The sequence below is a fragment of the Pristis pectinata genome, chromosome 9 (assembly GCF_009764475.1).
Source record: "Pristis pectinata isolate sPriPec2 chromosome 9, sPriPec2.1.pri, whole genome shotgun sequence".
In the NCBI taxonomy this organism is placed as follows: Eukaryota; Metazoa; Chordata; class Chondrichthyes; order Rhinopristiformes; family Pristidae; genus Pristis; species Pristis pectinata.
Window position 1 is genome coordinate 22577009 of NC_067413.1, and position 144179 is coordinate 22721187.

Genomic DNA, 144179 nt, shown 5'->3' on the forward strand with positions numbered 1-144179 from the left:
TAAGTGTAGGTTCAGCCTGTGAAGCCCACGTCCCTTGTATGAATTATAAAAACACTGAATGTTGGAGAGTGGAATTAGTATATACAGGTACGTTATGGTTGGCATGGACTTGATGGGCTGAAGGTCCTCTGTCGTGTTGTAGGACTCTATGATTCTAGGTGCAATATTGCTCAAGAAGGCAGGGAAATTGATCTGCATATTTTCATGAGGGGCTGCACCAAGAAATTGACAGCAATGGGCAGGGTCATGATAGCAGCACTGAGGCGAGCACTTTCCGTTTACCTACTACACCCAATTAGGAGAAAGCTGAGGGGCAAATTAACTGGTCTCTTTTCCCTCCAGAATAACAAGCTCCACTTCTGATTGAGGACAGTGAAGTGGGGGGAGGGGACAGCCGCCCAAGTTAAAGTGCAGAATGATTTGGAAGGTGCCTGTGAGGTTCAAAAGAAACACCACAAAGCCACTCAAAGGGGTGCTACAATAGATGAGATAATTAATACGTAAGCAATGATAAATGCTGTGAAGGCGAGTGAAGCAGACGCTATGGAGGCTGCTGCAGAACTTGAAGAACATAGAACAGTACAGCACAGAATAGGCCCTTTGGCCCACAATGTTGTGCCAACATAGCTATTCCTTCCTACCTACAGAATGTGCATATCCCTCCATTTTCCTCTCATCCATGTGCCCATCCAAGCCCCTCTTAAAAGCCCCCAATGAACTTGCCTCCACCACCCTATCAGGCAATACATTCCAGGCATCCACCACTCTCTCTGAGTAAAAAACTTACCCCTCACGTCTGTTCTGAACCTACCCCCTCTCACCTTAAATGCATGCCCTAAATGCATGTTGCGCTAAACACTGTACCAGTACCAGAAGAAACAGGTACCAGAGGTGGAGAATTGTAGAGTTTGAATGATGAGCTAATCAATCACAAAATGACGATGTCCAGAAGGATGACAGGAACAGATGGTCATAGTTTGTCAATCACTGGGAATCTGAATGAAGGCTCTTTCACACCAGTTTGAATTGACACCAACTTTCCACAATGTGATGTCACTTTTACAGAGAAATTTCCTGCAGATGCTAAAAAACTGAATTGAAAGTAGAAAGTACCAGAAATTCAGCGGGGAATGTGGCACCCCATGGAGGGAAAAAAATTAAGACCTTCCATTTTTAAAGATGGAAAATATTCACTTGCTCTCACATTATCGCTCATTGGTAACAAAGCAGGAAGTGTTAAAAAAGTGGCAAGGATAACAAAGGGTCATAGAGTTTGGCCCCAGCGTCCATGCTGACCATCATGCCTATCTATACCAATCCCACTTGGCTTTCTCATTCAAATACCTGTCCAGAAGCCTTGTAGCTGTTGACTCAAGGGACCACAGGTGCAAGATTCTGGAGCAACACACAAACTGCTGGAGGAACTCAGTGGGTCAGGCAGCATCTGTGGAAGGAAATGAAGCGTCTTGACCTGAAACGTTGACTGTCCATTTCCCTCCATAGATGCTGCCTGACCTGCTGACTTCCTCCAGCAGTTTGTGTGTTGCCTTGTAAATGTTGCTTTCCCTGCCTCCAGCACCACCTCTGGCAGCTCACTCCAGATATCAACTACTCTTTGTGTGAAAAGAATTACCCCTCAGGGTAATTTTTAAATTTCCTCCCTCTCACCCTAAATCTATGCCCCCTAGTTTTTGACACCCCTAACAAGCCTATCCATCCTAGGCCTCTCATAATTTTATATACCTCCATCATGTCACCTCTCAGCCTCCTTCACTCCTGGGAAAACAGACCCAGCCTCTCCATTCTCTCCTTAGAACTCAAGTACTCCAATCCAGGCAACATCTTTGTGAATCTTTTCTGCACCTTCTTTAACTTAATCATATCTTTCCTGTAGTGTGGTGACCAGAACTGCACACAGTATTCCAAGTTTTGTACCAATGTTCTGTACAACAGTAACATGATGTCCCAACTCCTATACTCATTGTCTCGGCTGGTGAAGGCAAGCGTGCCAAACACCTTCTTCACCAACCTGTTCACCTGTGTCGCCACTTTCAGGAAACTACTGTATGTACTTGTACCACAAGGTTTCTCTGTTCAACAGCACCTCCCAGTGCCCACCATTCACTCTATACAGGCGAACCCCATGTTATACCCATTCAAGTTATGGAAATTCTCCCTCACAGAATTCCCTCACAATTCCACTCCCTCACAAATCACTACCCAAAACTTTGAGATACAGAATAAAATCGCTCTTACGGAATTCATGTGAAAAAATATAAGTCAACTCACAATTTAATTTTTTTCAACTTGTGTTTCTTGACATGTGCACAGATGATGTGGTTTCACATTATAGGAAATCATGATATGGACCATTTTCTTGGAACGCAATCCCTTCCCCATAATTGGTATTGGTTTATTATTGTCACTTGTACCAAGGTGCAGTGAAAAACTTGTCTTGCATACCGTTCGTACAGATCAATTCATTACACAGTGCATGGAGGTAGTACAGGGTAATGCAGGGGTCGCCTGTATGTCCTACTCTGGTTCAACTTCCCAAAATGCATCACTTCACACCTGTCTGAGTTAAATTCCACCTGCCATTCTCTTGCCCACTGTTCCACTTGATCTAGATCCTGTTGTAACCTTTAGAGAACCTTCTTCACTGTCCACTATACCACCAACATGTATGAAAACTGTTAGCATTCTATGAAGGTATTGGAATAGTGATCAAATACTTAAACATCATTTTCTTTGTGGGTCACTTACCAACTTGGAGCTAGTCAAAATTGACATTCTAACCAGCATGTGGTGGTGGGAAGGGGAGGGGTGTGGAGAGGGAGCGGGGGGGAATGAGCAGGGCAAGGGATAGGTGGATGCAAGATGCTCTCAGCAGGACAAAGATGAGTTCTCTGGCACAGCGAAGAAAGCACCAGCTCTGGGCTGTGATCAGGATTGGAAATTGGGGTTGTATGAGGAAGACGCTGGCAACTGGCAGGAGCCGATGGAAGACATGCATCAGTAGAGCTGATGATTAAGAGGACAGGTTGACAATCAGATTTGGTTGGGCCTACTAATTGGGAGGATTGTAGGTGGTGTCGACCAGAAAGCCAGCAGGTAGGATTGGTGAGAGGGTTGCTCTTGATTCGGGTTGGATTGTGACAGGGCTGATAATCGAGAGATGGAAGGCTGGTGTTCAGGAGAGTTGGTGGGGGTTGATGGTTTGGGGGAGTAGGTGGGAAGGGGTGCGGTGGAGGTAAGGCGGATGGGGTGAATGGAGGGCTGGTGAAATGCACAGGTTGTGGATACGGATGGCAGATGACAAGTTGGTGTCAAATTGCTGACAGGGATAGGACTGGCAATCATGATAGTTGGTGGGGGAGGGCTAGGGATGCAATCAGAGAAAGAGTGGGTGGGATCAGTTGGTGATTGGTAGAGTTGGTGAGGGATGTTCAGGAGGACTGGAAGGGTGGTTGGGAGAGATGTGATGTAGTGAGTTAATGGGGGTTGTAGGGGAAACATTAGGGGAGAAAGTGCTGGTGACCTTGGGGAAAGATGAAGGAAAGCTCCAGTAGGGGTGGCTGTTAGAGAAATATCAGCAAGATGCAAGGGATGAAATGGGGAGAGGATGGAAGGCTGGTAATGGGTTGAAGTTTGCTGGCAAGTCGTAAGATTGGTGATGGGGAGATTTGGTTGGGAGAGGTCTGGCAATTGGGTGCAGGGAAAAGGATGGAAGGCTGATGATCAGCAGGGAATTGGTAGTTACGGGAAGTTGGATGGTGGGTTTGGGTCTGCTGATCCAGAAGTTGATAGGGAAGGGTAGATGAGGGCTGGCAATCAAGAGGGAACTGGCAGTCGGTAGGTTGACGGGTGCTGTTTGGAGACATTGGTGGGGAGAGGGCTAGTGGTTAGAGTAGTGGATAGGGTGTGGTGATTGGTGGTTACAGTGCAGTTGTTGCGGAAAGGGTTGGTGATTTGGTACATTCATTGGGAAGAATTGGTGAATAGTTGGGACATCTGAACATTTTATTAACCAACACCCGACTGCCTTGCTTTCCCTTTTTTTGCCACTTCCTGTTCCCCCATGTGACCCCTTGCATTGCCTACTGGGAACCGTAGTTCTTATTAAAAACTACACCCCCCCCCCCCCCCCACATCAGGCAGAAGATACAAAAGCCTGAAAGCACACACCACTAGGCTCAAGGGCTGCTTCTATTATAAGACTATTGAACAGTTCACTAGTACGATAAAATGGACTCTTCTCCTCAATCTACCTCGATATGATCTTTCACCTTATTGTCTACCTGCACTGCACTTTCTCTGTAGCTGGTACACTTTATTCTGCATTCTGTTGCTGTTTTACCTTGTACCACCTCCATGCACTGTATAATGAATTGATCTGTAGGAATGGTATGCAAGACATTTTCACTGTAGCTCGGTACCAGTGACAATAATAAACCAATTCCAATATTCCCCGATAGTTACCACTGTTGTAGCATAGAATTGCAATAATCTATCAAAATACCTTTTGCACCAAAATGATTATAAATACTCTCCAACCCCAGTGTCGTGTCTCTACTCTCAGAGCACACACCAATTCTGCAGCTCTGCGCATGCCTCCACAAGCCGACAGAGCGTTGGGAGGACCGACGGGCGCTGGGAGGACCAGCGCGCTTGGCCAGTCCGGCGTCACCTCTTGCAGCTTCCCGCCTTCCCCCAACCGTCAACCTCCTTGGTTCGCGTGGTGCACTCCGGGTAAGGGGAGCCGCCATATTACTTCCGCAGATTCGTCAGAAAGTGAAAAAATATTTTTAAAATTTTAATATAATGACACCTTCTCTGGTAACGTCTAAATATAATTAGAATTAAAATCAGACGTATTTATATCGAAACTCATGGATCACCGAACTCCAGGTGAGAATTGGCGACCGAGTCATTTTCTGTTTCTTCTCTCTTTTTTGAAAGGTAAAAGTAGCGCGAGCTCCCAGCCGATGGGAGTCCGAAGCAAAAAAATCCCCCGGAGCGCGGTTAAAAAGTTTTAATTAATTGTTTCTATTGACTGGCGATAAATTTTGAAAAGCGAGAGTTCAAACGAATATATTAAGAAAGAAAAGTCAACGGACGCCTGTCAGCCGTCGGCCGTAGTTTGATTGGCGGCCGATTCCGATCGCGGATTGGCCGAGACCACGACTGGACCCGCCCATGCCCTGTCAATCAAAGGGACAGGTCACTGTTGCAGCCTCTTGTGTTAGGTGCTCCTATCTGCAGGAGGGCTCCTGGACTGTAATGTCAGGAGTAATGATCAATAGACTATGTGTGAAATAAAAACAAGATGCTGGTGATAGTAGGTCGGTTAGCGTCTGTGGAGTGAGAAACAGTTAACAATTCAGGTTGATTGCCTTTGGTATCTTTCAAAGTTTCTAGCATATGCAGTTAATTGGTTTTTCAATTAAAGTTTGTGAAAAGTCTGGACAACAGTCATCCTTTAGATTAACATCTAAAAGTGAATCTTTTTTAGCACAGGAAAACACACCAGGAAAGGCATAACAAACACAAAATGCTGGAGGAACTCAGCAGGTTAGGCAGCATCTATGCAGCGAAATGAACAGTTGACATTTCAAGCCGAGAGCCTTCATCAGGACATCGAGACCCTTGATTAGGACATCGAGTCCAGATGAAGGGTCTCGGCCTGAAACGTTGACTGCTCATTTCCATCCGTAGATGTTGCCTGACCTGCTGAGTTCCTCCAGCTTTTTGTGTGTGTTGCTCCAAGTTTACAGCATCTGCAGTCTCTCTTGTGTCTCCAGAAAAGGCATAATCAAGTCAAAATTTGAGACTGAGCCATGTGTTAGGGGGATTTTCAGGCAGGTAACTAATAGCTTGATGGAAAAGAAGGCTTAAGGGAACAGAGTAAAGTGGAGGAGTTTAGAGAACTTGATAGCTAAAGGCACAATTGTTAATGGTTTGAAACTGGGGAAAGCAGCAGTAGTCACAGTTAAAGATATGTTGATGTCTTCGATAGAGGAGGGAGAGAATGGATGGAGGGATCAGCAAATAGGTGCAAAATTTTAAAAGTGAATCATAGCTAGATGAGGAGATAATGCAGATGAGCAAGCACAAGAGTGACAGTGAATAAAGCTTAGTAATCATTCACATACAAGCAGAGAAACTTTTGTTTCCTTCTCCACAATTGCTATATGACTTGTTGAGTGGTTCCAGTGTTCTGTTTTCATTTAAGATATTTAAGATTTCTAGCACCTGAACATTGTTTGCTTTTGTGTAAGTGGGTTGAAGTAGAGAAAGGAATGCATTTTGAATATGATACTGTGCGAAAAAAAAGGCCATTTTACCTTTTGTAATCGTATAGTCTCTCTGAATGAATTAATCAATTCCATTCCCCTGTTCTTTACACTTAGCCCAGATAATGTTTATTATTTTTTGTGGATATACCAGATTTCCATTAGCGTCTTCTACTATATCTACATCCACCACCTTTTTTAGGTGGGTCTTTCCTTACCATTACAACTTGGGAAGAAATTGCTTTTATGCACCATTTTGCCTCTCATTGAAATTCATATTTATCCACGTGCAACATTGAACACTGCCTTTCCCATTTGGAACAATGGTATATGTTGGGGAGTTTACTATTCCTAAGATAGCAACAACAACTTGTATTAATGTTGTTGAAAATATGCCAAGGCATTTCAAAAGGACAATTGGATACCAAGAGGTCTCTGTACCTTGAGAATCACATGTCGGATCTTCTCAGTGGGGGCATTTTCAGTTGTGGTAGCCAAATGTATAAGAATTGGGAGTGCTCCAAGAACTCCTGCCATTGTTCTGTTCATGGGTTTTCAATGGATGATTGCCACAATTTTTAGCCCTCCACAACAGACATTCTGCACTGGTGTTGAAAGTTATTAAAAGGGTCCTGACTCCATGTCTTATGTTGCTCCTTGTGTTTTCCCTCATGTTTGATCTAATCACCGTCCACCCTGGCACTATCTTTATCCAAAGGTTTAAAGCACCTCTATAAAATTTCCTCCTGGTCTTCTCTGCTCGGAAAAGAATAAATTTCCTTCCAGCTTCTCTGACATGTCCATGTAACTGTAATTGTGCGGCCCTGAATTACTTAAGTAAACTCTTTTGTACCCTCGCCCAAAATATTTGTGTAATTCTTAAATGAGTACACAATCCTCCAGGTTCAGGGTTTTGTATTCTCTGCTTCTGTTTATAATGTGTAGAATACTATTTGCATTATTAACAGCTTTGATTCCATCTTCCAAGAACGTGCACAAACACGCAGGGGGCATAATTTTAAGGTGATTGGAGGAAGGTATGGTGGGGGATGTCGGAGGTACGTTTTTTTTTACAGAGTCTGCCTCCACCACCTCTGCACTGCCGGCCGAAGTAGTGGAGGCAGATCCATTAGGGACATTTAAGAGACTCTTAGATAGGCACATGAATGACAGAAAAATGGAGGGCTATGTGGGAAGGAAGGGTTAGATAGATCTTGGAGCAGGATAAAATGTTGGCACAATATCGTGGGCCAAAGGGTCTGTACTGTGCTTTTTTTTTGTTTCTTGTTTCTTCTCTCTAAAATTCTTTCACTTTCATTGGTCTGTCTCTCTTTATGCTCCTTACCAACATCTTTACACAACATGAGCTCTTTAAAAGCAACAGTCTGCAGACAGGTGGGCTTCAACCATCCACCACTTGTTTTGCATCCAATATTAATATTGGTCCCAGTGTCTTCAGCAAATTAGAGAAAAGCTCACCCTACATTCCATAATTTTGGAATGCATTGCTACTTTGGCCCCATTATTAATGGATCCATGTGATGGTGCTCAGGGTCGGTGGTGGCAGGAAGGTGAAGGAGTTACGGGTGGGAAGCTTCAAGTTGATGTTGCCAGGCGGTCTTTTTAATTTTTTTTCCCTGCAAAGTTTATTGCTAGACTGCCAGACAACCTGTATCTTCAAATAACATGAAATTACTCTTTAACAAAGAAACTAGAATCAAATCTGAATATTCCTCTGATAGCTAACACATTTTTGCTTTTTCTTTTGTATCCACCTTCCCATACCGTTGCCCAGAGCTGGTTTCAATCTTCATGTGCAAACTATGCAATTTGTTTTCCCCGTGTCAAGATGAGCTATTAACTCATGTCTCTGAGAAGCATGCAGAAGAAGGCCATGCGCCAGATGATCTCATTGTCCCATTACGACCTCTTCTGCCATCTGAGAAGGCTGAGAGAACTGAAGAAGGTAGGATCCCAAAGTAATCGTGCCTTACTGTATTCACACAATGTATTTGCTCTCAAATAATTCTTTTCAGATCTTCAATTCTGTTCGATCAATTAACTTATTGAGTTTGGAGTCCCAACTCTGGATTAAAGAATGAATGGATTAAAAGTTAATGCAATTTTGTCAGCTACTGTGAAACCCTTTAAATCTTGACAGAATACATACCTATAAATTGATATTGTGTCAATATTAGTGGTACAAACTGTGGCCCTTGTAATGAACTGATCTGGACAAAACTAGATTGCTGTAGCATTATAGTAACCAGACAAGTTGCTCAGTTGTTCATGGGATGGAATTTTAGAGGCAATCTTTATTTCCAGGAAATTACACTGGATCGAAAGCCTGGAGAGTGCTTCATGGCAAACAGGGCATCTCACTGCAACAGAATTTCCTGAAACCATGAGTTTCCTGTGTCAAAGGAAATTGGTAATGATAAGGTTAGGATCCAGAATGTTAAGTAGTTAACTGCTTTATACAAAATTGCTTTGAATATCAAAATATCATAATTGCCAAGAAACCACAAGGGCGAGAAATTGATAGATTCCTTAATTGTGAAAGAAAAAGAGATTTGGATTTTTATAAAGTTTTTTGCATCCTTTTGATGACTTCTAAATGCACTTTATAAAATCATTTGTTTAAAGGAATGTTGATTGTGGGCTAAGTATAGTCCAGGGGATATCTCTTTCATTGCAATATTTGAAATCTTTTCCATACATCTGAGGGACTACATGGGTCTTCAGTTGAATATGCCATCATACATCTGAAGGTGCTACATTTTCTCAGTCCATATTGCAGTGTCAGCCTTTATGCTAAAATTTCTAAAGTACAACTCACCTCTAGGATGCTTGGAGGGCTGCAAACTGAGTAATTACTGATGTAATCGTGGAATGTTTATAATATTTTTATTCAACAAATTTAAAATGGTGGAGTCTATGTGGAGTAAGTTGTATGAAGAAGGGACTGGCTTTTTTTCATTCTTGACTTTTACTTGGTTTTAATGACTGTGATGAAGTTGTCATTAAAGTTGTAACCACAGAGCTAGAAATCCTGCAGCGAATAACTTGCCATCCTAACTCCCCAAAACCTAGCTACTATCTACAATGCTCAAGTCAGGAGTGTGATGGAGTACTCTTACATTTGCCTGGATAAATGCAGCTTCAACGACACTCCAGGAGCTTGACACCATAGTGACGTAGCAACTTGTCTGGAAGTTACCCCCCCACCAGGCCACACACTATCCTGACCTGGAAATGTATCACCATTCCTGCAAGAAGCTGGGTCAAACTCCTGGAACTCCCTCTCAAACAACATTGTGGTTATTGCCACATCTTACGGACTGTAGCAGTTCATGAAAGGCAGCTCACCACCACCTTCTAAAGGACAATTAGGTGTGGGAAATTATACACTGGCTCAGCCTGCAGAGCCTGCATGCCTCGAGTGAATTAAAAAAAAATAAATTTACCAGGCTAATTCCTGGGGTGAGAGGATTGTCCTGTCAAGAGAAGCTAGATGGTTTGGATCTGTATTCCTTGGAATCTAAAAGAATGAGGGGTGATCTTATTCAACCAAATCCTAAGGGGACTTGACAGGGTAGATTTTGGGACATTTTCACTTGTAGGAGAGTCATGAACAGGGAGGCATAACTACAAAATAAGGGGCTGGTCACTTAAAACTGAGGTGCATAGAAATTTCTTCTCTGAGTGCAATAAATATCTGTAAACCTCTTCCCCGAGGGAGGTGGAGGCCAGGTCATCATATTTTTAAGATGGACATAGATAAATATTTGAAAGATCAAGGAATTGAGGGTAATGGGGAACTAGCACAGAAGAGGAGAGGAGGTAGCATAGATCACCCATGATCATATTGAATGGCAGAGCAGGCCTGCAGGTGGCCTACTCCTGCTCCTATTTTCATTTGTTCTTGAGCCTGAATTTCCCCACTCTATCATTGCTATGGAAGCAATATTAGTTCAATGAGGACAGAAGAGTTTGCCAGAAGCAGTACCAGATGTATCCAAAAATGAAATGCCAACCTTCATTAGGCAAGCTAAAAATGACAGTCACACCCCGCAGTTAGAGCCAAGTGATCCCACAACCAACAGGAAAAATCTCACAGCCTGCTTGCTTTTCCAGTTGATGAATGGTACTTGGATATAAAAATTGATTCTGTGTCTCTCCCTACTGAGGTTGCTTGATTTCTTGGGTGTTTGCAGCACTTTCTTTGTTTGTATGAAAGTAGGGAAGTCTTGCTATAGCTGTACAGGTTGATGCTAAGACCACATAAGAAGTATGATGTACAGTTTTGATCTCTCTTTTTTTCAGGAAGGTAGTTCAAAAAGTTTTCACTGGGTTGTTCCTTGGGGTTAAGGAGTTGACTTAAAGGGAAAATGTAAGCAGCTTGTGCCTAACATCATGGAGTTTAGAATTCCAAAAGATCCTATGGAAGCATGTGAGATTCTGAGGGGGATTGACAAAGTCGTTACTGCAAGGATGTTTCTTCTTGTGGGAAAGCTAAAACCAGTGAGCATAATTTTAAAGGCTGGCTCACTTAAGACCAATGTGAGCGTTTTTTTTCTTGATGGCTGTGAATCTTTGGAATTCTCTTGCCCAAAGAACTGTGGAGACTGAATGATTGAATATATTCATGGCCATGGATAAATTTTTGCTCTGTAAAGGTGTTTAAAAGGTGGAGCTGAGGCCAAGATCAGATTTTATTTTCATATTGAAAGGTTTCATTTTCTGGCCTTCCATGATTACTGAGCGTGAATTTCATTTGAGGAAACAGAGTGACCACCATTTAAAAGCAGCTCTTGTGGCTTTCATTTAAACTAATTGCCAGCTTTTATATGTAGGACTGCATTGGAAAACTTTCACACCAAGACCAATTGCCACTGAAAACACCAATCTAACATTTACTTGACTGGCCAAGGAAATTCTAAGCTTTTTTTCATAAGTGTACCTTTTTATCATGAGGGAGAAAAAGTAAATGTAATTAGTAATATACTAATTGAAATTTCAAATTTCTGCAAATTGATATCAGTCAGGATTTTCTTGGTGAAGCAGTAAACCTGTGTGGTTGTCTGTTCTAATTCTGCTAATGTTTAACTTACCTTGATTAAATCAAAATTTCTCCACTTAGGGAGGCTCAGAAGGTACTTTGGTCATTGTACCTAATAAGGCAGCAGCCTTGCACTGATGTAACAATGAATGTCAAAAACTATACCATATCTGGGCTCAAAAACATGGTATGTAATTGAGTACAGCTGATGTCACAATGAGCAGCCAACTTGTAAGCTATATAAAGGTGCAATGTACCTTAAGACACACACTGTGAACCTCAAGCTTGAACATAGCGATGGGTTGCGGCAAGCGACGGCATAGGCCAAAGCGAGCCAAGGCTTGTGGGGGTCACTCACGTCGATCGCGCCGTCGTGGGGGTGTCAAAAGAAGATGTGGAAAACCAAGAGTTACCAAAAGAAGAGCGTGTGGCAGGCGATGAAAAGATGGTCTAATAGTAAAAGGCCCAGATCAAGAAATATAAACATGAAACAGAACTGACGGTTATTGTAAACAACTACTGGCCTAGAAGACAGCCCATCATCACTTTAACTGTACCACATCAATGTACAGAAAAATAAAATTCTCAAGTAGCTTGAGAGTTCAAAATGAAAATTAGTTTTGTGTGTTTCATGGTATGAAACAATTTAACTAATGATCTATGGTTAGCACACGGAAGATGTTTGTTGTAAAATCTGAGACTTTACTTTCACCAATACAAGTGTGCAGAATTGCTTTCCTTTACTCCTGAGATGCACCCAGGGCAGTGGCATAGATGACTAACTTGCTATTATCGGTGGTCCAATTAACTAAGGAGAAAATAGGGCCCCTTAAAGATCAATGTGGATGCCTATGTGTGGAGCCACAGGAGATAGACAAGGTTTTAAATGAATAGTTCTCGTCTCTACTTACCATGGAGAAGGCCATGGAAGTTAGGGAATTCAGGGAAGAGAATAGTGATGTCTTGAATTGTATCCACATAACAAAAGAGGAGGTGCTGGCAGTCTTAAAGTGCATAAAGATGAATAAAAAAAACCCAGGACCTGACCAAGTCTATCCTGGAAAATTGTGGGAAGCCAGGGAAGAAATTGCTGGGGCCCTAGCAGAGATATTTGTATCAGCATTAGCCATGGGTGAGGTATTGGAAGACTGGGAGGTGATTAATGTTGTGCCTTTTATTTAAGAAGGACTGCAAGGACAAGCCATGGAACTACAGGCCAGTGAGTCTAACATCAGTATTAGGAAAATTACTGGAGAGGATTCTGACAGGCAGGATCCACCTGCATTTGGAAAGGCCAGGACTGATAGGGATAGCATTGCTTTGAGTGTGGGAAATCGTATCTCATGAATTTGAGTTTCTTGAAGAGGTGACCAAGAGGATTGATTAGGGCAGGATGATAGACGTCTATGTGGACTTTAGCAAAGCCTTTGAGGTCCCGCATGGTCGGCTGGCTAGTCTGACCTGATCACATGGGATCCAGGCTGAGCTAGTCAATTAGATACAGATTAGGCTTGGTGGATGGAGTCAGAGGGTGGTAGTGAAGGGTTGTATTTCAAATTGGAGGCTTGTGACCAGGAGTGTGCTGCAGGAATCAGTGCTGGCTCAATTGTTGTTCATCATATATATTAACGCTTTGGATGAGAATATAGTTGGCATGGTTATTAAGTTTGCGAATGACAGCAAAATTGATGTTATAGTGACAGTGAAGATGGTTATTTTAAGATTCTAGCAGGATCTAGAAAAACTGGGAAAGTGGGCCAAGGAATGGCAGGTGGAATTTTAACTCTGACAAATACAAAGTGTTGCATTTTGGTAAAGTAAACCAGGGCAGGACTTGCACAGTAAATGGCAGGGCTCTGGAGAATGTTGTAGAACAGAGAGAACGAGGGGTATAAGTATATAGTTTCCTGAAAGTAGCAACAGTGGTAGACAGGGTGGTGAAGAAGGTGTTGGGCATGCTTTCCTTCATCACTCAGGGCATTGAGTACAACAATTGGGACGTCAGGTTACAACTGAACAGGACGTTGGTGAGGCCACACTTGGAGTATGGTGTGCTGTTCTGGTTGCCAAGCTATAGAAAGGATGTCATTAAACTGGAAAGCGTGCAGAAAAGATTTACAAGGATGTTATCGGGACCAGAGGGCTTGAGTTCTGAGGAGAGACTGGATAGGCTTGGGCTTTTTTTTACCTAGAGCATAGGAGGCTTAGGGGTGACCTTGTAGAGGTTTATAAAATCATGTGGGCCATTCAACTTATCTAAATTGAATGGTTTCAGTCTTTTTCTCAGGGTAGGGGAGTTTAAAACTAGAGGGAATAGGTTTGAGAGGGGGAAAGATTTAAAGGTGATGTGAGGGGCTTTTCATACAGAGGGTGGTGAGTATATTGAATGAGCTGTGAGAGGAAGAGAGAGAAGTGGGAACATTTGCAACAGTTAAAAGGAATTTAGACACGTACATGGATAGGAAAGGTTTAGAGAGTTATGGGCCAAACACGGGCAAATAGGACTAGCTTGGGTAGGCAATTTGGTTAGCATCGACGAGTTGGGCCAAAGGGCCTATTTCTGTGCTGTAAAAAAAAATGTAATCAACCATGCCCAATGTTGCTACTTCTGAAACTTTCTTATTTACAATATCCCTCCAAATTTGATGGTCTCAACGACCTCTTTCTAAGTTGTATCATTCTTTCAAGATTGCTTGGGGGATCAAGAACTAGAGGGCATAAGTTTAAGGTGAGAGGGGAGAGATTTAATAGGAACCTGAGGGGCAACTTTTTCATCCAGAGGGTGGTCAGTATATGGAATGAGCTGCCAGAGGAAGTGATTGAGGCAAGTACATTAACAACATTTAAAAGGTACTTGGACACATCCATGGATAGGAAAAGGGATCTGGGCCAAATGCAGGCAAATTGGACAAGCTTAGACAGGAATCTTGGTCGGCATGCACCAGTTGGGCTGAAGTGCCTGTTTCCATGCTGCATGACTATTACACCCACAGAACATGAGATTCAGTTGATAGGAATTATTGGGCATGAAGAAGTGTACTTGCACTCTGTAGACAGATAAGCCTGAAAGTTAAAATCCAAGGACCTGAACAGTTCCACACCCACATCATTTCCTGTACATCCAATTCTCACCCAGAGTTAAAATCATTAACACAGGCAACCCCATTGTTATAGACATTTGGGTTAAGGAAATTCGTCCTTGCAGAATTCACAAATCACTACCCAAAAATTTGAGATAAAGAATAAAATTTACTCTCACAAAATTTATGTGGGGAAAATAAGTAAATAAATCAGCACAAAATTTATTTTTTTTCAAATCTCGTTTCTTGGAGCACGTGCAGATGATGTGGCTTTGTGTTACGGGAACTTGTGATATAGCCCATTTTCTAACAACGCAACCCAACCACCCCCCATAACATAGGGATCACTGCTGTAATAATTTTTGGTAAATTGGAATATTATTGTCACATGTACCAAGGTACAGTGAACAAATTGTCTTGCATACTGTTCATACAGATCATTTCATTACATCAGTGCATTGAGGTAGTACAAGGTAAAACAATAACAGAATGCAGAATAAAGTGTTACCTTTGCAGAGAAAGTGCTGGTAGACAATAAGGAACAAGGCCTTAATGAGGTAGATTGTGAGATTGTCAAGAGGCCATCTTATCATACTAGGGGGCTGTTCAATAGTCTTTGAACTGCAGGATAGAAGCTGTCCTTGGGCCTGGTGGTACGTGCTTTCAGGATCTTGTCTTCTGCCCAATTGGAATTGGTTTATTATTGTCACCTATACTGAGGTACAATGAAAAACTTGTCTTGCATATTGTTCATACCGATCAATTTATTTTACAGTGCATTGAGGTAGTACAAAGTAAAACAATAACAGAATGCAGAAGAAAGTGTAACAGTTACAGAGAAAATGCAGTGCAGGTAGATAATAAGGTGCAAGATCATAATGAGATAGATATAGTAGCTTTCAACAATCTAAACGTCAGATTAATAAAATTCGTAAACCAGATGGTACCTACACGATAGATCAAGTTCAAATCAACAAATCCTTTCAAGAATTTTATTCTTCTTTATACCAATCAGAATCCCCTGAGGATCCTACATTAATACATGAATTTTTAAGAGATTTGAAGACTCCCCAATTATCTTTAAATGAACGTTCTACATTAGATGCTCCCATTTTCAGAGGAAGAAATAAAGAAAGTAATATTTTCAATGAATTCGGGTAAAGCACCCGGCCCTGACGGATATACAGCTGAATTTTTTAAATCCTTTTCTGATATTCTTGTTCCCTCATTAGCCAACATTTTTAAAGATGCCCTATCAGTGGGTAAACTACCACAATCTTTCTATGAAGCAATTATTTCTTTAATTCTTAAAAAGGATAAAGATCCCACTGATTGTGCATCTTATAGACCTATTTTTTTTATTATATATGTAGATTCCAAAATATTTTCCAAAATATTGGCCTTTAGATTGGAAAAGGTTCTTCCACAAATTATCTCTGAAGACCAGACAGGATTTATTCAGAATCGTTATCTACATTTTAATATTAGGAGATTAATGAATATTATATATACCCCTTCATCCCAAATTCCAGAATGTGTTGTTTCACTAGATGCTGAAAAGGCATTTGACAGAGTCGAATGGGAATATCTATTCAGTACACTTCAAAAATTTAATTTTAGCCCTAAATTTATATCTGTGATTAAAATGATTTATTATGCACCTATGGCTTCAATTCTTACTAATAATCAAAGATCTCCTTTGTTTAGGCTTTTTCGAGGTACTAGACAAGGCTGCCCGTTAAGCCCTTTATTATTTGATATTGCTTTAGAACCCTTGGCTATTGCACTTCGGGATTCTTCAAATATATGTGGCATTACTCGTGGACAGAAGATTCATAAGATATCTCTTTACGCAGATGGCCTGTTACTTTATATTTCTAATCCGGAGGAATCTATCCCCGCAGTACTATCACTATTAGATCAGTTTAGTGTTTTTTTTCTGGCTATAGATTAAATCTTAATAAGAGTAAACTTTTTCCATTAAATATGCAAACCCTAATTTATAGCCAATTACCTTTTAGATTGGTAACTGACCATTTTATGTATTTAGGTGTTAAAATTACCAAGAGACATAAGGACTTATTTAAAGCTAATCTACTACCTTTAATTTGCCAATTATTTACTAAATGGTCCCCACTGTCTTTATCATTGGTAGGCCGAATTAATGTGGTTAAGATGAATATTTTACCAAAATTTTTATATTTATTTCAAGCGATTCCAACTTTTGTTCCGAATTCTTTTTTTGACACTATTGATTCTAAAATTCTTTCATATATTTGGCAGAATAAAAACCCAAGGTTAAGTAAGAAATATTTACAAAAACTAAAAAAGGATGGTGGTATGGCCTTGTCTAAATTTAGATTATATTATTGGGCAATCAATATTAGATATTTAATTTTTTTGGATACAAGACTCAGATGTAATTCAATGCCCCAAATGGGTACACCTTGAGTCCCAATCAGTACTTGAATTTTTGTTAGTTTCTATTTTAGGAACTCCACTCCCTTTTGCACTTACCAAATTAAGTAAACATATGATTAACCCAATTGTTAAACATACAATACGAATATGGTTTCAATTCCATAAATTTTTTGGATTGAATAAATTTAATCTATCAAGTCCCATTCAATCTATTTTTTTCTTTCATCCATCCAGAGTTGACTCAGCTTTTTCCATTTGGAAAAGGAAGGGAATAGTATGTTTTCGTGATTTATTCATTGATAACTGTTTTTCATCCTTTGAACAATTGTCTAACAAATTCAATTTGCCTAGATCACACTTTTTCCAATATTTGCAGATTAGAAATTTTTTTAAAGCTACTATAGCCTCTTTTCCGACACCTTACAAAACTGAAATTATGGAAAAAATTTTCGGTTTTAATCCTTGTCAGAAGGGCTTGATAGCAATAATCTATGACCTAATTGTGAAAATTCATCCAGAACCACTGGACAAAATTAAAAATGAATGGGAAAGCGAACTCCAGACATCTATCCCTACAGAGACTTGGAAGAAAATTCTTCATTTAGTTAATACATCTTCAATGTGTGCCAGACATTCTTCGATACAGTTTAAGGTAGTTCACAGGACCCATATGTCAAAAGATAAGCTAGCTCGTTTTTATCAACATATAAATCCTACATGTGACAGATGTAAATCGAATGTGGCTTCTTTGACACATATGTTTTGGTCCTGTCCTCTTTTGGAAAAATATTGGGAAGATTTTTAACATTATTTCAAATGTCTTGAAGATTGATTTACAACCTCATCCTATCACTGCAATTTTTGGATCACCAAGGATAGAGTCTGGCCATCTATCTGCCTCTGCTAACCGTATGATTGCCTTTGTTACATTAATGGCCAAATGATCCATTTTGCTTAAATGGAAGGATCCAATACCCCCTACTACTTTTCAATGGTTCTCTCAAACTATATCATGTTTGAACTTGGAAAAAATTAGGAGTGGTACTGTTGATCCTTTGCTTAAATTTGAGGAAGTTTGGAGTCAATTTATTCAATATTTTCACATGATATAGATCCCCTTGTAATAACCTTTCAACTTAGAGGAACGGAGTTGACGACATAATATTGCTCTGTTTCTACTGAGAAATTTTAGTCTTTTTTTTCTCTTTTTTTTGTGAAATGTTTTTTGTTTAGCTTAGTTTGGTTTGATATATTGTTTATAATTTTTCTTATTGTTTTGGGGATTTTTTTTCTTTCTTTTATATTTATGTAATAAATCTTTTTCTTTCCTTTATATTCATTCACTAAGAGATCATTGGATCTACAGATTTTTTTATAATTTATTGTTCTTTATGATTATCCATTGCCATGATTGTTCTCCCAATCTCTTTGTATTACATGTACAAACATTGATGTTATATATTAATCTGTATTAATTTGAAAACTAATAAAAAGATTGAAAAAGAAAGAAAGAGAGAGATTGTGAGGTCAAGAGTCCATGTTAACTATATATTTTAACTGTATATCTTTCTTTGATGGAATCAAGTCATTTATACTGGTATGAGAACTTTTTCCAAAGTCTATGTAATCCTGGACAATTCTGACTATTCTGTCTCCTGTGTTTTAATTTAGTGACAGTAGCTGCAAAGAGAAAAAGGGGAAGACCCAAAGGTTCAAAGAAGAAATTCTATGCTGAAGCGGAGGAGTCAGGAGATGCCAGTAACTGCAGTCTGAGTACAGAGGGTAAACTTGACCAAGAGGAGGAAGACTTAGAAGAGTCCGACAGTTTGGATTGTAGAAAATGCAGTCGGAAATTCTCAAATAGGAGGCAGCTACGGAAGCACCGTTGCTTTGTTGTACTGAAGGATGACGGAGGGGAAGAAGAAGAAGTAGAAGATGGTAATACCCATTTATCACCAAATATCACACTGGTTTAATATTGTACTTTCACATTGTGGGATTTTTTTTCAACCACATATGGTTTGATTTTATTCATCATTTATGGGTGTGCAAGGCTGAACAGGAAACTCAACATTTTCACTGTGAGAAATAGTTGAGTAAGTCAACTATAACAACTTTAAAGCTCATTTGAAAATCTCCCCTGACATTCATTATACAGTGCCAGCCTAAAGTGAGTGCTAGAATCCCAGTTTCAGGACTCAACCTCTTGAGGCTTGAGGGCACTTGTAAATTGTCCATCCAAAATTAGGTCATGGTCTGAACCAAATATAGACTCCATTAAGTATAAAATTAGGGTTGTTCTGATTCCCTTCAATAAAATTTGATTGTAATAAGCAAGGCAGTCGTCACGAATTGTGATTATTCTTCTTCCTCGGACTTTCCTTTATACTGTCGCTGAGGCAAGTGACTTGCCTTTTGTGCTCCTTGAAACTGAGAGCTGCATTGGGAGATCACAAGACAAAGGAGCAGAAGTAGGCCATTTGGCCCATCGAGTCTGCTCCATGAGCTAAACTAATACTATTCCTAGCTAGCTCCAATTTCCGGCCTTATCCCCATATCCCTTGATACCTTGACTAATTAGATACCTATCAATCTCCTCCTTAAACACCCCCAATGATCGGGCCTCCACAGCTGTACGTGGCAAAGAATTCCATAATTTCACTGCCTCTGGCTAAAGAAATTTCTCCTCATTTTTGTTTTAAACTGGTACCCTCTAATTCTAAGACTGTGCCCTCTCATCCTGGACTCACCCACCAGGGGAGACACCTTAACCACATCTACTCTGTCCAGTCCTTTCAACATTCTAAATGTTTCTATAAGGTCCCCTCTCATGAGGCATGACAGACAGCTGCAGCCTGCACAAACAACCATTAACACTTGGTCTACAAAGTTCTTTTGACTGCAGAGGTAACATAATTTCCCCGATTTACTTCTGGCACCAGCACTCAACCAGAATCACCTGTAATCTCATAACGGTCAAGTACACAAAGTCTGGTTTTTTTTTATTCCTTTCTCTAAGGCATGGGTACTTGGGCTAATTGTAACATCTGTACTATCTTGCTTGGGATGTTCTTTCAATAAATGGCTGTTATGTTTCAATGCTAGAGTCCTTTGAGGTACCGTTTGACCTACTGCTCTCTATTCTGCTGCAGGTAGACTTAAATTTTAGTCTGGTTAAGCAAAGGTATAAAGCCTGGGACTGTACCCATTTTGAACAGCTCTATACCAAATTGGATGATTACATTTGGATGGGAACAGCTACACTACAATTAATTTGCCTTTGGACAGGCAAAATTCTAGTCCTATAGAAGTTCTCATATGTTCTGAAATTTCTTGTTTGTGGCTGGTTTATGAGGACTTGATCATGCTCGGTTGCAGCATTATTGAAGAAAAAATACCTTGGTTGTATAGAGGCAAGTAGTTGAGAGGATGATCAGTAGCTCAGAAGTGATCAGTGGTGAGCAAAAGAGAAAATAAAAGGAGAGGAGAGAAGTAAAATAGGTAATTGCTCCAAAATAGCTGGGAACATAAAGACAAACTCTGCTTGTGTGTTGTGGAGAACGGTGTGACAAAACATCTGATGATGTGGTCAGGATTGAATTCGATACATTAGTTTACTTTCTCTCTCCCTCTCTCTCTCTAGATAAAATGGACCCTGAAGTAGAGTTGGATGATGAAAGAGAGAGGGCAGTAAAGAGACCACGTTGGCAAAAAAATGAAAAGATGACATACAAGGATGTTGATCAAAATGCAGGAGGAAAGAAACCAATTATCAGCGTGGTTCTCACAGCACATGAAGCTATCCCAGGTGAGCAGCAATGATTAGGTACCGTGGCTCATATCTCAGCGTATTTGATTTTCATTGAATAATTTTAGAAAGCCACAGTTATAATGTAGCCCTTTAGGCTAATCCATGCAATGGCCAAAAAGGCAATGCTTTTTGCTAATGATAGATGCACAAATGTTCCAACTACAGTGAATGTGGAACAGCAAAAAAACAAAGAACATAACTGGAAAAACATGATTTGTACTTTTTGACTAGATTTATGTACGTTCCACATGGAACTTTAATATTATTTTTAAAAATAGAAAGAAGTGAGCCAATATGTTGGTGCTTGAATGTCTTGAATGACCGCAAAATATTTTGCAATATGAGTTCAGTACGTAGTGAGCTCTTTGTGTTTAATTGGTTTATTATTGTCACATGTGCTGAGGTACAGTGAAAAACTTGCCTTGCATACCGTTCATACAGATCAATTCATTACAACAGTGCATTGAGGTGGTACAAGGTGAAATAATAACAGAATGCAGAATAAAGTGTCACAGTTACAGAGAAAGTGCAGTGCAGGTAGACAAGGTGTAAGGCCATAACAAGGCAAATTGTGAAGTCAAAAGTCCATCATCGTACTAGGGAACCTTTCAATAGTCTTATAACAGCCGGGTAGAATCTGTCTTTGAGCCTGGTGGTATGTGCTTTCAGGCTTTTCTATCTTCTGCCCAATGAGAGGGGGCTAAGGGAGAATGTCCGAGGTGGGGTGGGGTCTTTGATTATGTTGGCTGCTTTACCGAGACAGCGAGAAGTGTAGACAGAGTCCATGGAGGGGAGGCTGGTTTATGTCATGTGCTGAGCTGTATCCACAACTCTCTGCAGTTTTTTGCAGTCACAACTCTCTGCAGTTTCTTGCACCCACGCCAAGCTGTGATGCATCCAAATAAGGTGCTTTCTATGGTGCATTGATAAAAATTGGTGAGGTTCAAAGGGAACATGCCAAAGTTCTTTAGCTTCCTGAGGAAGTAGAGGCACTGGTGAGCTTTCTTGGCCATGACATCTATGTGGTTGGACCAGGACAGGCAATTGGTGATGTTTACTCTTATGAACATGAAGCTCTCAACCCTCTCGACCTCTGCACCGTTGATGTAGACAGGAGCGTGTTCAATGCCCCTCTTCCTGAAGTCAATGACCAGCTCTTCTGCTTTGCTGACATTGAGGGAAAAGTTGTTGTCATGACACCATGTCACTAGGCTCCCTTTTTCCTTCCTGTACTCCGACGCATTGTTATTTGAGATATGGCCCACTATAGTGGTATCAGCTGCAAACTTGTAGATGGAATGAGAGCAGAATCCGACCACACAGTTGTGAGGGTATAGGGAGTAGAGTAGGGGGCTGAGGACACAGCCTTGTTTAAAGAATGGGAATGTCAATAAAACAGGGGTCTAAGCAAGAACTAAACGGGAGCAAAGACTACAAAGCCAGTATGATGAAGGCTATTCTCCTATGCAGCTCAGCCATCTGTAGAATCCTCTGACTGCTTCTTATGATTCCAGAACTTTTGTTTCTAAAATTTCAAATATGTGGGACTTCAGAGGTTGATCACTGTGTTAAAAGGAGTCCACCATGTTTTCTATTTAAATTAAAATCAGATTTGGGATGGTGACTTGCCAAGTTTAAAAGAAGCAGAGTAATAATAATGGGATAAAGGGAAATAGCTCCCTAGGATCAGATGGTTTACATTCCAATATGTTAAAGGAAACAGTTGAGAATTTGCAAATCCCTCATTATAACCTTCCAAGATTCTCAATTCGGCAAATGTTACTTAATTTGAAAAATTGCCCATATCCCTCGGCTATTTAAGAAAGTTGAGTGAGGGAAAACAGGGAATTATAGATCAATTAATCTAACATCTGTTGTTGAGAAATTGTTTTTATAATTAAGGATTGAATAACTGAATGTACTCTATATGTTCATATAATGGATTTTTACCTCAACATGGATTTTTAAAGTGTAGGTCATGAAAGTCAAACTTGATTTTTTTTTAAGTGCCTAAATTGATAAGGGACTGTCCATGGATGGTATTTATATGGACTTCTGAGGCATTAATTTATATTCTCTTAAGACAGTGTTAACTAAAGTGGAAGCTCATGGAACTGAAGACAGATTGCAGAAGTTGGATGATCAACCAGGAGTCAGTGTAGGTACAATAGGCAGATTATCTCATTAGCAGGTGAATGGTGGTATTCCACAAAGATTTTTGCTGTGGCTGTAACTATTCATCACTTCTATAAACAACTGAGATGATTTCCTTCTTAAAGATAGGCTACTGTTACAAGTAGTGGTGAGATATTATTAGATTAAATGAATGGTAAAGCAATAGAAATTAGTTTGCAATGTAAGCAAGTGTGAGTCATCCACTTTTGACCAGGATAGACCACAATACTGTTGGAATAGTAAAAAGTTAAAAACAGTGAATATCAAATGGTCTGTGTGTGTAGATAATTAAAAATGAATTATATAAAAAAATCGAATGAACTCGTGGTCGGGCCCATCCTAGGAGGCTAAAGAAATTTTGTTTGTCCCCTTTGACTCTCACCAACTTTTACCGATGCAGCATAGAAAGCATCCTATCAGGATGTATCACGGCTTGGTATGGCAACTGCTCTGCCCAGGACTGCAAGAACCTGCAGAGAGTTGTGGACACAGCCCAGCACATTACGGATACCAGTCTCCCCTCCTGGGACTCTGTCTTTACCTCTCATAAAGCAGCCAGTATAATCAAAGACCCCACCCACCCGGGACATTCTCTCTTCTCTCCTCTTCCATCGGGTAGAAGATACAGGAGCCTGAGGGCACGTACCACCAGACTTAAGGACAGCTTCTACCGCACAGTGATAAGACTATTGAACAGTTCCCTTATACAATGAGATGGACTATGACCTATGACCTCATACCTCACGATCTACCTTGTCGTTACCTTGCACCTTATTGCACTGCACTTTCTCTGTAGCTGTGACACTTTACTCTGTACTGTTATTGTTTTTTTTACCTGTACTACATCAATGCACTCTGTACTAACTTGATGTAACTGCACTGTGTAATGAATTGACCTGTAAGATCGGTTTGTAAGACAAGTTTCTCACTGTACCTTGGTACAAGTGACAATAATAAACCAATACCAATACCAAAAATGCTGGTCTTCTCGGGACTAGTTAGGAGCACACCGTGAGTGCTGCGAGTGGTTATGGGCATAACAGTGTAGAAGCAAACTACTTGGCAGGCACGTAGGTTTGATTTATCAGAATGATACCTGGACTGGAATGAAATTGAGAAGAAGTTATGATTTTCCTGTAACTTAGATGGTTAAGGGATGATTTGATAAAAGTTTTCAAGCTGTTAAAAGGAACTGGCAAGGAAGGTAGAGAAAAATTATTCTTCTAGCGGGGATAATTTTGTGATGTGAGCCAAAATTTTAAACCAGACTTTTCAGGAATGAAGCTATGAAATTTCAAAATTGGTGACTATCTGGAACACTCTTATTTGTTTGGCAACTGATTCTGTACTTTAAAGTTCAGAGTTGGTAGATTTTTGTTTGAAAGAACTAGAAGTGCTTTAGGATGTGGGTCCAAAGGCAAGTTAATGGCCACAGATCAACCACCACTTCAAGGCATTCTGCAGAACTGACTGGAGGGGATAAAAACTTATTGCTGTTCCTTTATCCCAAATAGCGTCAAGGACGATTCTTGTCTCACCTCGTAACTGCTACTCTGTGTGGCAACATGAAATATTGTTTTTGTGTATTCCAGGTGCCACTAAAATTATTCCTATCGAGGCCACTCCAGCTGAGAAAACTCCAGCAGCTGAGCCTGAAAGTATTGGCCAAGAATCAGCTCTGCGAAAGGGTTACCAGGAATATGCTATCCAACAGGCACCATTGGAGCTGGCCCAGAATTCTTTCAGGCAAGTGCAATTTGCAGAAAAAAATAGCTTCAAATGGCACATACTCATTTGCCTCATTTTTCATGAAATTAACCAAAAAAGAACACAGCCAAGTCAGTTGTGTGCCCTGTCTGTAATTAGTTTTCCTGACTCTATTATATATTGATGGGCATTTGGGTTTGGGAAGGATCAACGGGACTTTGCCGATGTTCTTGCTGTTGTCAGTTTAGCAACTCTCTGCTGAGAGGGAAATGTGATAGAATGGGGTTACTGATATCGAATCACAAGGGGAGTGGTGCAGACAGTTGGCATTTATTCATTCAAATCTTAAAATACAGTAAAGAACCTTTACATTTTGGAACATAATAATTTGAGGCATGATATCCAATATGTATCACATGTTTATGAAGAAAAGGTGATTGTGATCCTTGTTCCCAAACATCTTAACCACTGCAGTTTTCTTCATACCATATCCAAACTTGTTAAAGATTAATATGATGATTCACTAACCATTTCAATTTCAATCTCAATTTTTTTTTATCAGTCAGCTGTAAGGACAATAGAAGGCATCCAGTTTGTAGTTTCCTTAAAGGTTCATGAGTAATTTGATGAAGCATTATCTGAAGCACATATGATACTAGTGCAGTTTACAAAACAATTGGTCATGCTTCTGATAGAATTATGTGTTCAGATTTAGCTTCCTCTTCTGAAGAATAAAGCAGAGAATAGAAGGACCTAGGAGTACAGGTACATGCTTCCCTGAAAGTGGCGTCACAAGTAGACAGGGTAGTGAAGAAGGCTTTAGGTATATTGGCCTTCATCAGTCAGGACATTGAGTATAGAAGTTGGGATGTTAAGTTGCAGTTGTACAAGACGCTGGTGAGGCCGCATTTGGAATATTGTGTTCAGTTTTGGTCACTCTGCTAGAGGAAAGATGCCATTAAGCTGGAAAGAGTGCAGAGGAGATTTACGAGGATGTTGTCAGGACTTGGGGGACTGAGTTATGGAGAGAGGTTGAGCAGGTTGGGACTTTTTTCATTGGAGCATAGGAGAATGATGGGTGTTACTATAGAGTTGTATAAAATTATGAGGGGCATAGGGTGAATGCACACAGTCTTTTTCCCAGGATTGGGTAGTCAAGAACTAGAGGACATAGGTTTAAGGTGAGAGGAGGGAGATTTAATAGGAACCTGAGGGGCAACTTTTTCATTGAGAGTGTGGTCAATATATAGAATGAACCGCCAGAGGAAGTGGTTGAGGCAGGCACATTAACAACATTTAAAAGTTACTTGGACAGATAGTGGGTAGGAAAGGTTCAGAGGGATATGGGCCAAACGCAGGCAAATGATACTAGCTTAGATGGGAATCCTGATTGGCATGGACCAGTTGGGCCGAAGGGTCTGTTTCCGTGCTGTATGATTCTATGACTCCAATGATAACTTGAAAAAGGTACAGAGGAGGCCCATGATGTTAACTTTCAGTTTAAAGTTTGGTTACCCAAATAGTTTTGAAGGACATGACCTATGTACTTCAGAGGTGTAGACTTGGAGATGTTCAATCAAGGTTTATAAGATAATAAAAGAATTGGACTGCATATGTGAAAACAAATTGCTTGAAATGGGTGGATTATAAAAAATCACTTGAGTTGAAGGCAGATTAGGTTAGATGTTTTTGCAAATGGAAGATGATTCTATTTCTGATATGGAAGGATATCATCTTGTACAAGAGCTGTGTCTAAATGTTAATTCATGCTTGAGTGAGTCCTGGCCCAATTTTGATTGTTTTAGTTTCCTTCTATAAGCTTTGAGTTTCTGCAACTCTCCCAGGCACTTCAGGCTTTCCAGGTGGGTTAAGGACATTATTTGTTGTGATGCTAAAGGCAAAAGATTTACCAGCAGTTATCTTGCTAATTATCGTTATTTTAAAAAAAATGAAAAATGCTAAAAATTTTTGGAACTGTCTTCATTATAAGTGAAGAGGGTAAAATACTAGTATAAAAATAAATGCAGCAGAGGAAGTTGCAGGGTTTAGTATGAGAAAATTAGGTGTCATGGGAATTTAATACAAAAGGGCAGGAAGTGTGCAGAAACCTAGATATGGGAATTCTGCTCTTTTTAGGGAAAGTACAAGCAGCGCAGATAGTTAGAGCTGCTGCATCAGAGCTCCAGCGGCCCAAGTTCACTCCCGACTTCTAGTGCCAACTGTGTGGAGTTTGCATATGCTACCTATGACCACATAAGTTTCCCCTGGGTGCTCTGGCTTACTCCCACTTCCTAAAGATGTGTGGATTGGTAGATTAATTGGTCATTGTAAATTGCTTCTACTGTATAGGGGAAAGGTACAATCTGGAGGAGCTGACGGGAATGTGAGGAGAATAGGTTACAGGGAACATTAGTGGGGGAAATGGGATTGCTCTGTGAGCCTGCATTGACTTGATGGATCAAAAATGGTCACCTGTTATGTCATAAGGAAATATGAATATTAGAAATATCTTTTCATTAGATAACCAGGGAGATTGGAGTAAAAGTAAGAAATTACAGATCCTTTAGTTTTGAGGAATTTAGTAAACTCTATGAAGAGCAAAATGTATAGAGAAATGAGCTGATCATGGAGAGTCAGTGTGCGGTTATGAAAGATCAATCATTTTTGATGCATATAGTTAACTTTTTGAAGTTATAAACTCTTGATGTGTATTTATGCTGATACATGGATTTCCAGAAGACATGTGATTAGATTTTGTAGGGAATTGAAGGTCACCTTGCAACATTTCTGCAATTATTTGAAGGGTAGAAATGGGACTAAAAGGGAAAGGCCTCAAGCTGGTAAGGTTTGACAAGTAGCAATTCCCAAGGTCCTGCTTTGGGCTTCAGATTTTCATTGTGATTATTTATGTATGGAATGATCTTTCTTGATGGCACACAAACAAAAGCTTTTCACTGTATCTTGGTACATGTGACAGTAATAAACCAATACCAACACCAAATGGCCAAAATAAAGGAAAAGGGTTGTAGATCAAAGTTTTCGGGTGACACAGTAAGTCTGAAGATGGGAAGAAAATTACAAATAGCCATAGATTGAGGCTAAATTTAACCTAACTCACAAAATTTACAGAGACACGAGAGACTGCAGATGCTGGAATCTGGAGCAAGAGCAAGCTGCTAGAGGAACTCAACGTGTCAGGGAGCATCTGTGGAGGGAAAGAGATGGTCAGTTGGCAGTACAGTTCCACCAAAGTTGGCAATATAATGATACACAGTTAAGAGGGAGGGCCTTGAGAGTTTTTACCATAGGGCCTGGATCACTGGAAATCTCCTGTTGATTGCAATCTGTTATATTATGTTGATGAATCTATACTAATCCTCACTGAGCACCACTTGGAGGAATACACTGGAAATAGCAAAGGCACTTAATGTACTCTGGCTGAGGACTTTAATGTTTATCAACAAGAGGGGCTGAGTCGCACCACTAGTGACACAAGCAGGCTGAACTGTCAGATTGGGTTTATGGAAAAGGATGATTGAATCAACATGAGAAAAAAAATTGATTTTATACTCATCAGTATAGTTTTAGATGTAACCATTGAAGTCTGGTTTGATAGAAGTGACCACCGCACAGTCCATATGTGGAAATGCCCTGTTATGTCCTGTTTTCCCTTTTAAGGAATACACAATATCCCATTGTGTAATGCTAGCATTGTGCTCAGTAGAAGAGATTAAGAACAGTCGGGCAGCTCAGAACTGGGAATCCATTTAAATGCTATGGGCCATTCACGGTACCAAAATTGTGTTCCATCCCAATCTATAATCTCATAGCCCAATAATTAGCATCTCATTTAGTCTACCCTCAGTTGCAGATAATATGATGTAACATTTCGATTACAGTACTATCAAGGGCAGTTGCTTTTCAATAATCAGCTTGCTGACTCTGTTTATTTAAGCCAGGACCACTTGCCTCTAGATCTCCAAGTATAGTCCAAACATGAACAATTGAGTGAAACTCCTGGTGTGAAATAAGAATCACTCTCCCCAATATGATGGGAGCATTTGACCAAGAGTTGTGTCAAAGAGACGTAGAAAACTTGAACTCAAGGGGAAATTAGGGTGGGTGGGGCATTTACTTTTGGATGGAATTGCATCTAACAGATCACCAGGTGGTGTGTTTGTTGGTGATCAATCATCTCAGCCTCATGACATTGCTCAGAGCAATGACCCAAGCCCAAGCAATTTTAGCTGCTTTATCAGTGATCTTCCTTCCATCTGAAAATCAGAAGTGCAGTTTATTCAACAATGGATGCATTATGGCAACTTGCCAAGGCTTTTTCAACATCAAATGCTGAATCCAGAATATCTTCTGCCTAAAAGGACAATGTAAGCAGATGCATATGAACCACTACTAGCAAGTTCCCCTCCTAGTCCCATCCAACCCTGACTTGGACAGGTTGTCAATGATTATTACCATTGCTCCAAATCCTGGAGCACTCTATTTGACATCAGCTAGAAGTAGTTCAAGAGGGTGAGTCGTCACCAAGTTCTGAAGGGCTTTTATGGATGGGCAATGCAGTAACATCCACTGCTCAGAAATGAACCTGCAGTTGTCAACTGATGGGTTGGATTGTACTAAATTCAACCTGCTGCTTGAAGTTACTGCCCCTGAAGCCTGCCTGTCCATAATAGCCTGTTATGAATGTGGATGATCAGCCAAACTAAGCTGTTGTATTGGAAAGGCATCCCATGGGGTAGAGTGGGGTCTATACTATGAATAGGTTTCAGGCTTTTAAATATCACTGATACCTGGGGACATTTAAAGACTATTCAAATAGATATATGTAATCAAGATAAATGTTAGAATAAAGAAATTCAAAATTAAATGTAATTTGAAAACACCTTAACATGCTAGCAAATAATTAATAACACTAAGGTAAAGTAAAATAAGTAAACCTCTTACTTTCCTTCACATGATCACTGACCTATTCACTTGAACAGGGCTGTGATCCTTGCATGAGTGAACCATGTTGTAAATCTGAAGGCTGGACGCAAAGTATATCTGGTCGCTCTTCTCTGGGTGTCAGTGCTCCAGTGGTAGACTGGAGTTCAGATACACTTGCACTAGTATATGATCTCCTGTTCTTCTCGTGCTCCTGTATTTGGCATGTACAGAAGTCTGATATGTGCAGAGCAGCACACTGCAAATAGCTAGCAGTTCTCTATGCATTCACCTGATAAAAATAAACTCTTTCCACTCCAATGTTCTCTCTGCTGATATATGATGTGTAAATAATGTCAAATACTGATGACCTGGATTTTTTGATTGCAAAATCAAGAGTAATCTATTTATGATTTAAAGATCTTGTCTGCCTTTCATATAAACCTGTTGAGTAACTTAATGATTATAAATATTCTCCTACATAAAGTAGCTGTTAGTTTTAACTTGTCTGAGAAAATAGGTTACTAAGTATTTTTCAATTACCAGTAGATTTTCTCTAGATCTTGGCATTAACATATCTACACTGGGACAAAGGAGGGGGGGGAGGTAGTGGGAGTCTACGTAGGAGGAACAATGTAATACCCCTCCTTGAGCGATCAATAACCTGTTGTCATCCACAGACTGATGATAATCTGTTTGAACCCTGCAGATAATGGCCATTTAGAACATAGAACAGTATAGCACAGGAACAGGCCCTTCAGCCCACAATGTTGTGCCAAACCAATTACATTAGTAATAAAATGCCCAGTTAAACTAATACCTTCTGCCTACACAATGTCCATATCCTACCATTTCCCTCACATTCATGCACCTATCTAAGAGCTTCTTGAATGCCCCTATCGTATTTGTCTCCACCACCATCCCAGGCAGCTCATTCCAGGCACCCACCATTCTCTGTGTGTAAAAAAAACTTGCCCCGCACATCTCCTTTGAACTTACCCCCTGTCACCTTAAATGCATGCCCTCTGGTATTAGACATTTGAACCCTGGGGAAAAGATACTGGCTGTCTAGTCTATCTATGCCTCACATAATCTTATAAACCTCTATCAAATCTCCCCTCAGCCTCCGCCGCTCCAGAGAAAACAACCCAAGTTTGTCCAACCTCTCCTCATAGCACATGCCCTCCAATCCAGGCAGCATCCTGGTAAACTTCTTGTGCATCCTTGCTAAAGCCTTGACATCCTTCCTATAATAAAGAAAAACTAAAGAACATAAGATATAGAACCAAGAGTAATCCATGTGATCCCCTGTCTCGTCCTTCACTCAGTAAGATTGTGACTGATCCTCTGTCTCAAGCTCATTTTTGCCACCTGATCCTCATATCCTTTGAATTCATCCTTGCATATGCTGAATTACTGAGCATCCACAATTCTCTTGAGGAAAAGAATTTCAAAAACTTACAAACCATGAAAAAGTCTTGCCTTATCATGGTTCTAAGTGACCACACCATTTTCTGGAGAGTTTGCTCTCTGATTCTAGACTTGGTAGCTGAAAGAAACCACCTCTCAGTATCTATCCTGTAAACTTCTCTCAGAAACCTGTATGCCTCGGGTGTGAAAAATTCCCCCTTTAGGAATTGATTCTTAGTCTGAGCTGAAATAACAGATCACTATTGGGGCACCAGCAGCAGCTCTATTATTTGTACTTGGGTTAGAAAGGGGAAGAGGTAAGCCAGCATCTATATTTCCTGATCACTTAGAAATGAGTTTTACTGGAATGCTTAATGCCCTCTCTGTAATTGAGGACTGTGTGCCATTCACTCATTAGCTTTGTAAATGACTTGGGACAGGTACAAAGTGCCTGACATCTGTGGAATTGTAGTTCAAGATAAGATAAGATATCTTTATTAGTCACATGTACATCGAAACACACAGTGAAATGCATCTTTGCTTAGAGTGTTCTGGGGACAGCATGCAAGTGTTGCCACTCTTCCGGCGCCAACATAGCATGCCCACAATTTCCTAACCCGTCCGTCTTTGGAATGTGGGAGGAAATCGGGGTACCCGGAGGAAACCCAGGCGGTCATGGGGAGAACGTTCAAACTCCTTACAGACAGCGGCCAGAATTGAACCCAGGTAATAGCATTACGCTAACCGCTGTAGTTCAGAGGTGTCAATGGAAAGAAAAAAATATTCCCATTCTGTCCCAACTTTATATGACTTGAACACATTGCAACAGCAAAGACTTTAAAGGTACATTATTGTAATGTTCAAAATATGCTGGATAATTTGAAAATAACAAGATTCTTTGACTGCAGTGTAATAATAACCAGTTAATTTGTTTTTAGTAATGCTAATTGAGGACTAAAATTGGCTGGATTACTGAAGAGTACAAACTTTGAATAATGCAGTGGGTTCTAGTGCTCATTTTAAAATTTATACATCTCAAATATTTTGTGCTCAGCTTTCTGGAGTGGAACTTGAATCCACAGAATTCTGAACATGTGAGATTAAATTGATTCAAAGGGTGAATGATCAGTATTGTTTCTACGGTATTGTGCCACTGTAAGATTGTGTCCACACCGAAAACTCACAAGATATTTTTTCTGTCTTTCAGACAAGGGACAACCCAGCTGAAGATATTTACCTGTGAATACTGCAATAAAGTATTTAAATTTAAGCACTCACTTCAAGCTCACCTCAGAATTCATACCAATGAGAAGCCTTATAAATGTTTGCAGTGTGACTATGCAAGCACCATCAAGGCCAACCTTATAGTTCATATGCGCAAGCACACGGGGGAAAAGTTCAGCTGTGACTACTGTGCCTTTACTTGCCTCAGCAAAGGGCACCTGAAAGTGCATATTGAGCGGGTGCACAAAAAGATCAAGCAGCATTGCCGCTTTTGCAAAAAAAAGTACTCTGACATCAAGAACCTCCTCAAGCACATCCGGGAGAGCCATGACATGGATGAGGAGAAAGTCAAAGAGGTCTATGATGAGCTGCGCCTGTTGACCAGGGAGGGAAAGCGGCAGCTGCTCTATGACTGCCACGTGTGTGAGCGCAAGTTTAAAAATGAATCGGACCGTGACCGGCACATGCTGGTCCATGGTGATGACCGTCCATTCGCTTGTGAGCTCTGCGATCATGGAGCCACTAAGTACCATTCACTGGAAACTCATGTCCGCAAGCATAAATTTATCTACATTTGTTCTGTGTGCACAAAGAAATTTGTCAGCTCAGTCAAGTTAAAGTCTCATGTAAAAGAGGCTCACAGCGACTTGGGGGAGGACTCAGTATTTAATAACTCCATTAATCAAAGCTTCTATCTCCTGGAACCAGGAGGTGACATTCAACCAGAAGCCTTGGAGGACTCTGCTGGGGGTACAGACTTCAATGGCTCTGACCATGATCCACAAGGGCATCAGGTTCTTATAGAACTTGAAAATGAAGGAACTCACATTCCATTAGAGAGTCTTACTCAACATGAAGAAGTTCTAAATAACCCTTCATTTCATACTGGGACCATCCAGCATAATGCAGTTTCTTTGGATGAAGGAAATATACCTTTAACAAATGAGCAGAGGTCTTTGGACAGATGTGGAGAGGAAGTCTTACCAGCTTTGCCTGTTAGCAGTGATACTATGGTAGATCCTGAAAGCATAGAAACAAACCACATGTCTAATTCTGCGGACCAGGAGGATGTTGACTCCCTCAAAGTATGTCGATCTTGTGAGGTCCAGAATGAAGACCCATTTGAAATGGTTCACCTAGATGATGGTGTTAAAGAAATTCCATCATCAACAGAAGCTCAAAAAGATGATGTGGATCTTGGAGCTTTCCAACAAGTTCTTGACAGCTTACAGAAGAGACAACTGAATGTCAGCTTGTTTGAGAAGATCAGGAAAGTCTATGGAGATCTGGAATGTGGATACTGTGGTAAGAAGTAGTCCATCCTAACGTTAAATTTAATTATTGATTTTTTTTGTGTGAGAGGAAAGTGGAATCACCTTAGATATGCATTTTAGATGGGTGTATAATCGCAGAAAACAGTTCTGTTTTGGTATGCAATGAACCTTTCATACTGGAGTTTCTTGTACAACTTTGGATTGAACCGTTTGTTTCATTGAGTCTTGAAAATTTTAAACGTGTAACTAGGAAGCCAAAGGTCTAGGTGCTGTTTTGACTTTTAAGCGACTAACAGGAAGATTGTTCTGCTGTTCAAAGGCACCAGTCTCGCTAATATTAGCCAACAAATAGATTGCAGCCTATCAGTAGCAAGCTATTCCATTGCCAGATAATTCTCCAAATCAGATAAGAGTAATTTGGAGATTTTCTTGGTTTGATGATGAAACATAAGAAACCTGTGTAACCAGTCAGACTGATACACAATGCTGGCACTGTTGAGTGAGATACAAGAACTTGGACTTCATTTCCCTGAGATAGGCAGTTGCTTGGGAACAAAACTCATTAAAATCATCAAAAATGAGAATTGATCCCTGTTTTGAACCTTGCCCAATAATGTTATCAGGTTATGACCTATTAAGGTATCCCAAAAATTTTCAGTGCTAACAAAGTAAACATTGGCCCTTGAGTAATAATCCTGGCCTTTTCCAGACCCGTGATCCATTGTGAATAATGTAAGATCTAGCACCTCCATTAAAGTGAGGTGCTTGAGTGTAAGGTGTTTTGTTTTATTCTTTTGTGACCAGCATATTGACTGCTTGTGAATCAGATGCAACGTAGGTTTGGTGCAGCATCCTAATACCCATTGTTGAATAGCCTTTGAGTTTGCCAATAGTCTGGCTTTTATCCAAACTTCTTTTCCAGGGTAATCATTAATTGAAATCAAACAGTAGTGCCTTGCAGAACAAATGCTGTAAAGATGCACTATATTTGCATGAGATTTAAGTTATTTACAACATTCAAGAATGGGAGGAAAACAGTCAAGGCACTTCATAATCCACAAGCCACAAAATTTAGAAACTTAGTCTGATTAATACTTAAACAGGATCCACTCAATCTTCCTCGGTCTTGACAAACCATACATACTTACCATAATTGGAATGCTTCTTCTTGAATTATCTTATCAGCCTTGGTGTCAAACTGTGCCTTGAGGCTTGGGCCTTCACTTATTTTTCTAATATATAAATATCCAGCTTTGCCTTGAAAATCATAGCTGGGGATAATCATAGTTTATAATATTTAAGCATCTTTAATATTCTCAACAAATTATCACTGACAAGTGGATGCCACATTTGCAAGGCATTCTTCATTTTACTACTTAAAGCAAGTATAAATCTGTGTAAACTGCCTTCACTGCACCTATTAAAAGTACACATGGAGGATTCGTCAAGATTAAGTATTCCTTCATTAATATCACCAACAGTAATTCTAGAATTTAGCCTTTTGATAGATAACTTGGCCTTTCTCAATTGCAGCAAATGACAAATGCATAAATAACTTGTTTGGATCAAGTTTATGGAGGTCATTAATGTTTTGAGATCTTGGGATCAATAAATGTACAAAAACTAATTTCAATGAAATATAAGTATTAGAAAGGATAATAAAAACTAGAAAAAAATCTGCAGATTAGATTGTCAAGTGTTTTGTAAATGTAAGTAAAGAATAGGTCTGAACAATTCATAGCCAAAAAAGGAAATGAAGGAGCAGTGAAAATACTCAGTATATAGCTTTAACATGTGGTAGTGGGTAAAAGAGAAAAAGTGGTCAATTACCTCTTCTTGATTATACTTATCTTTATTGATACTACTATGGGGGGGAAAATATTGGATAGGGTACCTGATGGCATCTGTAGGAAAATGTTTGAAAGGGAAAGCAGAGATGCTGACCACTGTCTATGAAACAACCTTCAGTATACAAGTTGAATCATTAGGTCAAAGGATAGCCAGTTTTAATGATCCTTTTCAAACAAGACGAAAGCAATATGATACGCTGTCTGGACATTAGTTACCTTAGTATGACTGGAGAGTAAACTGCTAGAGGCCAGAAAATTAGAACATAGCCAGAAAATAATGAGTTAATTCAGAATAGTCAGTTTAAATCTGTAAAGAGTAAGTCGAACTTAATAGAGTTTTTGAGACAATAACAGAAAAGAATAAATTGAGCACTGCAAAACCATTGTTTAAACATTAGTTCAACTAAGATTTGAAAATATGCTATGGGTATTCTGATAAAAAGAAGTGTTTTACTAAAGAGGAGACACGAGATTCTGCAGATGCTGGAACCTGAAGCAACACACACAAAATGCTGGAGGAACAGGTCAGGCAGCATCTATGGAGGGAAATAAACAGTCGACATTTTGGGTCAAGACCCTTCATCATTATTTCCCTCCAAAGATGCTGCCTGACCGGCTGAGTTCCTCCAGCATTTTGTGTGTATTGTTTTAGTAAAGAAATTTGTACATCGTCTAAATTCTGAAACTCCCACACCAACTGCATTGTGGGAGGACCTTCACCAGAAAGATTATAGCAATTCAAGAAAGTGGCACCCTACCACCTTCCCATGGGCATGCTGGTCTTGCTTGTGACACCAAGAAACCTAAAAACTGAATAAATTTAAAAAAACCACTGGAACAATGAAGTCCTCCCAAATTGTCTGGCTGCTTTTGTTGTCACTCATTTTTGCTTCCTCATTTACCATGAAACTGCAGTTCTACAAGAAGCACAGTCAAATGAGGAAAACAAATGCCTCCTTTCCACCAGGAACTTCAACAATGTTCCTCACCCTTGCTTAAAGTTGCGCAAATAGATCTGATTCTGCAGAGTTCATAAGAAGTCGCAAGCCTCTCTTAAATCCAGCATTGAAGGTGTCTGTATGTTGGACATCTCCAAACTGTATCTGGATAAACTGAGAGAGATTTGGAAAATACAAGCAAGTGGAAAATTAATAGTTCTCCAGTGTCCTGTTGGTATTGTGCAGAAACAGTGCATGGAATGTATAAGATCCCAATCCACATATAAGGGCGGTATCACAATGATATACCACATACTAGCACAGTTTTTTAGCTTAGCATCTAAATGGAAAATTACAGTAGTTATTCTACATCAACATCAGCTGTTTCAAAGATGAATACGCTACTTGAAGTTGACTTAAAGCCTAATCCATCAAAACACTGGATGCCTTGATGGGTGTCAATGAACCAGCTGGGTCTTTGTGTTTTATTTCTCGTGATCATAATTAGTGACTTCATTTTAACAACTTGCCACATTAAGATTTGAAATCCCAGCATCTGGATTATCCATCCCCATCTCAGTATCTTTTAAAGTTAGGAATTGTATCTTCACAAAAGTGTAAAAGAAATTTGGAGCATTCTATTTATCCTGAGCTACAATTTCATTCCATGCAAAAATCTCAAGAAATTCTAAGTTGTCTTGCTAAAATAGGAATATCGTAACAGATGCTGTGATTCAGTGAGATCATGGGTGACCTGCCTTAATACTTTCTCTATGCTACTTTACCAAGGTTGATTCCATCTTCAGCTTTGCCAGTTACTATATTTTCATTCAATCTTTTCATTAAGAATAGCCTGCACAGATGCTGCCTTCTTGCTGTGTGTTTCCAGCCATTTGTTATCGCTGTGTCTCTCTTAGAACTTGCTGTGTTTAATTCGGGGTCCAATCCAATCAGATATAGTTTTTAAATAAAATCTGATAATGCTGGAAGTTGCAATCAAATCAGTTGTGAGAGTCATTGGGCTTATGGTAGATACTGGTCAATGGCCAGTCCTGAGAAGCGCAGAGAGGTAAAGGAAGAGCCAGATATGGACCACATGGTGGCAAAACAGCTGGAAAAAAATCAGAAAGATGATTTTGTTTTCAATTTGAAGTGAAAACAGAAAGAGACACTGAGACAATGTACTGGAAAAAAAAAGTGAGAGGGAGGGGTCCTAATTTGGACTGTGCCAAAGAACATTCCAGATTTCCCGTCGTTAGTCAGGCTTGGATAGGATCCATTGAAGTCCCCAGTACAGGTTCAAGGTCCCAGTACAATATCTTGGGAAACCTTTTATTTGTAGATGTTGAGTTCAGCCAAAGATATTGTTCAGAGTAAAGTTCAGCCAAGTGAAGGAGGGTGGATAATGGATGGGAAAGGGCAGGCCTCTGCTCAGTGTTGCTTGATCAAGAAGGATATTGCCTCATTTGGCCCTGACTGTCAGAACATCATTTCAAGCCCTCCAATTGGTTTGCTATGATTATAAAACCAACTGATTGGAAGCGAAGCTCAAGCAGGAAGAAGAGCAGAAAATATTTAAGCAAACCACAGAAGAAATCCACAACTCGCCTGTTGACCACCAGGTGGTTCCATTGCACTGTGCTGAACTACCCGATTATCTTTATTCTGTGAGCACATGTTATTGTATGCTTTTTACTTGAAGATTAGGAAAATTGTACCATGAGAGAGGAGAGGTAATTTTGAAATGATAGAGAAGAGATGATTTTTCCTTTAGAAATGAACTTTGTATATAATTTGTTACTGAATCCAATCAGTAATATTCCATTTTATAAAGACATCATCAGCAACAACAAACATTCCAGTCATTCCTTAATAGTACAAAGTTAAAAATATACTTGGTAGCAAGGAATGTGGCTGCTGGACCCTGGAGTAATCGCATGCACTGCCATAGGATACGAGTGAGGAGACAACCTGTTACACATATCAACATCTGCTTTGGATTCACCATGTGTATTAACAGGATACAAATATGTTTCATGTGTATGGGATTACTATTGGGCAGTTACTCATCTTCTGCTCCTTGCAGCAGATTTCAGGGCACCTCATTGATAGAGTAGAGGGAAAGGGAAAGAACATGGTCTAAGGTGCTCTTCTAACCTACCGTGTGCGTGAGAATGGAAATTCCAAAGAGAATAATGCCTGGAATCTGGTTGTCACCCTCGTGTGGAGTGCGAAATAGCTGTTGCATGTGCTGCACTTATGCCCACTCAGAACTGCTGAAAGGAGCTGTTGTTTTGGGCTGTTCCCCTCTGGAACTGAATGCAGAACCTGCAGTTGCTATGTTGTTGCTGTTGCATATGAAGCACTTTCCCCATGGTTGGCATAGCACAGTGGCAAAAAAGGCTGCCATGGAGATTAGGGAAAAAAGGAGTAGTGGGGTGGGGTGGCGTGGCACATGTCAACCTGCTCTGTGTGTGGTCACTCACAGGATCGTCTGGCCTGATCAATTCCCATCACTTGGTGCCAAACTGCAAAGTGCAGGCTGCTGAAGGACAGGTGATTGCAGCATGCAGCTTAGATGTAGTTGGAAGAAAAAAGGCTGCAATCAGTAAACGAAGCACAACTGATTCACTTTTCATTGGCCAGCATTATGTAAACTGAGGCTGGTGGATGCAGTGTGCAAGCGTTAATTTGAAAGTCCCTTTAATTGCTGTCTCATTACTGCAACCTGTGTGATGTGCCCAGTTTTCCTGTGAGTGAAGAGCAAAGTTGCATGCAAAAGTTGCAATTTCTCTCGACAGTGGTGGAAACCAGCAATGTATGACCTGTTACGTCATTAGGTACACAATGTCAGCCAAATATCAGCCGTGCTAATATGAACTGTTGCAAGCAAGTCCCTGGACAAGTTTCTTAATGTGCAACATTTCACCTGGAAGTGATGGCTGTCATGATCCAAGTAAAACTGCTCTCTTCAGTGACGTGCAAATGCATCCAATTTGTAGAATTAGGAAAGTAAGACTAACCCATTTTGTGTTAATGAAAATCAAAACAACAGCCAACTCTGTCAATCTGAAATAATACACAGAAAATGCTGGAAAATCCCAACAGGTCAGGCAGCATCTGTGGAAAGAAAAAGAAGTACTCTGCTAGGAGTACTTCAGTTTCTCTTTCCATAGGTGTTGCCTGACCTGCTGTGTTGTTCTCATATTTTCTGTTTTTATTTCACATTTTTTTAAATATACAAAGAAAATGGAGAATGGTAAGTGCCTGGAATAGGCTGGCAGGGGTAGTGGTGGAAGCAGATATGGAGGAGTTTAAGAGGCTTTGAGACAGACACATGAATATGCAAGAAATGGAAGGATATGGATCATGTGCAGGCAGAAGAGATTTGGTTTAATTTGGCATTGTGTTCGACACAGACATTGTGGGCTGAAGGGCCTGTTCCTGTGCTGTATTAATCTATGTTCTATAAAATGCTACTCGCTCCCCAGTAACGTGTTTACGTATGGTGGGGGTGTCTTTCTCCTAATAACTTCTAGAACTGAAGGAAACCACGGAGAAGTGGTTGTCCAATGGGCCTTGCTGATATTTGGTCCGTTCTACAGTTGTAGGGCTCCAGGTGTTGGACTTAACTCCAGTGTTCTAGCTTGTGTTTTCAGCCAGAAAGTCCTTATAGCTGCTCTGATCAGATGATACAAATTCAAATGAGCATTTGGTGGGCTTGTTACTAACTGATTTGTGTGTTTGATCACACTCAGGGAAGCTATTCAAATGGCTGACATCAAATCATCCTTTTGTTTTTAAACAACAGAATCTTTTTTTCCATTGTTACAACAGGGACAGTTGACAGGATGAGATATTTCTGGGTTGCCATATTTGCAATATACACAAATGAGTTAGTTTCATTAGTTGAATGGTGCTGTACATATTGCTTGATTAATTAGGAAGGAGATAACTGATGGAATGTATCAGGATCAGTTATGAATTAGACAGAAACAAAATTGATTTCTTTTTCTGAATGTGCTATATGTTTGCCAGTACTCTGATGTTTGCCACACTTACAAACTTTTTATTTTGTTGCAACTATGTTTCTGTCCAATTTATTTATGTCCACTGCAGTTAGTAATAATCCTGACACACTCTCTGATATGAGTTACTTCCTCTCCAAGGCCACCATTCATTTCTGCTGAAAATTAACAATTGGCAAATGCAATCAGAGGAACAAATAGAACCTGCTTTTTCTTGACCTGAGGGATGCCAAAATGCTTTATGGCCAATTAAGTATTTATTTGAAATGTGGCACTTCTGCAATGCAGGAAATGTAGCTCCTAATTTGTACACGCCAAAGCCCATTAGTAGCAATGTGAAGGTAAGGAACAAAATCTTATCGTGATGTTGGTTGAACAAGGAACAGTACTCAGACTGTTCTTCAAAATCCTGGAAGTCTACCTGGAGGTCAATGATTCCTCAATTGTCATATAGTTGGTTCAACAGCATCTATTGCATTCAGTATTGCATGGAAGCATTTGCAGTCTTTGGAGTGACATTCTATTGGGAGGCAAATGTGCTACCTGTTGGAAGTGCAACCTATTTAACACACTTCAAATAACCATAGCTTCTTATTTTGGCTCACCATATTTTGAATCTGTGTTTAACTGCATCAAAGTATCTCATGGCTGATCTAATATGCCAAATGTGCAATGATATGAGAAACTAGATACAAGTATTTTAACAAAGATAAGTCTTTAATAGAGCACCATCTTAAGTTAACACAGTTGCTTTCATGCATTCCAGATAACCATTATTAATCTGAAACAACAGTGGAAGTGTATTTATGTTTGAACCCCATTTCAAAAGGAACATGCTATCATAAAATTGCCAAACATACACATATTAGATTGCAACATAGCTAAAAATCCATGCATTTGAAAATATTATCATACTCAATAGGAAGTGCAGGATTTGTAATTTTGGAATTGCTGTTGGTGATATTGCAAAAATTATTATACCCCATTCGTTCCTTCTCTATTTCAAAGATGCAGTGTTTAAAACAATTGCCTTTCCTACGTTAGAAGAGGTGAGAAAGTTGAGAAAAGAGCTGTCTTTATTCTTGACCAGTATTTGTCAAAAATGTTTTAATGAGAACAGGGGGTTCCCCAGGTGGCCTAGTCAATGGTTATCTCCCAACCAGCATCACAAACTGGTGATATCTCTTGCTTATTTTGGGACCTTGCTGTGCACATTTTGGTTCTTACATTTCTTGCAACATGGCACTTGAAAAGAACATGGGAACTGGGGAGCAGAAGGACCACAGGGTCTCCAAATAGTTAGTAGGTAGATTAACAGTGTGTGTGTATATGTGTACAATATGCATCTTTTTAAGCAGTTAAATTCTAATGCTTGGCCCCTATTAGCTGTAAATATGCTTGGGAACTCCTGAGGTTGTGAAAACCCATAACGAGAGAATATATATTAGATATAACAAAAGCAAACAGCATATATTTCACATTTTATGATGTAAGCCTTTTTTCACAGTCACCTCAGTTTTTAGGTATGTTCTTATGCACCTGGCCGGCTGTTATTTAAGGTGGAGCAGTGTAATAAACTGATAAGTATGAGCACTTTAATTTGAAACTTTTGCAAAAAAAATCTATATGCTTCTCCCTGGATTTTCCCATAGCTAAAAAGAAAGGCCAGCTTTTCTAGTCCTACTTATTTATTTCACAGTACTGTCTTTCCCCCTCCCTACCTGAACCCATCACCCACCAATCCTTCCCTTCCTGTCCTACTCCCCATCTGCCTCCTCTGTTTATCTTTCTACCCTGTCCCTTCTTTAAAGGAAAATTATACTGGTACCAAGTCCACTATGACATGCACATTCGGACGCACACGAGGGAGCATCTTTACTACTGCTCTCAGTGCAGCTACTCCTCCATCACCAAGAACTGCCTGAAGCGCCACGTTGTGCAGAAGCACAGCAACATCCAGCTGAGGTGCCCGGCCGAGGGATGCTGCTACACCACTGCGGACAAGTACAAGCTGCAAGCACACCAGAAGAACCATGGTGAGCTGGTAAGTTCCTCTCCCGAACATGATTATCCATGCCAAAGGATCATGTGTCAAGAGGCATTGCTTCCAAAATGATGCCCTCCACAGAGTTTTGCTCCAAGCAGTCAGTCTTTTCGCCTAAGCTATCTAATCTTTTTGAAAAAAGCAAATCAATCATCAAGTAAAACTAGTTTCCCAAACTTAGTTATATTATGTCTCACAATGGAGAGATTTTTAAAAAATGTATTTTCCCATAGTATGTCGGCACTGTCATCCTTGTCCATCCATAATTGTCCGTGAAACAAATGGCTTTCTATGCTTTTCCAGAGGACAGCTAAGAGTTGATCACATTGCTCTAGGCTCTGGCAACGCAAGTAGGTCTGTACAGTGTAGGAAATGCAGGGTTTTTTTTACTTAAAGAACATTACTGAACTGGCTTTTTTTTAACCAAAACTTTCATGGTCATCATTTTTAGTATAAGTTTTTACTTTATTGCAGATATATTTAAGTTGATCAGATTCCTTGGTAAGGTTTGGTCATTTCTCCAGATCATGAGTCGAGGCCTCTGAATTACTAGTGTAATAACACAGTCACTATTCTATCTTTTTCCTAACACTATTCATGAATAGAAAGTTACCCTTGATTTTAACAATGATGAGACTCCTGACACATGGAATATTGTGAGCTTAAGCTCCACTTCAGGGCTTGGGTGTACAGTCTACACTTAAAAGTACATGCATCACTAAATGAGTGCTTTGTTGTGACAGGAGCTCTTTATTTGGATGAGATAATTTGAGTTTCTATCTAATTATTTTGGTGAACCTAAAATGTTCCAGAGCACAATTCAAGAAAGATTTCTTCTGATTGTCATTTATCCTTCAGGTAACTCTGTGGCCTTGTCATAATCTAATGCTCATAATTGCACAAATTTGATTGCCACCCGTGGCTACTTAACAACTGTCATTTCAAAAGTAGTTAATTGGTCAAGCATATCTTTGGAATGTGAAAATCATTGTATAGCTAAAAGATGAGACACAAGAGATTCTGCAGATGCTGGAATCTGGAGCAACACACAAAATGCTGGAGGAACCAAGCAAGTCAGGCAGCATCAATGGAGGGAAATAAACAGTCGACATCATCAGTACTGGTGAAGGATCTCAATCCAAAACGTCGACTGATTATTTCCCTCCATAGATGCTGCCTGACCTGAGTTCCTCCAGCATTTTGTGTATATAGCTAAAAGATGTTCTTTTGCTGCATTGCCTTCAGTTGTTCCATATACAATTATTATTACATCACCAGCTCTCTTTCCTGTAAATCCAATTTACAATTGGAATGGGGTAATTGACAGCTCAGTGTTGCATTAAGTGTTGTCAGAAGTGTCATCTTCTGGGTGGGATAAATTGAGGTTCTATCCTACTTGAAGTGTTTTTTTTTCTGGTGTCTTAGCTTATCCAACCAACATTACTGAAAACAGATTAACTTGCTATAACTCTTTCAGCAAATATCACCTTTGCAATTTAAGTTCTTAATATCCAGAGTTAACTTCATTAACCAATAATTGCCTTCTTAGTGTTGAATGATCTGAGCTCCCCAAAAACAAGTAGCAGTCTTGCTTATAGCTAAACCATATGCTGGTTGTGGCTGTTTCACTCTATCTCAACATAAAAGTGACTGTAAAACTCCCAAAGCGCTCAACTCTGGTTCATTCTGGCTTGGCTACATTGATGATGAACAATGCCTTGGCAGTTATTTGCAATCTGAGCATTCTTTTCAAAATAAAAGTGTAGAGGATCAGCATGTGAAGAAAAATGTCAAATGTTTCATAGTTATAGAGAGATATAGCAAAGAAACAGGCCTTTTGGCCCACCAAGTCTGCTCCAACTATCAACCAACCATTTAGACTAATCATACCTTAAACCCTTTTTTATTTTAATGACCTAACATTCTCATTACCACCCAACCCCCCCCCCCCTCCCCTCAGATTCTACCACTCACCTACACACTAGTAGGTTAATTGGCCACATTTACAGTGGCCAATTAACCTACTAACTTGCAGGTCTTTGGGATCAGTGAAGAAACCAAAGCACCTGGAGTAAATCCACACAGTCACAGAGAGAATTCACAGAGAGATGGCTCAAAAACCCATAGAAAGAGAGCCAATCATTCAGCCACAGGCCAAATTATTGCTTGTTTCCTTGAGGCCATGGCGCTTAAGCAGAAATTTTGGAGTGAAGAAGATGATCATGCTTGTAAAGTCGAAAGAAGCAGTAAAAGAAGTGAACCTAAAAAGGTGGATGGATGGTATCAAAGAAGTCAGTCACATGTCTCTGCAACTGCTGCTGATTGTGATTGGTTGTTAGGATGGTATGCGACATGGATGAGGACTATGAGGTCAGGTGCTATGCTTGCCCTTCTAAATGACTGAACTTTCACGTTTAGGAGGTCCTGTCAGAAAGCCTCCTGAAGATGCTGCAGTCCACTTTGTTTGTAACACTCTTTAATCACAGTGCACTGGTGACAGAGGGAGTGATTTAGGGATGAGGAGAGGAATGAATGTTTGGGATGATAGATGATGTTGAACTTTTGAGTGCTGTTAGAGCTTTACTTATTCAGGTAAACAAAGAGTATTTTATCATTTTCCCGAATTGTACTTTGGGCACAGTGCAAGGGATCTTGGGAAGTTGGGAGATGAGTCACTTGCTGCAGATTATAGACTATTGAATTTTTGTTATAGCTACAGTTTCTAGCGAAATTCTAGCGAAATTTATCACTCATGATGAGCCTGAGGTATTGGTGGTGGAGAGTATGATGGTGTTGCCATCAAGAGAAGAGTGTTGGTTTTCTAGTTGTTGGTGATTACATTGTGTGATGCAAGTTTTACTTGCCACTTCTTACTCTATGCCTGAATGTTCAGGTCATGTGATGGGAAGGCATAGACTGCTACATTAACTGAGGACTGGATTTGAACACAATCAAACGTTCTTGCTTCTGACTTTACCAAGGCTCATAGATGCCTCAATTGATCAAGCACTGCCCCGTTGTCAAGGGAGTTTAGTCTCACCTATCAACTGGAACTCATTTCTTCAGATCCAAGTGTTTTTGGTGAAAGCCAAACTGAGCATCTATGAGCATGTTATTGGTGAGTAAGTGCAGCTTAACAGCACTGTTGACAATACCTTGTACCAATTAGCAGGATTTTTCCTGCTAACTGTGGACAAAACGTACTAAGAAATTGTGCACTTTGTTGGGTAGATGCTAAAACTGTAGCTGTATTGGAAGATATTGGCTAAATACAAGGTTAGTTCTGGAACTGGGATGTTGCCTGCAGCCCTTGCTGTTTCACGTGGATGGCCATATCATAAGGGGGGAATTGAATTGACTAAAAACTACCTTATGCAATGGTAGGACCTCAGGAATAGGCCAAGACAGATGATTCACCTGACACTTACAGCTATTACAAATGTTTCAGCCTTGTCTTAGGCACTGCTAGCTCTGCCAGTGTCAAGGATGAGGATATTCTTTAACATAATGACTTGTGGCAGGACTGCAGGAGTTTGATCTTCTCTGTGGGATTGCATGTTTCTCTGTCTGTTGTATGCTAATTTAACTGTTTAGCACATGTCTAATTTTGTATGTAGTCTTACTTTTTTATCCCTGGCATATTGATATAATTTGTTTATTATCATAATTGGAAAAATTATTTTTGTTCAATAATTTCTACTTTAGGCCATTTATACAGTGAGAATTTGGACAAGGATGCTGCATGCTTGAATACTTATTGAGTATTTAACAGCTGGACAGGATTGAGGTTTCATATCCAAGTTTAGTTGTCCCTTTCACAGTGGGAGAATACTTATCTCTTAGTCTAAAGCTTGTAGGTTTAGGGCCAACCTCATCTTCAAGCGCATATCCAGCTGTCACTTGTGTGATTCTGAAGGAGTTCTGCTCTTAATGGAAGTGTCAAAATTTTAAAGTGTCAAACAGAGGCTATAACTATACATTAAGGGAGCGGCAAAAAATTCTATGGAACTACTTTGAAACAAAACAGGTAGGTTACACTTTCTGAAATAAAGACAGAAAATGCTGGAAATACTCAGCAGGTCAGATCGCGTCTGTGGGAAGAAAAAGAGAGGTAATGTTTCAGATTGAAGACCCTTCATCAGAACTGGGAAGGAAACAAAAGAAGCTTTAGGTGAAGTGGGGCGGGGAGGGAATGTCTCTGATAGGGTAAAACCCAGGGTGACCATGGGGATGATCTGTAATGAGCGAATGAGAGCAGCTAAAGAGTGAGAACATGGATAAAAGTCTATAGAAGTTGCAAAATGCAGAGCAGGAAGACGTGCCCAGCAGGTCAGGCTGAGCATGTCCTCCACTCCTAGAGGATTAAAATTGGGCGGAACAAACAAGCTGAGCCAATATCACGGATCGACAAATGATACAAACAGAAATCAAATTACCTGAAGTTATTGAATTCAGTATTAAGTCCAGACACAACCAGACAAAAGCTGAGGTGCTGTTCCTCAAATTTGCATTGGCCCTCATTGTAACAGTACAGGAAACCACAGACTTGATAGGTCAAGTGGGGTGGAGAATTAAAGTGGCAGGCAAAAGGAAGCTCGGGGCCGACCCTGCAGACTGAATGCAGGTGTTTTGCAAAGCAATCTCCCAATCTGCATTTGGTTTCTCCGGTATAGAGGAAACCATGGATTGCTGGTTTTTCATTTTTTTTTGTGTTCTCTCTGGGTGTGGAGGACATGCTCAGCCTGATCTGCTGGGCATACCTTCCTGCTCTGCACTTTGCAACTGCTACTGTCTTTTGTTTATGTTCTTCAGCCTATGTTCTTACTCGAACTGCTCCCATTAACTCATTGACCAAATAACTTTGTTTACAGCTTATTCCCATGATCATCCTGATTTTACCCCATCAGAGATATTACCCCATCACCCCCCACCACTCCCTCGCCAATCCTCCCAACAGCCTAACAAGCTAGCTTCTTTTGTCTCCTTTCCAGCTCTGACAAAGGGTCTTTGGCCTGAAACGTTGACCCAGTTTCTCTTCCCACAGATGTGGCCTGGCCTGCTGAGTATTCCCAGCATTTTCTGTGGGTTTTTTTTTCAGATTTCCAGCATCTGCAGTTTTTTTGACTTTTCAACTTGCACCATATCTTGGCCAACATTTATGCCTTAATAACCAACATTATAAAAGATTTTTTTTATCAGTTTCCTCATTACCATTACTGCAGATTCTATGTTACAACAATCCCAATATTTCAGTAGTACATTAAGGTGCTTTCAGTTGTCTCAACTTATTGCAAAGTGCAACATGTATGCAAGATCTCCAGTTAGCTCCAGATTACGGTATCTGCAGTCTCCCGTGTCTCCGTGTATGCAAGATCTTTCTTTTCATTCTAAGATTATTCCCAAAAAAATTGAGTTTCTACTTCCAGCTTGAACTATTTGTTGACTAGCTTCCCCTCCATTTCTGTAGATTCTGCAAGAGCTGTTAAGACCAATGTAGTGTATGCTGCAGATTGGGCAGGGGCTGTTTGAGTGTAAATAGCATGGGGAGGGACATACGGCCTCCACCATTTTCCCTAGGCTTCTGTGTGCTCCCAAGAAAGGGACGCCAGGTTTCCAGTGTTATCCTGAGTGTAGTTTCTCCATTTTAATCGATCATGAACCAGGGATCCCCACAGGTTATTGTGTTAAATTTTTTGGAGGACATAGTGGAAGTACTTTTGCTGTCCTCAAGTAATCTCTTGCTGTGACTGAGTTTAGAGTATAATCCCTGTTTCATAGGTCTGGTGTCAGGCTTGCATGTGATATGACTTGCCCATTGCAGCTGGCTATATGTACTAAGAGCCTCAATGTAGATTCTGCAAGACCTGTGAAGACCACTGTCGTGTATGCTACAGATTGGGCGGGGGGTGTTTGAGTGTAAATAGCATGGGGAGGGACGTGCAGTCTCCACCATTTCCATTGGGCTTCTGTGTGCTCCCAAGAAAGGGAAACCAGGTTCCCTGTGGTAGCTTGAGAAGTGCTGCTGAAGTTGGTTCACTTATCCTGCCAATAGATTTAGAGGATTTTGCGTGGATATCAATGTGGTACCTCTGCAGTGCTTCCAGGTACGTATTGTAGATAGCCCATGTTTCTGAACTGTGCAGGAGGATAACCTCACTGTTGCCTGGTAGACTATGAGCTTTGAGGTCATCATCTTCAAACACGCTCCTTTCTTCAAATGGCCAAAGGCCGTGCTGGCGCATGGAAAGTGATGGTGATTTTCATCATCAATGTCTGCAGGTTAGTGCAAGTTGCTGAAGGACTTTTCTTCTGCGAATGTCCTGTCATATGAACAAAACAAAAATTATTTCCTCCAAATATTGGCATAAACCATCTTCATTTGCGTATTGCAGGCTGCTGATTGAATTTGGAATGATTTTGCATCTGGTGTGGAATGATGGAGGCTGAGTAGTTTCCCATTCACCTTGTGGTCTTACTCCGCTCCAGCGGGAAGCATTTTAGAAATGAAGCAAAATATTGCAGTGAGAAGGATTAAGAGAGTTGGACTAATGATGTACAACCATAGGATGGAAAGAGACCATTCAGTATGTTGGGTCTGTACTGGTTCTGTCCAAGAGTAATCTGGCTTGTCCCACTCTCATAGCCCTGTAAATTCATTTATTTCGGATGCTAATTTGGCTTTCTTTTGAATGCTAGAGTTGATCTACTTCAACTACGACCCGTGCCAGTGTATACCAGACCCTAACCATTCGCTGTGTGAAAATATTTTCCCGCGTCTTTTTTTGGGGTTTTCCTGTCATTCGCCTTCATTCTATGTACCCTCATTTATATCCTTACACCAATGGGAACAGTTTCTTTCCATACCTTTCATTATTTTAAATTCCTAAAATGAATCCTCATGTAACTTCCTCTGTTCCAATGAGAATAATGCCAACTTTTCCAGGGAATCCACATTCCTTAAATCCCTCATCCCTAGAGTTATTCTGCAGCCTTATAAAGCCTTTGTATCTTTCCCAAAGTGTAGTGTCCAGAGCTGGACACAGTACTCCATTTCTGGCAAAGCCAGAGTTTTATAATGATTCATCATGTCTACCTTCCTTTTGTATTCTGTGCCTCATATACTACTTTAACCACTTTCACAACCTGTTCTCCTTCACCCTCTTTGTTACCACTTCGTAAAGCTCTATCAAGTTAGATGGACACAATTCGTCTTCAACACGGTAGCATAGCATAACGTAGCAGTTAGTGCAACGCTATTACAGCACCAGCGATCGCGATTCGATTCCCATCGCTATCTGTAAAAAGTTTGTATGTTCTCCCCGTGTCTGCGTGGGTTTCCTCCAGGTGTTCTGGTTTCCTCCCACATTCTAAAGACGTATGGGTAGATTAACATGGGTTTAAAATGGGCGGAGCGGACTCATTGGGCCAGGGAGGCCTGTTACCGTGCTGTATAAATAAAGTTTTAGATCCATACTGTTTTTCTGTAATCAGTGTACACTGTCTAAGTGACTGCTAATTCCTGATGATTGCTTCAGGTATTTTGCCCCCAAACCAAGGTTGAACTGCTTGATAATGTAGTTACTAGGATTATCTCTATATCCTACTTTTGAATATCGTTGCAACATTTGTAATTTTCCAGTCCTTGGCTATAACTCCTGAATCCATAGATGTTGCACTTAAAACAGCACAGATTCTGCAAGCTCCTCACATCAGAAGCTTAGGAAACAACCCATTTGGACTAGTTTATTTACCTACCTTAAGTGCAGCTAGCATTTACATTGCTGCGTCTTTACCAATTTTTAGCTCATCCAGAATCTCTGGAATTCTCTACCCCAGACTGTAGTGGTGGCTAGATTGCTGAAGGTATTTAAGGAGGAGGTAATTAATATTTTGAAATGTTGGATAAATGAGATCTCTGTGGAACTGGCACAGAAGAGTTAAGTCCGGGGGCAGATCATCCATGATCATATTGAATGGCACCGCAGCCTTGAGGGACCAGGTGGCTACTCCTGCTCCTGTTTTTTTTTATGTTTTAATATATCACCCTTTGCTTAGACTCCAGCAATGTCTTCTTCATTGATGAAGACTGATGTAAAGTGTTCATTTCATACAGATCAGCCCCACCTCTTCTTGTCATAGACTGATGCAGGTGTACATTTTGCCAGTCATCAGGCTGCTTTATTGTAGATGGTTCTTGAGTATTGTTAGAGCTGACAAATCCAGGGAAGTAAAGAGTGTTCCATAATGCTCCAAACTTGTTTTGAGGAGAATTTTTCTGGGGCATTGTGCTGAGCTGCCCTCACAGGATACCTGGCTTCTGATCTGCTCTTGTAGTCTCACTCTTTACATGACAGGCCCAGTTGAATTTCTGCTTAACAGAAATCCCAACTGGATGTTAATAGTGAGGACTCTGCTATGGTAATGCTATTAAATGTCAAGGATAGATGGTTAGATTCTCTCTTGTTGGTGATGGTCATTTCTAGTGCTTTTGTAGCACAATGTTACTTGTTGCTTTTCAGCCCATGCTTGAATGTTGTCTAGAATTTGCTGCATGGACCGGCTCCTTTATTAAAGAGTTGTGAATGGAGTTGAACACTGGAAATCACTGGAGACTGAACCTGCTTCTGATCTTACGATAAAGAAACTGAAGATGGTTAATCATAGGACACTGGTCTGAGATGGTTATGAAAGTATGTGGAGTGCAAAGCGCTGTCAGGTACCTGCTGCTTGTTGGACACAATATAGTGAAATGTTGTCTTTGCAGCAGGACTTGGTTATACCTATGTCAGAACCAAAGTATCCTCTACTTGTAGAAGTGGATGTTAACATTATTGAAAATCAATTAGTGTTGCTCTTCTGAAATGAAAACTACAAAGAGATAATAAGCCTAATTCATCTGAAACCAAGAACCAGTGCTGTCATTTGAATTTAACCACTTTAGGAAGGCTAGATTAAGCACAAACACAAATACACATATGCACTCACACAGGCATCCTTAATGAACTGAAGGATTATGAGAGGGTTATGTCCAGGGTGGCACCATCTTGAGTAAGCGCCTGTCTGAACCCTTCCTATCTACATTTCAAATCTGCTTAATTATGACTATGGAACAAATGAGGCCTTATTATATTTAGGCAAGGTCAAAAGTTGGAGAATAAAGATTGTAGTGTTTGAATATCATACAGCCTGATTTTAATTTGAAGACTTACATTTTCTGATTTCATTCAATCACATGGCTAAAAGTATTTTAAAGCATTAGGGTCTATTTAGACTGCAACATTTTCATGAATTAACTGATAAAGCACAATATTAACAATCCATTAAGTGTATGGATTGTTGTTTTTAATACTGTGTTTGAAGGAAGACTGTGATGTTTTTATTCACCCTTCACATAGAGTAGTACAGTACATAAGCAAACCCTTTGGCTCACCATGTCCACATTGACCCTTTTGCACATCTACACTAATTCCACTGCCCGTGTTAAGTCCATAAACTTCTGTGCTTTGCCTACTTAAGTGCCTGTCCAAAGGTCTCTTAAATGTAGTGATTGTATCTGACTCCACCTCTGGCAGTGAATTTCAGACATCAACCACTCTCTGTATAAAAGTCATAGAGTTATGCAGAATGGAAACAGGCCCCTCAGCGCAATTCGTCCACGCCAACCAAGATGCCTGTCTAAGCTAGTCCCATTTACCTACATTTGGCCCACATCCCCCTAAACCTTTCATATATATACTTGTCTAAATGTCTTTCAAATAATGTAATTGTACCTGCCCCTACCACTTAATTGACAGCTCATTCTATGTACCCATCACCCACTGTGTGAAAAACTGCTGTGAAGATGTTGCAGTCTAAAATACACTTTCCCCTCAAATCCTTTTTAAAAGCCTCTTCCTCTCACCCTAAACCTATGCTTCTTGTTTTTGATACCACTATCATGAAGAAAAAGGTTCTATCTTCCTTATCTATGCCTCATAATTTTATATACTGCCATCAGGTCATCCCTCTGCCTCCTCCACTCCAGGGAAAACAAACCCAGCCGATCCAGTCTCTCCTCATAATTAAAGTCCTCCAATCCAGGAAGCATTGTGGTGAATTTTCTCTTCCCTGTCTCCAGCACAACCACATCCTTCCTACTGTCTAGCGACTAGAACCCCACACAATACTCCAAGCATGGCCTAACCAGTGTTTTGCAAAGATGCAATATAACGAGCTATCTTTTATATTCTATGCATTGACCTTTGAAGGCAAGTATGCCTTCACCACCCTATCTACCTGTGTTGTCACTTTTAAGGAATTATGGACTTGAACCCCAAGGTCCCTCTGCTTATGCCTTATAGTCCACATAGACAACATCTACACCCTGCCTTCATCAATTTTCGTAGTTACCTCCTCAAAAAAACTCAGTCAAATTAGTGAGGCAATATTTCTCCTGCACAAAGACATGCTGACTATCTCTGATCAGCCCCTGCCTTTCAATTGTACATAAATTCTATCCATTAGGACTTTCCCCAATAATTTCCCCATCACAGACATAAGGATCACCATCCTGTAGTTACAAGGTTTCTCAGTGCTGCACTTCTTAAGTAAAGGAAAAACATTAGTTATTCTCCATTTTTCTGTCTCCTTGCCTGGGGCTAACGAAGATGCAAAAATTGCAGTTGTGGCCCTAGCAATCTCCTCCCTTGCTTCCCATAGTAACCTGGGATAGATCTCATCTGGCCTTAAGGATTTATCAACCCTTAAGAGTCCCATGACATCAAACACCTCCTCCTTAATACTGACCTGCTTCCGATTATCCATGTACCCTTCCCTGAACTCACTGTCTTCCATATTCTTCTCCTTGGCGAATACAGATGAGAAGTATTCATTTAGGACCTCACCCACATCTCCTGGCTCCACACATAGATTACCCCTTTGGTCTCTGAGGGGCACACACTTTCTCTGGCTACCCTCATGCATCTGATATAGAATGTCACACCTCCAAGGAGGCCTTTTACAGGATCCTTTAAGGAAAGAAAGGAAATATATTTCAGAATAGGGTAACCAGGTTCAGTTGTGTGCAAGATGTCCACATCATAGAATTCACACAGATAAAACAGATTAGCAGGATCAAACAAACTACCACCATGGACATGGTTTCACCTTTCTTTTAGTGTGCAAAATTGATCTAACATCCATCAGGGGGTCCAGAATAAATGATAATGGCAAAATTTACATTTAAAAAAAAATATTTTAGGTGCTTTGCTGCCTTATTCCCTCAGTAAAACACTGCCTGCATCTTTCCAAACCACAGGGAGAGCTTGCAACTGTTGTGTCAATCCTGCTTTGATAATTGAGAGATGTGTTATAACCATAAATGTAACGATGTGGTATCAGTAAGGCTGAGGTGAGCAAAAATGGTGGGATTGGGCACTAGGAAGGGTGAAACTGTTCCTCTGAAATGGGACTGGAGATCCAATTTAGCCCCCCACAATGATCAATAGATTCCCTTGCCATGATTGGTCCCAAACTGTTACAAGTTAAAGGATCATCATGACTAGTAATCATACCACTTGTATTAAGTACCTCAGTGTTTTTTCACTGATGTCTGTGCAGAAGGTTACAGCATATGGAAATGATCTTAGCAGAGTTTGTGGCTAAAGCATCACTACTCTATCCAGGACACTAGCTTTACGCAAATGCTGACTGGCTGCGGGATTTGCTCCTCACTAAAGTGTTAACTAAAAACAAACCTTGTAGGTCATGACTTTTAGATCCAGCCTCAGGTGAAATGGCATAAACAAGCACCATGCACGTTAATGATGTAATTACACACACAAATGGCATTTAAAAAAAAGACATCCGCACCAATGTGTTTGGAGACTGGAAGCAACATTCTAACGTTGCAATGAGTGGGGAATGGACTCAAAGGGTCAAACGTGAAATGTTTGCAAATTGTATTTTGTGCAAGATTTGTGTATAAAAAGCAAGGTGCTAAGTGTTGAAATATTTTGGCAAATATCTTTCATACAGATGGATGTGTGTACAAAAAAAATAAGTCAAACAAAACGTGATTATTTGGATAACTTTCCCTTTCTATTTTGCAATGCTTCTATTCAGGATAAGAAAACATATAATTGCCCTGTCTGTGAAAAATCCTTTACTGATGATCGGCTGATCAAGTCTCACATCACCACACATCACCCAGGTGAGCAATCACACCCTCATCAGTCTTGTTACAGAAGTGAAAGACAAGGTTGTTCCCTGAACTGAAGTGAATTACATCTTTTATTCTATGGTTAATAACTTGAGGGATTATGGAAAGGTTTTGCATTTTTTTAATTAAATACTTGCCAGGTTTGAAAATTGATTAACACAATGTGTGCATAAAGAACAGGTGCTAAGTGCTAAAATTCCTTGTGCATATCCTACCCTCATTAGTACTATAAAAATCAAATACACAATGAATGTATTGGGTGTATTGAAGAACAGAGGGATGGAGATCTGTAAAGGCAGCAGCACAAGTAGAGAAGGTGGTGAGGATGCTTGTCTTCAGTAGCTGAGGTATAGAATATAAGAGCATGGTGGTCATGGTACAATAATATAAAATGTTGGTTAGGCAATTGCTGGAGTATTGTTAGAGTTCTGGTAGCCACATTGTAGGAAGGACATATTTGCACTGGTCAGGATGTACGGGAAATGGATGTTTCCTAGGATGGAATGTTTCAATTACCTGGAGAAACTGAGGAGGCTGGATTTGTTTCCCTTGGACTGAAGTGGGGGGGAACACCTGATGAAGATGCACAAGTGATGAATGGATTTGATAGGGTAGATAGTAGGAAGCTTTTCCTCATGGTAGAGGTCAATAAAATCAGAAGGTATAGCTCCAGGGTAAGGTGTAAGAGCTTTAGAGGTGATCTGAGCAAGAATTTTGTCACCCAAAGAGCAGTTGGAAGACATTGTATGAGTACATAGTGGAGGCAAGTACTCCCATAATATATAAAATACTTGATGATTGGCAGCAACAAGGTCAACCAAAGATCCAGTTTCTATGCTTTATGCCCCTATGGCTAGCTAAGCTTGTTCATTAGAAACCAACAATTTAATTTTGGGGATTCTATTCATCATTTCCAATGTAAGCCCATAAACTAGAATCTTTTATGTTAAGAAGACTTGTACTTCGTTGACGTTGAATTAACTGATGTGATCAGATACAGTTGATTGGAGTACCATATTTATCTTTAGGAGCTCAGGGCTTCTGATTGACACCAAATAACAGCTCCAGGTCTCGTGAAGAAAAAACAGAATGGAATGTAAATTCAAATTACTTAGGAGAAGACCTAGGTTTGTCATTAAAGAATTCCCACCTGAGAATTCTGTGCATGGTGCTGCAGATGTTCCAGTGACTTGTGGATTTGGACACTATTCATCCAAAAATTCATTCTATGCTAATGAATGATTTGATGAATGAATAAAGTGAAGTGATCAGCTCTCATGAAGCACTTGATTCACTCTTCTTCTGGTGGGACATCCTCCACTAGGCGAATGTGTTATGTGCTCTTTTTTAATCATCGGGCAATGTTTATTACTTTTCTCTAGATGTCCTTGCAAAGGTGAATCACCTTTTTGAACCGCTGCAGTAGTGATGGTACTCCCACAGCAATGATGCAGTTCCAGTATTTAAACCCAGTGATATTGAAGGATCAACAATACAGTTTATATCCTAGTCATAAAATACAACAGAATGGTGTGACTTGGAGACAACCAACAGGTGATGGCATTTCTGAGACTGCTACCTTTGTCCCTTTAGGTGGCAGATGTCATGTGTTTTGGAACTGCCATAAAATAACCTTAGCGAGTGGCCGCTGTACATTTTCAGGTGGCACACGTTGCAGTTACAAGCATTGGTAGTAGAGAGAGTGACTGTTACCTCAGCCACCAGAGTTGATTAAGCCTTGTCCTCATTGAGTGCTGTTGTAGTCATTCAATCGCAATTATGACTTGTAGAAGTTTGAAGGTAAAACAGCCTTAGAGCAGTGGAAGGCATTTAAAGGAGTATAAGGTTTTTGAGCAAATATGTTACTGAGGAGTAAAGGGTGGAACTTCCAAATATGCGGATGTTGTGGGCTCACAACATATACAAACCTTGCAGTTTGACTGTAGAATTAAAGTACACCTTGTATTAATGACAGAAACTTTTTCTCAGGATTGAAAGATATTTGTGAAATAGCAGTATTAAAACACGGGCAGATGGAGTTAAGCTACAGCTCATGTATGATTAATTAATTTTCAGAACAGATGCAAGGGACTGCAAAGTCCTTTCCCATTCCTATGTTCCTATTAAATCATGAGACAGGTTTGGCAAATTTGCTTTTCTATATTAGAGTAAAATGTTAGAAGTTGCTGTTTTAAAGTAAGGGATCATCCAGTCAAACAGAGATGAAGTGAAATTTTCCCTTTGAACATGTCTTTGGAATATACAATATTCTGAGGGTGCTTGCAAAGTGAATGTGGAGGTGATGTTTCCTTTATGTAATAACCTACAACTAGAGGAAAGAATCGATCACTTGACACAGAAATGTGATGGTTTCTTTCTCTCATTACATTGTGAATCTTTGGAGTTCTCTTCCTGAAAGGGTTATGGAAGCAGAGTTTTTAAGGCAGAGGTAGACAGATCTTTGATAAGCAAGAGTATAAAAGGTTACTGGAACTTGTTTGGAAAGTTGAGTTAAAGACACAATAAAATTAGCCATGATTTTATTGAATGACAGAGCAAAAGCAATGTTTGCAAATGATGGCTCCTGAGATATGACAAATGGTCAATGTTTTCCATGTTCATGATGCAAATTTTTATTATTGGAAGAATGTGAATTTTGAAGAATGAGATAATCTTTAAAAAAAGTATGCAAGCTTCTTTGAGGAGTTGGCAGCACAGATGCTCAAATGCTGTTCCTCTATGAGAAAGTTTAGAACTCAGGCTACAGAGGATAAATCAGCCTTTTACAACAGAAATAAAAATAAATTTCTTTACTCAGAGGGTTGTAAGTTTTGGAGTTGTGAACCACAGAAATCTGCAAATGCTCAATCATTGAGTATAGTCAAGATTGAGACTGAGATTTCTGGATGCAAAGGTGATCAAAAGATATCAGTACATTGGAATGTAGATAAGGTAAAGAATTAGCGATGATGAACAGAGGAGCAGTTCGGAAGGCCTATTCGATGTTCTTGTGAAGGGGGAGGTTAGACCTCATTAAAGAAATAAGGGCTGTTGACTTTCCACAGTTGACCAGCTACAGAGCTGGCCGTAAATCTGCCACTGATGGTACTTCACTCATCCAGGTGATGTAACCAATGTTTCCCACCAACTCTCTTCATCTCCCCCTCACCCTGTTTTATCCTTGACTCGCCTGTTGATCACACTTCCCCACAGCTAGTAATCCCTTCCACACTTCCACCACCACCAAGACTGAGGGTATATCTGGCACTGACGTGCAAGAATAATATAGAATTTCTATATCTTATCTACATTCCAATGTACTGATATATAGAATTTCTATATAATGTTGACTCCAATTCAAGACTTCTGATAATATTTTAATTTAAAATCCAGTAGCCTTAAAGGGGAAGTAACTTGTTATTGAATCAGAAGTACCAAAGCCATCATTAGAAAGTTGAGTACAATGCATGTGTGCTAATTTATTTGCTATCAATCCAAGGATGAATTTATCATGTATCAAATAAAGCTGATCTTTCTGGTATGCTTTAATTTCAAATGCCAACACTTTCCATGTCATTTATTAATGTAAGATACACTTCTGATATTCTCTATTTGATAACTTTCTCTGTTGATATAAATTTTCCTGATTCATACTGTCTAGAACATAATTAAGAGTGTGCATTCATCATCAGTGATCTGTAATTCTTTGATCATTGAATGGCTCAGTTTTCTACATATCTGCTCCTGGTCTCACACTTTCATTTTAACTGCTACTGTTGGTTCCCAACAAATAACAAAGTCACTCTGATTTAAATCTTCTCAACATCCATTTGCAGAAGTCCCCATGAGCACCATCTCTGAAATTCTGGGGAAACGTGTACAGCTCAAAGGATTGATTGGAAAACGAGCAGTAAAATGTCCTTACTGTGACTGCTACTTTCGGAAGAATGGCACTGACCTGCAGCGCCATATTTGGGCCCACGAAGGTATGAATGCATTAGTGCATAGATAACTGTATCTTAATTTGGATTGTGTTTCCACCCCTTTCCTCATCCCCTCTCCCCAGACACAGCCTGTTGCTGGCATGCTGTTCAGCAGGTTCTTAACTTCCATTTCACCAAAAGGGGTCTACGCAATTTACATCAATAGAATATAAGGAGCATTTGATAATTATTAAAACTAAAATCCAAACTTTTTTGCTGGGATACGTTGTTGTTAGTTTAGAATTTTACTACTTTGAACTCTTTTGGTAATTTAATATCAAGAAATGAGAACACTTGGCAAAGTTTCATTTTTTTGTACTGGTAGTTGACCAAGTTTACCAGTGAAGTTGATGGTGGCCAGAATGTACAATAGGTCTCATGACAATAGTGCTCCATTGTAGTGATAGGTAGGGAATCCAAACTTTTGCTCAACCCTGGATCTTGACTAGTGGTGGTACAGGTTAGAAGACTGGAAAATACTGCTAAACTACTGCAGAATATCCTGCAGGTAATGCACACCATAGCACTACTCGCTCTCAGAAAAAAATTCTTCACGTCACTGATGGATCTCTTGCCAGTCATTTTAAATGTGTTTTCTGATCCTTAATTCCGCTGGTGATAAGAGGAGTTTCTCACTTTTTAATCGCTTCTAAATCAGTCATGATTTTGTTCGGCATGTCAGATCTCCACACACCTCTCTCTACTCCAAGGAGAGCAACCCCAGATTTATCTGATAACAGAATCAGATTTATTATCACTGATTTGTATGCCATGAGTTGTGTTGCATTACAGCAGCAGTACAGTACTAAGATATAAAATTACTAAATTATAAAAATAAATATATAGTACAAAAAAAAGGAATAACGAGCTAATGTTCATGTATTTCATGGACCGTCCAGAAATCTGATGGCAGAGGGGAAGAAGCTGTTCCTGAATCACTGAGTGTGGGTCTTCATGCTCCTGTACCTCCTCGCCCATGGTAGTAACGAGAAGAGGGCATGTCTTGGATGGTGAGGGTCTTAAGTGGAGGATGCCACTTTCTTGAGGCACCACTTCTTGGTCCTCGATGGTGGGGAGGGTAATGCCCATGATGGAGCTGGCTGTGTCTACAACCCTCTGCAGTCTCTGGCAATCCTGTGCATTGGAGCCTCCATACCAGGCTGTCATGCAACCATTCAGAATGCTCTCCACCGTACATCAGTAGAAATTTGCGAGAGTCCTTGACATAACAAATCTCCTCAAACTCCAAATGAAGTAGAGCTGCTGGTGTGCCTTCTTCGTGATTGCAAAAGTGTTGGGCCCAGGATAGATACTCCGAGAAGTTGGCGCCCAGGAACTTGAAGTTGCTCATCCTTTCCACTGCTAACCCCTCAAATAAAGACTGGTGTGATTTCTCCTGACTTCCCCTTCCTGACGTCCACAATCAATTCCTTGGTCTTGCTGACGTTGCTACCAAAAACAGTAATGTCATTGCTGAATTTATAGATGACATTTGAGCTGTGCTTGGCCACACAGTCATGAATGTAGAGAGAGTAGAGCAGTGGGCTAAGCTTGCATCCTTGAGGTGCGCCATGTTGATTGTCAGCGAGGAGGAGATGCCATTACCAATCCGCACTGACTGTGGTTTCCTGATAAAGTAGTCGATTATCAATTATTAAGTAGTTTATCCACGTATTTGAAATTACTCATTCCCAGAAGCATTCTAGGAAATCTTTCCTTCACCATAGAACATAGAACATTATAGCACAGTACAGGCCCTTCGGCCCACAATGTTATGCCGACATTTTATCCTGCTCCAAGATCTATCTAACCCTTCCCTCCCACATAGCCCCCCATTTCTCTATCATTTATATGTCTATCTAAGAGTGTCTTAAATGTCCCTAATGTATCTGCTCCTACAACCTCTGCCGGCAGTGCGTTCCACGCACCTACCACCTACCACTCTCTCTGTAAAATAAATAAATAAATAAATAAATTACTCCTGACATCCCCCTTATACCTTCCTCCAATCACCTTAAAATTCTGTCCCCTCGTGTTAGCCATTGTCGCCCTGGGAAAAAGTCTCTGACTGTCCACTTGATTTATGCCTTGTACACCTCTATCAAGTCACCTCTCATCCTCTTCCTCTCCAAGGAGAAGAGCCCTAGCTCACTCAACCTATCCTCATAAAACATGCTTCCCAATCCAGGCAGCATCCTGGTAAATCTCCTCTGCACCTTCTCTAAAGCTTCCACATCCTTCCTATAATGAGGTGACCGGAACTGAACACAATACTCCAAGTGTGGTCTAACCAGAGTTCTATAGAGCTGCAACATTACCTCGTGGCTCTTGAACTCAATACCCCAACTAATGAAGGCCAACACACCATACACCTTCTTAACAACCCTATCGACCTGCGCAGGAACCTTGAGGGATCTATGGACGTGGACCTCAAGATCCCTCTGTTCCTCCACACTGCTAAGAGTCCTGCCATTAACCTTGTATTCTGCCTTCAAATCCGATCTGCTGAAGTGTATCACTTCACACTATTCTGGGTTGAACTCCATCTACCACTTCTCAGCCCAGGTCTGCATTCTATCAATATTCTGTTGGAATCTACAGCAACCTTCCACACTAGTCCAGTGGATTCAAGTGCCATTACATTCCACTTCAAGTTCAGATTGGCCTATGTATTCCAGTGTTCTTTTAACATTCAAAATAACCTTGCTGGGCACTGTGTCCTATCCAACAATACGGTGAGGTTCAAGAAGGTAGCTCACTACTTCATTCTCGAGGACAAATAGGTATGGTCAATAAACGCTGGCCAGCTAGAAACACTGCTAAGCCAGAAATGAATAAAAAGAAAAAAAACAGCTTTTGAATTGTGTTATCAATGCCTTTGTTGTTTAAGCTTTTTTAGTCTCCACTCTATCACAAACTTTTTGTTCTCTCTTCTTCTCCATGCTTTTTCTGCATCTTGGAATAAAACTTGCTCCCATTCTAATGAAAGGTCATCAATCTGAAATGTTAACATTCTTCTCCACAGACTGCTGCCTGATCTGCTGAGCATTTGCAGCAATTTTTGCTTTCCTTGTCTATTTTGGTTGTCTGTTGAAACAGGTGGAAATAATGAACTAATTAGAGAAAACAATTTTTAATTAATTTATGTTACAAAGACAACATCAAAGCCTACATAAATACATAAATTTAGTCTTTTTTGCATGTGACATGTGCATTAATACTTCTGATTTGTTTCACCTTCAGGACTGAAGCCCTTCAAATGTTCAGTTTGTGACTATGCCACACGTAGTAAGAGCAACCTGAGAGCCCATATGAATCGTCACAGCACCGAGAAAACCCATCTCTGTGACTTGTGTGGAAAGAAATTCAAATCAAAAGGCAGTCTTAAGAGTCATAAGCTGTTGCATACTGCTGATGGTGAGTAATGCCATCCAGTGGAATGTGTTATTCCGGATTATAGTTAGCAGTGACAAAGGCAAGGGCATTGTGTTCAGATGCAGGTTCTCGACTTGAAATGTTGACGATCCTTCTGCCTCCATAGATGCTGCCTGTCCTGCTGAGTTCCTCCAGTAATTTATTTTTTGCTCCAGATTCAAGCATCTGCAGTCTCTTGTGACCCCCGTAAATGCAGGAATGAATATCTTCTTTTTAAAAAAAACTTACCTAAAGTTGGCAACAAAGGGGCTGCAGAAGAATCCCAATTCCTAGCACACTCATTGAACATAAGAATGAAAGAAATATGAACAGGCAAAGGCCATCCTGCTCCATCATTCATTAAGATTATGGCTAACACGCTACCTCTGTTCCATTTTCCTGAACTATCAACATATTCTTTGATTCTCTTAATATTCGGAAATCTGTCAATATCTGGAATGAACTCAATAACTGAGCCTCCAGAGCAGTGAATGCCAAAGGTTCACCACCACCTTATTCTGCTTCTGTGACCCCTTGGTTCTAGACATTTCAGCCAGAGGAAACCTCCTCCCTGCATCCAGCCTGTCAAGCCCTGAAAAAAAAAAAGGGAATCAATCAAATCTCCTCTCATTCTTCTTAACTCTGGAAAATGCAATCACAGTATGCTTAATATCTCCGCATATGACAACCTTGCCATACCTGGAATCAGTCTAGTGAATCCTGGCTTCAGTTCCTCTCAAGTAAGTACATTCTTTTAGATAAGGAAGCTAAAACTGAACTATAGGTGAAATATCACCAAGGCCCTATTTAACTACAGTGGGACAACTTTACTTCTGTTCTCAAATTCTCTCCTAATAAAAGCCAAAATACCATTTACCTTCCTGATTGCTGCTGTGCTAGCATGTTGGCTTTTGATGATTTTTTGTACAAGCATCCTTAGGTCCCCTTGAACAACTACAACAATACCCCAATCTCTTGCCATTTCAAACAAAATACTTTTACACCATGATGGATAACTTCACATTTTCCACATTATATTGCATCTGCCATATTCTTATCCACCTGCTGAGCTTGTCTGAATCCCTTTGAAGCCTCTTTGCCTCCTCTTACCTATTCATAATCTCGAGTTTAGTCTCCTAAGCAAACCTGGAAAAATGATATTTGGTCCTCTCAGACAATCCATTGATATAGATTGTGAATATTTGGGGCCTAAGTATTAAGTTACTCAGTCAGCGAGTTCATTTAAAACAGGGATTAATACATTTCTGGATATTAAGGCAATTAAAGGATATGGGTTATGCAGGAAAATGGCATTGAGGTAGAAGATTGACCATGATTTTGAACTATAGAGTGATCTCAGAAGGCCAACTTGCCCAGTCCTGCTCCTACTTCTTAAGTTTATCTTCCTTATTTATAATTGATTTATTTTTATTTATTAATTTCTTCATTTTTGGCATGTTACTAGCAAGGCCAGCATTTATTGTCCATATCTAATTGCTCATGAGAAGGCGGTGGTGAGCAGCATTCTTGATTTGCAGTCTTTCTGGTGAATTTACTCGCACAGTGCTCATGAGACTGTTCCATGATTTTGACTAGCTGACTACGAAGGACCAGAGATTTATTTCCAAGTAACTTGGAGGGAAACTTGCTCCAGTGCACCTGCTGCTCTTGCCCTTCTTAACAGTGGAGTCAGCAGGTTTAGAAGACTTAGCTGAGTAACCGCAGTGTGCTGGTATTGTAGAGGATGGACATTTAGGATGATAGATGAGGCACCAGTCTAGCCTTGAACTAAGCTTTGCTGAGCTCCTTCAGAAATTTTGCAGCTGCATTCGTCGGGCAAATGGAGAGTATTCCATGACATTCCTGATTTGTGCTGTGTACATAATGTAAAGCTTTGGGATGTCAGGAACTGCCAAGTAAGCTAGCCTTTAACCTACTTTGGAAGCCACAATTTTTGTGTGATTAATGCAGCTGAGTTTCTTGACCCTGAGTCTATTGATGGTGGGGGACCTGGCAATAGTTATGCCATTGAATGACAAGGATAGCTGGTTAGGCTGCCTTTGATGTGGTCATTGCCTACCACTTTTGTGGCATGAATATAACTTGCTACTTATCAGCATGGTAGCACAGCATTTAGTGATGCTCAGCTGCTCTTTGTGGGGAGTTTGCACATTCTCCCTTTGGCCGTATGGGTTTCTTCCCACATCCCAAAGACATGCTTATAAAATTAATTGGTCACAGTAAATTATCCCTCGCTATCGATGGTAACTTGGAAAAAAAACATGAAAATGAAGCTCATTGGCTTGTGAGAAGGAATAAATTGCATGGCTACTGGCAAAATAAGAGTGGGAATGGCACTGATGGGATTGCACTACTGGAAGTTGGGTATGGACACGATGGGCCAAGTGGCCTCCTTCAGTGTCTTAATAAGAAAATATGCAAACCCATATTGTCTGAGTCTTGCTGCAGGCAGGCAGGTACTGCTTCATTGGCTGAGGGGTTGCAAATGGAATTAAGCATTGTGCAATCATAGGCACCATTCTGCCCTCATGATGGAAGAAAGGCCATTGATGAAGCAGCTGGAGATGGTTGAGCTTAGGACACTGCCCTCTAATGTATTCCAAGACTGATATCCTGGGACTGGGATGATTGAATACCAATAACCACAACGACTATCCTTTATATGAGGTACCAGTTCTGCCATTGGGGAGTGTTTTCCCCTTGGTGCCCACTGACCTTTTTACCAAGGCTCTTTTATGCCACGCTTAGTCAAATGCTGCCTTGATATCAAGGGCAGTCACGCCTGGAAATCAACTGGAAGAAATTTACACTTGATTAGTCCTGGTGAAACCCAAATTGGGCAACAATGCACTGGTTATTGGTGAGTAAGTGCTGCTTGATAAAGTTGTCAATGGCATCTTCCATCAGTTTGCTGATGATTCAATGTAGATTGATTGGGCATTATTTAGCCTGACTGGAATTGTTCTGCTTTTTTCTGAATAGAAAATCGCTGGGCAATTTTCCATATTGTCGGATAAATGCCAGTTTCGCAACTTCACTGGAATAGCTTTAAAAGAGGCACAGACTGTTCTGGAATGCAGACCTTCCGTTCTGTGCCTTGGATGTTGTTCGATCTCATAGCATTTTCCATATTCAGTATTCTCAGCTGTTTCTTGAGTTGGCAGAAGACTAATTTCTAAGATGGAGGGGATCTCAGGGTCATCTATTTGGCACTTCTGGTTAAATGTGTTAGTGAATGCTCGGACTCTTCTTTACCACCTGCATACTAAGCCTTGCCATTGTTGAGAGTGAAGTTGTTCTTGGAACTTCCCCTTCCCACTTAACTGTTTAATTGTCCATCATCTTTCACAACTTGTTGTGGTAGGACTGCAGAGCTTCAATCTGATGCATTTGGTTATGAGATAGCTTATCTCTGCCCAGTACGTGCCCATTTTAGCATGCATATAATTGCAGCTTCACTAGGATGGCCCCTCAGCATGTGTAAGTATGCCTGGTGCTGCTCCTGGTATGCCCTTCTACATTCCTCATTGAATCAGGGTTGATTCCCTGCCTTGGTGGTGGTGGTAGAATAATGGTGGTAGTTGTAGACAATGAAGATGGTTATCAAGAATTACAGTGGGACCTTGATCAGCTGGGTAAGTGGGCTGATGAATGGCAAATGGAGTTTAATCCAAATAAATGCAAGGTGTTACATTTTGGGGAGACAAATCAGGGTAGGACAGTCACAGTGAATGGTAGAGTCCTGGGGAGAGGGACTGAGGAGTACAAGTACATGGTTCCCTGAAAATGGCATCACATGTAGACAGGATGGTGAAGAAGGCTTTAAGCACATTGGCCTTCAGTCAGGGCATTGAGTATAGAAGTTGGGATGTTATGTTGCAGTTGTACAAAAGGTTGGTGAGTCCACATTTGGAATATTATGTTCAGTTTTGGTCACTCTGCTATAGGAAAGATGCCATTAAGCTGGAAAGAGTGCAGAAAAGATGCTTCCAGGACTCAAGGGACTGAGTTATGGAAAGCAGTTGAGCAGGCTAGGACTTTATTCATTGGAGAATGAGAGGTGACCTTAGAGATGTGTATAAAATCATGAGGGGCATAGAAAGGGTGAATGCACACAGTCTTTTTCCCAAGATTGGGGAATCAAGAACTTGTGACCTTGCACCTTATTGCACTGCACTTTCTCTGTAGCTGTGACACTTTACTCTGTACTGTTACTGTTTTTTTTTACCTGTACTACATCAATGCACTCTGTACTAACTTAATGTAACTGCACTGTGTAATGAATTGACCTGTAAGATCGGTTTGTACGACAAGTTTTTCACTGTACCTCGGTACAAGTGACAATAATATACCAATACCAATAGAGGGCATAGGTGAGAGGGGAGAGATTTAATAGGAACCTGGGGGGCAACTTTATCACCCAGAGGGTGATCCATATTTGGAATGAGCTGTTAGAGGAAGTGGTTGAGGCAGGTTCATTAACAACATTAAAAAGGTACTTGGACAGGTACATGAATGGATATGGTTTAAGGGATATGGGCCAAATGCAGGCAAATGGGACAAGCTTAGATGGGCATCTTGGTTGGCGTGGACCAGCTGGACTGAAGGCCCTGTTTCCATGCTGTATGTATGCTGATAAAAAAAAATCTGTAAGACCATAAAACTACAGATTATTGTGCTGTACATCTTTGCTGTTGCTGATGGTCCACTATGCCCAGTTGTGAGCTGTCAGATTTGATCTTAGTCTATCCCATTTAGCACAATTGTGGTGCCACACAATACCAAGGAGGGTGTCCTAGTTGTGGAAACAGAATTTTTATCTCCACGAGGCTGTATGGTAGTCTCATCTACCAGTGCTGTCACCGACAGACACATACGCCAAAAGTAAATTAGTGAGGGTGAGATCATGTAGTTAAATATCCTTCTAATGCCTTCTCCAAATAGCTTCCTTTAGAGGCATTGAATTTAATGACTTCAATTACTACTACTACTCACTTCAACCATTAGAGGCATTGAATTTAATGACTTCAATTACTACTACTACTCACTTCAACCATTTTCTGGATAAAGAAGTTTCTACTGAATTTCCAATTAATTTGTGATTGGCGTGTTTAGGGACCTAGATGTTACCTTGCTCACAAGTGAAGACATCTTTATATTTACATTATCATTCAGACCATAAACTTGCAGACCATTCTCAGATTGTGTCATCCTGTGATTATTATTCTATGGGCTGAAAATGCATGCTTGAAAATGTGTAGTAAAATGGCAACTCAAAGGGGGCCATTCCAGTTTCCTGCAGGATTTATTTTTATTTTTTTATGACCTGTCTTGGGGCCAATTGACTCAGCAGTGCACCCTCTAACTTGTACAGGAATAGACTTTCAACATCCTAAGTACTGCTCCTGCTGTGAGGTCCACACAGACTGTACATTGTGTTGTTCTTTTGCAGCAGTGATATCAATTGATATCAGTGTTGCATATTCACCAGCCTCTGTATAAGAGTATTGGAGACATGAAGGACATTAAATTACCCATTATGAAAGTAAAAGGTGATCATTTTGAGTGTTTGGTAATGGATTGACAGGCTTACCGCAATTGCATAGAGACTGACAGCATTCACCTCAAACATGAAGGTGGGCAGGGGCTGCTGATGGCAAAGGCAACTGAAATGGATTGCATGGATTATGCTGTGTCTTTTCATGCACTCCAATTAAGTTAATCTGCATCCTTAACTCCACTGTTTAGATCCTGGATGCCAACATGTTTGTTTCCTTAAACTGGTTGATCGATATCAGTGAGGAACAGGAGCAAGTTACCCAGCCCCTCAAGTCTCCTCCAACACCTAAAAAGATCACAACTGATCTGACTGTAACCTCAACTCTGCATTCCCATCTACTCATGGCAACCGTTTATCCCCTTGCTTGTGAAGTATCAATCTATTCTAACTTAAAATAAAAGACTCTGCTTCCACTGCCTATTGAGGAAGACTCATGACCATCTGAGAGAAAGATATTTTGCCTCATCTCTCTCAAGGGGTAACCCCTTATTTTTAAAACAGAGATCCTTCATTCTCCCATGAGGAAGCATCTTCTCCACATCAACCTGGTCGAGACCACTCAGGATCTTGTATGTTTCAATCAAGTCTTCTCTCATTCTTCTAAATTACTGCAGATATATGCTTAACCTATCCAGCCTTAACTCGTACGGCAAATGAAGTTTAATTCAAATAAGTGCAAGGTGTTAATTTTCCAACATTTGCTAGATTTATGGACGGTTCCCTTTAGATTAGAAATAGCTAAATGTTGCAACTGCATCCACCTCTTCCACCTCCCCTGGCAGCTCATTCCAGGTAACCACCCTCTGTGTGAGAAACCTATCCCTTAGATCTCCTTTTAAATTTCTCCCCTCGAACCTTAAACCTGTGCCCTCTGATTTTAGACTTCATTGCCCTTGGCAAAGGACTCTGACTATCTATCCTATCTATGACCTTCATAATCTTATAAACCTCTGTAAGGTCATGATTCAGCCTCCTATGTTCCAGTGAGAATAAACCCAGCCTATCCAATCAGCAATAGGAATTGGAATTGGTTTATTATTGTCACATGTACTGAAGTACAGTGAAAAACTTGTCTTGCATACCGTTCAGGTAAAATAACAGAAAGCAGAATAAAGTGTAACAGCTACAGAGAAAGTGCACTGCATGTAGACCATAAAGTTCAAGGTCATACGAGGTAGATTGTGAGGTCAAGAGTCCATTTTATCGAACTAGGGAACCATTCGACAGTTTTATAACAGCAGGATAGAAGCTGTCCTTGAGCCTGGTGGTACGTGCTTTCAGGCTTTTATATCTTCTACCTGATGGGAGAGGGGAGAAGATGGAACGTCTGGGGTAGGTGGGGTCTTCAATTATGCTGGCTGCTTTACCGAGGTAGTGAGAAGTATAGACAGAGTCCATGGAGGGGAGGCTGGTTTCCATGATGTGCTGAGCTGTATCCACAACTCTCTGCCGCTTCTTGCAGTCACGGGCAGAGCAGTTGCCATAGCAAGCTGTGATGCATCCAGCTAGGATGCTCTCTATGGTGCATCAATAAAAATTGGTGAGGGTCGATGGAGACATGCCAAATTTCTTTAGCCTCCTGAGGAAGTAGAGGCGCTGGTGAGTTTTCTTGGGCATGGCATCCATGTTGTTGGATCAGGAGAGGCTATTGGTGATGTTCATTCCTAGGAATTTGAAGTTTTCAACCCTTTTGACCTCAGCACCATTGATGTAGACAGGAGCATGTGCACTGCCCCCCTCCCTTCCTGAAGTCAATGACCATTTCTTTTGTTTTACTGATACTGAGGGAGAGGTTGTTGTCATGACACCATGTCACTAAGCTCTCTATCTCCTTCCTGCACTCCAGCTCATCATTATTTGAGATATGACCCACTACGGTGGTATCATCTGCAAACTTGTAGATGGAGTTAGAGTAGAATCTGGCCATGTAGTCATGAGTGTATGGGGAGTAGAGTAGGGGGCCAAGGACGCAGCCTTGTGGGGCACCAGTGTTGAGGATAATCGTGATGGAGGTTTTGCTGCCTATCCTCACTGATTGCAGTCTGTTTGTTAGAAAGTCAAGGATCCAGTTACAGAGGGAGGTGTTGAGTCCCAGGTCTCAGAGTTTGGTGATGAGTTTGCTTGGAATTATAGTATTGAAGGCAGAGCTGTAGTCAATGAACAATCGTCTCATGTAGGTGTCTTTAGTGTCAACTACTGCCCTCCATTCCGGGAAACATCCTCGTGAATCTCTTCTGCACTCTCTCTGTTGCTACCACATCCTTTTTGTAGTTGGACAGCCAGAACTGTACATAATACTCCTAATGCAGTCTTATGAATGGTTTGTACCATTGTAATATGATGCCCCAACTCTCATACTTAGTACCCTGACTTATGACAGCAAACATACCAAATGCCTTCTTCACTATCCTATCCACTTGTGTCACCACTTTCAGCAAGCTATGGACTTGCACACTAAGGTTCCTCTGTACATCAATGCTCGTAAGATCCCTGCCATTTACTCTGTGTCCTACCAGAGTTTGATTCCCAAAGGACATTACCTCATACTTGTCTGGATTAAATTCTATCTGCCAGCGCTCCACCTAACTTTCCAGCTCATATATGTCCCACTGTATTCTTAGGCAACCTTTTTTTGCTATCTACAACTCAACCAATTTTTCTGTCATCTGCAAACTTACTGATCATACCACTTACGTGACCATCCAAGTCTTGTAATCTCAAAGAACAAACATCCCAGCACTGATCCCTGCCATGCACCACTCGTACAGACTTCCAGTCAGAAAAACATCCATCCACCACTTCCTTCCATCTTATCACCCAGCTAATTCTGGATCTAGTTTACCAACATTCGTGGGATCCTTTTGCTTTAACCTTCTGGGCCAGCCTACCATGCAGGACTATATCAAAAGCCTTGCTGAAGTCCACGTAAACCAGGTCTACTGTGCTGCCTTCATTGATTTTCTTAGTTACCACCCCAATATCCACCCTAATGCATTCCAATATTTCTAAACTTCCTCTTTCCTGATATAGACGTGGTTTTGTACTCTGTCCTTCCATGTAGTTACTTCCTGCGGATCTGTACACCACTCCTACCACTTCTTCCCTTTATTATTTCTTATCCCTGGCCAAATCACTTCTGCATCCTGTTTACCTGGACTTGGGTTATCCACCTCTATTGCACGAAGACTCTCAGTTCATCTGATTTATTTCAATGCTATGTACATTCAGATACAGGGCCTTTAGTTTTCTAACCTTTAGTTTTATCTACTGATGTACTCTTAAATTTGTGCTCTTAAGTTCATACTCTTCCTGTCATGCTTTGTTTATCATTTACATATTAATATCTTTGTCTCTATCCTATCTCTACTTCTTGATTCACCACATCTTTGCATCTTTATTCCTTTACCCCCCACTATTTAACTTAGAACCTTCTCTCCTTCCATAAATGATCTACACATGAACCATTGGCCCGAGCATGGTTCATGTGTAAACCATCCCACTTGCCCCAGTACTCCATGAACTCTAACCCACTTCAACCACACCAAACATTCATTTCTCAAACCAAAAAACAAGCTGCTGGAGGAACTCCGCAGGTCAGGCAGTACACGTAGAGGGAAATGGACAGTGATGTTTCAGGTCAAGGCCCTTCATCTGGACTAAAAGAGTACTTTTAAATTTTTTTTTTAATTTTATTTACAGCACGGTAACAGGTCCTTCTGGCCCAACGAGTCCGCGCTGCCCATTTTAAACCCATATTAACCTAGCCGTATGTCTTTAGAATGTAGGAGGAAACCGGAGCACCCAAAGGAAACCCACGCAGACACGGGAGAACGTACAAACTCCTTACAGACAGCGACGGGAATCGAACCCCGATCGCTAGCGCTGTAGTAGTGTCGCGCTAACTGCTATGCTACCATGCCGCCCGTGAGTAGAGGGGGGATAACCAGTATTAAGAGGTGAAGGGAAGGGGACAAGACCTGGCAAAGTAATAGATGTATCCGGGTGAGGAGGGGTGATTGGCAGATCATTTAAATCTTCTTTTTGCTCTACCAATTTGTACATGGATCAGGTGACTCACCTGGGATGATTGAAGCATGGAAATGGAAGTTCCATTAAGATGCTTTCACTTCTTACTCTCACCTCAATGTGGCATTGACCACAAGTGGGAACCACAAAGACACTGATGGGACTATCTTCAGCAGTCAGAACAGGTTTTGAGCTGCCTTTTTTTCTCCCGTAGCTGAAACTATAGAAGTTGCATCAGGAAACGAGTGTAAGGCTTTGCGGTGTCTGTATGCATTAAAACCAGAAACTGCTGGAAACATTCAGCAAATGTAAAATTTTGATGTAAAGTTTTAACTTTTTCTCTTTTCACAAATGTTGCCTGACCTGCTGAGTGCCTCCAGTATTTTCTATTTTTATTTCAAGTTTCCAGCATATGCAGTTTTTTGATTTTTATTTACTGTTTTCATGGACAATCTAAATCTTGTTTTGAAAAGCTTTTGTAATTTGATGCCGTTGTTGACATAATTATTGGCTTTGATAAAGACTCTATCATCTTGTGTATATTAAGATGAGCAACTGGGAGATCAGGCATAAGTCAACAACAGAGTTCAGAATGGATACAAAAGCTAATAAATTGATGGTGTTGGTAGTTTTAACAGCTGCTAATAAGTTTTAACTGTTGCCAAGAAGCAACAGGTCTTTTTCTAGGAGTCCGAAGAAATTGTAGGGCTTCACCATAATTGGATCTCCTTCCTCCCTCCCTCCCTCTTTATTATCCTTTTAAGCTGGTTCAATATGCCAAACCCACCTTAATACCAAATAGACAGCTTACAACAATGGACTGCAAACCTGTGTACTAAGGATGTTGGATGCTTGCCATGTAAATTGAATCCTCTTCAAATACCACATTTATGCTTCCCATCCTCCATCTTTGGGCAGTCTATTGCTCCAAGGATCTGCAGTCAGGTTTTTAGCTTTCTTTCCAACAATCCTTACCCTCATTGTCACAAATAGATTGTGACTCTTGGGTAGCATTAGGTTTCCAGCTGAAGCAACCACTTATCACTGATTACTAAGTTAAATTCTAAGTGTTTTTAAGTTTGACCCACTCCTCCACCCTCCACAAATTCTCTACCTTCTACTCTGTTCAGGATAAAGTTGGTTCACGTTTCACCTCAGATGTGCAACAGTTTGTTTAAAGATTGTTTAATTCAAGCAGTCTTTTGTGTACTTACATTGTATTAGAGTCATAGAGTTACACAGTAGAGAAGCAGGCCCTTTGGCCCAACTGGCCCAGGCCAATCAAAATGCCCCATCCAAGATAGTCCCATTTGCTAGCCTTTGGCCCATAACCTTCTGAACCTTTCCAATCCATGTACCTGTCCAACTATCTTTTAGAAGTCGTAATTGTACCTGCCTCAACCACTTCCTCTGGCAGCTCATTCCACATAGATGCCACCCTTTGTGTAAAAACAAAAAACAAAAGTTGCTTCTCAAGTTCCTATTAAATCTTTCCCTTCTTACCTTAAACTGATGTCCTCTAGTCTTGATTCCCCACACTTGGGGAAAAAAGACTGAGTGCATTCACCCTATCTATGCCCCTCTGTGCCCCTATTGCTAGAACATTTTAAAGAATCAGAATCAGATTTATTATCCTTGGCTTATATGATGTGAAATTTGTTGTTTTGCAGCAGCAGTACAGTGCAAAGACATAAAAATTACTAAATAAACAGTGCAAAAGAAGAGGAATAACAAGGTAGTTTTCATGGGTTCATGGACCATTCAGAAATGTGATGGCAGAGGGGAAGAAGCTGCTTCTGAATCATTTAGTGTGGGTTTGCAGGCTCCTGTACCTCCTCCCTGATGGTAGTGATGAGAAGAGGGCATGTGCCGGATCGTGAAGGTCCTTGGTGATGGATGCTACCATATTGAGGCACCTCCTCTTGAAAATATCCTCGATGGTGGGGAGGGTTCTGCCCGTGATGGAGCTGGCTGAATCTATAACCCTCTGCAGCCTCTTGTGATCTTGCGCATTGGAGCCTCCATGCCAAGCTCTGATGCAACCAGTCAGAATGCTCTCCACCATACATCTATAGAAATTTGTAAGAGTCTTTGTTATACCAAATTTCTTTAAACTCCCAAAGAAGTAGAGCTGCTGGTGTGTCTTCTTCGTGATTGCATCAATGTATTGGGCCCAGGATAGATCGTATGAGATGCTGATGCCCAGGAACTTGAAGCTGCTCACCCTTTCCACCATTGACCCCTCAATGAAGATTGGTGTATGTTCTCCCGACTTCGCCTTCCTGAAGTCCACAATTAATTCCTTGGTCTTGCTGACATTGGGTGCGAGGTTGTTGCGACACCATTCAACCAGCTGATCTATCTTACACCTGTATGCCTCCTCATCGCCATCTGAGATTCTACCAATAAGTGTTGTCATCAACGAATTTATAGATAGCGTTTGAGCTGAGCTTAGCCACATAGTCATGAGTGTAGAGTGAGTAGAGCAGTGGACTAAGCATGCATCCTTGAGATGCACCTGTGTTGATTGTCAGTGAGGAGGAGATGTTATTACCAATCTACACTGACTCTGTGATTCTGTGTATATTTTAAGTATATAATTTTTTTTCTGCCTCATTTGTTTTCTTGCTGCAGGTAAACAGTTCAAGTGTACAGTGTGTGACTACACTGCCGCCCAAAAGCCAAACCTTCTTCGTCATATGGAGCAGCATGCTGCCTTTAAGGTAAGAATTGATTACCTAGAATAAGGACTTATGAATCTTAACTATGTGTATAGTGATTGTTTGTCATTATTTCCACTGAACGCCATTTTCAAAGTAATGTCACCACTCAGCGTATGGATTCATTATTAATGGTAGTTCATAGGCAGTTTTATTGATGGCTGTTAAGATTATTATGAGCAAGCATGTTTAGATGGAAGGATTGAAGACTGGAACATCTCAGCAGCTGGATAACATTGACTTGAGTTTGGACTGAGTGATATTCCCATTAAAAAGGAGATGCTTTCCATTTTCCCAGAAGCAAGTCAGGGAGGCCTTAGTGTGCTTCCTCTTTCTTTAGAATATCCCTTGACACACTCACAAATGTCGTGTGATTTGACTGAAATCAGGAGCTCACTGTCACTTTTTTGATGCCTTATTTCCCGTAGTATAGCATCAGCTCTGCAAAGTAGAGTACTGGTTTATGCCTACAGCCAAAAGGGCCCATACACTCTATCATGAGACTGCTTCATGATGGTGCTATCAGTAAGATCACATTTGTTGTTTTCCATGTGATATAAATTGATGTTGATGGAAACCAGATCTCCATTTCACACAGAGCCACAAGAGATTCTACAGATGCTGGAATCTGGAGCAACACACACAAAATGCTGGAGGAACTCAGCAGGTCAGGCAGCATCTCTGGGGGGAAATAAACACTCAACGTTTTGGGTCGAGGACTGGAAAGGAAGAGGGCAGAAGCCAGAATAAAAAGGTCGGGGGAGGGTGAAGAGCACAGGCTGACGGGTGATAGATGAGTCCAGGTGAGAGGGGGAAGGCAGGTGGGTGGGGAAGGGGGGATAAAAGGGATGATGTAAGAAGCTGAGAGGTGATAGGTGGAAGAGGCAGAGGACTGAAGGAGGAGGAATCCAGTAGGAGAGGACAGTAGACCATGGAACAAAGGGAAGGAGGTGGGGAATGGAAGGGCAGTTCATGAGGGCGGGGGAGTGGAAAGAGAAGGGGTGAGGAGGCCACAGGACTGAGGTAAAACAAAAGGGGGAAAGAGAGGGGTAACCGGAAGTTAGAGAATTAGATGTTAGGGCCATAAGGTGGGAGACTACCAAGTCAGAATATGAGGTGTTACTCTTCCAACCTGCGTCTGGCCTCAACGTGGTAGTAGAGGAGGCTGTGGGTAGACGTGTCAGTATGGGAGAGGGAAGTGGAATTGAAGTGGCTGGCCCCCAGGAGATCCTGGCTTTTGCTTCCCCCACCCACCTACCTTCCCTCTCTCACCTGGACTCGCCTATCACCTGCCAGCCTGTGCTCCTACCCCTTCCCTGACCTTTTATTCTGGCTTCTGCCCTCTTCCTTTCCAGTCCTGATGAAGGGTCTCAACCAGAAATGTGGACTATTTATTTCCCTCCATAGATGCTGCCTGACCTGCTGAGTTCCTCCAGCATTTTGTGTATTGCTCCAGATTCCAGCATCTGCAGAATTTCTTATGTCTCTGTCTGGTGTAAACGTTACTTCTATTTGTAATTGGTGCTGGTATGCTTGCTACTTTTATTGCTGGAGTAGTTTTTGCTAGTAATGTTCTCCTTATTTACTTCAGCCTTTCCGATGTGCACTGTGCCACTATTCCTGTAACATGGCTGGATCACTGAAGAGACATTACCACAAAAAACACCCCAATGATGAATATGTCAATGCTGGGACCGGTGTGCTAGCTCAGGAGAGTGTGGCGCAACAAGGTATCAAGAGTTTGAAATGCTGCATGTTACTTAAAGAAACGTAGATTACTGAAATACTTTTATATAGTGAAATTTAATTATCAGTGTGGCATCATCAATGAAGGGTCTTTGACCTAAAATGTTACCTTTATTTCTCTTCACACAGATGCAGCCTGGCCTGCTGAGTATTTCCAACATTTTCTGTTTTTGTTTCAGTGTGCCATTTCTTGCTCTCTATTAAATCTTCCCTCCTCGTATTCAAGAATCCCTGTTCTGGTTTTGTACTTCTACCCATTCTGCACGTCTTCCACATCTTATTGACACTGGCATGTTTATGGCTTGGCCTTTGTCCATATGTTATAACCCTATAATACTAAGGTAAACATTTCTCCTGGTCGCACTGCGAAGTGTGTATAATTAAATGAACTTAATATCAGGGGTTGTGCAATTTGCAGATATTGTGGTTCTGCTGTCACCCAAATACAATTTGTATTTCATTATCTCCTGACACTTAGAAAAATTCAAGGTAATCAGGCAAAGTCATCAGTTTTGTAAATGGGAAAATATATTTGACCAATTCATTGGAGTTCTTTGAAGAAGTTGCAAATGATGTGCATTAATGGAGAACGGGTGGATATGCAACACTCAGACTTCGAGAAGATACTTGATAAAATTCTAAATCAAAGGTATTTGGAAAACAAAACATCATGGTGTAGGAGGTAACGTATTGGCATGGATGAAATGTTATAGATGTATATAAGTCTTTTTCTGGTAAGCAAGATATAATGAATGGTGTGCTACAGTGATCAGTACTAGAACCTCAACATTTTACTATTTACATTAATGACATGGATGAAGGCAACAAAGATGTGGTTGCTAAATTTGCTGATGACATAAAAGATAGATAGGAAAGTAAGTTGTGTAGAGGTCATAAGGAGGGTAAGAAAGACATATAAATGGGTTAAGTGGGTAGGAAAAGATCTGGTAAGTGGAGTATAATGTGGGAAAAGATGAATTTGTCCATTTTGGCAGGAAGAATAAAAAAGAAGCTTATTATCCAAATGGTGAGAGATTGCAGAACTCTGAGATCCATAGGGATCTGGATGCCTTTGTGCACGCTTCACAAAGGACTAGAATGCAGGTACAGCAATTAATTAGGAAAGCTAACAGAATTTTATTGTTTTATTGCTGAGAGAATTTGATACAGATGTATGGAGATTATGTTGCATTTACATACAGCAATGATGAGAACTCTATCGGTCTTCTTATTTAAGGAATGATGTTAATGCCTTAGAAATAGTTAAGAGTAGGTTTGCCAGACAAATACCTGAAACGGGCTTATTGCCTTAGGAGATAAGGTTGGATATGCTAGACTTGTATCCTCTTGAGTTCAGAAGAATGAGAGGCTACGGGATTAAAACATACAAGATTCTGAGGGGGTTTTGAGAATGTGGATGTGGAGAGGATGTTTTCTTTTGTAGAAGAATCTAGAACTAAGGGTCACTGTTGAGTTCAGGCAATTTTCTTTACTCTGAGTTGTGTCTCTTTGGAAATTTCTTCCTCAATGATTGTGGGAGTGGAGTTTATGAACATTTTTAAGGCAGAAATAGATTGATTCTTGATAAGCAAGAAGATGAAAGTTTGCTGTGGTTGGACAGGAATGCATAATTGAATTTGCAGTCAGATCAGCCATGATGCATTAAATGGCAGCGCAGGCTTGAGGGGCCAAGTGACCTATTCCAGCTCTTAGTTCATATATTGATATATGTCTGTGACCGATTTCTGTGATCCTTGACCAACAACCAGTTCATGGCTCTACTACCCTCTGAACTAAATGGTTTTGGACTTCATGCTGCCACACCAGCACTGCTATGAGATTTGGACATTCCAGATGAGATGTTAAACCAAGATTCTGTGTTTATGGTTCATTAGGATATTAAATTCCAGACAACAGTTTCTCCCAGATCTTGGTTCTGTTTCCTCCCCTCAACCAAAAACATCAGGAACATGCATTTCATTGCTGCTGATGGCATCTTGCTGTATTTACAGTCCAAAAGTAATTCACATTCTCTGAAGTCTTCTTGTGTGTCTTCTGAGTTTTCTCACAATGTTTCTGATGTTTGGTCATTAACCTGAAACATTAACTCTATTTCCTTCTCCATACATATTTTGCACATTTTCAGAATTTTCTAGTCTTAAATTTAAAATTGCTTCACCCCCCCCCCCCCCATTCCCTGTGCTTTGTGCAGTTTTACAGTCTCTCCCAAACTTTCCATCTCTTTGATAGTGGCTATTTGTGCCTTTTGCCCTACTATTGGTGGTTATGTCATCTTTCCAAAAATCAGCTGCTTTAACTCTGCAAGGTTGTATTCCAGTTAAAGAAATCTGACTTGTTTTTGAAGTGGTTGGATTTAACAGTAATATCTGTCACCCAGTAGGGGGACAGCAGGGCACTCGCTGCTCAAAAAATGCAGACTGAGTAATCGGCTGAAAAACTACTATAAATGTCAACGGTAACAAAAGCTGCTTCAGTGTTTGGATTTGATGAGCTTTGTGAAAAGGGACATTTCCAACTGAAATGCTGACAGTTTATCTTCAATGCAAGCACCCTGCTATGCATTTGAAGTGCTAATGATTTCTCCTTAAGATATGAGAATCCTGGAGTGCATATCAGTCATATTCTATTTCTATTTCAGATTTATGGCATTTGCTGTTTTGCAATTAACTTTCTCATTCTCTGGAACTGACATTTCTGTTTCCTTGGAGATGAAAAACTGCAGTATTCCCTACCATCAAAATCCTCCAGCTCACCGTTGAACAGAAGCCTTATTGGATCAGCTACGTAAATACTGTGGCTCATCACACCTCAAACCCTTTCCACCATCTAAAAGGCACTAGTCAAAAGTTTTTGGGAATACTTTTTCTACTTGCCTAGGTGAGCGTAGCTCCAACACCACTCAAGGAGATCAACACCAACCAGGACAAAGCAGCCCACTTGATTGGTTCCTCATTAACGACCCTAAAAATTCATTCCCTCCACCAGCAGTGCACAGTAGCTGCAGTGAGTAGCATCTATAAAATGCAGTGCAGTTATTCGCCATGGCTACCCTGTTAACACTCCCCAAAACCATGACCTCTACCACCAAGCAGGGCAAGGGCAGCAGACGTATGGAAACACCACCACTTACAGGTTCCTCTCCAGGTCACGCCATACTGACTTGGAAATGTTTTGCCAGCCTTTCCTTGTCACTGGTCTAAACCTCTCCCCAGTAGTGATGTGGAAGTACCTCCACCAGAAGAAACGGAGTAATTCACAGAAGTGGCTTACCAAGGGCAATAAGGGATGGACAATAAATGCTAACCTTAAAAATCATGCCCAGATCCCTAAAATATAAATAAATTGAAATGTTCAGATTATAAGGGAAATGGAATTAATTGTAAATTGTTCTACCAAAGAGGCAATGGAGTACCTGCCTCCTCCAATGCTGTGTCTATAGTGATTTCTGTGTGATTGCAGCAATATGCTGGGCCCAGAGCAGGTCATCTGAGATGTTAACACCCAGGAATTTGAGGTGCAGCTGTGTTGATGGTCAGTGAGGAAAAGATGTTGTTACCGATCTGTACTGATTGAGGTCTGCTGATGAACAAGGTCAAGGATCCAGTTACAAAGTGAGGTACAGAGGCCCAGGTCTTGGAGCTTGGTGCCAAGTTTGGAGGGGATGCTAATGTTGAATGTCAAACTGTATTCGATGAATAGCAGCCTGATGTATGCATCACTGTTGTCCAGATGATCCAAAGCTGAATGGAGAGCCATTTTTCTTTAAGATGGTGCCAGAGAGAGGTGACATTATGCAGGCAGTAGAACAGTTTTATATTGACATTCTGAACTTTCAAACCTCAAATCTGCAGCCAGAAATACTGTAGAGCTTGACAAATAGCATAGATAGCATACTACTGCTCCTAGCTCCTGTGTGTATGTGACCTTATGAATCTATCAAATTGATCTGAAAGCTTATCATTTACTATTGGGGAAGGAAATCTGCTGTACTTGCTTGGTTTCACCTATATACTACCTCAGTTCCAAGCTCTTGGTTAACTTTTAACAATTCTTTGAATCCTAATTGTATTCATTACTGGCAGAAAGAAATCATTGCCCTCTGCAGTCTTTTTGAGAGTCATCTATATGGTACTATTGAGCTGATTTCTCAGTTTTATATAAAAGAATTATTCAGAATTAACTGCTGATAAAATCATCAAAGGAGCTAACAGAAATATGTGCATATAGATCAAGCGATATCAAGCATCAGCTGTGCACGTTGAAAACAGACCTCATGTTGTTGTGCTTGGTAACCACGCTAAACCATTTACTTTGACTGAATCATCATCGTCCTGTGATCTGAAAAGTTAAAAGTCAAATCAAATAAATAATTTAGGAAAAATAATGACAACCAGCAAGATCTACATGCTAATTTTCACTTCTTAAATTCCTATGTCTTGCAGTATCTCCATCTTCAGAAGTCTTCTCAAAAGTATTATCAGGTTGTCCTTTGAAAATGAATGTCTGCTCTTCCCCCTCCTTTGGGGCAATTAAAGTGCTGAATACAGAAGGAAATGCAAGGTTGTCGAACTGGGAGAAAGTTTTTAGCTGTGAACCCTGAATTCCTGCAGAATCTTGTTAAAATTTTGCACAATCAGCAGAATATCTTTTCTCAAATGCTATTAACCTTTGCAGTTAACTTTCAGAAGTTTTTGACAGATGAAATTAGCAAGATTTCGTTCTCAGTCATTCTGTATGTGATATTGAAAGTAAACGATCATTGAAGTCAGGATGCACCAAACTGGCGAATGGCATTTTGGAGTTTCAAAGGTAGCCAGATAAGATTATTATCAGGTTTCTTGAAAAAAAAATTCACTCTCTTCTTTAAGGTGGTGTAAAGTGTCCAGTCTGCAGTTTTGTTTATGGTACCAAATGGGAGCTGAACAGACACCTGAAAAACAAACATGGACTGAAGATTGTGGGCAGCATAGAAGGAGAAGCCATAGAACAGGTACTTACTTTCCTCTCCTCTAAAGCTGCTATATCTTGCTAGGATCTGGCTCTGTTTGATTGATTTTGAATACCAGAGTCTTAAAATGGAGTTATTTATTTATATTTGGTGTTGCCGGTAAAACCAGCTTCCTGAACCACTGCACTCCTTCAGGTGAAGGTATCCTCATAAGGATGTTGTGAAGAGAGTTCTAGGACTTAGACCCATCAACAATGAAGGATTAGCAATGTATTTCCAAGTCAGAATGGTGTATAACTTGAGCAGGAGCCTGCAGGTAGTGACATTCCTTTACTCCTGAAACCATTGTCCTCCTTAGTGGTGAAAGTTATCAGTTTGGGAGGTGCTTTGTGAGTAGCCTATGTTAGTAACTGCAATACAGTTTTAAATGGTACATACTGCATCCACTCTGCATTGGTAGTGGAGGGAATATGAAACAGAAGTAGTCTTCTATTCATACACCTGCTCCTCCATTTAATAAGATTGAGACTTTTACTTCAACACCACTTTCCTGTACTAACCCCATATCCCTTGATTCCCTGACTATCCAAAAATCTACCAAGACCTGTATTGAATATACTCAGCAATTGAACATCCATGGGCTCCTTGGTAGAAAATTCCAAAAATTCCCTGCCCTCTGGGTGAACAATTTCTTTCCATCTCAGTCCAGGGAAAACATCACCTCTGCATCTGCCCTGCCAAATGCCATAAATAATTTGTATTTTTCAATGAGATTGCTTTTGAAACTTTTCATTGAGTCATAGAGTATGGAAACAGGACATTCAACCCACCATATTTATGCTGACCAGTGGCCACCCATCTGTCGCCACGACTTGGCTCATAGCCATCATTGCCTAGGCAATTCAAGTGCTTATCTAGGTATTTCATAAATGCTGTCAGTGACTCTGCTTCCACCAGTCTCTCTGGCAGTGCATTCCAGGCGCTTGCCACTCTCTGGATGAAAAAGGTCCCCCTTAAAATCTTTAAGTCTCTTCCCCCATACACTAAACCTATGTCCTCTAGTTTTATCTACCTTCAATTACAGGGAAAGGTTTCCTGCAGTCTAGCCTATCTACTCCTCTCATAATTTTAGATAGCTCAATTATGTCCCCTCTTAATCTCCTTCGAGGGAAAACAGACCCAGCCTCTCCAATCTCTTCTCATAACTGAAATGCTCCATCCCAACCAACATCCAGGTGAATCTCCTCTGCACCATCTCCAGTGCTATCGCATCCTTCCTACAGTGTGGTGATCAGAATTGCACACAGTACTTCAGCTGAGATCTGATCAATGTCATATAACGTTGGAGCATAACCTTCCTTCTGTTGTATTCAGTGCCCCGACATGAAGACCAGTATCCCATATGCCTTCTTAACCACATTATCCACCTGCGTTGCACACCAATAGTCCCTAGGACCTTAACCATTAATGGTGTATGTCCCAGCCTCATCAGTATTCCCAAAATGCATTACCTCACTGTTATCAGGACTAAACTGCATCTGTCATTTCTGAGCCCATTTTCACCAACACATCAATACCACACTATACTCCACACTGTCAATATCTCCACCAATCTTAGTGTCATCTGCGAACTCAGTGATCATAAAACAAATTGCTGGAGGAACTCAGCAGGTCAAGCAGCATCTGTTGAGGCAAAGGAATGGGCCAAGTTTCAGGCCAAGACCCTGCATCAGGACTGAGAGTGTAGAGGGAAGGTAGCCAGTACATGGAAGTGAGGTGGAGGGGTGAGATGGAGGCTGGTAGATAATAGGTGGGACCAGATTGGGGGAGGGTAATACTGGGCAGATGGATCCATGTGGGGAGGAGGAGTGTTGAGACAGAGGCTTGTAGGTGATGGGTCGTAAAAGATAAGGAGAGAGAAAAAAAGATTAGGCAGATGGAGCCAGGGAAGGGGAGAGTAGAGACTGGAAAGTGATAGGTGGAACAAGTTAAGGGGGGAATAATGGGTAGATAGATCCAGGTCAGGGAGGGGAACTAAGGGAGAAGAAACCCAGGTAAATGAGTTAGTGGGTGATGGGAAGATGGAACCAGCTGGGTTACAGTAACGTATCTTAGTAACAAAGGGGGGGAGGGGGTCCGAGGGGGACGGTGGATGGAAAAGTGAGGGAGAACCTTTGTGGGCTGGTGGCAGTGGGAGAAGAGCACGGGGGGTGTGGGTTACCTGAAATTGGAAAAGTCAATGTTGGGTTGAAAGCGAACCAAGAGGAATATGAGGTGCAGTTCTTCAAGTTTACGCCTGGCCTCACTGTGGCATGGAGAAGGCCAAGGCCAGACATGTCAATGTGGGAACGGGGAGTATCGGAAATGGTCCAGTGAATTTGAGGTAGACATTTATGATAATCTGTTAACACAAACTTGAGACAGTTCTCACCAGCAGAAAACCATATCTAAACGCTACAAAAGCACACAATGGATTGTAAAACAAAACAAAAGGAAGGTAGGTTGGCACAGGGGGTGGATGAGTGTGTGGGGCAACAGTATGATCCAAGGGTTTAGAGTATTTTGTTAAAGTCTGGGTAACAGTCCTCATGCACCTCATATACACAGTAGTTGGTAATGTGCAAGAATTCACATCATAGTTAGTGCGCTGGGATATGTAGAAATAACCAGTATGTTACTTAATGTGACTATATAATAAACAGGTTAGAGGGAAAGAAGTATCTTATGTAATAGCTGGGTTGAAGTCTATCATTCACATCAGTTCAAGGATACTATCACACTGATAACAGCCAAGTATAAGTCACACACAAATTACCTACCTTCATGGCTATATATGCAGTTCCTTACTGACCAACTGACTTATCAGATATCTGCAAAATAACAGTTATCATTTTCTTTAGAGATGAAATAAGGATTTTAAGGATATAAGTCAATGGAAAGAAACAGAATCAAGCCAGAGGTTTTGAAGATCAAAAGCATGGATTCTAATTGCATTTTGACAAAGTGGGAATTGGGGGGAGAGGGTTTGTGAAATCGGGTAGTCTGGTATAAAGGAAAGAAAACCCAAGTCTGGAGATCCAACACCAAAGTGACCAAGGTGTGGCATTCCTTAGAATTTTCATTTGATCTGGAACATTATAAAAGGATAGAAAGCTTGGGGACAACTGGCTGTTCACCTCCTGGAACTCTGTTCTTTGCTGGTTCTCTTCTCAGTTCAATCATTGGTAATGCATGAAGAAAGTATGACACTGTTTATAACTTCGGATGAGTTTGGGTTAGGTTTAAGCAGTTTGATATGTGGGACAGTACAAGATTGAGTAAAATTGTGATTAAGCATCTGATAGAAGCAATAAATTTTAATGTCCATTCACTAATAATTGCACTTTTTTAATTGAATAAAACAATATATGTTGAAGTAAGTGAACTTGGATATATTTACGTTTATGTGCAGCAGGTTCTTGAGGCTCCTGCAGAGCAGACTCAAACACAGTACTTTCATATAGCAGAAAGTGAAGAGGATGTACAGGGTGCCCAAGCAGCTGTAGCAGCTCTTCAAGACTTGCGGTATAATACAGAGAATGGTGAGTAAAGCAGTGTAACATGTGGTCACATTGGTTACTTTACTTCTTTAATATAAGCACTGGTTTGTGAATTACTGTGAGCCTACTAAGGAATTAAGATAATGTAAGAGTCTAACAATCTAAGAGTATGTGATTAAGTTGTATGGTAAAGGATTTAGAGTATTTTGTTAAAGTTTGTGTTACAGACCTCGTGCACCTAATATCTAGTTGGTAACATGTGCAAAGATTCACATAGCAATTAGTGTGCTAGGATATGTAGAAGTAACCAACATGTTAGTTAATGTGAGTGTATAATAAACAGGTTAGAGGCAAGAAAGAGCTTTACGTAATGCCTGGGTTGAAATCTATCATTACCATCCATTCAAGGATATCATCACATTGATGACCGCCAAGTATAAGTCGCACACAAACCACATTTGCAGTTCCTTACTGAGCAACTGACTTATCAAATATCTGCAAAACAGCATTTATAATTTCCTTTAGAAATGACATTAATTTAATTTAATTGGCATATAGACTTGGGAGAATTGAAGGAAGGGTCAGTATGTCAAATAGTTAAAGTTTTGTGGTTGTTTAGAAAGATATACTGGCCCCTGAGGTTACAGATTGTGAAGACATATGCATCTCATAGATACTCACATGAAACCTGTTAGATCTATATTCAATCTTCATGATTACACAAATTTCAAATTAGATGTCGGGATAGATCACCATCATTACAGTTGGCAATTCTGCAAGGAACCACCATCAAACCACCCTTTATTGTTTAGCACACCTTTGACTTCTGTGTCTGTGCACTTCTGGGTAGAGGTTGTAGATGTAAATTTTTAACAACTTACAAAAAGATTTTTTATTTTAATTAATTGAATTGTATTTAAATGATTCTAAATATCAAAGAAATTTTAAACAATGAAGGTTGCTTTTGACAGCAGTCTGAGGTCATCAGGGCTGTACTGTTGGTGGAACCTCAGGTTTCACCAACCAAGTCCTCTTCTTCTTTTCTAGCCTACAGTGTTTTGTCATTGGGCCTCACAGTGGATGCCTTCAGTTCATCCTGACGCATGGCTTGTATAATGACACAGCTGTTGGGAACACACAGTGTAAAGAGCACATTGTGCATTTAGTTACTTAAAGCATCTGTCCAAGCTCCATTATTTGTCTTGTTATTTAAAACGACGTAAATTTGTAAGACCATTCATAGTTTACTAGTCTTGTATACAATCAGAAAGTATTGGAAATCTGAACTTCTTTATATAAACTGCCTTAATTGAAGATGGGGCATTAGATGCAAGTTAGAACATGGTTTCTTTCTGATCTGTGCCAATGTATTGATTTCAGTTATTGGCAGCAGCTGCATGCTACTATTTGCCTAAGTGGCAGCGTGCTGATACAGATTAACGTTCAGGTTCACAAGTGTAAAGCAAGATTTAAGCACTGTCAATCTTTTAGAATGAGTGCCCATTAATGAATCTATGTTGGCTGAAGATGGAATATAAAACAGTACAGCAAAGAAACAGGTCCTTCGGCCCATGATTAATGTGCTGACCGTGATGCCAATTTAAACTAATCCTAGCTGCCTGCATGTGGTCTAAATCCCTCCATTCCTTGCCTGTTCATGTGCTTGTGTAAATGCCTCTTAAAAGTTGCTATCATATCCGGTTCCACCTTTTCCCCTGGCAGCACTTTCCAGGCACCTACCACTTTTTATGTGGAAAAAAAACTTGCCTCATAAATCTTCCTTAAACTTTCTCCCTCTCACCTTAAAGCTATGCCCTCCAGTATCTGAGGAGAAAGAAATTAAGGGTGGGGAGAAACACTTTACTGACTTTATTCCTATTGTTTCTTCTAGGGGAGAGGATGGATTCAACAGCTGTGAACATTCTCCAGCAGATCATCGGTTTAGCTCCTGAGCACCACGATGCTGCTGTGGCTTCAGTAGTTACCATGGCACCTGGTACATTAACAGTTGTAGAACAAGTAAGATTTCCAATCTCTTTTATCTGGAATTAACTATCACTGAACTATAATGTCAAATGTAAAGCTCCATTCTGTCTCAATCTCAGAAGGGTACTTCCAGCTGATATATAGTAGCATTTTTTAGTGATGTACTTATGGTCCAAATGGTTTTGTGGTTGCTTTTATTTAATGGCAGTTTTATGATGCAGCATGTAACCACAGTGAACTGAGATGCAACTGACCCAAGTGATTAGATAGCAGAGACCATCTTTCCATTGATCTGGACTGGATTAAGGTCCTTACTACAGAGATTCTATTTCACTGTCCCAAAGGTGAATATCATAATGTCATGTCATCATACCTGTAGTCTCTCACTCTGACACACAACAAGTCCAACAAGTGAAGAGATATTTCCCTGTATGTAGGTGTGAGCATTAGTTCAGTAGTTGCCTATGGGACAATAGATCATGGGTCTGTCCCACTCCAGAGACTTTGGTGCATAATTAAGGCTGCCACTCCAGTATTTGTTGAATGTAGGTTATGCTGTCAGAATTGCTCCTTTTTGTATGATATGTTAAACCAAGATACCATCTGCCCTCTCACTGGTTTCCCATTGTACAATTCTAAGAAGATTGGAGGAGCTCTTCTGCCAATATTTATTGCTCATGTTACTCTTCTTCTTCGTTCCTTGAGATCAAGGATAACTTACTTCCAGTCCAGTTCTGTAGGTTCTGATGTGGCTGCAAAGTCTATCAGAGCTTCACAGACTCTGTCATATACGAGGCATGTAGTGCTTGAGGGGCAGGCAGATGAGTAAGTAGGGATGTTGTGTGCTCCTTCTGCTGTTTGCACATGGCCTGAGTATCCTCTTGTTGTAGAGACTAGAGCTACTTGGCGCCTTTCTGAATGCTCCTTCTCCATTTTGAGCAGCTGCTGGCCAGGGTTTCCTATTAATTGGTAATTGGTTTATTATTGTCACATGTGCCGAGATACAGTGAGAAATTTTGCTTTGTATGCTATCCATACAGATCATTGCAAAACATGAATAGACCAAGGTAGAACAAAGGGAAAAGCAATAGCAGAACATAGAATATAGTGTTATAGTTACAGAAAAAATGCTGTGCAGGTAGACAGCTAAGGTGCAAGGGCCACGCTGAGGTAGATTGAGAGATCAAGATTTCATCTTTATCGTTTAAGAGGTCCATTAAAGAGTCTTATAACAGTGGGATAGAAGCTGTCCTTGAGCCTGGTGGTGTATGTTTTCAAATTTCTGTATCTTCTGCCCAATGGAAGTGGGGAGGAGAGAGAATGACTGGGATGGGAGGGGTCTTTGATTATGTTGACTGCTTTCCATCCAGGCCATGCCGCCTTCTCAATACTGCCATCAGGCTGCGGGAAGTTCTTCTAATGTTGTGGCCAATATTTATCGCTCATCCTACTCTTCTTCTTAGTCCTTTGAGATCAAGGATAACTAACTTCCAGTCCAGTTCTGTAGGCTGCAAAGTCCTATCAGGGCTCCACAGACTCTGTCGTATATGGGGCATATCCACTGAGGATGTTACAAGGGGAATTGAGGATGTAACATCTTTTCAATATGATTTTGAGAATGTCCTAGGAGCAATATCTCTTTCCTGGAAGTCGCATCCTGTGACAGAGCTCAGGATAGTGCTTGTTTCCAAAATTTGTTGTCAGACAAAGCGTGAATTGGTTGAGTATGATCTGAGTCTTGATGGCCGGATGTTGACCTGAGAGAAGGTGCTGACATTGGTTCACCTCTAATACAAAGGGAATGAGAGAGTTTTCCAGAGGGAGTGTTGGTTGTACCTCTCCAATGCTTTGAGGTTCTCACTCCAGGTTGACCATATCTCTGAAGCCTACAGGAGGATGGGGATTACTACTGCCCAGTCGACCACGAACTTCCTGCTGGGTTTGAGGTCTTGCTTTTCAAAGACTCATTTCTTCCATTAACTCATGATTATGTGGAATCTATTTTACACCAAGCCCAATGTAGGCAAACAGTAATGATTGTGAAAGGAATTTATTTCCTATTGGGCTCAACTTGTGCTCAACATCACCAAAACCAAGAAACTGATTGTGGACTTTAGGAAGAGGAAGTCAGGCAAGTACACACCAGTCCTCATTGAAGGGTCTGCGGTGTAAAGGTGAGCAGCTTCAAGTTCCTGGGTGTCAACATTTCGGAGGATCTCTCCTGGGACCAGCACATAGATGCAACTGTGAAGAAGGTATGCCAGCATCTCTACTTTCTTTGAGGTTTAAGGAGATTCGGCATGTCATCAAAGACACTGACAAACTTCTACAGATGTACAGTGGAAAACATTTTGACCACTTGCATTGTGGCCTGGTATGGAAACTCCAATGCACAGGAAGGCAGGAGGCTGCAGGGGGTAGTGGACTCAGCCAGTTCCATCATGGGTGCAGCTCTCCCCACCATCGAGGACATATACGAGAGGCAATGTCTCACGAAGGCGACATCCGTCATTAAGGACTCCACCATCCGAGCCATGCTTCTCAATGCTGCCATCAGGCAGGAGGTACAGGAGACTGAAGACCCATACCTCAATGTTCAACAACAGTTCTTCCCTACTGCCATCAGGTTCTTGAACTGACCTGAAGAAAAATTACCTTGGACTATATTTCTTTTTTTCTCTCTCTCAACTTGCACTAATGTCGTTATGTTTATTTTGTCATGTATGTTAAACTTAAGTTAACATAAATTGTATATATGTTAACTTATGTTTTTGGAAGGTACTGTGCTGCTGCTATATAAAGCTAATTCTCAGGGCAATTATACCCTGTGTCTATGCCTATGACAGCACCTGACTGTCTACCCTATCTATGCCTCTCATAATTTTAAAAACCTTTATCAGGTCTCGCCTCAGACTCTGATGCTCTAGGGAGAGCAACCCAAGTTTGTTCAACCTTTTCCTTATAGCTCATACCTTCTATTCCAGGCAGTATCCTGGTACACCTCTTCTGCATCCTCTCCACAGTCTCTACATCCTTCCTATAATGGGGTGACCAGAACTGCTCACAGTACTCCAAATGTGGTCTGACTAAAGTTTTGTATAGCTACAGCATGACTTCCTTACTCTTATACTCAACACGCCTACCAATGAAGGCAAGCATGCCATACATTGTGGGCATGCTATGTTGGTGCTGGAAGTGTGGCGACACTTGTGGGCTGCCCCCAGAACACTCTATGCAAAAGGTGCATTTCACTGTGTGTTTCGATGTACATGTGACTAATAAAGAAATCATATCTTGTACGCCTTCTTTACCAGATCAAGTATTATGAGAATCACTGCATAATGTTGGTTGCTTTTGGTCTTCTGGCCTGTTTCCAGATCCCAACAGACCACAAAAGGGTTTCCATTAAAAGTGTTTATATAAAGTACGTATTGGATGCATAGCTGGCTATACCTGCTGGAATTGTTTACTTCCATCACATTGATTGATGGGAAAGAAGTGAATTTGACAGTATGTCTACCAATAATTACAGGTACTATTTAAAGCAAACCTGTTTTCAGCACACAATCAAACACCAGATACACACACACTTGTCTGTCTTATCAGAACACACAGTCTTGGCTGAGCACCCTTCCACTTGCACACTCGCCCTCTACCTCCTCCTTAAACACATTCACTGCCCCACACATTCACACTCTCCTTTTCGCACCCTCTCTTTCCCTCACAAACAGATTCATGATCTGTCACATACTCTGTCAGAATCTGTTTAACGTATCATTGTACCTCTCATATTTCCTCACGCTATCTCACATTTCCTCACATGCTTTCAGGCACTCATATGCATTCGCTGGCCTTCGCATGCTCTTGCTCACTTTTTTGTGTGTTCCCTCTTTCTCGTGTTCACTTTCGCTGTTACAGTTACCATATATCGGGCACTCATTTTCTTTGTCACAATCACACCATCTCTCTGACTTTCCCTCTTTCAGTTCATCTTGTGCCGTCACACTCTCCCGCACACATTCGCACAGATGAGCATGCACTCACTTGTATTTTCTTTAAAAGTCTCTAATGCATTCACTTGCACATTCTTTCTCTCTCATGCTTTCTCTTTTACTCATTCTTACATATTCATTGCCTTTGTTTATGCTTTCTGTGCAGCCGTGTAATCCATTGCATGATATTACAATGCTTCTATTTTCAGTAATACATATTCACATACACACACCCCAACAATCTCTCATTCTCATGCTCCTTCTTTCTCATACTCTCTTTCTCACACACTCTCACTCCCTCCCTCACATTCTCTCCCTCACAATATCTGACAATATCTCCCGACCTTTGCCTCTCACACTCGCACATTCTATCCCTCATTCATTCTCACTTTTTATCGTTTACTCACTCGCACACTTACTGCCTCATTCTCCCTCTCAGACCAATCTCTCGCACTTTCTCCCTCTCAATGTCACAGTTCCTCTCACATACACATACACCTCCTCTTACTCCCACTACCTATCATTCCCTCTCATGCTAACAATCTTGTTCTCTCTCTCTCTCACACACTCACACACTCTCTCTCTCTCTCTCTCTCTCCCTCTCTCTCTCTCTCTGTCACACACTCACACTCTCTTCTACTTCCCTCTTCAAAGTTCAGTCACCGTTTGCCTTCCTCATTGCTTTAATGCAGTAAGAAGTGATTACACAATATGAGTTGTATTGGTAAATTTATTCCCAGTCAATCCCTATTTGGTCATGAATAATTTCAACTTTCACCGATGCACCATAGAAAGCATCCTATCTGGATGTATCACGGCAACTGCTCTGCCCAGGACTGCAAGAAGCTGCAGAGAGTTGTGGACACAGCCCTCAGCGCATCACGGACATGAGCCTCCCGTCCTTGGACTCTGTCTTTACCTCTCGTTGTCTTGGTGAAGCAGCCAGCATAATCAAAGACCCCACCCACCCGGGACATTCTTTCTTCCCTCCTCTTCCATCGGGCAGAAGATACAGGAGCCTGAGGGCACGTACCACCAGACTTAAGGACAGCTTCTACCCCACTGTGATAAGACTATTGAACGGTTCCCTTACACTCTGAGATGGACTATGACTTCACCATCTACCTTGTTGTGACCTTGCACCTTATTGCACTGCACTTTCTCTGTGGCTGTGACACTTTACTCTGTACTGTTACTGTTTTTACCTGTACTACATCAATGCACTTTGTACTAACTCTATGTAACTGCTCTGTGTAATGAATTGACCTGTACGATCGGTTTGTATGACAAGCTTTTCACTGTACCTTGGTTCAAGTGACAATAATATACCAATACCAATAATAAATAGTGTTACTAAAACTATTCTATTTTTGCTGCCTTGGATTCTTGAAGAATAACCACTTGACTGAAGTCTCTGAATGCTGCTAATACCCGTTGTCTTGAAAGAGTCTGCACCTTTGGAATGGAAGGAAGCAAACTGGGGAGATAGGGAGAACATAGTGGACAAATGGCTTTTATGTTGATATTGCTTCTGCATTGGAAAATTGAATTGGTTAAATTGCATTGATCCTTTCCTTTTCTTAATTTCAGGCTGAGGATGAAACAGCAGGCAATCATACAGTGATGATTCAGCAGGCCTTGGAACAGGCGTCAGTGGAGCTTGGAGAAGGACATCATCTTGTCGAGCAAGTGGTAGTCTCCTCTGATGATGTGGAAGGGATTGAGACAGTAACTGTTTACACTCAGGGTGAAGAAACATCTGAATTCATTGTTTACGTGCAAGAGGCTGTGCAAGCAGAGGATCAGGCGATGGAAAAAAAGGTTGAGGAATTGTAACCATTCCTGTAATCTTCAGCCAGAACTTTAGCTAGTTGGAACAAGCAGGCAAGAAGTTCTATGTTTCTGGTTTGCATTACAAAAAATGGCAATATCCATGCAATCAATGAACTCTTTTCAGCTTAAGAGTGGCAGAAAATAACCAAATAGCAATGCTCCAGAAAAAGAAATGGTTGGGGACAAGTTTCCTTCAGTTACTTCACACTTTTCATTTGTCGGTTCTTTTTTGCCAGCCCCCACACCCCACTCCCTCAATTTAGCTTTCCAGATCCATGCTTCCCTTTAAAGTGATCAGGAATAATAAAATGGCCCAAATCAAAGGATATTGCCATGGTTACCACCCAAGGTTGGCCACCCAGGAAAATTCATTTAGGCAGCCAGGGTGGAAGAGGGCATTATAGTTTACCCTATACACCACATCATGTATGGACAGTTTGAGGTGGGAGGGAAAACCCAAACTGGAGAAGCTCAGGAAGCCCAAAACTATGGAACACCTGATGGTTTTGATTTTTCTTGCAGTGTTTTTTAGAACAAAATCACTCAGCCTGGTATCTCTGTGAGGGATAAGTCTAACAGACTTGCAGATTTAAAAAAAAAGTGGAGTGCAAGAATATTTTTAATTTATTCAATGTTAACAATGACTTGACCTACTTTGAATTGTCATATATCCTAAACAACAGTTAAACTGTTCTAGAGCATCAGATCACATATGGGTAGGAGTTAAACTGATTAATATTCTGTGGCATTGGTGTAAAGGAAGTGTTAGCACATCAGGTACACTTGATTAATAGCCTATTTTTGAATTTTATGGAGAAATTGACAGTAAAAATGCATAAACGTATAACAATGCATGGATTTAAAACAAAACTTGCAAATGCTGGAATTCTGAAATAAAACCAAAACTCCTGGAAACACTGAGTAGAACTCATCAGTATTTCAATGTCAATCCTTGGCCAAATTCAGAAAATGAGAGCTCAGTATGTTTCTTTATTAAACAAAACAAAATAATGATGGGGATATAGAGAATAAGGAGTAAAATGGCCAGTGAAGTTTGGCTCTGAAGACAAAAAAAAGGTTTAATGTAAACTGCTTTCTAAATAGTTAATGAGCTGAACATTCACATGTTCACCAGTCTCTCTGAGTCAGACTTGGCTTTCTTCCCTAAAAAGTTTAATGGTGATGTGACCCCTGCTCTCTTATTGCACCAGGATTTGTAGGCATTGTTCAGCAAAACAAATGAGCAATGTTCTTTTCATAACAAGCCTAATTCCAAAGTATTTTGCTGTTTACAAAGCACTCAATATTCACCTGTCATCAGCTGCCAAATGACTCTTTTTGGGTTTTTGAATAGAGACTTGCTCAAATTTGTTACCTGATCCAGTGTGGTGTACTTTATAACAAGAAAGTAAGAATGTTTGCCAGGTGCAGGAAACTATTTTTTAAATAGCACAGATGAAGTGATCAAATTGGGAGATAAAGGTGGAAATAGAGAGGGGTGGGAGGGAGAGGAAAGAAACAGAAAAAATGAAAAAAGGCTTTTTTATAATCTCCACTACTGATCATCTTTGGAAGATAATGAGACTGCGAAAAATGATTTCACAGAGACAGTAAGTATCATTTACAGCATAAATTTTTCTGGTGCGTTTAGTGCTGACATGGTGGCAATGTTTCAAATCCTTCTGGTAGCAACATTCTTTTGCTAAATCAGCAGCAATCTGTTTATCCAGGTCAAATATGAGTGGACCATTTTATTGGTGCATTAAAGGTAGTGCAGTGCTAATGGAGAATCAGGTCACCTGTAAAAAGTTGAGTATTTGGCAAAATGATGTTTGAAACAGTGTGGTGGTGTTTAACACCCAGAAAGATGCTCTAAAATGGAACCTGCACAGTGCTGAGTTACAACCACACCCAACTGCATACCACTTCGATTTACCAATTGACATGCACCAAGCTCATAAGGGAGTCAGTCCTTAAAGGCACACTCATTGCCGCCAGGGATTAGCAACATGGTGGCTAGCACAGAGGATCTATAGTGGAATGGGAGAAAGGTCCAGGATTTTTCACAGTGGTACATTGAAGACCAGAAACACTGCCACACTCACCTGCATCTGGAACGATCTCCAATGTTTCAGGTGGCCAGGAAGACTGCATCAGCCTCCATAACAGAAGCCTGGCAGGAGGTGACACACAATGTCTCCTCCAAGAGTGAGAATCTAAGGTTATTGAAGTAATGCAGTAAAAGATATTGTGATCTCACAAGACATCATTCTACCAAAAATGCTGGTGCATGCACGCACACCTTCTTATTGGCCAGTCTCTTGTGATCAAGGATGACTTCTGTTTCTTAGCCGATGGATAAAGGCTATGCAGAAGCAGCATGAGTAGGGAAAGAGATGCTTGATGCACAGCAGGACAGGTTGTTCAAGAGGTTCTGCTATTTCCACCTGACCTCTGCATATTCCTTTCAAAGAAAAACAAGTTACTCATTGCCTTCCTGGATGCTCCAGCAACTCGGATTAGATCTTGACGTTTAATTTGGTAAGTGTGGAGTTTGCACGTTCTCCCTGTAACTGCATGGGTTTCCTCCAGGTACTCCGGCTTCCTCCCACTTTCCAAAAATATGTGGGTTTGTAAATTAATTGGCCATTGTAAATTGCCCTTTATGTGTTGGTAGGGATAGAATCTGGGAGGAGTTGATGGGAATGTTGGGAGAATAAAGTGGGATCAGTGTAGGATTAGTGTAAATGGGTGCTTGGTGATTGGAACAGACTCGGTGAGCTGAAGGGCTGTTTCCATGCTGCATGGTTCCATGATTTTAACAAATTTTAGCAGAGAGCAAGGGGCAGGCTAATAAACATGGTGGGACTGATGGGCTGAAATGTGTTTATTTATTTCAACACGGAGTATTATGGGTAAGGAGGATGAACTTAGAGCCTGGATCAATACATGAAATTACAATGTTGTTGCCATTACAGAGACCAATTACATGAGGGACAGGACTGGCAGCTCAACGTTCCTGGGTTTCATTGTTTTAGATGTGATATGAGGGAGGGAGGGGGGGGGGGGTTAAAAGAGGTGGAGGGGTCGCACTACTGATAAGGGAGAATGTCACAGCAGTACTCAGAGAGGACACACTGGAGGGTTCATCCACAGAGGGAATTTGGGTGGAGCTCAGAAATAAGAAAGGTGGAATTACATTGATGGGGTTATGCTATTCCCTCCCCCCCCCCCCCCCCCCCCACAATAGCCATCGAGAGGTGGAGGAACAGATATGTAGAGACATTCTGGAAGCATGCAGAAACAACAGGGTTGTCATAGTGGGGGACTTTAACTTCCCCAGTATTGATTGGAATTTCCTTAATACAAGAAGCTTAGATGGGGCGGGATTTCTTCAGTGCATCCAAGAGGGGTTCTTGAAACAATATGTGGAGCCCCCAACTGGAGGAGAGAACATACTGGACCTAGTTTTGGAAATGTGCCAGGCCAGGTGACAGACCTAATGGTGGGTGAACATTCTGGGAATAGTGACCACAGCTCATTATGTTTTAAGGTAGTTATGAGTAAGGATAAAATTGGATTGTGTGAGAAGGTACTAAATTAGGGGAGAGCAAATTACAACAGGATAAGACAGGAGCTAAGGGGTGTTGATTGGGAGCAGCTGCTGTCAGACGTGGGAGTTGTTTAAAGACCAGCTGATCAGAGTTCAGGATCAGCATGTTCTGGTAAGGAGTAAGGAGATGGATGGTAAGGTAAGGTAAGGGAACCTTGGATGACCAGAGAGGTTCTAGATTTAATCAGAAAGAAAAAGGAAGCATATGTAAGGTTTAGGAAGCAAAAGTCAGACTGAGCCCTTGTGGAATATAAAGATAGTAGGAAAGTGCTCAAGCAGGCAATTAGGAAGCCCAAAAGCAGCCAGGAAATGTCCCTGGCGAGTAGGATCAAGGAGAATCCCAAAGTATTTTATACTTGTATTAATAAAACGCAGATAACTAAGGAGATGGTAGGTCCACTCGAGGATAAAGGAGGGAATTTGTGCTTGGAGTCAGAGCAAGTGGCTGAGGTATGAAATGAATACTTTGCATCGGTATTTACCAAAGGATTTGGAGGATAGTGAAAACAGAGTGGGGAATGCTAATGTGTTGAGACATTTTGAGATTAAGGAGGAGGCAGTGATGGGTCTTCTGAAAAGCATTAAGATGGTTAAGTCCCCAGGGCCTGATGGCATATATCCCAGAATACTGAAAGAAGCAAGTGAGGGGATTGCTAGGGCTTTGACAAAGATCTTTTTGTCTTCACTAAGCAAAAGGCAAGATCCTGGAGGACTGGTGAGTAGCAAATGTTGTGCCTTTGTTCAAGAAGGGGAATAGTGATAATTCAGGTTATTATAGGCCAATGAGCCTCATGACTATGGTCGGGAAGCTATTGGAGAAGATACTGAGGAATAGGATTTATACACATTTGGAAGGGTATAGCCTGCTTAGGGACAGTCAGCATGGCTTTGTGCAGGGCAGGTCATGCCTTACAAAGTTGATTGAGTTTTTTGAGGAGGTGATAAAGGTGCTTGATGAGGGTGCGGCAGTGGATGTTATCTACATGGACTTGAGTAAGGCATTTGATAAGGTCAATCATGGTAGCTTGATTCAGAAAATAAAGATGCATGGGTTCCAGCGTGAATTGCAAGTTTGGATGCAGAATTGGCTTGCCCGTAGAAGACGGAGAGTAGGGGTGGAAAGCTGTTATTCTGGCTGGAGGTCTATGACCAGTGGTGTTCCACAAGGATTGGTGCTGGGACCTCTGTTGTTTATGATATATATGACTTGGATGAAAATGTAGATGGGTGGATTAGCAAATTTGCAGATGACACCAAGATTGGTGGTGTTGTGGACAGTGTAAAGGACTATCAAAGAATGCAGAGGGATGTAGATCAGTTACAGATGTGGGAAGAGAAGTGGCAGATGGAGTTTAATCCTGGCAAATGTGAAGTGTTGCACTTTGGGAGGTCAAATGAAAGGAGAAAGTAGACAGTTAATGGTAGGCCCCTTAACAGCATTGAAGTCCAATGAGATCCTGGGGTCCAAGTCCACAGTTTATTAAAATGGCTATGCAAGTAGATACGGTGGTAAAGAAGGCACATGGCATTCTTGCCTTCATTGGTAGGGGTATTGAGTATAAGAGTAAGGAACTCATGCTGCAGCCGTATAAAACTTTAGTCAGACTGCACTTGGAGTACTGCATGCAATTCTGGTTACCCCATTATAGGAAGGATGTGAATACTGTGGAAAGGGTACAGAAAAGGTTTATAGAACCATAGAACAACACAGGCCCATCAGCCCACCATGTTGTGCCAACCTTCAAACCACAACTAATACGATCTAACCCCTTCCTCCCACATATCCCTTTATTTTAAATTCCTCCATATCCTTATCTAATAATCTCTTGAACTTGACCAACGTATCAGCCTCCACCGCCACCCCAGGCAGCACATTCCATGCACCAACCACTCTGGGTGAAAAACCTCCCTCTGACATCTCCCTTGAACTTCCCACCCATTACCTTAAAGCCATGCCCTCTTGTATTGAGCATTGGTGCCCTGGGGAAGAGGCGCTGGCTGTCCACTCTATCTATTCCTCTTAATATTTTGTACACCTCTATCATGTCTCCCCTCATCCTCCTTCTCTCCAATGAGTAAAGCTGTAGCTCCTTTAGTCTCTCCTCATAATCCATACTCTCTAATCCAGGCAGCATCCTGGTAAATCTCCTCTGCACCCTCTCCAATGCCTCCACATCCTTCCTAAAATTAGGCGACCAGAACTGGACACAGTACTCTTAAGTGTGGTCTAACCAGAGTTTTGTAAAGCTGCAACATTACTTCGCGGCTCTTAAACTCGATCCCATGACTTATGAAAGCTAACATCCCATAAACTTCCTTAATTACCCTATCCACCTGTGAGGCAACTGTCAGTGGATATGAACCCCCAGATCCCTCTGCTCCTCCACACTGCCCAGAATCCTGCCATTTACCTTGTACTCCGCCTTGGAGTTTGTCCTTCCAAAGTGTACCACCTCACACTTCTCTGGATTGAACTTCATCTGCCACTTTTCAGCCCAGCTCTGCATCCTATCAATATCCCTCTGTAAACTTCGACAGCCCTCCACACTATCCACTACGCCACCGATTTTTCTGTCATGTGCAAGCTTGCTAACCCACCCTTCCACCCCCTCATCTAAGTCATTAATAAATATCAGAAAAAGTAGAGGTCCCAGAACTGATCCCTGTGGGGCACCACTAGTCACAGCCCTCCAATTTGAATGCACTCCCTCCACCACAACCCTCTGCTTTCTACAGGCAAGCCAATTCTGAATCCACACGGCCAAGCCTCCCTGGATCCCTTGGCCTCTGACCTTCTGAAGAAGCCTACCACATGGAACCTTGTCAAACGCCTTACTAAAGTCCATGTAGACCATATCAACTACACTACCCTCATCAATCTTCCTGGTTACCTCCTCAAAGAACCCTATCAGGCTTGTGAGGCAAGATCTTCCCTTCACAAATCCATGCTGGCTGTCCCTAATCAGTCCATGATTCTTTAAATGCTCATAGGTCCTATCTCTTAGAATCCTTTCTAACAGATTAATACCACAGACGTAAGGCGTAATTCCCTGGACTATCCCTACTACCTTTTTTTTGAATAAGGGGACAACATTTGCCACCCTTCAATCCTCCGGTACAATTCCCATCGCCAACGAGGACTCAAAGATCCTAGCCAATGGTTCAGCAATCTCCTCCCTCGCCTCACGAACAAGCCTGGGGAATATTCTGTCAGGCCCCGGGGACTTATCTGTCCTAATATTTCTTAACAGCTCCAACACATCCTCTCTCTTGATATCAACATGGTCCTACCAACACTGTCCTCAGCGCCATCAAGGCCCCTCTCCTTGTTGAATACTGAAGAGAAGTATTCATTGAGAACCTCACCCACTTCCACAGCTTCCAGGCACATCTTCCCACCTTTGTCTTTAATCGAACCTACCTTTACCCTAGCCATCCTTCCGCTCTTCACGTACAAGAAAAAAGCCTTGGGATTCTCCTTAACCCTACTCACCAAAGCCTTTTCATGTCCCCTTCTTGCTCTCCTCAGCCCCTTCTTAAGTGCCTTTCTTGCTACTCTATATTCCTCACGAGCCCTATCTGATCCTGTTGCTTACACCTTATGTACGTTGCCGCCTTCTTCCTAACTAGATATTTCACCTCTCTTGTCACCCACGGTTCCTTCACCCTGCCATTCCTTCTCTGCCTCACCGGGACAAATTTATCCCTAACATTCTGCAAGAGATCCCTGAACATTGACCACATCTCCATAGTACATTTCCCTTCAAAAATGTCATCCCAATTCACACTCACAAGTTCTCGCCTTATAGCCTCATAATTTGCCTTTCCCCAATTAAAAATCTTCCCGTCCTCTTTGCTCCTATCCCTGTCCATAACAATTCTAAAGTTTATGGAACAATGGTTACTGTCCCCTGAATGCTCACCCACCAATAGATCTGTCACCTGTCCCGGTTCATTACCTAAAACTAGATCTAATATGGCATTCCCTCTAGTCGGCCTGTCAACGTACTATGTCAGGAATCCGTCCTGGACACACTTAACAAACTGTGCACCATCTAAACCCTTGGCACTAAGCAGGTGCCAATCAATATTTGGGAAGTTGAAGTCTCTCACGATAGTAACCCTGTTATTTTTGCATCTTTCCAAAATCCGCCTCCCAATCTGCTCCTCAGTATCGCTGCTGCTACCGGGGGGCCTATAGAATACCCCAGTAGAGTAACTGCTCCTTTCTTCTTCCTAACTTCCACCCATACTGACTCTAGAGAGGATCCTTCTACATTATCCACCCTTTCTGCAGCTGTAATATTGTCCCTGACCAGTATCGCCCCCTCTCCATATCCCTTTTAAAACACTGAAAACCAGGAACATTCAATATCCATTCCTGCCCTGGTGTCAGCCATATCTCTGTAATAGCCATAATATCGTAGTCCCATGTACTTATCCAAGCTGTCAGTTCATCACCCTTATTCCTGATGCTTCTTGCATTTAAGTAAATGCACTTTTGCCCATCCACCTTACTACTTTTATAGCCTGTACTCTGCTTCTCCATCCTCAAAGCCTCTCTACCTATTAATGTGACTTTTCCCCATCCCCTTCTTCCTCTGACATATCCCTCTGGTTCCCATCCCCCCCTCGCAAACTAGTTTAAACCCTCCCGATCTACCCTAGCAAACCTGGCTGCAAGGATGTTGGCCCCCCTCAGGTTCGGGTGTAACCCGTCCTCTCTGTACAGGTCCCACCTTCCCCAGAAGAGATCCCAATGATCCAAAATTCTAAAACCTTTCCTCCTGCACCAACTTCTCTGCCACACATTTATTTGCCATCTCCTCCTATTCCCACCTTCACTATCGCATGGCACTGGCAGCAATCCCGAGATTGCTACCCTTGAGGTCCTGTTCTTCAGCCTTCTGCCTAGCTCCCTAAACTCACTTTTCAGGACCTCATCCCTTTTCCTGCCTATGTCGTTGGTACCAACATGAACCACGACTTCTGGCTGTTCTCCTTCCCGCTCAAGAATCCTGTGGACCCGATCAGAGACATCCCGGACCCTGGCACCTGGGAGGCAACATACCATCCAGGATTCATGCTCACTGCCACAGAACCTCCTATCTGTTTCCCTGACTATCGAGTCCCCTATCACTACTGCCTTCCTCTTCTCCTCCCTTCCCTTCTGAGCAGTAGGACCGGTCCCATTGCCAGAGACCTGGCTACTGCTGCTAGGTCCCTGCTGGTCATCCCCTTCAACAGTTTCCAAAACGGAAAACCTGTTATTGAGGGGAACAGCCTCCGGGGTCCTCTGCTCTATCTGCCCGTTTGTTTTCTTTTTCCTTTTCTCTCCCCTGACAGTCACCCTTCTATCTACTTCCTGGGCTCCAGAAGTACCTGCTCTGGGGGGGGGGGGGGTGACTGTCTCCTGATGTACAGTATCTACATTACTCTCTCCCTCCCTGATGCTCCGCAGTGTTTGAAGCTGCAACTCCAGCTCATCAATTTTGAGCCAAAGTTCCTCCAGCCTCAAGCACTTACTGCAGATGTGGTCATCGTGGACCACAGCAAGGTCCACGAGCTCCCACATCAAGCAGCTGCAGCACACCACCATGTCCTCCATCTGAACTAATTCTTTTTTTTCCCCCTACCTAGTTTTTCCCTACTTAAAAATTTATAAGATAACAGGTAAACCTTACCTACCAGCTACTCACCTGCCTCACCCCTTTAAGCCGAAGCCCCTTGAGCCAAAGCCCAAAACTACCTGCTCCCTCTCACTCCTCTGCCCACTGGATATGGCAGTCTTCTTTTTAAACTGTGCGCACGCTAACGACTGACGTCATGCTCCTGCTCACTTACTCCCCACTATCCCCGAAACCGTTAGAAGAAAAAAAACTTATCTCTTCAGAACTCCTCGGCTGCTTCCGTTTGCTGGCCTCTCACTCCCGATCGAAACACCAAAGATTTCCTTTCTCTTTTTAAATTGTGTGCGCGCTAACGACTGACATCACGCGCCTGCGCACTTACTCCCTGCTATCCCCGAAACCGTTAAAAGGAAAAAGGATGCTGCCTGGATTAGAGGGTGTGAGCTGTAAGGAAAGGTTGGACAAACTTGGGTTGTTCTCCCTACAGCGTCAGAGACTGAGGGGAGGCCTGATAGCTGGTTTTAATATTATGAGAGCCATAGATAGGGTAGACAATCTTTTCCCCAGGATAGAAATGCCAAACACCAGAGGACATGCTTTTAAGGTTTGAGGGTCGAAGTTAAGAAGTGATATGAGGGGTAATTTTTTACGCAGAGAGTGGTAAGAGCCTGGAATGGGTTACCAGGGTAGTAGGGGAAGCAGGCAGTTTGGTGGAGTTTGATGCTTTTAGATAGACACATGAATATGAAGGGAATGGAGGGATATGGATGATACACAGGAAGGGGACATTTAGTATAAATTGGCATCAAGATCAGCACAACATCGTGGGCCAAATGGCCTGTTCAGTGCTGTACTGTTCTATGTTCTCAAGGCTTAGGGAAAGGTTCGTCACATCAGTCACTAAGATACTCTTTCATTTTTTGGTTAAGGATGGGGAAATTAGTGAAGGTGAATTCTGTAATACAGTGGAAAACTTTTTCTCAACAGCACTGAGTTACTTGATCTGTGGAATACAGCCTTTTAGTGCACAGAACAGCTTGAGTAAGCCTTATTGCAGAACATTGCGGAGAAGAACAACATACAAAAGGAGGCTTGTTAAACAAGAATTGCAACCCTATAATTAACAGATGAGTGACTGTTCCATGAATGAGCATATGCTAAGTCAACAATTTCCTGACTAGTGTCTGATTGAAGCACACAAAGTACCAGTTTCTGATAGGTCTTTCAGGAAATGGACCACATCACAGCATCTGCTAAATGAGAATCTTCAATATGAAACATAATCTGGTCATCTGAAAAGTCACATCACCGCATTTTGACAATAAAAGCTACTTTGTTTATGCTAATAAATTTTTACCTTGATTGTTCAATGATAAGCTGTTGAAAGACAAACTGACCTTACAAGCAGCTTCAAACACTGTGAAGCATCAGGGCAGGAGAGAGTTATGTAGATGCTGTGCACTGGGAGGCAGTCACCCCCCTTAAGAGCAGGTACTTCTTGGGTCCACGAGGCAGATAGATGGGTGACTGTCAGGGGAGAGAAAGAGAAAAGGAACAGGCAGACAGAGCAGAGGACCCCGGAGGCTGTTCCCCGCAAAAACAGGTATTCGGCTTTCAATGCTGTTGAGGGGGATGACCTACAGGGATCAAGTGGCAGTAGCCAGGTCTCTGGCACTGAGACTGGTCCTGCTGCTCAGAAGGGAAAGGAGGAGAAGAGGAGGGCAATAGTGATAGGGGACTCCATAGTCAGGGAAACAGACAGGAGCTTCTGTGGACAAGACCGAGAATCCCGGATGATATGTTGCCTCCCAGGTGTTAGGGTCCAGGATGTCTCTGATCAGGTCCACAGCATTCTTGTGCAGGAGGGAAAGCAGCCAGAAGTCGTGGTACATGTTGGTACCAATGACATAGGTAGGAAGAGGGATGAGGTCCTGAAAAGTGAGTTTAGGGAGCTAGGCAGAAGGCTGAAGAACAGGACCTCAAGGGTAGCAATCTCAGGATTGCTGCCAGTGCCACATGATAGTGAAGGTAAGAATAGGAGGAGATGACAGATGAATGCGTGGCTGAGGAGTTGGTGCGGGGGCAAGGTGTTAGATTTTTGGATCATTGGGATCTCTTCTGAGGAAGATGGGACCTGTACAGATTGGACAGGTTACACCTGAACTCGAGGGAGACCAATATCCTTGCAGGCAGGTTTGCTAGTGTGGTTCGGGAGGGTTTAAACTAGTTTGCAAGGGGGATGGGAACTGGAGGGATAGGTCAGTGGAAGAAGTGCATGGAGTAAAGCCAGATCTAACATATAGAGAGGGTTTGAGGAAGGGAAAGCAGAGTATGGGGTATAAAAGTGGTAAGGTGGATGGGCAAAAGTGCATTTACTTAAATGCAAGAAGCATCAGGAATAAGAGTGATGAACTGAGAGCTTGGATAAATACATAGAACTATGATATTGTGGCTCTTGCAGAGACTTGGCTGTCACCAGGCCAGGAATGGATACTGAATATTCCCAGATTTCAGTGTTTTAAAAGGGATGGTGCGGGTGGGGTGGGGGGAGGGGGTGAGAAGAGGGGGAGGGGTGGCATTACTGGTCAGGGACAATATTACAGCTGCAGAAAGGGTGGATAATGTAGAAGGATCCTCTCTAGAGTCAGTCTGGGTGGAAGTTAGGAACAAGAAAGGAGCAGTTACTCTACTGGGAGTGTTCTATAGGCCCCCTGGTAGCAGCAAGGATACTGAGGAGCAGATCGGGAGGCAGATTTTGGAAAGGTGGAAAATAACAGGGTTGTTATCATGGGAGACTCTCTCGGTGGGTGAGCATTTGGGGGACAGTGACCACCGCTCCCTAACATTTAGCATTGTCATGGACTAGGATAGGAACAAAGAGGACAGGAAAATATTTAATTGGGAAGGGCAAATTATGAAGCTATAAGGCTAGAACTTGCAAGTGTGAATTGGGATGACATTTTTGAAGGGAAATGTACTATGAAGATTTGGTCGTTGTTCAGGGATCTCTTGCAGGATGTTAGAGATAAATTTGTCCCGGTAAGGCAGAGAAGGAATAGCAGGGTGAAGGAACCATGGGTGACAAGAGAGGAGGAACAACTAGTTAGGAAGAAGAAGGCAGCATACATAAGGTTTAGGAAGCAAGGATCAGATAGGTCTCTTGAGGAATATATGGTAGCAAGGAAGGAACTTAAGAAGGGGCTGAGGAGAACAGGAAGGGGACATGAAAAGGCCTTGATGAGTAGGGTTAAGGAAAACCCAAGGCATTTTTCACTTATGTGAAGAGCAGAAGGATGTCGGGAGTAAAGGTAGGACCGATTAGGGATAAAGGTGGGAAGGTGTGCCTGGTAGCTGTGGAAGTGGGTGAGGTTCTCAATGAATACTTCTCTTCAGTATTCACCAAGGAGAGGGGCCTTGATGGCGCTGAGGACAGTGTTGGTAAGACCATGTTGATATCAAGAGGGAGGATGTGTTGGAGCTGTTAAGAAATATTAGAACAGATAAGTCCCCGGGGCCTGACGGAATATTCCCCAGGCTGCTCCGCAAGATGAGGGAGGAGATTGCTGAGCCTTTGGCTAGGATCTTTGAGTCCTCATTGGTGATGGGAATTGTACTGAAGGATTGGAGGGTGGCAAATGTTGTCCCCTTATTCAAAAAAAGGTAGTAGAGATAGTCCAGGGAATTACAGACCACTGAGCCTTATGTCTGTGGTGGGCAAGCTGTTGGAAAGGAATCTTAGAGATAGGATCCATGGGCATTTAGAGAATCATGGTCTGATCAGGGACAGCCAACACGGCTTTGTGAAGGGCAGATCATGTCTCACAAGCCTGATAGTGTTCTTTGAGGAGGTGACCAGACAGATTGATGAGGGTAGTGCAGTAGATGTGATCTACATGGATTTTAGTAAGGCATTTGACAAGGGTCCACATGGTAGGCTTCTTCAGAAGGTCAGAGGGCATGGGATCCAGGGAAGCTTGGCCGTGTGGATTCAGAATTGGCTTGCCTGTAGAAAGCAGAGGGCATTCAGATTGGAGGGCTGTGACTAGCGGTGTCCCACAGGGATCGGTTCTGGGACCTCTACTTTTCATGATTTTTATTAATGACTTGGATGAGGGGGTAGAAGGGTGGGTTGGCAAGTTTGCAGACAACATAAAGGCTGGTGGTGTTGTGGACAGTGTAGAGGATTGTCGAAGATTGCAGAGGGACATTGATAGGATGCCGAGCTGGGCTGAGAAGTGGCAGATGGAGTTCAATCCAGAGAAGTGTGAGGTGGTACACTTTGGAAGGACAAACTCCAAGGCAGAGTACAAAGTTAGTGGCAGGATTCTTGGTAGTGTGGAGGAGCAGAGGGATCTGAGGGTCCATATCCACAGATCCCTGAAAGTTGCCTCACAGGTGGATAGGGTAGTTAAGAAAGCTTATGGGGTGTTAGCTTTCATAAATCGAGTTATCAAGTTTAAGAGCCACGAGGTAATGATGCAGCTCTATAAAGCTCTGGTTAGACCACACTTAGAGTACTGTGTCCAGTTCTGGTCGCCTCATTATAGGAAGGATGTGGAAACGTTGGAAAGGGTGCAGAGGAGATTTACCAGGATGCTGCCTGGTTTAGAGAGCATGCATTATGAGGAGAGACTAAGGGAGCTAGGGCTTTATGAGAGGAGACATGATAAAGGTGTACAAAATATTAAGGGGAATAGATAGAGTGGACAGCCAGTGCCTTTTTCCCAGGGCACCAATGCTCAATACAAGAGGACATGGCTTTAAGGTAATGGGTGGGAAGTTCAAGGGAGATATCAGAGGAAGGTTTTTAACCCAGAGAGTGGTTGTGGCATAGAATGTGCAGCCTGAGGCGGTGGTGGAGGCAGGTACATTGGTCAAATTCAAGAGATTACCAGATAAGCATATGGAGGAATTTAAAATAGAGGGATATGTGGGAGGAAGGGGTTAGATAGTCTTAGGCGAGGTTTAAAGATCAGCACAACATTGTGGGCTGAAGGGCCTGTATTGTGCTGTACTGTTCTATGTTCTAAGCAACTGCTTCAAAAGAAGATCATATCCCACAGGAAGCATTACGCTGCAGTCAGGCCAATGACAAGAGGACATGCTGTTATAAAGAGGATGACACTTTAATGATAGCACTTGTTTTAAACTTACTAATGTAAAAATATATAATAATTAGTGATTTTGAAGTGTTTTGATGTTGGATAAAAGGTTTATGTATCGCTTCTGTGCTTTTGAACAACGTCCCTTAATGCAAATGTGGGGGTCCTCACTCAGGGTGCTCCCATCTGGTTATCAGACGTTGGGGGCCCACATTAAGAAGATGGAAACAATGGTCACCATAAACAGGAAGGAAAAATAACCTCAAGGGACGGGTAGGGATCCCCAAAGAGGAGAGGAATAAATTGTGAGGATTTTGCCATTCTGGCACTACACTTACAGCCTGGAGCTTGCAGAAGGCCTTGCTTCTTCTGTTTTCAAAAAGAGGTACAAAGGCAATTCAGGAAACAGCAGATGAATCACCAGAATCTATAGGGCTCACATGCTAGCCTAGTGGGTCATGATTTAAGCAATCTACTGACGGATAAACTTAGCCACAAACACAAATGATCGTTCCTTTCTTTGCTCATTTTATTGAAATTTCTGGTGGTGTTTAATGGTTGTAGCAATTACATTTACCATAAAGTTCTATAGCCAAATATATCCAAACTTTAAACTGTATTGTACGCAGAATCAGTGAGTTCTCTCATTCTCTGCATATTTTCTCACGCAAGTCTGTGCTTTTGTTCCTCATGGACAGTTTATTTGTTTTCATCTCCAGCAAGTATCCCAGCTGGACCAAAGGGTCTCCTTGTGTCTATTTAGTAAATGTTTGTATCTTAGTTTCTCTGGCTGCTCTTCAAATTTGCTGATCCCATCTTGTCTCCTGGAAGTGATCATTGTTTGAAAGATGCCACAGCCAAGAAAGCTCACCAGCTCCTCTTCTTCCTCAGGAGGCTAAAGAAATTCGGTTTGTCCCCTTTGCCTCTCACCAACTTCTATCGATGCATGATAGAAAGCATGCTATCTGGATGTATCACGGCTTGGTACGGCAACTGCTCTGCCCAGGACCGCAAGAAACTGCAGAGAGTTGTGGACACAGCCCAGCGCATCACGGACATCAGCCTCCCCTCCTTGGACTCTGTCTTTACCTCTCGCTGTCTTGGTGTAGCAGCCAGCATAATCAAAGACCTCACCCACCTGAGACATTCTCTCTTCTCTCCTCTTCCATCGGGTAGAAGATACAGGAGCCTGAGGGCACGTACCACCAGACTTAAGGACAGCTTCTACCCCACTGTGATAAGACTATTGAACGGTTCCCTTATACAATAAGATGGACTCCAACCTCTCGATCTACCTTGTTGTGACATTGCACCTTATTGCACCGCACTTTCTCTGTAGCTGTGACACTTTACTCTGTACTGTTATTGTTTTTACCTGTACTACCTCAATGCACTCTGTACTAACTCAATGTAACTGCACTGTGTAATGAATTGACCTGTACGATCGGTATGCAAGACAAGTTTTTCACTGTACCTCGGTATAAGTGACAATAATAAACCAATACCAATACCAATAAAATCCCAGTATTGTATTTTGGGGAGAGGGTAGGGTCACCTTATAATTACAGTTTTTGAGTTTCTGTGCTTCCTTGGTCTGAATTAATCAACTTGTGCAGCCCATATTTAATGAGTTGTGGTTCTCACCAATATTTTTGATTGTGCAGTAACATTAGATACTAAATCAATGTCTGTCCACTGAGAGAAGATCATGAACGGTACTTTTCTTAGCAAATAGTGAGGCAGAAATGGCAATATAACCAACTTAGAAATCAATCTATGGACAATCAAGATGTGAATAAGAACTTTTGCTACCTCTCATATCTGAGTTGTATTGGGCATAAATTAAATAAATGGTCCAACATCATCCTTTCCTGTTAACCATCAAATTATTCCCTTTAGTTGAACTGAAACAAGAGTTCCGTTTTAAGCGTTCTGGTATTTTGTTCTGAAATAATAAACTACTCTCAACATTTAATTTCCCTTTCCCTTCATACATGCTTGGAAGGGATTTTCTCTTCTAAAATGTCCTATTCACTTGCTTGATCTGGATATTGCAGTTGGCACAACTTTCTGACCCACTAGTATTGGTTAATCTTTTCAGATTGCAGAGATGAGGTGAGAATTACTGTCCGGAACATAAAGGCAGCATTTTACTGCATGCACATTGAAGCTCTTTTGACAATTATTTTGTCTGGATACAGTCCTCTACAACGATTTTCCTTGTCCCTCTGAGATCGACCACAGCTGTCAAACTTCATGCCAGTCTGTTGGCTTCCCCTAACCCTGTTCCTATGTCCCAGATCCTTATTTTATCAAATGATCAATCATGAAAATGATTGTGGAAGGGGTAGTCATTCTGAGAGATATTATTTTAAGCAAGCATTGATTTCACTGTGTAAACATTCTTTAGATCTAACTTGACTTTTATTGAACGTGTGAACGAGGACGCAACAGTTCATGACAGCTCATTTGGCTTCATCCTGTTGTGATTTATAAATAGATATTTTAAGCTTGGGCTTCTGTGTTTTCATTGCATAAATATACATCAGGAATTTGGGCAAAACAGGCATCATATTCTTGTTGCACAAAGCTAACAGTTGTAAACTAGAAGGCAATCCCCTAATGCCATAAATAAATGTACATCACTATGGAATGCTGAAAAGTAACCATTTTAGCTGTGACACCTGAACTGATCTTTTTTTCATTTAGGCAGTTAAATAGCATTTTGGTTTAATTTTCATTTCCTAGCATTCACTGTTTTGCAGTTGCTGTTCTTAACAGTGACACATCACCTTGGGTGGGTGGGTGAGTGAATGATCTCAAATCATTAGACCCCAACTGGAATAGTTCTGCTGGTCTGTTGCTGAGGTTCTAGATTAGGTCATCAGAAGTTACAGGGGGGTCTTGATCAGCAGAGTAAGTGGGCTGAGGAATGGCAAATGGAGTTTAGTTCAGGTAAGTGCGAGGTGTTGCATTTTAGGAAGTCAAATCAAGGTAGGACTTTCACAGTGAATGGTTGGGCCCTGGGAAGTGTTGTAGAACAGAGGGATCTTAAGAGTACAAGTACATAGTTCCCAGAAAGTGGAGTCACAGGTAGACAGGGTGACAAAGAAGGCTTATGGTTGTGCTGGCCTTCACCAGTCAGGACATTGAGTATAAAACTCGGGAAGTCATGATGCAGTTGTACAGGACGCTGGTGAGGCCGCATTTGGAATATTGTGTTCAGTTTTGGTCACCCTGCTATAAGAAAAGTGTTATTAAACTGGCAAGAGTGCAGAAAAGATTTACAAGGATGTTGCCAGGACTTGAGGGATTGAGTTATAGGGAGAGGTTGGACAGGCTAGGACTTTATTCCTTGGAGCATAGGAGACTGAGAGGTGGTCTTATAGAGGTGTATAATATCATGAGGTGCATAGATAGGGTGAATCCACTCAGTCTTTTTCCCGGTTGGCGAATCAAGAACTAGAGGGCATAGGTTTAATGTGAGAGGGGAAAGATTTAATAGGAACTTGAGGTGCAACTTTTTTACCCAATGGATAGTATGTATGTGGAATGAGCTGCAGGTACAAGCTGTAAGTGGTTGAGGCAGGTACAATAACAACTTTTAAAAGACAGTTGGAAAGGTTTAGGACATGAATTGGAAAGGTTTAGAACACTATGGGTCAAACGCTGACAAATGGGATTAGTTTGGGTGGGACATCTTAATCGGCATGGACCAGTTAGGCCAAAGGGCCTGTTTCCATACTGTATAACTCTATGATTCAGATGCACCAGATTTGCATTGTTTCCAGATTTCCCCAGCATTGCAAAGGAGCTGAGATTTACACAATGAATGGGAAGGAGCATTGAGGAAGAGGGACCTTGGTGTGCTAGTCCAAGGATTCCTGAAGGGGCAGTATAATGAAATAAAGTGGTGAAAAAGGCATATAGAATACCTGCCTTCATTAGTCAGGGCATAGAATATAAGTACGGGGGGGTTATGGTCCAACTTTATGAAACATTGGTTAGGCCGCAGCTGCAGAAGTATATGCAAAACTCAACACACTGCAGGAAGGAGATGATCCTGCAATGGGGAGGATGCAGAAGATAGTCACCAGGATATCACCAGGGATGGAGCATTTCAGTTATGAGTAGAGACTGGATCGATTGAGTTTGTTTTTGGAATGGAGGAGGCTGACTTGATAAAGGTATACAAAATTATGAGAGACGTAAGATAGAAGAGGATCGTGGTTTGGCCTTGCCTAACTTTAGATTATACTATTGGGCAATTAATATCAGATATTTAATTTTTTGGATACAAGATTCTGATGTAATTCAATGCCCCAAATGGGTATGCCTTGAGCACCAATCAGTTCTTGACTTTTCATTAGTTTCTATTTTAGGTGCTTCACTCCCTTTTGCACTTACCAAGTTAAGTAAACATATGACTAACCCAATTGTTAAACATACAATACAAATATGGTTTCAATTTCGTAAATTTTTTGGATTGAATAAATTTAATTTGTCAAATCCCATTCAGTCTAATTTTTTCTTTCATTCATCCAGAGTTAACTCAGCTTTTTCCAAATGGAAAAGGAAGGGAATGGTATGTTTTTGGGATCTATTCATTGATAACTGTTTTTCATCTTTTGAACAATTGTCTAATAAATATAATTTGCCTAGATCACACTTTTTTCGACATTTGCAGATTAGAAATTTTTTAAAAACTACTATACCCTCTTTTCCGACACCTTACAAAATTGAAACTACGGAAAAAATTTTAGGTCTTAATCCTTATCAGAAGGGCTTGATAGCAATAATTTATGATTTAATTATGAAAATACGTCTAGAATCATTAGGAAAAATTAAGAATGAATGGGAAAGTGAACTCCAGACATCTTTACCTATAGAGACTTGGAAGAAAATTCTTCATTTAGTCAATACATCTTCAATGTGTGCCAGACACTCGTTGATACAGTTTAAGGTAGTCCACAGGACCCATGTGTCCAAAGATAAGTTAGCTCGTTTTTATAACCATATAAATCCTGTATGTGATAGATGTAAATCGAATGTGGCTTCTTTGACACATATGTTTTGGTCCTGTCCTCTTCTGGAAAAATATTGGAAAGACATTTTTAACATTATTTCAAATGTATTGAAGATTGATTTACAACCTCACCCTATCACTGCAATTTTTGGATTACCAAGGATAGAGTCTGGTCATTTATCTCCTTCCGCTAACCGTATGATTGCTTTTGTTACATTAATGGCCAAACGATCCATTTTGCTTAAATGGAAGGATCCAATACCCCCTACTACTTTTCAATGGTTTTCTCAAACTATATCATGTTTAAACTTGGAAAAAATTAGGAGTGGTACTGTCGATCCTTTGCTTAAATTTGAAGATGTTTGGAGTCCATTTATTCAATATTTTCACATGACGTAGATCCCCTTTCAATAACTTTCCAACTTGGAGGAACGGACTTGACGACATAATATTGCTCTGTTTCTACTGAGAAATTTTAGCCCAGTTTTTTTTCTTTTTTTTGTTGTTTGTTTTTTTTAAGAAGTTTTTTTTGTTTAGTTTATATTGTTTATAATTTTTTTTATTGATTTGTTTTTTTAAATTTATATAATAAATCTTTTTCTTTCCTTTCTTTTATGTTATATTCATTTACTAAGAGATCGTTGGATCTACAGTTTTTTTTATATTTTATTGTTCTTTATGATTATCTATGCTATGATTGTTATCCTGATCTCTTTGTATTACATGTATAAATACTGATGCTGTATATCAATCTGTATTAATTTGAAAACTAATAAAAAGACTGAAAAAGATAGAAAAGACGAAAATTTTCCTCAGAACAGGGATATCTAAAACTAGAGAGCATGGGTTTAGGGTAAGCAGTAAAAAGTTCAGAGGAAGAATTGTTTTCACCCAGTGGGTGGTCATAATCTGGAATGCACTGTCTAAATGGGTAGTGGAGGCAGAGACTCTCACAACATCGAAGAAGTTCCTAGACAAGCACTGGAATCAGCAAGACATGGAAGGTTACAGACCAAGTGGAGTGAATGGGATTAGATTGGATAAGTAATTGATGGTTGGCATGGACATAGTGGGCCTATTTCTGTTCTGTTCAAATAATGCCTATGATTCTATAAAATTCTATGCAAGAAGTATCACTGGAAGGGAAGAGGTTTGCCAAACCAGCCCTGGGACTCCTGACAACAGGAACTTTCATTACTTTGGCTCACTGGAACCAGCAGCATACCGGATATCTCGTACACTGGGATGGATGGATGGGCCTCCAGAAGGAAGTTATGAGCCTCACAGGAGAAAGGAACTCCTGGGTCAGAATTCCTAATTTTTCTTTTACAGAGCATTGATACCACAGTGAGTTGGGGAACTTGGAGATGGTGGCGCAGGACCACCAGAACATAATCTATTTTTGAGCAAAGTTTATTTCCTCAGCGTAAAGAAGCTGGTTTAAGTAATTCCCTAGAGAATGCATAGTCTATTTAAACATACACTAGACCAAAAGAAGTCCACTGACACAACCTAAACAATGCACCAAAGTATATGATATCTATTACCTTAGCAGAAAGGTCCATTTAGGCAGACTCTTATCAATCCAGCAAACAGAGCTCATGACAAACCTGAGCAAAATCCCAATGACAGCAGGATTATTGTTTTAGCAAATCAGAGGGTTGCATGATATAAATAATGTTTGTAAAGTCCATCCTAATACCCATAGGCAAGTGGCCTACAAGCAAGGTTGATGGAGAATTACCCAATCACCATTCAGTTGGGATTTCTGATGTCACTATGTGTGGCCTTTTTTCAAAATTGGCTCTTGTACATTATGCAATTTGCATGGGCTCTTGACGAAGCGATCCCCTGGATACAGGCAGTCCCTAGGTTATGACTGCTCGTAAGTTGGAAGTGAGCAAAAACAGTGTGTAGGAGAGGATCACAGAAACAGCTGTGACGGGAGAGCTGGATGGTCTCTCTGACTCAGTGAGTGAGCAAGGGAGTCTGCTTAGCGCTCCCAGCTCTGCCCAACCCCAATTGTTGCAGTTTGGGGAAGGAGGGGGTGGGGAGACAAGGCATGCAGAAGTACCCCATTGCCACCCATCTGAAGATGCCTGCAGCCCTGCAACAGCTGGGAAATTCATCCTGCTGGTCTGCCAAACCCTTGTTCGTATGTACAGTGTGTCCGTAAGTTGGGCGTTTGTAACCTGGAGAGTAACCTGTAATACCTCCCTTCTCACAAACACCTTCACAAACATTTCATTGTCTATAGCTGCCTCTCGTGATAATGGACCAGATCGTGCTGAGTTCTGCCAGTGGTTCTGATTGGAACTGCCGCCATTTAACCATTTAAATGGCTGGAAGTCCCAGACTTCCAAACGTGTGGTAAAACATGAAAATCTGGGGGTTACTGACAGATTCAGATGGCTGAATTATGTTGGAGAATAACCATTGGGATTCTACACCCGCTCAGACCTGCCACAGAATCCAAGGCTCCATAACTTTCAATAGGGATTTTAGATCTATGGATAAGGTGCATCGGGGAAATTAGCAGAAACAGAAATTGCTGGAAAATCTCAGCAAGTCTGGCAACATCTGATGAAAGTTGCAGACCTGAAATGGTGACTGTTTCTCATTCACAGATGCTGCCTGGTTTGTTGAGATTTCCAACATCTTTAAGTTTCCAACATCTACAGTTCTTTTTTTGATTTTCAAGAGGGAAGTTAACTTACAATATTTTACTTTAATGATCTAAATTCTTTATACTTTATTTTTTTAATTTATTAACAATTTTTAAGTTACTTCAATTTTAAGTCTTTAATTGTAAGTCAAAGACATTAACAACCTGTTAAATCAATTACAGATTTTACAGCTGGCAAAGTTCTCTCCCCAGCTTTGGCAGTTGTCAGAGGCTGTCAACAACCTTCAGTGGGAAAGGTTTCTAGACTTGCCACCTGAGGCTTGGTTGCCATTTGGACGGTGATGATTTTGGCAGAAACAATGAGCTTTGATATAATGATAACAAGTGTTTTCTCCTGAAGTTAACAAATAGGTAAAAAGAGGAGAAAATAATGAGAGCATTGGGACTTATCTGAAGTTCAAGACATTGCACGTTGAATGAACCACAAGTGACTTAAGGTAATCTGAGGGTAAATCCCACTTGAATATATCTACCCTTAAGACTGAATCTGCCCCCTTCCCAGACACTATCTCTGGTGCCATCATAATTAAAAGTGTGAGAATTACCAAGGAGGAAGTATTGGTGGCCTTAAAGCACATTAACGTAGATAAATCCCCAGGGCCTGACCAAGTACAGAATTTGTGGGAAGCTAGGAAAGAAATTGATAAACTGGATCAGCAAATTTGTGGATGACACCAAGATTGGGGGTGTAGTGGACAGTGAGGAAGGCTATCATGATCTTGACCAACTAGAAAAATGGGCTGAAAAATGGCAGATGGAATTTAATGCAGACAAGTGTGAGGTGTTGCACTTTGGGATGACAAACCAGGGTAAGACTTATACAGTGAATGGTAAGGCTCTGAAGTGTGCGGTAGAACAAAGGGACCTGGGAATACAGATCCATAATTCCTTGGAAGTGGCATCACAGGTAGATAGGGTCATAAAGGGAGCTTTTGGCACTTTGGCCTTCATAAATCAGGGCATTGTGTACAGAAGTTGGGATGTTATGTTGAAGTTGTACAACACATTGGTGAGGCTGAATTTGAAGTACTTTTTGCAGTTCTGGTCACTTACCTACAGGAAAGATATCAATAAGCTTGAAAGAGTGCAGAGAAAATTTACAAGGATGTTGCCGGGATTTGAGGACCTGAGTTAAAGGGAAAGGTTGAATAGATTAGGACTTTATTCCCTGGAGCACAGGAGAGTGATGGGAAATCCTATAGAGGTCTACAAAATTATGAAGAGTATAGATAGGGTGAATGCATGCAGGCTTTTTCCCCTCAGGTTGGGTGAGACTAGAACTAGAGGTCATAGGTTTAGGGTGAAAGGTGAAATATATAAGGGGAATCTGAGGGGGAACTTCTTCACTCAGAGGGTGGTGCAAGTGTGGAACAAGCTGCCAGTGGAAGTGGTAGATGAGGAGTCAATTGTAACATTGAAGAGAGGTTTGGGTAGGTACCTGGATGGGAGGGGTTTGGAGGAATATGGTCTGGTGCAGGACTAGGCAGAAGATCAGGTCAGCACGGACTAGATGGGCCAAAGGGCCTGTTTCTGTGCTGTCGTACTTTGTGACTCCTTGACTCTATAAATTGCAGAGGCCCTTGCAGAAATATTTGCTTCATCTTTAGCACATGTGAAGTTCGGGAAGACTGGAAGGTAGCTAATGTTGTACTGTTATTTAAGGACAACAAAGACAATTCAGGGAATTACAGGCTAGTGAGTCTGACATCATTGGTGGGTAAGTTACTGGAGGGGATTCTGAGGGACAGGATCTACCAGCATTTGGACTTACCTGGTCTCTGATTAGGGCTAGTCAGCATGGCTTTGTGCATGGGACATCGTGTCTGACAAATCTCTTAGAGTTTTTCGAAGAGGTAACCAAGACGATAGATGAGGGCAGGGCGGTAGACATTACATGGATTTTAGCAAGGCCCATGACAAGGTCCCACATGGTAGGCTAGTCTGAAAGGTTAGATTGCAAGGGATGCAGGGACAGCGAGCTAACTGGATTCATAATTAGCTCGATAGTAGGAAGCAGAGGGTGAAGGTGGAAAGTTGTTTCATGGACTGGAGGCCTGTGATAACTGGTGCACCACAGGGATTGGTACTGGGAACATTGTTGTTCGTTATTGATATAAACAACTTAGAAGAGAATGTACAGGGCATAGTTAGTAAGTTTGCGGATGATACTAAAGTAAGTGGTATTATGGACAGTGAAGAAAGTTATCAAAAATTATAGCTAGGTAAATGAGACGAAGATTGGCAAATGTCGTTCAATCCAGATAATTGCAAGGTGCTGCATTTTGGGAAGGCAAAACAGGGTAGGACTTAGGCAGTGAATGGTCAGGCCCTGAGGAGTTTTGTGGAACAGAAGGGCGTAGGAGTACAGGTACACAGTTCACAGGTGGACAGGGTGGTGAAGAAGACATTTGGCATGCTGGCACTACGCTGGTCAGGGAATTGAGTATAAGAGCTGGGACCTTATGTCGCAATTGTACAAGATGTTGGTGAGGCCACACTTGGGAGTATTGTGTACAGTTTTGGTCACCCTGCTATTGGAAAGACATCATTTGGTTGGAAAGAGTGCAAAGAAGATTTACAAGAATGTTGCCAGTACTCATAGCCTGAATTATAGGAAGAAGTAGGGCAGGCTAGGACTTTATTCCTGGGAATGTAGGAGACTAAGGGGTGACTTTAAAGAGGTGCATAAAATTATGAGGGGCATAGATAGGGTGAATGCACATAGTCTTTTTCCAAGGGAAATGGGCATAGGTTTAAGGTGAGAGAGGAAAGATTTAAAAGGGACCTGAAGGACAACTTCTTCACGCAGAGGGTGGTGCGTACATGGAATGAATTGCCAGAGAAAGTAGTTGAGGTGGGTACAATAACAACATTTAAAAGACATTTGGATAACTATATGAATTGGGGAGGTTTAAAGGGATATGGGCCAAACATGGGCAAGTGGATTTAGCTTAGGTGGGCACCTTGGTTGGCATTGACAAGATGGGCTGAAGGTCCTGTCTGTGCTGTATTACTCTGTGACTCTATGAGAACATTGGGATTCAGTATCTTCATCAATGCCACTAACACCGTCACAGTTTATCAAACCTCCATCCATTCCATTGTTCCGATCTTCCTGAGCTTCAACTAACCAACCCTAATGCAACCCATGTCAAAAAAGCCTGCCTATCTGTTTCTCAGTCCTCATTTATCTAGACCCTTAAATGTAAGATTTGCATCCTCCTATTAAGTCTCCTCGTGTTCTCAACCCTTGCTGGTTCTCTAATCTTTACCCCAACCCACCCTCCAACCCTATAAAATCTCTGACTCAGGCCTATTCTGCAATTATCAGTCCCTTTACCCCACTATTAATGGCTATATCTGCAGCTGCCTTCACATCTTGTTCTAGAGTGCTCTCCATGAGCTCTTCCACCCTCCTTAAACTCCATTCTCTGAGGGACTCATGGGTCTGAGAATCTCCATGCGTAGCTCATTCCTTTCACCTGCACATCCAAGAAACGTGATCGAGAGACTCAATAAACCAAAGATAGAGACTTTAATATCTGGACACTTTGAAGGTTAGCAGTGGCTATGGAGAGAGTGAAAGGGCCAAATCAGCAAATCGTTCAAATATGGTTAGGAAACTGTCGAATGCATCTCACAGATCACAGGGATTTTTTGATGCCTAACTCTCATAAGCATTGATAAATGATTGCTTAATAAAGTGGATTTCCAGTGCTGTTTCCTTTAAGATTACTGATGGCCAACTGCATCCATTACATGAATTCAAAAGCAAGGAACCCCATGAGAATTAATAAATTGCACCCATTTCCTCTATTGTAGGTAAACTCCTCAAACATGAAATATATCAATGGAGACTATTTTTGAAGCTAGGAGACTGAAATAAAAATAAACTTTTTTATGGAAAAAGATAAATCCAAAGTGTAATTATAAGCCTGCCTCTTGTGATACAATGTAATACAATAACTTGTGACATGAAAGGGATGGCTTTATAATGCTTGGTATACCTGGAAGTGTTCAGTGACAATGGTTTGGTTTAAATTTTCAGTCATCAGACTTAATGGAGTTGTTTTGAAGTTTCACTTTCGTAAGTTGGCATAGTTCAACAGTTCGCAGACACTGATTCAGTACTTGAGACCCAGCTTCTCTCATTACCATTAAAGTCAGAGTTATCTTAAGAATATATAAATGTAAGAAATGAGAGTGGAAATAAACTGCATAACCTTTCGAGCCTGCTCTATTGTTCAATAAGATCATGGCTGATCTCCTTCAGTTCCATTTTCCTACCCATAATCCTGGATTCCCAAAATCAATTCACCTTGTTCTTGAACCTGCTTAAAGTCTGGACTTCCACTGCCCTCTGATGCTGACAATTCCAGCAATTCATATCTGTCTGACCATAGAAATTCCTCCAGATTTTTTGCCATGAACCTGCCCCTGAAGTATAGACTCTCCAGCCAAGGAGAACAAGCTCTCAGCATTCGCCTGTCAAGCCCATTCCAAAACCTCAACCCTCTTTCAGCTGGCAACAACACCCTATCACTGAACTTTTTTTTGGCTTCCACCCAATCACCAAACTTTCTTTTTGCTCTCTCTACACCCTAGCCCCCTACTCTTCCCTTCCTCTGCAACTTAAAACTAGTTTCACTTCCAGCTTTTTCTCAGTTCTGATGAACCTCTGTTTCTCTCTCTCTCTCTCTCTCCACAGATGCTGCCTGACCTGCTGGATAGTTCCAGCATTTTCTGTTTTCTTTCTTCGAATCTCTGGCATATGCAGCATTTTGCTTTTGGATTTCCCTTCAATCAAGTCAGTTCACATGTGCAAAAAGAGATGGTAACACCCAGAAAGATAGGAGCAGAAATAGGCTGTTTGGCCATTGGGACTGCTCCGCCATTCAATACAATTGTAGTTGATTGTTTATTTCATTACTATATTCCCACTCTCTCCCCCATATTCCTTGTTACCTTTTGTGTCTAGAACTCCACTTAAATATATCTAGTGCCATGACCTCTGCTACCTTCTGTGGCAGAGAATTCCACAGGATCACCATCTTATAGGTGAAATAATTTCTTCTCATATCAGATGCTGGAGGAATTCCACGGGTCAGGCAACACCTGTAGAGGGAAATGGACAGTCGATGTTTCATGATTCACCATTCAACGAAGGTCTTGACCTAAGACGTCAACTGTCCATTTCCCTCCACAGGTGATACTTGACCTGCAGAGTTCCTCCGGCATCTTGTCGCTCCAGATTCCAGCATCTGCAGTCTCTTCTGTCTCCTCATCTCAGTCCTGAATGTCTTACCCCATTGTCTGAGACTGCGACGCCTCATTCTAGAATATCCCAGCCAAGGGAAACATCCTCCCCATATACAGCCTGTCAAGCCCTGCCAGAATTTTGTATATTTCATTGAGATCTCTTCTCATTCTTCTCAACTCACTACAGTAAATGAAAATCAAAGAAGAAACTACAGATGCTGGAAATCAACTTGTTTTCTCTCTTTTCCAGCTCTAACCAAGTTGTCTTTGACCTGAAATATCAGCTCTGTTTCTCTTCCCACAGATGGTGCCCAATCTACTGAGTGCTTCCAGTATTTGGTTAATTGAGCCAATCTCTCCTCATACAACACTCGTCATCTGAGGGATCAGTATGGTGAACCTTCATTGCACCCACTCTATAGCAAATATATCCTTTCTTAAGCAAGGAGACCAAAACTGATCACAGTACTCACCATGTGGTCTCATAAAGCTTTGTGTAATTGAAATAAGAACATAAGAATTAGGAGCAGGTGAAGGCCATCTGGCCCATCTAGCCTGCTCCGCCATTCAGTAAGATCATGGCTGATCTGGCCATGGACTCAAGATCCACCTACCTGCCTTTTCCCCATAACCCTTAATGCCCCGACTATGCAAAAATCTATCTAATTGTGTCTTAAATATACTTAATGAGGTAGCATCTACTGCTTCCCTGGGCAGAGAATTCCACAGATTCACTACTCTCTGGGAAAAGCAGTTCCTCCTCATCCCTGTCCTAAATCTATTCCCCTGAATCTTGAGGCTATGTTCCCCTATTTCCAGAGGACATAATAAGGCATCCTTACTCTTGTACTCAAAACCTTTTGCAGGAAAGGCCTTTGTATCATTTGCCTTCTCAACTGTTTGCTACAACTACATGTTTGCTTTCAGTGACCGGTGTATAAGTACAACTAGATCCTTTTGTACATTAACATTTCCCAAACTATGATCATTTAAATAATATGCTCCCTTTCTATTTCTCTAATGAAAGAGGATTACTTTGCATATATCCATGTTATACTGCATCTGCTGTGTTTTTGCCCACTCATTCAACTTGACTAAGTTGCCCCGAAGCCTCTTTACATCCTCCTACCAATTCACAATCCCATCCAGTTTCGTGCCTTCAGCAAATTTAGAGATATGACATTCAGTTTGCTCATTCGAATCATTGGTATATATTGTGAAGAGCTGAGGCCCAGGCATTGATCGTCCCAGTACATTACGCCCAGTCCTATGTGCTTAAATTTTGCACAGTAGTCTCTTTATTGGTACTTTATCATTCCTTTGAAACATACAGAATTCCCACAGGGCTAGGATATTTCCCCTAGCTGAGGGATCTACAACCAGGTTCATGGTTTTAAGATTAGGGGTAGGCCATTTAGAACTGAGAAGAGGGGAAATTTCTTTACTCAGAGCATGGTAAATTCTCTACCCCGGAGGGCTGTGAAGTTCAATCACTGAATTCATTCAAATCAGTAATTGGTAGATATCTGATATTAAAGGAATCAAGGCATATGAGGAAAATGCAGCACAATGCATTGGGAATGAGCAGACTACTAGGCCCATGTTTTCTGTTATTCATGGGATATGGATTTTACTGGGAACACTGCCCTTTGTGTCCATCCCCAATTCCCCCTGAATTGAGGAGAAAAGTCAACCTCGATGGTTGATCTGAAGTTACATATAGGCTACGTAAGGATGGCAGGTTACCTTCCTTGCAGGAACTTAGTAAACAAGATGGGTATTTATGACAATCTAGCAGGTTTGTGGTTACCCTTGCTCAGACTAACTTTTTTCTTTAAATTTCAGATGTATTTAACTAGTTGAATTTAAGCTCCTCAGCTGTTATAGTATCTATGAAGCAATTGTCCAAAACTTTGGCTGCTAGTCCAGTAATGTAATCATTAGAGCACTTATGCTGCATTTTTGGCTATAATTTGTGGCTGCAGGAAAACAATGCCAGAAAATTCGAACCTCATTAAAATTAATAAGAAATAATTGCCATGTGGATCCTTGTGTCTTATGCAAGCTCTGTCATCCTTGGGCAACTTACTCAAAATTTATGCCTGGGTAGCTTGGGGCTAACAAATTCAGTTAATGATAACATTCTTCAGGGTGAAACTGAGCTCTGTGGTAGCCAGGTTTCAGGCAACACCAAACTGGAGTGTAAACACAGTGGGAGCAGAGGCCCGAGGGGGTAAACAGAGCAGGAACAGAGGCCTGAAGAATCTAAACAACGTAGGGCCAGTGTTAGCAGAAGGCAGGTATCTGACTAATGAATAGCTGGTGAGTATCCTCCGCTGTCTAATTTGTATTTAATAAACTATAAACTGTAAAGTTAAGGACTGTTAGGACAGCCGGGCTGAGTGGAGTGTGGGTCCTGTGCGATGTGGGAAGTTGGGGTTGGTCCCAGCAACTTAGACAACCATACATGCAGGAAGTGGCTCCAGATGCAGCAGCTTGAATTCCAGGCTTTGGAGTAGGAACAGTGTTTGGAATCACCCTACTGAGAACATTGTGGGCAGCATGTTTGAAGTGGTCCTTACATCGCAGCAGACACATAGGGAATGGTTGGCCACCAGGCAGATGGTGCGAGGTGCAGGAGCCCCCTGAGTCCATCTGCCTCACAAACAGATTTAACAGTGATGGTTCCTCGGGGGAGTGCAGCCAGGGCCAGGAAAGACGCAGCACAAGTGGCTCAGCTGAACAGGTGAGGAAGAATAAAAATGAGAGACTTGTGATAGAGAATTCAGTAGTTAGGGGGGAAAGATAGATATTTCTGTGGTCATGGATGAGACTTCATGATGCTGTGTTGTCTTTCTGGTGCGTAGGTTAAGGATGTCACTGAATGGCTGCAGAATATCTTGTAAAGTGATGGTGAACAGCCAGATGTCACATAGATACCATTGACAAATTGGTGGAGTTATAGATAGTGAAGAAGTTTGTTTAAGGATACAGCAGGACCTAGATCGGCTGGCAAGTTTAGCAGAGCAGTGGCAGATGAAATTTAATCCAGACAAATGTGAGGTCTAATTCTGATGAGATATATAGAGTAAATGGCAGGTACCTTTGGAGTGTTGACGTACAGAGAGATCTTAGGGCAACACAGGTGGATAGGGTAGTGAAAATGGTATCCTTGCCTTCATAGGGCATAGAAATGCAAGAGTTGGGACATGACGTTGTGATCCTTTAAACAAAGGAGGGACTAGCCCGTTGGGAAAAAGAAGAGTACAATAATTAAAAGTGACCACTAATCTTTGTTACAAATTAATTGCATCTTATCAATCTACAAAGTAAAAGACTGAAAGCAGTGGCCATGATCTGAACTTTCAAGCCATGGTGAATTCAGTGTGTATTAAACACAGGTAATGATTAATGTAATCTATGCAAATCTTTGCTGTTTGCATATATAAAGAGACAAGAAATATTGCCACCAATCTAGAGGTTATTAATGATGGAAATTATAAATCATTTTGAACTCTATGGGGAAAGGAAGAGAGAGGCAAAATATCATTGAACTGTTGCATTTGGACCTGGAATCCAGGTCTTGCCTAAAATGTCGTTAAGATTATGGAATCATTTGCTGCAGGTTTCAGAATGGTCTCTAAGGTAGGCATGGTAGTGTAGTGGTTAGCGTAACGCTATTATAGTGCCAGCGACCTGGGTTCAATTCTGGCTGCTGTCTGTAAGGAGTTTGTACATTCTCTCCATGTCTGTGTGGGTTTCCTTCGGGTGCTCTGGTTTTCTCCCACATTCCAAAGACGTACGGGTTAGGAAGTTGTGGACATGCTATGTTGGCGCCGGAAGCATGGTGACACTTGTGGGCTGCCCCCAGAACACTGTGCAGAAGATGCATTTCACTGTGTGTTTCAATGTACATGTGAATAATAGAGATATCTTATCTTAAATAAATTTACTCAAAACAGGAAGGATCGTTCTTATGTATTTGAATCAGTAACCCATACATGGTGTGGAACTAGTGAGCTGCTCCAGTGGAGAATTGGCACAGACAAGATGTGCTGAACCTTTTGTGTTGTAGCCATTCTATGATTCTATTTTTGGTCAAATGTGGTTCGAGTAAGCAACCCAGTTGTCACAGACGATGTGAAACTTATTAAACATCCATCCTTAAAGAGATGCCTGAAGCCCACTCCTGATGTGCCTGGAACCTTTTTTGAAGAGAACTTGTACTGCAAGTTCCTGATGGACATTTAGTAGTGTCTGTTTTGTTGTTGCAGTACCCAGTCGACAGACTTTAAATCTCCTACCATTTGTTCAGCTACCTCTGCCCAAGTTCTCTGCTCAGTTTCTTCCTGATTGTTCAAGTATTGATTCTTAAGACACCAGCACTGGCTAACCCACTTCTCCTGGTCAATCTCTTTCTAGGTTTGTGCTCCTCCTCCAGCTCCTTCATGAGTCACTCCACCACTGTGTCCCAATTGCTCAATCTCTTTTCTAACTCAATTACTTCTTTCTGTGATTCTACCCTTGTGGAGTTTAATCTGGCCAAGTGTCAGGTGTTGTACTTTCGGAGATCAAATGTAAAGAGACGGAACACAGTTAATTAACTGTTTCTATTTTCATCCCTTCCAGACAGATCAGCTGTGATTAACAAGCCTTCATTCTCCCTAAACCCTTAACACCTGATGTACAGAGGGATCTTGAGGTCCAAGTCCATAGATCCCTAAAAGTGGCTGTACAAGTTGATAGGGTAGTACAGAACATGTATGGCATGCTTGCCTTTATTAGTTGAGGCATTGGGTTCAAGAGTCAGGAAGTTATGTTGCAGCTTTATAAAACTCTGGTTAGGCTGCATCTGGAGTATTGCATTCAATTCTGGTTACCCTATTACAGGAAGGACGTGGAGGCTTTGGAGAGAATGCAGAATAGGTTTACCAGGATGCTGCCTGGATTAGGGGGCATGTACTATGAGGAGTGGTTGGACAAACTTGGGTTCTTTTCTCAGTAGTGGTGGAGGCTGAGGGGAGGCCTGATAGAAATTAATAAGATTATGAGAAGCATAGATAGAGTAGACAGTCGGTATCATTTTCCCAAGGTTGAAACGTCTAATACCAAACGGCATGCATTTAAGATGAGAGGGGGTAAGTTCAAACGATATGTGCGGGGCAAGTTTTTTACACGGAGAGTGGTGGGTGCCTAGGATGCACTGCCAAGGGTGGTAGTGGAGGTAAATATGATGGAGGTGTTTAAGAGGCTCTTAGATAGGCACACGAATATACAGAGAATGAGGGGATATGGACCATGTGAAGGCAGAAAGGATTCATTTAATTAATTCAGCACAACATCGTGGGCCAAAGGGCCTGTTCCTGTGCTGTAATGCTCTATGTTCTATGTACTTTCATCATGGGCTCTCTCCAGTCACGGTGCTTTCCTTCACGAAGACTTATGTCACAGGCCTACATCCATAATTCAGACTCAATTAATGGAATATCCCCTGCAAGAATAACCTGAGCCCATCTCTCCTTGAGGAGTAGTTTACCAGTGAAATACTTTGTTACTTGATTGTCCAAAGACACATCACCCCTGATCTTCATTATCCCTTCATTGTCATCAAGATCTGTAAAATGAACTCCTCAACTAAGTCCACCCACCATTATAATGTGTAGGAATCGAATGACAGTAAAAAGAGTCCAATCCAGGAATTTAGTAAATAATGACAAGCCAGAATTCCTTATTCCATGATGATCTATATTTACTTGAGCTGAGGGATTACAATAACAACTTTATGACTTACCCAACAACCTCTGGTACCCTCTTTCTTTATGTTACAATTTTAATCCCATGCATTCATGGCCGTTTAAATGATTGATTGGCTATTGATCCGGTAATGTGTATGTGCTGATTGACCAGGTGACATCCAACTGAGCTGCTATCTTTGATCTGGTAAGTCAGCCCACCAAAATCTTCTGGTGACTGACCAGGCCATCCCTTCCTGCCCACAGGGTCCTCATGGACGAAGCTGTTCTTTTAAGGCCAAACTCTGCTAATCATTATCAACTGTCTTCCCAACTTTCACTTTGATCTCCAACTAAGATCTGCATTACCACCCTTCCTTTAGCCATGGACCCTACTTGTCAAGTCTCTGGATTACTTGACCTTGACTATGTAAAGATTCTGCTTCAGCTATATCATCCTTGTTAATCATGTCTCATCCTTACATTTGTCTTAGCACAATTCAAGAGATCATAGTATGCAATGTAACTTCATTGTATAATTATAACATACATCAGGTGACGCTGCATGTTTTATTGTGTACAACCAAAGTTGCTCCTCATCCACTCCTCAACCCCACACCCCTGTCATTCTATCAGAACATTGACCATTATAATGCAAGGGTGTTGGAAAGAATTCTGGGTATATATGTCTTACTACTCTGCACTTTACAACTCCTACATTCTTTTGTCTATGTTCTCACTCCTACTCACTCATTCACCAGATAACTTTGTTTATAACTTATCCCCATGATCGCCCCAATTTTACCCTATCAGAGACATTCCCCATCCCCCAACCACCCTGCAGTTTAACGAGTTTCTTTTCTCTCCTACTTAGATTGAGCTGAAATGCTAACTCTGTTTCTACTCCCACAGATGCAGCCTGGCCTGCTGAGTATTTCCAGCATTTTCTATTTTTTATCAGTAATATGAAGGTCCTCCACATACCTGGCCTTGATGCACAACGTTGTTGCCCAAGACAACCCAGGAAAACAGAAAGCATTATCGATATCTTGGAAAACACTACTCAGTGAAGACAAGCATTGATTATGACATTCACTCACTGCCTTCCATGTCGCAGCAAATATAATGAATGTATGAAGATTAATATCTTAAGACCAACAATAAACTCACAATCTACCAAGCAGGATCCTTGTCCCAGAAACACAAGAGACTACAGATGCTAGAATCAGGAGCAACAAACAATCTGCTGGAGGAACTCAGCAGGTTGAGCAGCATCTATGGGAGGACATTTCCAGAACACGTCCTCCAGGATTATTTATAGCAAACACATCAAAACACTGGAGAGCTACCACCAGTATTTTCTCTGTATGATGCTCCAAATCCCAACATTACATAACCAATATCAGTGTCTGGTTGCATCCTGGGTCTGGTACACAATTCAAATGTGCAGAAATATAAGAAGCTGCAGAGAGTATTGGACTCAGCCCAATACATCACGGGCACATCCCTCCCCACCACCAGTAGTATCTACATGAGGCACTGCATCAAGAAGGCAACATCTATCATCAAAGATCCCCACCAGCCAGGCCATGCCATCCTCTCACAGCCACCATTGGGCAGGAGGCACAGAAGCCTAAAGTCCAACACTACCAAGTTAAAGACCAGCTACTTCCCTTCAACCACTTGGTTCTTGAACCAATCTGTACAACCCGAATCACTACCTCAGTATAGCAACACTATGACCACTTTGATCACTTTGCACTACCATGGACTTTGTTTTTTTTTGTTCTAATTGTGCCCTTTCTTGTAAAAATCGTGTGTAATTTATGGTTAACTTATGTATTTTTTTCTTGTGATTGCTGCTTATCTGACGCTATCTGCCTGTGATGCTGCCGCAAGTAAGTTTTTCATTGCACCTGCACATGTGCTTGTGCGTATGACAATAAACATGACTTTGACTTTGACATTGAGTTCCATTCCCGACATCCCCAGCATCAAGGCTCCTACTGCACTCAGCTATCTCAGAGTGACAGGCCACGTTTTTCGGTTGCCCAGTAGAGACTCCTGAAATAGGAACTCTATGCTGAGCATGTGGTTTCCAGAAGGGCAGAGAAAACTCTTCATGGATGTTCTCAAAGACTCTTTTAATAATCCAGCATTCTCATTAGTCCATGTGAATCTCTGGTCTGTGGCCACTTAAAACAGGGAAGGAGCATTTGGGAAGACATGAGCACTAGAAAGTAATTTAGAAGGAAGCATGGAGAAAGCTGGAACTTTCCAAGCAACCCACCCACGCTGTTCCTGCAAGCATTTTCGGCCCCACATGCGTCAGAGTCTATGGATCCCATATGGGATTCTTCATCCTGTTAGAACCCTTAAAAGGAAGCAAGTCCTCCAGGAGACCACCAACAAAGAAGAGCAAGAGAGGAACAAAAAGATCTTGGGATATGAGTGGATAAAATGTTGAAAGTGCCAGGACAGGGTGGGAAGCAGTTAATGCATAAAGGACCCTGGGTTCATAAACATGAGGCATGAAGTACAAGAGCTAAGTTGTCACAATGAACCTGTATAAAACATTTGTTTATCCATAACTGGTGTTTGGGTCCAATACTGGGCACCACACATTAGAAAGGCTTTAGAAGAGATTGACTAGAATGATTTTGGTGATGTGGAATCCTCACTTTCCTTCAACTGCTGGATTTCCTGAGGGCTGCAAAACAGTCAGCAGACTTAGAGATAAAATATTTAAATGCGTAACCTATTTCCCGCAAGCAAGTAGATTTCTTGTCTCTTAAAACTGAAAATAGTATTATTCAGTTTGGGTTTGTGATGTTTAAAATTTTATTATCACTGACTACCCGCTAGTTTTTGGGTTTAAAATGAATTCCATAGATGCAGATCACTGCAATGGGAAGATCTTGAAGTGTATTCAGTGAGATAAATCTGGATGAGGGCCAATACACAGTCAAAATATACTGTATGTAGGTTAGCATAACTTACAACATTACTGCCTGGATAAGTGCAGCTTCACTAACACTCAGGAAGTGTGACACTAGGCAGGATATAAGGTAGGACACTAGGTAGGACACTAGGCATGGTGTCATGACAACAACCTTTCCCTCAATGTCAGCAAAAAAGAGCTGGTCATTGACTTCAGGAAAAGGGGCGATGTACACACACCTGTCTACATCAACGGTGCTGAGGTCGAGAGGGTTGAGAGCTTCAAGTTCCTGGGAGTGAACATCACCAACAGCCTGTCTTGGTCAAATCAAGTAGATGCCACGGCCAAGAAAGCCCACCAGTACCTCTACTTCCTCAGGAGGCTAAAGAAATTCAGTTTGTCCCCTTTGACACTCACCAATTTTTATCGATGCACCATAGAAAGCATCCTATCTGGATGCATCACGGCTTGGTATGGCAACTGCTCTGCCCAGGATTGCAAGAAACTGCAGAGAGTTGTGGACACAGCCCAGCACATCAAGGACACCAGCCTCCCCTCCTTGGACTCTGTCTTTACCTCTCGCTGCCTTGGTGAAGCAGCCAGCATAATCAAAGACCCCACCCACCTGGGTCATTCTCTCTTCTCTCTTTCATCGGGTAGAAGATACAGGAGCCTGAGGTCACGTACCACCAGACTTAAGGACAGCTTCTACCCCACTGTGATAAGACTACTGAACAGTTCCCTTATAGGATGAGATGGACTATGACGTCATGATCTACCGTGTTGTGACCTTGCACCTTATTGCACTGCACTTTCTCTGTAGCTGTGACACTTTACTCTGTGCTGTTATAGTTTTTACCTGTACTACATCAATGCACTCTGTACTAACTCAATGTAACTGCACTGTGTAATGAATTGACCTGTAAAATCAGTATGCAAGACAAGTTTTTCACTGTACCTCGGTACAAGTGACAATAATAAACCAATACCAATAATAGCATCCCATCCACAACCATCCACTCATTCCATCACTGACATACCGTAGCAGCATTTTGTACCATCTACAGGATGCACCGCAGCAACCCATCAAGACTCCTTAGACAGCACCTTTGAAACCCACAACCTCTAGAAGAACAAGGGCAGCAAACACATAGAAACACCACCACCTGGAAGTTGCCCTCCAAGCCACACATCTTCCTAACTTGGAAATATATCACTGTTCCTTCACCGTCACTGGGTCAAATTCCTGGAACTCTCTCCCTAACAGCATTGTAGGTATACCCACACCTCAAGGATGGCAGTGCTTCAAGTGGCTCACCACCACTTTCTCAAGGGCAACCAGGGATGGACAATTAAATGCTGGCTCAGCCTGCGAAGCCCACATCCCTTGAATGAATATAAAAAATTGTAATATTGACACTTGTGCATTATGCATATAAACAAGCCGAATCGATTGACCTAACTTAATCTTAGCTAAACAACTAATCTGTTTGCTCAACCCCCTCTCCACAAAGTTTTCTCTGAGATTGGATGCTTGATGCCTTGGAAGGAGGTAATCCTGGATATTAAACCTGTTTCCAGCTGTTCCTCAGGGAACTAAACTTTACTGTTTGTTTGCATCCTTTAGCTGTGATAATTAATCTACTGCTCCACATCATCAGAAAATTTACTTTGAGCTGTCAATTGAAAGAAATTTGGAAGGCTGATAAAAAATACTTAGTGCTAAGCTGAATGGAACCTCTTACAGCCTCTGTCCACAGTTTATCATTCACTGCTTGTTCCATGACTGGGGATTATCCACTGATTTTGTGCTTTTCCACTGAAACACAAAGTAATCAGCTGCCTGTACAGCTGTGAGAGCTCACAATGAATCTTACAAAAAGATTTTTCATGTTACTCACCCTCTATTCACCACAACACACAGGAGTTACTGGCATACACACCTTCCTTCTCAACTACAGTCACATAGCACCCTTCATTTGAAGATTAGGATATTGATAACTCTGTAATCAGAAATCACAGCTGTCCAACTTTATATTGAGCAGAAATTCTATCAAGCATTTAAATGGTCATGTGAGAGCTGTCACTGTCAATGCTATTAAGCAGCAGTCGCTCACAAATAACCTACTCACCGACACCCAGTTTGAGTTTTGTAAAAACCATTTGGCTCCCGACTTCATCAGAGTCTTGGCTCAAACTCATGGTTCAGAGAACTGAATTCCAGAGGTGAGATTACAGAGGAATATAGCACAGAAACAGGCCCTTTGGCCCAACTCGTCCCTGCCAACCAAGGTGCCCACCGAAGCAAGTCCCATTTGCTTGCGTTTGGCCCATATACTTCTAAACCTTTTCCATCCATATACTTATCCAAATGTCTTTTATGTGTCTTCTGGTACTTCTAAAATCAATTTGAATTTTTAAAAAAGACTAGTATGTTTAATTTTCGATAGTTTTTTAATAAAAGGGAATGTCAACGGCATTTGCAGACATTCAAACTCTTCATAGTTTTGACAGCTGGTGAGTCCGAGGCTGTGGCTTCTTTGGTTATCAAAGCATTTCTTGGGGTGGTACTTATATTTTCAGTGGGATGACCTGCACCGCAAAGGGCCTTGCTTATCAGCAGCCAGCTTCTACCATTCCAGATAAGAATGGGTAGCAGAGTTGTCAGCTCAGTCAGCTCACTGTCCATTGAGGCAGACACACAAGACCAGAAATGGTTCATGGGCTGCATGCTGTGTAATACAAATGTACATATTTCAGAAATCAAGGTCTTGGTCACTTTGCAGCCGGCTTGCAAATGATTCAGCCTCCCTATTATTGTTAATAAAAATGGTTTTATATTCAAATGTCTGATCACACCGATTTAGGACCATGCTTTTCCTCTGATGTATCTATTTTTAACTGACTATATCAGTGATGATACTTCTCAATAATATGGGAAATTGATGGAGAAATTAAAATAGTTTGCAAGTCAAAGGTTCTTGGGATATCAGAAAATTAGTTCAGAGGTCACTATCACATTCGCCCAATATAGCTTTACATCCCAAGCTGACCTTGTTCCTCTCTCTGCCTTTTCAGATACGTTTATCAGATTCCTTGGGCTGTCTCCTGTTTGTCAATCTCCAAAGAAGAGGAAAGATAAATGTCATTTCAGTAGCTACAAGCCTAACTCTCTTCAACATTAAATTTCAAATCCTTTCCAAAGTATTGCTGTGTATTTGGAGTCTGCAGGTTTAAACCCTGTCCACCACGATCACACTGGATTTATGAAGAACTATAACTCTTCAGACAACATCCAGCAGCTTATTAATTTAATAGACTCCTGTCCATTCCTTGATATTCTACCCTTGACAGTCTCTCAAGATAAGGTAAAGTGATGAGAATGACTTTTTTTTAATTTCAAAAATAAACTTGATTCATACTTGAAAATATATATACAAAGGAAGAACACAGTGCCAAATACAAAAGCTTAACATTTATAGTTGTTACATTCAGTAGTGTCAAACGTAAGGAGAGGGAGAAAACAACACACAAACGAACATAGCATCATTGCCACTTCTGTGGCTCCCTGAGATGATACCCCTTTCATTGTTTGAGGGGCTTCCCCACCCAACACTGCCCCTCCACGTGCGGTAGTGGAAGGGGCCTATGCTATGGTCCTTCCCCACAGAGCCTCAGCATTGGCTGCACCAAGCTTCAGTGCATCCTTCAGCATGTAGTCCTGCATCCTGGACTGTGCCATTCTATAGCATTCCTTAACAGACTGTGCTGGAAGACCAACACATTTCGAGCAGACCAAAGGACGTCCTTCACCAAGTTGAAGATCTTCTAGCAGCACTTGATGTCTGTCTCGGTGTGTGTCCCCAGGAACAGCCCGTAGATTGGAGAGTCCTCTGTCATGCAGCTGCTGGGGATGAACCGGGACATGGACCCTTGCATCTGTCTCCACACTCTCTTTGCAAATCCACAGTCTGCAAAGAGGTGGGTGACCGTTTCTTCCCCACCACAGCCATCCCAAGGGCAGCGTACATTGAGGGTGATATGTCGTCTGTAGAGGAAAGCTCTGACTGGGAGGGCACATCTCACCGCCAGCCAAGCCAAGTCTTAGTGCTTGTTGGTCAGATCTAGCGATGAGGCATTCTGCCATACTGTTTGGACTGTTTGCTCCGGGAACAAACCCACAGGAACCATAGTGTCTCTGTCCCGGCAGTGTCTGCAGTATATTCCACGCTGACCACTGCCTGATGGACTTGTGGTCAAAGGTGTTTACTTGAAAGAACTCTTCAACACAGGACAGGTAGTGCAGCAACATCCAGCTGACTGGGACGTTGTGCAGTAGAGGGGCCAGGCCCATCTTCCGCCACCCAAGGGACAGGTAGAACCTCAGCATGTCATGACACTTGCTGCCCATGTACTTGGGGTCCACACACCGACTGATACAGCCACACACAAAGGTGGTCATCAGGATGAGGGCAACATTGGGTACACTTTTGCGCCCATTCTCAGGGGACTTGTGCAGCATGACCCATCGGACTCGCTCCATCTTGTTCTCCCAGATAAACTGGAAGACTGGGTGATTGCTGAAGCAGAGGAGTGAGGAACAGGCCACACCTGTGCCAATTACAGCAACCCTGAGAGCACATCGCACCTGATGACCAAGTTCTTCCCAGTTTTTGTCAGAGAACACAATTCCCACAAACCCAATTTTTGTTTTACCTTCCAAATCCACTCCAGCCAATTCTTGTTACACACCTCAACCCCTTCCAACCAGACCCCCAGCACCTTCAGGTAGTCAGACCTGACAGTGAAGGGGACATTGGATCGTTCGGGCCAGTTACCGAAGAGCATGGCTTCTCTCTTCCTACGGTTGACTCCGGCTCCCGATGCCAACTCGAACTGGTTACAGATGCTGATTGATCTGCGAACTGGCTGTGGATCTGAGCAGGAGAAGGCGACGTTGTCCATGTACAGGAAGGTTTTGACTTGTGCACCTCCACTGCCTGGCAGCGTCACCCCTCTCATGCTCTTGTTCTTCCTGATGGATTCGTCAAAGGGTTCTATGCAGCACATAAACAAGGGAGAGTGGACAACCCTACGACTCTAGACTTGATGGGGAAACTATCTGTCTCCCACCCATTGATTTGGACTGCACTACAGATATCTGTGTAGAGCAGTTGGATTCAATTTCTGACTCCCTCCCCGAAACCCATGTTGGAGAGCACATCCATCATATACGTGTGTGATATCCTGCTGAAGGCCTTCTCCTGGTGCAAGTTGACCAGGCAGGCACCCACCCCTCTGTCCTGCACGTAGGCGATGGTATCCCTGAGCAGCACTAGGCTGTCAGAGATTTTCCTGCCTGTTAACAGTACAGGATTGGTCTTGGTGGATCACCTGTCCCAGAGCAGACTTGATCCAATTGGCACTCGCCTTGGACAGGATCTTATAGTCCACATTCAACATTGAAATGGTCTCCAATCCCTGTTCAGGATCAGCATGTTCCAGTAAGGAGTAAAAACATGGCTAATAAGGTAAGGGAACTATGGATGACCCAAGGGGTCCTAAATTTCATCAGGAAGAAAAAAGGAAGCACACGTAAGGTTTAGGAAACTAAAATCAGACTGGGTCCTTGTGGAATATAAAGATAGCAGGAAAGTGCTCAAGGACACGATTAGGAAGGCTAAAAGGAAACATGAAATGTACCTGGCAAGCAGGATCAAGGAGAATCCCAAGGCATTTTATAGCTTGACCAGGCCCTTGTGGAATATAAAGATAGCAGTTCCTCTGACTGACTTCTAATCCACCCTCCTGATAGGTAGCTGTGCAACAATCTCAAGATCCTACCCTAAATCTCCCTCCCTCTCTTTAATACCGCCTTTGACTAATAGTCTTTGGTTTTTGTGTGACCGTCTTTTGCTTCAAAGAAGTGCTTAAAAAAATTTTTCCACTGAAGATCCTCTACAAATACATTGTCTTCGAAGCTGTATTTCCAAGATAATGATTGAGAAAATGAGCCCTTGTGCAATACAAAGATAACAGGAAAGTGCTCAAGCAGGCAATTAAGGTGGCCAAAAGGGCCATGAAATGTCCTTGATGTGCAGAGTCAAGGAGAATCCCAAGGCATTTTATACTTATATTAAGAAAAAGAGGATAACTCTGGAGAGGGTAGGTCCACTCAAGGATAAAGGAGGGAATTTGTGTTTGGAGTCAGAGTAAATGGCTGAGGTACTAAGTGAATACTTTGCATCACTATTTACCAAGGAGAAAAATTTGGAGGATAATGAAAACGGAATGGGGCATGCTAATTGAGATTAAGGAGGAGGCAGTGCTGGGTCTTCTGAAAAGCATTAAGATGGTTATGTCCACAGGGCCTGATGGCATATATCCCAGAATACTGAAAGAAGCAAGTGAGGAGATTGATGGGGCTTTGACAAAGATCTTTGTGCCTTCAGTAGCAACAGGCGAGGTCCTGGAGGACTGGAGAGTAGCAAATGTTGCGCTTTTGTTCAAGAAGGGAAATAAGAATAATCCAGGTAGTTATAAACCAGTGAGCCTCACGTCTGTGGTCAGGAAGCTATTGGAGAGGATACTGAGGGATAGAATTTATACACATTTTGAAAAAGCATAGCCTGCTTAGGGACAGTCAGCATGGCTTTGTGCGGGGCAGGTCATGCCTTACAAAGTTGATTGAGTTTTTTGAGGAGGTTGATGAGGGTGCGGCAGTTGCCGTTACCTACATGGACTTTAGTAAGGCATTTTATAAGGTCCCTCATGGCAGGTTGAGTCAGAAATTGAAGATTCATGGGATCCAGGATGAATTGCAAGTCATGTACACAATGGGGCTACAAGAACAGGTCAGAAGCTGGGACTCCTGCAGCGAGTAACTCACCTCCTAACTGCCCAAAGCCTGTCCGCCTTCGACAAGGGTCAGCTCAGGAGTAGGTAATCCCTGAGGCAGGAGTTGATTCACACCATAACTGACCTCTCGAAGCACTTCGTTACAGTGGTGGTGGTGTTCCCATGCATTTGCTGCCCTTGTCCTTCGAGCTGTTAGAAGCCATCACACTCCTGAGCTGACTCTTGTCAAAGGTGGACAGGCTTTGGGCAGTTAGGAGGTGAGTTACTCGCCGCAGGAGTCCCAGCTTCTGACCTGTTCTTGTAGCCGCATTGTGTATATGGCTATTCTAGTTCAGTTTCTGGTCAATGGTAACCCCCAGGATATTGATAGTGGGGGTTTCAGTGACAGTAATGCCATTGAATGTCAGGGGGTGATAGCTGGATTTTCTCTGGTTGGATATTGTCATTGTCTGGCACTTGTGTGGTGTGAATGTTATTTGCTATCTAACAGTCCAGGCTTGGATATTGTCCAGGTCTTGCTGCATTTGGTTGTGGACTGTTTTATTTTCTGAGGAATCATGAATGGTGCTGAACATTGTGCAATCATCAGCAGACATCCCTACTTCTGACTTTATGATTGTTTGTTAAATGATTCATGCTGGAATTGTTTGTACTGAATACTCTTAACTTTAGAATTCATTCTTCAGTTTCAAGGTAAACAGCATCCTATATTACCTTCTACAAGTATTATGGAACCAAGGAAGGAGGGTTTCTGGATTTCCTAGAAGATGGACACAACCTTCTCCTTGGCAGGCTTAACATAATAATGTAATGGTAACCTTAATTTAAGACCATGGCATTTTATTGTTCTTAACTCAGCTGCTCGTCAACTTTATTCAGCAAATCTGAGGGCACAATGTGATTGGGAAAACAAGTTCCAAATTTCAACCACTGTCTGTGTGAAAAAATTATTCTTCAAATCCCCTCTAAAGCTCTTCCCCCTTAAACTTTTGCCCTCTGGTTGAAGACACCTCTGCTAAGAGAAAAGTTTTCTTATATCTGTACTTATCTATGGCCCCGTATTTTGAAAACCTCAATCAAGTTCCCCCCCTCAGCCTTCTCTGCCCCAAGGAAAAATCCCATCTCCCCTTACAACCGAAGAGCTCCATCCCAGGCAACACCTTGGTGAATCCCTACGAGGTGACATTATGAAAGAGTTCAAGTCATGTTGTCAAACCTGATTTTCTTTTCCTAAAACCATGTTAATTCTGGTTGATTGCCTGATGATTTTCTAAATGTGCTATTATTAACTCCTAATTATGGATTCATCATTTTCCAACGACAGCCGCTAGGCTAACTGGACTATGCTCTCCTCCTTTCATGAAAGCTAGCAATATATTTGTGATTTTCAGTACATCTGGGACATGTCTAACTCTAATTTGGTAGATGCATCCAAGAATGCAGGCCATCATGTCCAGTGGACTTGTCAGCTATTAATCCCATTAGCCCCAACAACCTAGTGTACTGCATTTGGTGTTCAGAATGTGATCTCCTCTACATTGGAGAAACCAAATGACCACTTTGTGGAGCACCTGCACTCAGTCATCAGGGCAGATGAGCATTGCCTGCCACTTTATTTCTTCATCCCTCTCCCATTCTGCTCTATCTGTCTGTGACTTCCTGCACCTTTATAATAAGGTACAAGGTAACCTTGAGGAACAGCATTTCATCTTCCATCTGGCCACTTAGCAGCCTTCTGGACTCAAGACTGAATTCAATAACTTCAGATGACTCATTTGCTCATTTACATCTAACTAACCTGTTTTGATATAGGATATCCATTGGTAATATTGGCTCAGTTTTGTCTTTCTGTGTGTTTACCTTGTCTATGCCCATCATAATCTTATAAATCTCTAAGGTCACCCCTCAGCCACCTTCGCTCCAGGGAAAACAGTCCCAACCTATCCAATCTCTCTATATAACTCAAGCCCTCCAGCCCCAGCAATATCCTCGTGAATCTTTTCTGCATCCTCTCATGCTTAATTGCATCCTTCCTGTAGCATGGCAACCAGAACTGCATACAATCTTCCAAGTGCAGCCTGACCATTGATTCACACAACTGTAACATGACGTCCCATTTGTTAATACTGTTCCATTTAGGTACATCAGATCCAAAACAACTTTCAGTAATGTTAAGTATGGAAAGCAATGCCTGATCATTTATAAGAATCTAACAGCACCATTATATAAAGAGTAATCCCAATAATGTCTAATACATCTGTACTTCCATTACAGCCCAGTAGTTGGTCAGCTTATCTACGATAGGGCATGACACTTTAACTGACAATTGATCATGTGCCTTCGTCAATATCCACTTCAGGCCCTAAATATTGTTTGCATAGCTCCTGTTACACCCCAACACTTGAACAGTTTCCAACATAGTAATCTTCCGCCCCATGAGAATATGGCTGACAATGTATCTTTTATTCCCCTCTCCTTTGTGTCAACCAGCAACACTTCAGAAATCAGCAAGGCCATATGTTCAGTAAGAGTTCTTATCTTGTTAGAACCAGCTTACAAAAAGCTCACAGCAGCACAGACTTACAGTATTCTCAATTTCTTAAAACCCATGCATCATTTGGGACATGCTCAACTTAGTGAACTTCAGCTGCTGATCAATTTACAATTAAAGTTCATGGAACCCTACCAGTACTGCACCCTGAGGTTTCCTGTGCTTCCTGCATTTTAGCTCAATCAGCAGTGATGAAACTGGAACAGACATGAATGAATGGTACAGTGGTGCTACCAGCAGAGCTGCTGCCTTACAACTCCAGTGACCTGGATTCAATCCTGACCTCTGGTGCTGTCTGTGTGGATTTGCTTGTTTCACTTACAACCACATGGGTTTCCTCCAGGTGCTCCAATTTCATCCCACAGCCCAAAGACGTGTGGCTTTGTAGGTTACTTGGCTAATGTAAATTGTTCCTGGTATGTCAATGACTGGTAGAGTATATGGGACAGTGGGGAGAACAAACTGGGATTAGTTTAATTGGGTGCTTGATGCTTGGAACAGACCTGGTGAGCTGAAGCGGACATTGAGTACTAGCCCATAACCTGAAATAGAGATAGATTAGTTGAGGCAGGATGGCTCTATTTACCTGTGGCATCAGGGTAGGAATTAGCAGCAAAGCTGATGCAATTTTCTCTCTCAGGGTGATAGTTGGAAGCAGCACTGATGTAGTCATCAATGTATCTTAAATTAGATTTAAACACAAACAGAGAAAGCCTCACATATTCAAAGTCAAAGTCATGGACTCAATTTGTTTCTAACAATAACATTTTTATTTACAGAAAAGTGAGTGGGATCAAAGAAGAAGTTTGTCATTGTGAGAATAAGATAAACCGGACAAAGAATTGTGCTAGTGAAAGGGAACACACTGGAGCTCTGTTGCAGGAAGTGAAGGGCACTGAAACCATCCTGCTGGGGATAGAGATGTAGATAGATTCTTGTCCATGGTCAATATAAGACGACTGGGGTCACGAAACTGGAACCTGGAGGATGAGACTGGACAAACAAGAAAAGATAGTCAAGAAAGGAACAAATGTGTGTAAGAGGTGTTGCGGATTTAACTGGAATCAAAGTGCTCTACACTGGCCATGATTATAGGAATAGTGACACTGGTTCTCATAAAGAATGTTGTTGACTCATGACTAGGTTGTAGTACCTGTGAGCAATAAAATCCTAAGGATTTAAGAACATCCAGCCAATGTCACAGTGATTCAAGTCTGAAGTGGATAAACCACCTCAAAAAATCTCAATCAGATTTATCAGAAATAATCTGACTCCACCTAATCAGTTCCTCTCATTCCAATTGAACATAAATCCCTTACCTTAGAATCTTCTCCAACAACTTCCCTACCAGTGATGTAAGGCTCACTGGCCTATAGTTTCCAGGTGTATCGCTACTGGCCCTTTTGTACCAGAGACAACATTGGCTATTATCCAATCTTCTGGTACCCCTCCCATGGCTAATGAAGTTTAAGCGGATAAGGGAATCATTAGATCTGAAATATTTGGCCAATGTTGACCTTATCTCCTTCAGTCACTTGGAGAGAGCAGGGACAATGCTGTTGTTCTCATCACAGTAAAGAAGGCAGATTAAAGTTAATTAAAGATTCAAAGAGCAACACACACAAAATACTGGAGGAACTTAGCAGGTCAGGCAGCATCTATGGAGGAAAATAAACAGTCTACATTTCGGGTTGAGACCATCAGGACTGGAAAGGATGAGGGCAGAAGCCAGAATAAGAAGGTCGGGGGAGGTTGAGGAGCACAGGCTGGCAGGTGTTAGGTGAGTCCAGGTAAGAGGAAGAAGGTAGGAGGTGGGGGAGGGGGGAGATGTAAGAAGCTGAGACGTGATCGGTAGAAGAGACAAATGGCTGAAGAAGAAGGAATCTGGTAGGAGAGGGTAGTGGACCATGGAATAAAGGAGGTGGGGAATAGATGGGCAGGTAATGAGGGCAGGGGAAGGGGAACGAGAAGGGGGAGGGGCCATAAGAATGAGGGAAGACAACAGGGGTTGGTGGGACGAGGGAGGGGGAAAAAAAGGAGGGGCGAGGAGGGGATGGGCAACCGGAATTTAGAAAAATCATGTTGATATTGTCAGGTTGGAGACTACCAAGGTAGAATATAGGGTGTCGTTCCTCCAACCTGCATCTGGCCTCGACGTGGCAATAGAAGAGGCCATGGACAGATACGTCGGTATGGGAGTGGGATGTAGAATTGAAGTGGCAACCGGGAGATCCTTGCTTTTGCGGTGGACAGAGCAAAGGTGCTCGAAGAAGCGGTCACCCAATCTGCATCAGTTCTCATCGATGTAGAGGAGGCCACACCGGGAGCACTGGATGCAATAAATGACACCCTCGGATTCACAGGCCAGCCACACCTATTCCACATCCCACTCCCATACTGACATGTCTATCTACAGCCTCCTCTACTGCCACATTGAGGCCAGAGGAAGGCTGGAGGAACAACATCTCATATTCTGCCTTGGGAGTCTTCAACCTGACAATCTCAACATGATTTTTCTAAATTCCGGTTGCCCATCCCCTCCTCGCCCCTCCCCCTCCCCAGACCTTCTTATTCTGGCTTCTGCCCTCTTCCTTTCCAGTCCTGATGAAGGGTCTCGACCCGAAACATCGACTGTTTATTTCCCTCCATGGATGCTGCCTGACCTGCTGAGTTCCTCCAGCACTTTGTGTTTGTTGCTCCAGATTCCAGCATCTGCAGAATCTCTTGCGTCTCTTTTAAAGATTCAAAGAGTTTTTGTTTTGATAGATTGGTTAGGAGGCAATTGTTTCTTGTAGAAGTCTCGGTAACTAAATGAAACAAAATTATGATAATTGTCAAAGAGTCCTAAAATGAAAGGGTAGGAATCTTTTTAATGCACTGCAAGCTGTTCTGATCTGGGTTTCTCTTCCTGAAGAGGTGCTGAAAGCAGATTCAAAATAATTGCTGGGAAGGCATGGGGTTTGCACTTGAGGTGGAAAGATTTACAGAAAAGCCTATGGAAATAATTGAATTATTCTTGGAGAGAGAGAGAGAGAGAGAGAGAGCTCAAAGGGTCAACACAGAATCTATGTCATGGAGCCATAGATTTGTATAGCACAGAATCAGACCATCAAACACCCACTTACACTAATTCTACATTAATCCCATTTTAGTCTCTTCACATTCCTCTCAGTAAGCTCCCCTAACCACCACCAACACCTTATTCTACCAGGTACCTGTACACCAGGGATAACCGACAGTGGCCATTTAACCAACCCACACACACGTCTTTGCCCAATCCCAATCACCTCCTTTGAGCTCAGCAAGTTTAGACTTCCATGACTCCATCCTCCCATGCATGTACCGGGGCACGGAAGGATTTGTGGTACATTTCCCAACTCCCTAGCAAGTCAGTGGGGTTTGAACGACTTAATCTTCTTATGGGTCGTACTGCATAGTTTGCAGCTAGGTGGAGCTTGTCTGGTGTTTCGTCTCTGGTTTCCAGCCTTTCTCTTTCTGGAGACAGTGTTGGGAGAAACGTTAGGCGCTCATTTCAATGTTGAGAAACTATCTCGCTGTGTAATTTTTAAAGAAACTGCTCACACGCCTTTGCTGGAAGATTCACTTTGTTTTTTACCTCACCGCCTTTTATCCCAAAGTGAAAACTGGGGGTACTTGTTAAGGACGGAAACTTGGCAACATTGTTGGGTAAGTCCAGCACTTTGTATCGCAGGAATAAACTGTTCATTTTCCCCAAACCGTTCGCTTTTATAAAATCGAATCGTTTTGCATCCGAAGCCTTTTAATTGATAACAGAAGTAATCTGACGCAGAGAGTTTATATGGAGATTGAAATTGTAAACTTTTGGGGGAAAAGTCAGTGATAATGATTCAGAGGATCAAGTAAAATCGTGGTTCGTTATCCATTTCATGTCATCAGTGATATTCAATTTAATGGAGAAAGAGCTGGAATGATGTTAATCCTTTTCATTAAATCATTGCAAACTCCTTAGCAATCCTCCCCCATGGGCACTACCAGTGCGCACCTTTAAGGAATGTGAAGAAGATGTGAATTAACAAGTATCGTGACTCAAATTTTTCATACTACTTGCCATGTCATGCTATAATGTTGTAATGTTTCGACAAACATCTGTCACAAACCAGCAACAAAAGAAACACACTGAGCATGATTTAGTGTTAAAAACTATTTTATTAATCACTACTTATGATAATACGTAAAATAAAAGTAAAAATGTTAGTATGTTAGAATTCAAAAATGTTAAACCTTGAACGTTAACCCCAAAACTAAACTCTTCGTGTGTGTGTGTGACAAAGTCCAAAACTCCCAGTTCCGGAATGGTTCTTAAAGTTCAGTTCCGCAAGCCATAAGGTGAAACATGAGCAAGGGCTTCTTCAACAACCACCGTTGTCTGAAGATAAGATGTAGATGTAGAAAAACATAGAGAGAGTACATACGAAATCCAAATGTTCCACGATGGAACCCAAACGACACTTCAGTGTTTACTCGGTAGTGACTTCCTCACCCCGAAAAGCATCCGAACCGTGGTCGTCCACACACAAATACCTGTTTCCTTCTACAGGTCAGCAACAAAGTGAACTCCACCGGATTACTTCCAACTTCCATACATGGATTTCAGTGGCAAACACAGTTATTGTTTCTCATCCATCGATAGAGAAAGCAAGCAGGCTGGTGTCTCTCTCCCTTCTCTCTCTCTCTCCTTCTTCTGCCTTCTTCAACCACGTCATTACGTCCTTTATCTTCTATTGACGTAAGCACGCCCCACACACACATACACACACACTCTCTATCTTAAAGGGACTTTCACTGAGTCCGTAACACCTCCCACCTAAAAAAAAATTTTCCCAAGAAAATTTTAACCGCGCATAGAGTTAGTAATGTTAATAATTATCATGCTACACAACTACAGACTATCAGATTATCCTTTTTCGCCACCTCCAATCCCTTTTGGGTTGGTGACTCCAAAAATGCCTTAATATCCATTGCTGCTGGTTTCCACACACACAAGCCAATTAAAAAGAATTTATCAGACCTCCCTCAAAAATCTTTGGATTGAATCCCGAACAAATCTCGTCAATCTGGGCCCTATGTTATTGAATCTCGAGTGACTGATCTAACATATATAATCAAAACACCAGATAGACGCAAGAAAACACAACTCTGTCATGTAAACATGCTAAAACCTTATTATGAGAGGGATTCAGTTGTGGCCTTGGTGGATGGTGTAAAGGTTGTTTCTAGAATGCCTGATGTTGATGTTGAGGAAGGCCAATTTAGACCGTTTTTAATTGCCTGAAAGCAAGCATTGGGCCCAGCTTCCTTCTTTTTCTTCAAAAGGGCACAATTAGATATCACGTGGCCAGGTTTCCTACAGTAATAACAAATACTGTAAGATAGAGAGTGTGTGTGTATGTGTGTGTGGGGCGTGCTTACGTCAATAGAAGATAAAGGACGTAATGACGTGGTTGAAGAAGGCAGAAGAAGAAGGAGAGAGAGAGAGAAGGGAGAGAGACACCAGCCTGCTTGTTTTCTCTATCGATGGATGAGAAACAATAACTGTGTTTGCCACTGAAATCCATGTATGGAAGTTGGAAGTAATCCGGTGGAGTTCACTTTGTTGCTGACCTGTAGAAGGAAACAGGTATTTGTGTGTGGACGACCACGGTTCGGATGCTTTTCGGGGTGAGGAAGTCACTACCGAGTAAACACTGAAGTGTCGTTTGGGTTCCATCGTGGAACATTTGGATTTCGTATGTACTCTCTCTATGTTTTTCTACATCTACATCTTATCTTCAGACAACGGTGGTTGTTGAAGAAGCCCTTGCTCATGTTTCACCTTATGGCTTGCGGAACTGAACTTTAAGAACCATTCCGGAACTGGGAGTTTTGGACTTTGTCACACACACACACACGTGTGATGGAATTTTCCAGATGTCCTAGGAATTCATCCCCAAATCCATCGCTAATTCATTTCCGTACATTGGTGTTAAGGGGTTGCTGCGGTTGGATTTAGAATTTAGGGTGACACTTAGGGTCATATCTTGGATCAGCCTCAATTCCTGTAGCATATGCGGTTGTAAAATACATGTAAAACAGGACAAGGATTTCATTTACAAAGCGCTTTCTTCTAACGTCGGGACTTCTCAAAATGTTTTAAAGCCAATCCAGTCCATTGTGAAACGTGCGTAATAAAACAACCAATTTTCATCACAGCAAATTCAAGCAGTTATCAGCAATAGCGGCTGAATAAATACTAAGTTTTACATGTGGTTTCAGAGATAAAGGTTGACGGGAACGGGAGGAGAACTTAACTTGCCTGCTCTTTGTCCAGTAGTACTGCTGAATGGTATACATAAATTCAAGATGTCAGTGGGGAGATTGGATTAGCATTCATTCTGAAAGCTGTCACCTCCAACTCCCTCAGTAAATCACAAGGAGATATTGATTTCAAGTGTGTGGTCAGGGAGAACTTGAAGCCAGGTCCTTAACTCAGAAGATTTGCTGAGAGTTGAGT

At 41.5% G+C, this 144179-nt stretch overlaps 1 protein-coding gene across 2 annotated transcripts; it reads left to right on the top strand.

Moving 5' to 3' along the window:
- The first annotated feature begins 4762 nt into the window (after positions 1–4762).
- On the top strand, positions 4763–93161 carry LOC127574231 (zinc finger protein ZFAT-like). 2 transcript variants are annotated; one of them, XM_052023052.1, is made up of 16 exons: positions 4763–4911; positions 8092–8262; positions 18531–18797; positions 20503–20667; positions 24438–24591; positions 32111–33432; positions 42029–42261; positions 54364–54451; positions 58297–58446; positions 61687–61860; positions 74099–74187; positions 75776–75914; positions 80820–80941; positions 84351–84480; positions 86330–86457; positions 92007–93161. In XM_052023052.1, exons 1-16 carry the CDS (start codon positions 4893–4895, stop codon positions 92250–92252), a joined length of 3597 nt encoding a protein of 1198 aa, XP_051879012.1. In that variant the 5' UTR covers positions 4763–4892; the 3' UTR covers positions 92253–93161. The 2 variants fall into 2 exon arrangements, with proteins under 2 accessions (XP_051879012.1, XP_051879013.1); XM_052023053.1 differs by lacking the exon at positions 4763–4911 and adding an exon at positions 5265–5387 and having other exon boundaries at positions 92007–93143.
- The last annotated feature ends 51018 nt before the right edge of the window (positions 93162–144179 follow it).

Excerpts from the sequence above, each read along its gene's own strand:
- LOC127574231 (XM_052023052.1), top strand. Across the intron at positions 84,481-86,329 it reads GCGGTATAATACAGAGAATG|GGGAGAGGATGGATTCAACA; the intron begins GTGAGTAAAGCA and ends TGTTTCTTCTAG. Across the intron at positions 86,458-92,006 it reads CATTAACAGTTGTAGAACAA|GCTGAGGATGAAACAGCAGG; the intron begins GTAAGATTTCCA and ends TCTTAATTTCAG.